The 144,179-nt window shown below is 42.0% G+C and overlaps 1 protein-coding gene across 4 annotated transcripts; it reads right to left on the bottom strand.

The window, feature by feature from the left end:
• Positions 1 to 42,375: 42,375 nt before the first annotated feature.
• PLS3 (plastin 3) lies at positions 42,376 to 133,883 on the bottom strand. Of its 4 annotated transcripts, none has more exons than XM_027054960.2 (17): positions 133,730 to 133,883; positions 89,122 to 89,206; positions 87,033 to 87,113; positions 73,866 to 74,029; positions 67,091 to 67,220; positions 66,719 to 66,851; positions 63,651 to 63,732; positions 62,118 to 62,283; positions 59,586 to 59,728; positions 56,908 to 57,003; positions 52,420 to 52,615; positions 50,797 to 50,875; positions 49,018 to 49,132; positions 48,661 to 48,794; positions 47,068 to 47,191; positions 46,722 to 46,846; positions 42,376 to 43,924 (listed from the first exon to the last, which is right to left on the bottom strand). In XM_027054960.2, exons 3-17 carry the CDS (start codon positions 87,103 to 87,105, stop codon positions 43,792 to 43,794), a joined length of 1,893 nt encoding a protein of 630 aa, XP_026910761.2. In that variant the 5' UTR covers positions 87,106 to 87,113; positions 89,122 to 89,206; positions 133,730 to 133,883; the 3' UTR covers positions 42,376 to 43,791. The 4 variants fall into 4 exon arrangements, with proteins under 4 accessions (XP_026910761.2, XP_053057561.1, XP_053057560.1 ...); XM_053201586.1 differs by lacking the exon at positions 133,730 to 133,883 and adding an exon at positions 133,077 to 133,460; XM_053201585.1 differs by lacking the exon at positions 133,730 to 133,883 and adding an exon at positions 103,301 to 103,365.
• Positions 133,884 to 144,179: the final 10,296 nt, after the last annotated feature.

Here is a 144,179-nt window from a genome sequence, read left to right as displayed (position 1 = left end):
TCCACCTCCCGCGGATCGACGACGGACGCGTCCCGCGGGCCTGGCCCGTCACCCACGGGGCGCCCCCGCGATTCAGGCGTGGACTGCAGCCTGGAGCCGCAGCACAGTCGCCAAAGCGGCCTCGTGCCTGCCCCAGGCTCCGTCCCTGGACAGCTCCCACGGGAGCCAAGGCCAGCGCGCGGGCGACACCCAGCTCTGCCCACGTGCTCCGGGACCCGTGCCTGTTCTGGCACGGCTGGACGAGGCCAACCAATGGTCTTCTTTCCTGTCAATAGGCTCCCATCCTCTCCTATAGTGAACACCTGACCTATGTCATAGGAAGGGCACCCTGACACCCCCTCTCCCTCCCCCAATCCCACGTTATAGGGCAAAAAACCAGGTGCGCGCCTACGCGTGCTCACGCGTGCACAGACACGCGTACACACACCATCCACTGGTCATGGACCCATACTCTGGGCCACCCCTGTCCAGCCATTCAGTGCCCGACGGGGGCACACGCTCACCCGGGGGTCCTCGGTCAGGACTCCAGATAGGCCAGCCTGACGTGACCCCAAAGCCTCTAGCAGCCAGACGCTAAGGTCTGCGCCGGCCCCCGGGCAGGAGCCGTGCTGTCAACGCTGGCGTCCGCTTCCCGCGGCCAGAGGACGGACAGGTCCGAGGCCCTGGCCCTTCACCCCCGGGGCACCCCCGCGGTTCAGGCGCGGACGGTGGCACCCACGGGTCACTGGGGAGGGCGGCCTGGAGCCGCACCACCGACGCCAAAGCGGCCTCACGCTTGCCCCAGGCTCCATCCCTGGACAGCTCCCACGGGAGCCAAGGCCAGGCATGGGCAGCACCCAGGTGTGCCCACGCTCTCCAGGACCCGTGCGTTTTCTGGCACAGCGGTAACAAGGCCAATGCACAGGGCCGGTGTTCTTTCTCTGGTAAATCACTTCCAACCCAACTGGGTCTCCGTGAAGTCCCGTGAAGGTCTTCAGACCTAAGGAGACACGCCATAGGTAAGGTAATAATGAAGTCATCTCCAGAAGCCTTCTGATAGTGTGTCGTCTCAGGAGAGCATTGTAGGTCCATGGGAGTGCTTTTGAAATGTTTACAGTGGTCTCTCAGGGATCATCTGGTTCAGATTATCATAGACACAAAGGTGACCAGTATGGGCTGAGAGTGTCTGTCTTTTTAACTTATTTCTGGAATCTAATATAAATACTTCTTACTCCCTGTAAAACACCCTACTCTTTAGGCAAAAGAATCTGTTTCTTAAAAAAGAAAAAAATCGTAAACATTTTCTCTTACCAGTGACGTGTTTACAATAAAGCCAATAATACTACTTGAAAACAATGAACAAGAGAATGTTTTTTACTGATTAAGTTTTTTCAGTAGAAAATATATCTCTATAATTAATTAGGTTATGAAAAGGAACAGTGTTAGAAGTGTATTAAAGTTTGTTTTTTGGTGATCCTCTTGAATACAGTCTGGGCCATAGTTTACAGTTCTAAAATTCATCTTGTTAGGTATTAATAAAAGTATGTATTGTCTTTCACTATGAATTTATGTAATCCAATTCTGGAGTCCTTAAATCAAAGTCTGTTGAACACCTTTCTTTTCTGAAACGGCTTGTTTAGCTCCTATTTCGTTGGTTCCAGTCTATTTCAATTTTCTCCTGTTTAGAAATTTACCTGGGAACCTCAGGCATGTAGTCTACTGTCTGTATCTTCATAATACCCTGTTGTTAATTTTGGTGAAAAGTACACACTTGAGAACATCTAGCCACAGCGCTGGATATGGACCACAAGTTCAATTGGTTGATGAACTCGTCACTAGCTTAATAAATAAGGTCTCAACATCATTCCCACTTAATATTAGCATTCAAAACAATTTTTTTTTAAGTTTATTTATTTTGTGAAAGAGCACTTATGCGCAATTGGGGAAGGGGTAGACAGAAGGAAAGGATGAGAGAGGGAGAGAATCCCAAGCAGGTTCTGCAACGTCAGGGCAGATCTCTATTCAGGGCTGAAACTCAAAGTCATGACCTGGGCTGAATTGGGAATCTTAACCGACCAAGCCACTTAACTGCCCCTAACTTTCAAAATTTTACAGTCATAGATGGGTATGAAAAATGAGAGATTCAAAGTTTTCAGTACACCTCCAATGAGGTGTTTAAAAATGTGGTGATATTTTAATTCTTTTTATTTTAGAGAGAGAGCACAAGCAAGCGAGGGAGGGAGCATATGGGGACAAAGAGACAATCTTAAACAGATTCCATGCTTAGCACATAGGCTAACATGAGGCTCAATCCCAAGACCTGAGCCGAAATCAAGAGTTGCACACTCAAGGAACTGAGCCACTCAGGTGTCCCAAACTGTAGTAATATTTCAACTATGCAACAATGTGTATTAGGAGGCAAAACATTTGAAAGACATTGATTTATAACTTATTTTTCCCAGAACGTTACCCAGCCAATGCTCAAAAATCCCATACTCAGAGGGATATGTGAACACATTTTAACCTCTGGAAGGGGTGGTTAGATTATAGAGAATATACTATTCACCAATACTGAAAATGTTAACCAGTTTCTTGGTAATCAGGGGCATTACCAATTTTTAGAAGCCAATTTCATCAATCAACATCCAGTTAAAAATAAAAGGGGCCCCTGGTGGCTCAGTCCATTAAGTGTCTGACTTTAGCTCAGGTCATGGTATCAGGGTTCCTGAGTTCGAGCCCCACATTGGGCTCTGCACTGACAGTATGGAGCCTGCTTGGGATTCTCTCTCCCTCTCTGCCCCTCCCCTTCTTGTGCTTTCTGTCTCTCTCAAATTAAATCAAGAAACTTAAAAAAATAAAATACAAGATTTTAAGGTACCAATAATCAAATATTACATGCTTAGGCATAAAAGTTACATGACTATGTACTCAAGGACAACTTTAAAATTCCTAAATGCTAGTAGACTTTAACAAGAGTAAGGATATACTGTATTATTGAGTAAAGACACTTAACCTCATGAACATTTCCATTCTGCATCAGTTAATTCATCAATCTATTCTAATACTAAGGAAAATCCAAGACTTTTGAATGCTTTGTTATGTTCCAGTGTTTGCAAAGGAAAATAAATAGGCAGGAATATCTTGGAGAGTTATGACAATTAACAGCCATGTTGTGTGAGAAGTAGTCTTACCACATGTGCAAATATATAGAACACAAAATCCAAGAACAGACCTGAAGTCATACACGAATTTCATATACAATGAGGCAGCCTCCCAAATCAGTAATAGTGGTCTGCCTTGGGACAAAGGGGTAGTCATGTATAATAGGCTCTTAGTTTCACAAACCTTACAATAAAACAGTATAAACTCTACATGGAGTAAAGAACTATAAGCTGTAGAACTCCTATAAGAAATAATGGGCAGATTCCTTTATAACCCTGGAGAAGGAAAAGGCTTTTGAGTCAAAGATCCTTAAAAAAAAAAAAAAATGGGTAAGGGTGCCTGGGTGGCTCAGTCATAATCTCCCAGTTGGTAAGGTCAGGCCCTGGGGCGGGCTCTGTGCTGACAGCTCACAGCCTGGAGCCTGCTTCGGATTCTGTCTCCCTTTCTCTCTCTGTCCCTCCCCCGTTTGCACTCTCTCTCTCTCTCTCAAAAATAAACATTAAAAAAAATCTTTAAAATGGACAATTGTGACCATGTAAAATTTGCCATGTTAAGGAAGAAAAACCGTAATCAAAGTTAGAAAAGCATTGATAAAAAGGAAAAAAAATTCAATTCACATTAGTAGTCTTTCTAATACGTAGGGCAAGCTTCCAACTATCATTTAAGAGAAAGATTAGCAACTAGCAAATAGAAAAAGATATTAACAGTTCACAGAAACAGAAACATAAAATGCTCTTAAATACACAGAAAGACTCCTCAGACACTCATATAAGAGAAACACAAACAAAACCTAACTTCCGTATAACTTCTTACATATAATAAGTTCCCAACCAAGTCCTGCCCGATCTGCCATTTCCCGGACCTCTCTTGGATCTGAATTGTTACAAGTGGCCCCAAAGTCCCCTTTACCCATGAAATGATAACAATCCCACTGTAAACAAAGTACTGTCCTTTATACGAAAATCTCTGACCTTTCTATCTCGATAGGCTTCTCTTGCCATCACAATTTGAATTTTTAAATTTTGGAAATATGGCCAAAATTCCTTCCCCCTCACTCTCCGCAACCGGAAACAAATGTGCGTGCAGCTCGCGTGCGCGCACGCACAACCTGCCCCGCCCCCACCCGCCTTAACAATGGGGCCTGAAAGTAACTAGGTTGTTTTACTTTTGGACTTTTTAAATGCACACATAATTTGTTCGCCTTACTCGTGGTTTGTATAAGCATTAAATTTTATTATCTTTACTAACCTGAAACTATTTTTTAAAAAGCTTCACTGTTTCTTTCATTAATAGAAAGCATCCTCCTTACAGATAACTCCTCTAACTTTACAAAACTAACTAGATGAAAACAGTGAACTACCAGCACTTCCATCAGTTGAGGAGAACCCCCTGAAAATCTAGGGGCTTTTCCCCCAACGTGGTTAAATGCACACGTGGAAATGGAGCTGTAATTTTTTTTAGGTCAAAAATTCATTACAGGAAATGTCACTTCTCTAGGGATACTTTCCGAGGAGCCCTCCATCCAAACCGACCGAGCAGAACCTCCTGGGGCCACGTAAATGGGGAAGAAGGCGAGGGGCCAGAGTAGGGACTGGGGACAAGGAATCCGTGCCCCCCCTACCCCCACCCCGCAGCCACCGCTGGGAAAACACTCCCAGGCCCACCGACCAGGGAGCCCCGAGAAGGCGCTCCTGGGAGGCTCCCCCTACACGCGCCTGGGCACAGAACTTAGACGGCGGTACAATCCCGGAGCCCGCGCTCGCCCCGCCTCGGCCAGTCCCCTCCTGTCCCTCCAAGCCGGCCGGGCAGCAGCCACCGCTGGCCTACGTCGCACGCCGGGGACAGGCTGTCCACATTCTGGAGGACACGGAAGGTCCTCGGGCCCGGAAGGGCCGCTCAAGCCCGGCCCCCCCGGTCCCCTCGCGCCCGAGAAGGGAAAGGAACGGCAAAGGGACGAAAGCCGAGGGACCCACCTGGCGGAGGCCGCGCGCCGTGGTGCAGTCTTGGGCCACCTCGGGGCCGCCGCACCTCTGATCCGGAATAGGCAGCCACCACTTGCCCTCAAACCTGCGCTTCACTTCATCGCTCCTGAGACTGGGTGAGAGTTGAAAATCTGGCAGCCAAAGGCGTAGGAGAAATCTAGTAAATCTACTGCCGGCCCCGCCCAAGGGAGGGGTGGGACGTCCTCAGAAGATCCCAGGTGCAAGAAGGGGCGGGGCGAGGCGGGCGGGAGCAAGTCTGAGGGGGAAACCCACCTACTGCCATTTGCAAAGGAGAACCAACTTCTCCTTCGTAGGGTCCCTGCCGGCGAGAAAGTAAATGATGAATGGGCTGGTCCAATAAAGCCGAAAATGTACCGTTCCGCAGTAGCAAAACTATTTAGGGGGAAAGAAGTTTCAATACGTACACTTTCAGACGAGGTTACACGTTTGCATCATTCATACGCCTGAGGTAATGGAAACTTTAACTGCTCCCTCCCCGGGTGAGAGTCGGGATCGGAAGAGCAGGCGCTCTTTGCGCCCCATCATCTCCCGCTCTTTGCCCAGGACCTGCTAGGAAGCCAGCGTCCCTGTGTGGCCTTTCCGGGGCTGCTGCAGGCGGTGTCCACACCGCCCAGGTGGATGGGGATGTGCTGGGTCAGAAGGAATCTCACAGCGACTGGCAGGTTTCTTCTACCTGAGTGGTGTCTTGATTTATTTTTTCCTAACTATTGAGAAGGGACCACGTTCCTCTTGCAAAATAATGTTACCATCAACGGAAGACACGTGTAGATTACGAGAGAAGAAGGAACCTAACAGGTGATGCGACTAGTCAAGAGATGAGGGGTGTTAATTTGGTGCGTGTATCCTCCCAGCAGGTTGTAATCTATATCTGTGAAGATACGTTTGTGTACTTTTTCTCTCTCCATTGACAAACGCAATCCTTTCTTATTTTTAAAGAAGAAAATCTTCACACATACGGGAATACAGACCTGTTTCAAGAGAGAATTGAAGTCACCCCTGCCCACACCTGCCCACCACCCTCAAGACCACCTGCTGTCCCGCTGCTCTCAGCCTGGTTCAAGCTGGGACTCACAGCCCCTTTTTCTCACCCATTCCCTAGGTTGTTTGGGCAGAAGTGGGTGGGAATTTCTAGGGCGGAAGGAAGGAGGACAAAGAAGACCCCGAGGGGCTTTGTCCTGGCCGGGCGGCGGCCTTTTTGCATTTCAGGTCAACACCGGAAATCTCACAAAACCCAGCTGCCTTCCACTCCCAGGGGTGAAGGGAGGGGTTCATTCCCTGCCTCACTCTCCCCACCTGGCAGGGTGGTAAATGAAAGCGTTTCCACCTCCTCCCCTGGTGGGATTACCTGACCAGCCCCTGGGCTCTGGGTCTCGGCTGCGCCTCTGGATTCCTCCCTTCACTTTAGGGAGTAGGGGTCATTTCCTCAGGCTGATGTGCAAGTCAAAGCCTTTTTTTTCTGTCCCCATTCCTTGGACAGACACAGATTCAGTAACTACTAACTACTCATTGTACCAGGAAACCGAGGTCTAAATGACTCTCTTACTGTCAACCATGCACACGGGGCTCGCAAGGTGCAAAATCCGTTGCTCTCTCCTTACAAATGGCCAATAAGCACACGAAAAAGATTCTCCACATCATTCGGGAAAATCAAAATCACAGGAGACACCACTTCTCACCTACCAGGAGAGCTAGAATGAAAAAAATGGAAAATAACAAGTGTGATAAGGATGTGAAGAAATTGGGACCCTCATACACTGCTGGTGAGAATATAAAATTGTACAGGGACTGTGGAAAGCATTTCCACCGAAAGTTAAACATAGAGTGACCACATGATCACCAATTCCACTCCTAGTTATTTGTAACAGAGAAGTGAAAATAGATATTCAAACAAAAACTGTACATAAATATTTATGGCAACATTATTCATGAATCCCAAAGGGGGAAACCACCCAAATGCCATCAAATGACGAATGTTTAAACACAAGGTGCTATATCCATACCATGGATTATTATTTAGGCACAATGTGGAACAAAGTACTGACACATGCTAAAACATGGACGAAACTTGAAAACGTGATACACGAAGAAAATAGACACCAAAGAACACACACTGTCAGATCTCATTCACTAGAAATGACTAGAACAGGCAAATCTACAGAGCTGGAAAGTCATTAGTGGTTGCCAAGGGCTCATGGGCAGGAGATGTTGGGGGAAAAATTTTACCATCTTAGTTCAGGGCCTGGGGGCCTGTGAATTAAGTAACAGAAAACTAACAAGAGAAAATTTCCTTTACTGTGTGAGAGCTTTTAGATGAAGAGGCTCCCTAAACAGCTTGAGATAGGAGTTATATACCAACTTCACAAGGTGGGGCAGGTGGGGGCGGACTTCAAAGGATGGAAAGTTCTTATGAGATTTGCTTTCACAGTCTTTTGAAATGTTCTGATGCTCAAGATCAGGCCTGCTGATTAGAGACCCCGGTTGTGGCAGCTGTCGCTTATAAAACTCTGCTTTAGTTCGATAAGAGAAATTCAGACAAGACGTCTGGCTTGCTTGTATCTCAGATGTTTTCACTTTGAAGCTATCTTTATACCATTCAGATGGGTTACCAGTCCCATCAAGAGAATGGGGAATGACTGATAGTAAGTATGGACTTTCTTTTCGGGGCGATGACAATGTCCAAAAATGTATTACGATGATTGCTGGACAATTTTCTGTGTATACTAAAAAACAGTGACTGGTACATTTTAATGTGGTGAGTTACATGCTATGTAAATGGTCTATCAATCCAAAAAAAAAAAAAAAAAATGTAAGCCAGCACATCAGTGTAATAAAATTTAGGTAAAAGATTGATGGAAAATTTTGCGGTATGGGTGAATCAAAGTAAGAATTCTGCAATCCACTGATCAATGTTTACATCACCAAAAATGTGAGCAACAGATATCATGTACATTCTGATATAGTGTGATAGGAGTGCAAAGTGTCCACTATAAAAAGTCATAGTTCAGTCAGTGCTGTGTATGATCCTTGTTGGCATACCAGTAAGAACAAATCAAATTTAAAACACACATTCAGGCCCAACAGGTTCATTGCACATGGATGTTTTCATGTGGCATCAGGGAGTAATTGTAATTTTTGTTAGATGTAATGGTGGTATTTTGGCTACGTTTTTTAAAAGCCCTATTTGGGGCATCTGGGTTAAGCGTCCCAGATGGGGCGTCCCTGATGTGGCATCAGGGAGTAATTGTAATTTTTGTTAGATGTAATGGTGGTATTTTGGCTACGTTTTTTAAAAGCCCTATTTGGGGCATCTTGGTTAAGCGTCCAACTTCGGCTCAGGTGATGATCTCGCAGTTCGTGTGTTGGAGCCCTGTGCTGACGGCACAGGGCCTGAAGCCTGCTTCGGATTCTGTGTCTCCCTCTCTCTCTGCCCCTCCCCTGCTCGTGTTCTAACTCTCTCTCTTTCTCAAAAATAAACATTAAGAAAAAATTTAAAATAAAAAAAAAATATTTGTTAGAGTTTATGGTACAGTTGAGTAGTGGAGGAAATACCTTCCTTGAATTTATGCATGAAGATGGATGAAATCTGGAATATGCTTTGACATGTGCCAGCAAAAAATTAAATAAATAAAAATAATTGGGAAAATATTAGTCCTTGTTGAAGCTGGTTGGTAACCAGAATTTTTATTATGTTACATCTGCTTTGTTTGAATTGATCCATGTTACAGAGCTAACAAGACCTACAAAACAACTATGCCAACCAAAACTGATAAAATAATCATATTTTGCATATGTTATTGAGATATATGGATAAAATACCAAACTGAAAGAGTTGATTATGGTTATATTTACAGATCTGTGATTCGTTGTATTTCCGGTTAAGACTGAAGACAGATGATTTTAAAAAAAGGTTTTTTTTAAAATTTTAAGTAAACTCCACACCACATGTGGAGATCACAACCCGGAGATCAAGAGTTGCACGCCCCACTGACTGAATCAACCAGGTGCCCCCAGGTGATTTTAAGTACAGTGATCCCCCCCCTTTATCAATGATTTCATTTTCTACAGTTTGTTACAGACGACTGTAGTTCAGAAACAGATGCTCCTTCCGACATGGTGTAAGAAGGTCAGTAATAGCGATTATAATGCGATAATGATGATGATTATGAGGGTTCTGCCTGGGTATCATGCTAAGTGAAGTAAGTCAGAGAAAGACAAATACCATAGGATTTCACTTATATGTGCAATCATTTTTTAAAAATGTTTATTCATTTATTTTGAGAGAGAGAGAGAGAGAGCACGCACATACATGAGTGAGCTAGGGACAGAGAAGGAGAGAGAGAATCCCAAGCAGGCTCCACGCTGTCAGCACAGAGCCCTACATCAGGCTCGATCTCATGAACCATGAGATCATGACCTGAGCTGAAATCAAGAGTTGGAGGCTTAACCAACTGAGGCACCTAGGCACCCCAAGGAATCTAAAAAACAAATGAATAAACAATAAAATAGACTCTTAAATACAGAGAACAAACTATCAATTGCTAGAGTGGAGGTGGGTGAAGGGATAGGCAAAAAGATAAAGAGGATGAAAAGGTAAAATCTTCCAGTTACTAAGGGTTCCTGGGTGACTCAGTCAGTTAAGCTTCGACTCTTGGTTTCAGCTTAGGTCATAATCTGACGGTTTGTGCGTTCAAGCCCCTCATCAGGCTCCCGGCTGAAAGTGCAGAACCTAATTGCGATTCTCTCTCTCTCCCTCTCTGCCCCTCCTGTGCACGTACTCTTTCTCAAAATAAATAAATAAACTTAAAAAAAAAAACTTCCAGTCACTAAGTAAATAAGTCATGGAGATATAAAGTACAGCATAGAAAATGTAGTCGATAATATTGTATAGTGACAGTGGCTATAGTTATAATGGTGAGCTGTGAGTAATGTATAGAACTGTCCAACCAATATGCTGGGTGCCAGAAACTAATATAATATCATATGTCAATTACACTTCAGTAAAAAAATTTAAACACACAATGTGCACATACATACACAAATTAGCAGATCTTTCAGGAAATTTCAGGAAAACTTTGAAATCATTCTTAAGAGCACCTGTCTCTTCCAATTTTGCTCATCTGTGATTCTAGTATCTTCCCTCATTCAAATCATATAGGCATAATTTGAATTAGCATAATGATAATTTCTAAGGCTGGCCAGCAAAACACAAGATCGGGATACTTTTTGCCCTGATTACTTAACCACATTTTTCCTGATTGCTTTGCCTCAAACACACAACTTTTGGGTTTTTTTAAAAAGCTTTATTAATAGAAATATAACTGACAGAACATAAACTGCCCCATTTAAGGCGTACAGTTTATGGGTGGCTCAGTTGGTTGAGCATCCAACTCTTGATTTCAGCTCAGGTCATGATCTCATGGTTCGTGAGATTGAGCCCAACGTCAGGATTCTCTCTCTCCCTCTCTCTGCCCCTCCCCCACTTATGTGGGACAGCTCTCTCCCTCTCAAAATAAAATAAACTTAAAAAAATAGAGTGTACAATGTATAAAATCAGCATAGGTTACACCTGAGAAATGATCGCCATAATCAAAGTAACAAACACATGCATTACATCATGCTTCATAATCCTTTGGACCATATAGTAAGGAGGACTACACTGTTGTTCCAAAGAGGTGATTTATTTATTTACTTCTTGCTTAACCAGGGATAAGTTATTATTAAGGCAATTACATATATACTTTAAAAACATGCACCTGGTGTATTTGAATGCACCTGGGAAATTTCTTATGTACTTGGCACTTTCTGCCATAGATCAAATTTTATTTAAGTAATCCTTTCATAAAAATCCTGAATTAATGAGCGTTATTGTATGTCCTATCACTGATTTTGGTTTAAGGGTACTTTGAGAATTAATTGTTGTAAATATAGACTCTTTGGCATAGTTCCAACCATAAGAAATTATGAAAGAGGGGCGCCTGGGTGGCTCAGTCGGCTGAGTGTCCGACTTCGGCTCAGTTCATGATCTCACAGTTTGTGAGTTCGAGCCCCGCGTTGGGCTCTGCTGACAGCTCAGAGCCTGGAGCCCGCTTTGAGTTCTGTCTCCTTCTCTCTCTGCCCCTGCCCTGCTCACGCGCTCTCTCTCTCTCAAAATTAAACATTTAAAAAACAAAAATAAATAAATTATGAAAGAAATTTTATAGAATTCTGTAATCAGAAAAGATGAAATTATTTGGAGTTTCTTAAAAATAGCAAGAACCTGGTCAATATATGTTCATGGATGCTTGGTTATGGTCCTGGAGAAGCCTCATGTTAAACTCAGTAAGTCAGCTAAGGAAACAGTAGGTATTATATTATGTATTATGTATTATGTATGTAGTATGTGTTATGTGTGGTATGGCTCAATTTCTCTTTAATGGCAATTGGGAAAGTGACTGAATAGAAGTATAGACTGGCAGCCACCTTTTGCCTGAGGTGTCTGATACAATAATTTCTTTTTTTTAATGCTTATTCTTATTTTTGAGAGAGAGAGACACACAGAGAGAGACAGAGCATGAGCAGGGGAGGGACAGAGAGAGAGAGACACAGAATCAGAAGCAGGCTCCAGGATATCAGCACAGAGCCCGACATAGGGCTCGAACTCACAAACTGAGATCATGACCTAAGCCGACGTCGGACACCTAACCAACTGAGCCACCCGGGCACCCCATCTTTTGTGACACTTTTTAAATGTTATTTCAGTTATACAGTGCTTAACCTTTGTGGATTCAAAACATAACCACAGATACTGCTTATTTTTTTGGTAGCATGATAGGTAAGCACTGTAAACAAGTGAAATATCTATCAACTGGCAATAATGATAAGAAATAAATGAGAAATCTTACCAACCATGAAATATGAAGCTATTTATCTGTAGCTTTATAATTCGGAATTATAAGTATTAATACATCATGAAAATAACATATATAATTTAATAAATGCTGATGTATATGTACATCTGTGATAACATCACTAAATCAACATAAGGAACATATTCACTGTCCCCTGAAATTCCCTTTTCCACTCTGTGATCCTCCCCTCACACATTCCTGTCCCCTAACCACTCCTGGAAAGTCATTGATCTGCTGTATATCACTATTCAAAATTCTACATTTTCTGGAGTTTTATATAAATGAAATCGTAGACTGTGTGCTCTTTTTTCTCTGCCCTTTTATTTTCTTAAACATTTTTTTAAAGCTTACTTATTTATTTTGAGGAAGGGGGGAGAGAGAGGGAGAGAGAGAGACTGCAAGTAGGGGAGGGGGAGAGACGGAGAGAGAGAGAATCCTACGCACGAACCCCTGAGATCACGACCTAAACCAAAATAAAGCTAGATACCTATGTGTGTGGGTCACTGTGTAAACATTCATTTCATATGCCTTAATTTCTACTGAGATATACCTATGGTAAAATTCATTTGCAAAGTGTACAAAATTGTACAAGTTTGGCAAAGGTATATAGTCATGCATCCACCATCACAATCAAGATATGGAATATTTCTGTATGACTCCAGAAAGTGTTCTCAGGTTCCTTTGTTGTCTGTGATCTCATCTACTTCCAGCCCTTGGCAACTACTGATCTAATTTCTGTCCATATAGTTTTTAAAAGTCATATACATGGAATCACAGAGCAATAATCCTTTTGTTTCTGGCTCCTTTCACCTAGCACAACGCTTCTGAGATTCATGCATGGTGCTTCCTATATCAGTGGTTCATTCACTCATTTTATTGTTGAGTGTCTCATTGTATGGATATATTTTATCTAATCACCAGTTGCTGGACATTTAAATCATTTCCAGGATTCGGGGTTTCTGAAAAGCCCAGATATAAGGGAGAACCTCAGATCTTCATGTGGGTTTGAGTTCCAGTCTAGAATCCTTTTTATTTCAACCTAAAGGGTTTCCTTTCACATTTCTTGCGGGGCAGATGTAGTGGTCATGAACTCCCATCAGCTTTTGTTTATCTGAATTTCTCATTCCGTTTCTTTTCGCTCTTTTGTTGTGGTTTTGTCCCGTTCTTTCATTTGGGACACAATGAGAAGATGGAAGAATGTGGTCTTCTTTGTCTGATCCTGAAAGCAACGGCCTTGTGAAGGAGAGGTCCTGGAGTGCCCTCTCCTGTGGTGCAATGTCCCCTGTTCACCAGATAGGCACTTCAGGGGTGTCCCCTGTGTGTGCCCTGCTGTTGTGGCTAAACCACGTGGCATTCCTTCAGGTTTCACTTCCTTTCAACAGGAAGTTCTTTGTAGAACTGCAAGATAGTAACCCACTTCTGTCTGCTGTGGTCTCTAATGTCACTCCTCTCCATAGCCACAAAATGATGTAATCTCTCTTTCTTTCTCTCTCTGCTTAGAGTGACGGTTCTTGGCTTTCTTGAAGAATCTAATTTAAACATTTCAAATGAGGGGCGCCTGATGGGCTCCATGGGTAGAGCATGCGACTCTTGATCTCAGAGTTGTGATTTCAAGCCCCACGTTGGGCATGGAGCTACTTTAAAAAAAATTTAAATAAATAAATAAATAAATAGGGCACCTGGGTGGCTCAGTCGGTTGAGCATCCTACTCTTGATTGTGGCTTCTCTCTCTCTCTCTGTCTCTCTCTCTCTCTCAAAAATAAATAAAAATAAACTTTCAAAAACTATTCAAAGTTATAATGAGGATCAAAGGGGATAACATGTGAAAACTTTGATAAGCATATATTACTATACAAATGGGTATTACTTATGTTATTAGAAGACAGCTGGGTCGCTGGTGCTGTGAGGCACACTGTTTGAAGCTAATTGGCTCCCAGGGGAATCAAACCATGACCCTATATTAATTATCCATAATTGAACCAACTAGTCTAACAGGCCCAAGCCATATAGATTAATTCTTCTTTATAGTTGTTCATCATGAAATCTAATTTTGCATTATTTTGGAATACTATTTCACAAAGCTTTTGATCAGGGTGCCAACTCTTCTAGCATTACTGTTAGCAGAAGTAGGCATCCTGCAGAGCTTAAAATGCTTATCAACTATCTATAGAAGTCGTTTGCATATACTGTTGCTAAATACCTTGAATGGTGACAAATAACAAAAAGCACAATAAAATGCTTGTATCACCTTGAATGTGTAAGAAAACACAAATGTCTACCATTATGAATTATTTGATACATATGAAAAAAACTTTTTTTGTACATTTATTTATTTTTGAGAGAGAGAGAGAGAGAGAACACTAGTGGGGGAGGGGCAGAGAGTAAAGGACACAGAATCCGAAACAGGCTCCAGGCTGTCAGCACAGAGCCCGATGCGGGGCTCGAACTCACAAACCGTGCGATCATGACCTGAGCTGCAGTCAAGACGCTTACCCGACTGAGCCACCCAGGCGCCCCTATTTGCTACATATTTTACTGCAAGCATTTAAACACTGGATTATTTATATTACAGGAACATGGACCCTCAGGTTGCCCATAAATTTCAGGACCTCTTTGACCACATTCACAGGCAGATGGAGAGCCACGTCCACAGCCACCTCTGCACCTGCCCCCTCTATCCTGAGGAGTTGCTCCTTCTCTTCCAACTTCTTTACCTAGAACAAGTGGTAAACCATCACCACCACCATCACCTTTGTTGGGGAACCTCCTCCTCAGATATCACCACTTGCTGTCTCTTATGGAAAAAAACAGAAATAAATGTGTAAATCTCAATTCCGTGTATTAATTCTTGAATTGCATGAGTTGGTTCTCCTTTGTAGGAATCAACTCGAGAATATAAAATTGATATAGAAAGGAAAGGAGAATTAATAAGGTGGTATAGAGAGGGGCGCCTGAGTGGCTCAGTTGCTTAAGGGTCCGACTTCGGCTCAGGTCATGACCTTGCAGCTTGTGGGTTCGAGCCCCGTGTCGGGCTCTGTGCTGACAGCTCAGAGCCTGGAGCCTGCTTCGGATTCTGTGTCTCCCTCTCTCTCTGGCCTTCCCCCCATGTCTCTCTTTCTCTCTCTCTTTCTCAAAAATAAATAAACATTTAAAAATTTAAAATAAATAAATAAATAAAGTGGTATAGGGATAAATATATTCTTTTCCTAAGTCTGCCATGATAAATTCCTACAAACCGGATGGCTTCTAAACACAAAATCTTTTCGTCAATTCCGAAAGCCAGAAATCCCCCATCAAGGTGTTGGCAGGGCCCCGCTCCCTCTGGAGGCTCTAGGAAACAACCTCTTCCTTGCGTCTTCCAGCTTCTGGTGGCTGCTGGCATCCCTTGACTCATGGCTTCATCTCCCTTTGCTCGGTGTTCACAGGGCCATCCCCTCAGCGTCTGTTTGTAAACTCCTCCTTCCTCTCTCTTATGAAGATACATGTGGTTTAAAAAAAAAAGATACATGTGGTTTGGGGGCGCCTGGGTGGCTCAGTCACTTAAGGGTCCAACTCTTGGTTTCTGCTCAGGTCATGATCTCCCAGGTTCATGGGTTCAAGCCCTGCGTCGGGCTCTGGGCTGGCAGTGAAGCCTGCCTGGGATTCTCTCTGTTTCCCTCTCTCTCTGCCCCTCCCCATCACCCACTTTCCCCTCTCCCCCACCCCCCATCAACCCTCAGTTTGTTCTCAGTATCCAAGAGTCTCTTATACGTTTAAATAAACATTTAAAAAAGATACATGTGATTGAATTTAGAGCCCATTCAGATAATCCACGATAAGACCCAATGCTGTAAAAAAATTTTTTACTTTTAATTCCAGTATAGTTAACATACAGTGTTATATTAGCTTCAGATGCATAGTATAATGATTCACCAATTCTGTACATTACAAGATGAGAATGCTCTTAAACCCCTTCACCTCTTTCACCCATTGCCCCATGCACCTCACCCGGTATGATGTCATGCCATAGGAAAGCAAGCTTGAGTAAGTCAGAAACGAAAACAATCATGATGATGTCTGTGGTCGATGGGATCACTGGTCCCAATCTTCACTCCCTTGCGCATCCACACCCTTTGTCATGTGACCTTGCCGTTTCTCTCAGGAGAGTGAGAGTATATTTTCACATTTTCCAGTTTTGTCTCAGAAATAGGGTTGGCATTTGCCAAAGCCATGTGAGAAGTGACGATAGCCAGTTCTGAGCCTAGCCGCCCGGCTGAGCCTAACTCAAATCATCCAACCACCAGGCAATCTGCAAATGCATGAGCAAAAACTAGGTTTACTGTCAACATCACTGAGATTGTATAATTTTCTCTAGGCCATGATAGTTACATAATACAGTACACAGCAGTGCTCAGAAATACAGAACAAAAATTGAGAGGCAATGTAAAAAATGGCTATGAGCCCACATTTGGGGAGTTGAAATCCAGATCTGCCATTTACTATCTGTGGGAACATCAAGAAATCACTTAAGCTCCCCGTTCCTCAGTTTCATTTGTAAAAGAAAGAAAGAAAGAAAGAAAGAAAGAAAGAAAGAAAGAAAAGAAAGAGAAAGAAAGAAAGAAGAAAGAAAGAAAGAAAGAAAGAAAGAAAGAAAGAAAGAAAGAAAGAGAAAGAAAGAAAAGGATGATGACAGTTTTTTGTACCTTGTCATACCTTGTTGGGATATCATGTGATTATACTGATATATAAAGTACTAAGAATATTAGCTTGCACACAGGAATCACTACATGTGTTTGCTATAATTATGATTATAATCATCATCAGGGGCTGAGGATCCAGTGTGATCTACAAACTAGTCTTGAACCAGTCACAGGTGTCATAGAGAATTGCCAAAATGTAGTATAAATATTTGTTCACAATGTACATTCTCCCCAACACTGGATGAAAGTTGCCTCGGTTTCACCAATACACCTAGATATAATAATCCTCAATACCCTAGAAATGAAGACTGAGAACAAAGTCCACAACTAAAGGGAGAGAAGAGGCCAAACCAAAGAAGATAAGAAGTGTGGAGATGCAGTTTGGGAGAGAAATGGATTATGGTTGCTGTGGTGAATGAAATCTGGCCCTTTGCAGCAACATGGATGGAATTGGAAGGTATTATGCTGAGCGAAATAAGTCAGTCAGAGAAGGGCAGATATCCTATGTTTTCACTCATATGTGGATCTTGAGAAACTGAACAGAAGACCATGGGGGGAAGGGAAGGGGGAAAAAAAAGTTACAGAGAAGGAGGGAGGCAAACCATAAGAGACTCTTGGATACTGAGAACAAACTGAGGGTTGATGGGGGGTGGGGGAGAGGGGAAAGTGGGTGATGGGCATTGAGGACGGCACCTGTTGGGATGAGCACTGGATGTTGTATGGAAACCAAGTTGACAATAAATTCTATTTAAAAAATAATGAAAAATAAAAGATAAATAAATAAAAAAGGTCAGCGAGCTTGACTGAGATAGAGCCCAGAGGGAACTGCACTATTCTTAGAGAGAAGCCAAACAACCTGCAGACGTGCAGCATGGAAACCACAATCTGAAGAATGCCTGGGGCATACACTGGGGAGGTAATTTGCTCATTTCAGAGCCACACTGGGGAGGTGATTTGCTCACTTCAGAGCGCATCCTGGAGAGGCAGCATTCATGGAGAGACTCCTCCGGGGACAAAGGAACATGTGTGAGTTACACATAGACCCCAAATAGCCTAAGCAATCTTGAAAAAAGTAAAGCAAAGCTGGAGACATCACAACTTTGGACTTCGAGTTATATTACAATGCTGTAGTAATCAAGACAGTATGATACTAGCACAAAATAGACACATAGATCAATAGAACAGAATAGAACAGCCAGAAATAAACCCACAACTATGTGGTCATTTATTTAGTCTTTGAGAAACAGTAAATATCCAATAGGAAAGACTTTCTCTTCAACAAATAGCGTTGGGAGGGGCGCCTGGGTGTCTCAGTTGGTTAAGCATCTGACTTCAGCTCAGGTCATGATCTTCTGGTTCGTGGGTTCAAGGCCCCGTATAGGGCTCTCTGCTATCCGCACAGAGCCTGCTTCAGATCCTCTGTCCTTCTCTTTCTGCCCCTCCCCCACTCATTCTCTCTCTCTCTCTCTCTCTCTCTCAAAAGTAAAATAAACATTAAAGAAAATAGTGTTGAGACACCTGAGCCTAGTTAAAATCATTTGCAACATGCAAAAGAATGAAACTAGGCCACTTTCTTATACCATACACAGACATAAATTCAAAGTGGATTAAAGACCTATGTGTGACATGTGAAACCATAAAAATCCTAGAGAACACAGGCAGGAACTTCTTTGACGTTGGCTGTAGCAATGTTTTTCTACATATGTCTTCTGAGGCAAGGGACACAAAAACAAAAATAAACTATTGGGAGTACATCCAAATAAGCTGTTGCACAGTGAAAGAAACAATCAACAAAACTAAAAGGCAACCTACGGAATGGGAGAAGATATTTGCAAATGACATAGCCAATAAAATGTTAGTATCCAAAATATATAAAGAACTTACACGACTCAACACCCTGAAAACAAATAATTCAATTAAAAACGGACAGAAGACGCGAACAGACATTTCTCAAAAGAAGACATCGAGGTGGCCAATAAACACCTAAAAAGATGTTCATCGTGACTTACCATCAGGGAAACACAAATCAAAACTAAAATGAGATACCACCTCACACCGGTCAGAGTGACTAAAATCAACAATACAAGAAACAAGTGCTGGTGAGGATATGGAGAAAAAGGAACCCTCCTGCACTGCTGGTTAAAAATAGAACTACCCCAAGACCGAGCGATTGCACCACCTAGCATTTACCCAGAGAATACAGAAACACTAATTCAAAGGGATACACGCACCCCTATGTATATAAGCAGCATTATTCAGAATAGTCAAACTATTGAAGCTGCCCAAGTGTCCACCGATAGATGAATGGATAAAGAAGATGTGGTATACATGGACAATTGAGCATCATTCAGCCCTGAAAATAAATGAAATCTTGCCACTTGCAGCTATATGGATGGAGTTAGAGAGTACAATGCTGAGCAAAATAAGGCGGTTAGAGAAAGATAAATGTCCTATGATTTGACTCACACAGAGAATGTAAGAAATAAGCAAATGAGCAAATGGGAGGAAGAGGGGAGAGAGAGAGAAACCAACTCAAGAAATAGACTCTTAACGATAGAGAACAAACTGATGGTTACCAGAAGGGAGGTGGGTGGGGGGTGGGTGAAATAGATGATGAGGATTAAAGAGGGCACTTGTCTTGATGAGCACCAGGTGTTGTACGTTGTATGTTTAAAAAAAAAAAAACGAAGTAACTTCTTTCATTTATAAAAAAGCTCCCATTTGTTTACAGCCTCACAAACAATAAGAATTATCTGGTTGTAGCTTTGGCTAGTCTGATAAGGGAACCACCGGATTTCAGTATTGTTTTCTTTTCTATTTTTGAGATGGGGGAGGGGCAGAGAGAGAGAGAGAGAGAGAGAGAGAGAGAGAGAGGGAATCCCAAGCAGGCTCCATGCTGTCTGTGCAGAGCCCTACATGGGGCTCAAACTCACAAATCCGTGAGATCATGACCTGAGCCGAAATCAAGAGTTGGACACTTAACCAACAGAGCCACCCAGATGCCCCTCAGTGTTGTTTCCTAAAGGCATACATATAAACACTAGCCAGATGAAACATCGATTTATGTATTTATAGTTTATTCTATTTCCTTTTCTTTTTAAAGTTTTTAAATGTTCATTGTTTATTTTTGACAGAGAGAGAAAGAGAGAGTGCAACCTAGTGGGGGAGGGGCAGAGAGAGAGGGAGACAGAATCCAAAGCAGACTCCAGTCTCTGAGCTGTCAGCACAGGGCGCAACAGTGGGGCTCGAACTCACGAACCGCAAGCTCATGATGTGAGCCCAAGCTGAAGTCAGACACTTAACTGACTGAGCCACCCAGGAGCCCCTATTTCCTTTTCTATGAGGTGCCTGATCGTATCTATGTCCTATTTTTCATCAGGATGTTTGTCTTTAAATACTTATTTTTCAGAATCTATCATTAAATACATTCAGCTTTTGTCTCTTCTTTTTAAATTTCTCAAAATTTAGTATTTAGTTTATGGCATGTGTCACAGTTTTTTTCATCTAATCAAATTTGCCAAACTCTTTTTTTTAATCTTTGTTTATTTTTGAGAGAGAGGGTGAGCGGGGAGGTGCAGAGACAGAGGGGGACAGAGGATCCAAAGCAGGCTCCGCCCTCACAGAAGAGAGCCCGATGCGGGGCTTGAACCCATGAACCATGGGATCATGACCTGAGCCGAAGTGGCCACTCAACCAACTGAGCCATCCAGGCGCCCACCAAACTCTTATTAATGCAGGGCTTTGGGTGAGGCTTAGGAGCCTGTTGAGGACAGAAAGCCAGTCAACACAGGAGATACACATACAAGCGTACAATCAGGCAGATACGATGTGAAATCTGGCTCTGCCCCTTGATATGGGCATGATCTTAGGCAAGTTTCTTAATCACTCCTTACACTAGTTGTCTTCTTCGTAAAATGGGCATAATAATACTTAGCTGACAGAGGACTGGTCTCACTAACAAATCTGACTTTCAGATTAAGCACTAAACATGCTTCTACTCAGTACTATTTTTTTTGAAATTGTATCGTATTTTTTAGTTATGTTTTCAAACAGGCTCTGGGTCCAATGCGGGGCTTGAACTTCCAACCTCAAGATCAAGAGTCGTGTGCTCTATGGACTGAGCCAGCCAGGCATCCCGGGTCCATAGACGTTTTAAATAACAACATTATGCATTACAATACATATACCATACAACTCATGCATTTAAATCATATAGTTGCACGGTTTTTAGTGTAGTCACAGACATGTGAAATTATCACCAGACTCAGTTGTAGAACATTGTTGTCAAATCAAAAAGCAACCCTGTACCCTTTAGTTACTACTCCCCAAACCTCACGCTTCTGTTGACCCTAAGCAACCACTAATTAACTCTCTGTCTCTATAGGTTTGCCTATTCTAAACATGTTATTAAAATGGAATCCTAGAGGGGCGCCTGGGTGGCTCAGTCAGTTGAGCGTCCGACTTCAGCTCAGGTCACGATCTCACGTTCTGTGAGTTCGAGCCCCATGTCGGGCTCTGTGCTGACCGATCAGAGCCTGGAGCCTGCTTCCGATTCTGTGTCTCCCTCTCTCTCTGCCCCTCCCCCGTTCATGCTCTGTCTCTCTCTGTCTCAAAATAAATAAACGTTAAAAAAAATTTTTTTTAAAAATAAATAAAATGGAATCATAGGGGCATCTGGGTGTCTCGGTTGGTTAAGCCTCCGACTTTGGCCCAGGTGATTATCTCATGGTTCGTGGGTTCAGGCTCCGTGTCCGTCACTGTGCTGACAGCTCCCTCAGTGTATTGTGACATAACTTGCACATCATAAAATTCACTCTTCTTAAGTGTATATTTCAATGGTTTACTAAATTTACAGAGTTGTACAGCCATCATCATAATCAAGTTGATAACATTTCTATGATCGGGGCACCTGGGTGGTTCTGTCGGTTAAGCATCCAACTCTTGATTTCGGCTCAGGTCATGATCTCACAGTTTGTGAGTTCAAGTCCCATGTTAGACTTTGCACTCGACAGTGTGGAGCCTGCTTGGGATTCTCCCTCTCTCTCTCTCTGCCCCTCCCTCACTTGTGCACTCTCTGGAGGGCTCTCTCTCTTAAAATAAATAAATAAAATTAAAAACACAGTTTAGAACATTTCTATGATCCCTAAAAGATCCCTCCTGCCTGTTTGCTGTCACTACCCTGTCCCAGCCCCAGACCTAGGGAATCACTAATCTACTCTCTGCCTCTATGGATTTGCCGTTTTTGGACATTTCATATAAATGGCATCATACAATATGTGCTCATGTATCTGGCTCCTTTCATTTCCCATGATGCTTTTTGAGGTTAATCTATGCTGTAGTTTGTACCAGTAGATTGTTCCTTTTTATTAATGAGTGCACTCCATTGTATGGAGACATGACATTTTGTTCATTCATTCATCACTTGATGGACATTTAGATTGTTTCTACCTTTTGATTATTATAAAAACTTTAAAATTGTTAACAATTTATTATGAAAAATTCCAAACATGTGTTGAACTCCCACAGACCCATCAACCAGCTTCAACATTACCAGTAACATCTGCCATTGTTATTTATATAGACCCTTCTCAGACATCTTGTCATTTTACTCTTTAACTTTGTCCTATAAGTATATGAATTTTTATTTAATTTTCAAGAGGTAATATATTCGTAGGATTCTCAGATCAAAGAGCAAAAAGATATACAGTAAAAAGTTTCTGGAAACATCTATCCCCCATCTGCTCCATTTTCACTCAGTGCCTTCCAACTACTTTTATTTTCATGTACTCTTCTAGAATGCATATATAAGAGGGGCACCTGGGTGGCGCAGTCGGTTAAGCGTCCGACTTCAGCCAGGTCACGATCTCGCGGTCCGTGAGTTCGAGCCCCGCGTCAGGCTCTGGGCTGATGGCTCAGAGCCTGGAGCCTGTTTCCAATTCTGTGTCTGCCTCTCCCCCGTTCATGCTCTGTCTCTCTCTGTCCCAAAAATAAATAAACATTGAAAAAAATTAAAAAAAAAAAGAATGCATATATAAGAAAATATGAATATATAGTCTGCCTACTTTTTAAAATATTTATTATTTTTTTAATTTAAATTCAGGTTAGTTAACATGTAGTGTAATAATAATTTCAGAAATAGTATTTAGTGATTCATCACTTACATATGACACCCAGTGCACATCCCAACAAGTGTCCTCCTTAATGCCCTTTTAGACCCATGCCCCCACCCAATACCTCACTAGCAATATTCAGTTTGTTCTCTATATTTAAGAGTCTCTTATAGTTGGGGCACCTGGGTGGCTTAGTCAGTTGGGCATCCGACTTCGGCTCAGGTCATGGTCGCGTGGTCCGTGGGTTCAAGCCCCGCATCGGACTCTGTGCTGACAGCTGGGAGCCTGGAGCCTGTTTCGGATTCTGTGTCTCCCTCTCTCTTTGCCCCTCCCCTGCTCATCCACGCTCTCTCTCAAAAATAAATAAACATTTAAAAAAAAAAAGAGTCTCTTATGGTTTGTCTCCCTCTCTGTTTTTATATTATATTTACTTCCCTTCCTTTATGTTCATCTGTTTTGTATATTAAATTCCACATAAGAGTGAAATTATATATTTGTCTTTCTCTGACTGACTTATTTCACTTAGCATAATACCTTCCAGTTCCATCCACATTGTTGCAAATGGCAAGATTTCATTCTTTTTGATCACTAATGGACATCTTTGTCCATTCATCAATCAATGGACATTTGGGCTCTTTCCATACTTTGGCTATTGTTGCTAGTGCTGCTATAAACATTGGGGTGCATGTGCCCCTTTGAATCAGCACTCCTGTATCCCTTGGATAAATACCTAGTAGTGCACTTGCTGGGTCATAGAGTAGTTCTATTTTTAATTGTTTGAGGAACCTCCATACTGTTTTCCAGAGCGGCTGCACCAGTTTGCATTCCCACCAACAATGCAAAAGAGATCCTCTTTCTCTGCATCCTCACCAACATCTGTTGTTGCCTGAGTTGTTAATTTTAGCTATTCTGACAGGCGTAAGGTGATATCTCATTCTGGTTTTGATTTGCATTTCCCTGATGATGAGTGATGTTGGACATTTTTTCATGTGTCTGTTAGCCATCTGGATGCCATCTTTGGAAAAGAGCCTATTTGTGTGTTTTGCCCATTTCTTCACTGGATTATTTGTTTTGGGGGTGTTGAGTTTGAGAAATCCTTTATCGATTTGGATACTAGCCCTTTATCTGATATGTCATTTGCAAATATCTCCCATTCCATCGGTTGCATTTTAGTTTTGCTGGTTGTTTCCTTTGTTGTGCAGAAGCTTTTAATCTTGATGAGGTCCCAATTGTATAGTTTTGCTTTTGTTTCCCTTGTCTCAGTCACAGGTCAAGTAAGAAGTTGCTGCAGCTGAGGTCAAAGAGGTTGTTGCCTGTTTTATACTGTAGGATTTTGATGGCTTTCTGTCTTACGTTTAGGTGTTTCATCCATTTTGAGTTTATTTTTGTGTATGGTGTAAGAAAGTGGTCCAGGTTCATTCTTCTCCATGTCGCTGTCCAGTTTTCCCAACACCATTTGCTGAGGAGACTGTTTTTTCCCCACTGGATATTCTTTCCTGCTTTGTCAAAGATTAGTTGGCCATACATTTGTGGGTCCGTTTCTGGTTCTCTATTCTGTTCCATTGATCTGAGTGTCTGTTCTTGTGCCAGTACCATACTGATTTGATGATTACAGCTTTGTAATACAGCTTGAAGTCTGGGATTGTGATGCCTTCTGCTTTGTTTTCTTATTCAAGATTGCTTTGGCTATTTGGGGTCTTTTCTGGTTCCATACAAATTTTAGGATTGTTTGTTCTAGCTCTGTGATGAATGCTGGTGTTATTTTGATAAGGATTGCATTGAATATGTAGATTACTTTGGGTAGTATTGACATTTCAACGATATTTGTTCTTCCTATCCAGGAGCATGGAATCTTTTTCCATTTCTTTGTGTCTTCTTCAATTCCTTTCGTTAGGTTTCTATAGTTTTCAGTATATAGATTTTTTTCACCTCTTTGGTTAGGTTTTTTCCTAGGTACTTTATAGGTTTTGGTGCAATTGTAAATGGGATTGATTCCTTGATTTCTCTTTCTGCTGCTTCATTATTGGTGTATACATATGCAACTGATTTCTGTGCGTTGATTTTATATCTTGCGACTTTGCTGAATTCACGCATCAATTCTAACAGTTTTTTGGTGGAGTTTTTGGGTTTCCCACATGGAGTATCATGCCATCTGTGAAGAGTGAAAATTTGACTTCCTCCTTGCTGATTTGGATGCCTTTTATTTCTTTGTGTTGTCTGATTGCTGAGGCTAGGACTTCCAACACTATGTTGAATAACAGTGGTAAGAGTGGACATCCTTCTTGTGTTCCTGACCTTACGAGGAAAGCTCTCATTTTTTCCCCATTGAGGATGATATTAGCAGTGGGTCTTTCATATATGGCATTCATTTATCATCTTGAGGTTTGATCCTTCTATCCCAACTTTCCTGAGGTTTTTTTTTTTTTAATCAAGAAAGGATCCTGTAATTTGTCAAATTCTTTTTCAGCATCTATTGAGAGGATCATGTGGTTCTTATCTTTTCTTTTATTAATGTGATGTATCACATTGATTGGTTTATGGATATTAAACCAGCCCTGCATCCCAGGGATAAATCCCACTTGATTGTGGTGAATAATTCTTCTAATGTATTGTTGGATCCGGTTTGCTAGTATCTTGTTGAGAATTTTTGCATCCAAGTTCATCAGGGAAATTGGTCTGTAGTTCTTTTTACTGGGGTCTTTGTCTGGTTTTGGAATCAAGGTAATGCTGGCCTCATAGAATGAGTTTGGGAGTTTTCCTTCCATTTTTATTTTTTGGAACAGCTTCAAAAGAATAGGTGTTAACTCTTCTCTAAAGTTTGGTAGAATTTCCCTGGAAAGCCATCCAGCCCTGGACGCTTGTGTGTTGGGAGATTCTGATTACTGATTCAATTTCTTTACTGGTTATGGGTATATTCAAATTTTCTATCTCTTCCTGTTTCAGTTTTGGTAGTTCTTATGTTTCTAGGAATTTGTCCATTTCTTCCAGATTGCCATTTTATTGGCATATAATTGCTTATAATATCCCCTTGTTTTTATTTCTGCTGTGTTGCTTGTGATCTCTCCTCTTTCATTTGTGATTTTATTTATTTGGGTCCTTTCCTTTTTCTTTTTGATCAGTCTGTCCAGGGGATTATCAATTTTGTTAATTCTTTCGAAGAATCAGCTCCTGGTTTCGTTGATCTTTAATACTGTTTTCTTGATTTTGATATCATTGATTTCTGCTCTAATCTTTATTATTACCCTCCTGCCTGTTTTGGGCTTTATTTGTTGTTCTTTTTCCAGCCCTTTAAGGCATAAGATTAGGTTGTGTATTTGAGAACTTTCCTCCTTCTTTAGGAAGGCCTGGATTGCTATATACTTTCCTCTTATGACCGCCTTTGCTGCATCCCAGAGGTTTTGCGCTGTCGTGTTTTCATTTTCATTGGCTTTCATGTACTTTTTAATTTCCTCTTTAATTTCTTGGTTAACCCATTCATTCTGTAGTAGGATGTTCTTTAATGTCCAAGTATATATCGTCTTTCCAAATTTTTTCTTGTGGTTGATTTTGAGTTTCATAGCATTGTGGTCTGAAAGTATGCAAGATATGATCTCGATCTTGTACTTGTTGAGGGCTGATATGTGTCCCACTATGTGTTCTATTCTAAAGAATGTTCCATGGGCACTCGAGAAGAATGTGTTTTCTGCTGATTTAGGATGAAATGTTCTGTATGTATCTGTTAAGTCCATCCAGTCCAGTGTCTCATTCAAAGCCATTGTTTCCTTGTTGATTTTATGCTTAGGTGATATGTTCATTGCTATAAGTGGAGGGTTGAAGTCCCCTACTATTATGGTATTATTGCCAATGAATTTCTTTATGTTTGTGATTAATTGGTTTATATATTTGGGTGATTTCATGTTGGGGGCATAAATATTTATAATTATTAGAACTTCTTGGTGGATAGACCCCTGAATTATGATATAATGCCCTTCTTCATCTTGTTACAGTATTTATCTTAAAATCTAGTTTGTCTGATATAAGTATGGCTACTCCAGCTTTCTTTGGACGTCCATTAGCATGATAGACGGTTCTCTATCACCTCACTTTCAATCTTCGGGTGTCTTTAGGTGTAAAATGAATCTCTTGGAAGCAGCATATAGATGGGTCCTATTTTCTTATCCATTCTGATACCCTATATCTTTTGATAGGAATGTTTAGTCCATTGACATTTATTTTTTTTAATGTTTATTTATTTTTGAGAGAGGGAGAGAGAGAAAGAGAGAGCAAGCAAGGGAGGGGCAGAAAGAGAGGGAGACACAGAATCCGAAGCAGCTCCAGGCTCTGAGCTGACGGCACAGAGCCCGATGCAGGGCTTGGGCCCACAAACCATGACATCATGACCTGATTTCTTGTCTTAATGTTTGTTTTTGAGAGAGAGATGCATATACAGATCTTTTTTATTTTAATTTTTGAATTTATTTTTGTAAGGTTTATTTTTGAGAGAGAGAAAGACAGAGTGTGAGTGGGGGAGGGGCAGAGAGAGAGGGAAACAACCCGGAAGCAGGCTCCAAGCTCTGAGCCATCAGCACAGAGCCCGACTTGGGGCTTGAATTCATGAACAGCGATATCATGACCAGAGCCACGAAGTTGGATGCTTAACCGGCTGAGCCACCCAGGGGCCCCTAAAGATCTTTTTTTAAATTTATTTTTGAGAGAGAGAGCATGCGTGCATGAGTGGGGGAGAGGCAGAGAGTGAGAGAGAGAGAAGATCTGAAATGGGCTTTGCGCTGACAGGCTGATGTCCTGACAAGGGGCTCGAACTCACAAACTACGAGATCAAGCCTTGAGCCGAAGTGGGATGCTCAACTGACTAAGCCACCCAAGTGCCCCAATATCTTTTAAAACATTCTTCTAAAGAGCTCCATAGGCCTTTGGGTAACCTCGGCTATTTGGTTACTAAACAATGGACTGTGCTGATATCTTTGTTGACTCTTTTTATTTTATTAAAAAAAATTTTTTTAGATGTTTATTTATTTTTGAGACAGAGAGAGACAGAGCATGAACGGGGGAGGGCCAGAGTGAGGGAGACACAGAATCTGAAGCAGGCTGCAGGCTCCGAGCTGTCAGCACAGAGCCCAACGCGGGGCTTGAACTCACGGACTGCGAGATCATGTCCTGAGCCGAAGTTGGCCACTCAACTGACTGAGCCACCCAGCCGCCCTGACTCTTTTTATATTCATTGACAAATGCAATCTTTGCCTGATTGCTTTTCAAAAGAAAATATTTTCATGAATACGGATGTGTTTCAAGGGAGACCTTGAAGTCATCACACCTTTAAGACCAGTGCTGTCCAGGCTGCTCCCAGCCTGACTCAAGCTCTGACTCACAGACCCTTTTTCTCACCCTTTCCCTTGCTGTTTGGGTCGAGGTGGGTGGGAATTTCTAGGGCCAGAAGGAAGGAGGACAATAACTACGCTGAAGGGCTGTGTCCTGGCCAGGCAGCTGTTTTTTGTTTTTTGGTTTTTTTTTGTTTTTGTTTTTGAGAGAGGGAGAGAGCGCAAGTGGGGGAGGGGCAGAGAGAGAGGGAGACAGAGAATCTGAAGCGGGCTCTGTGAATGTGGAGCTCGAATTCATGAGCCGTGAGATCATGACCTGAGCCGAAGTGGGATGTTTAACCCGACTGAGCCACCCAGGTGCTCCAGGCAGCAGCCTTTTTGCATTTCAGGTCAACACCGGAAATCTCACAAAACCCAGCTGCCTTCCACTCCCAGGGGTGAAGGGAGTGGTTCATTCCCTGCCTCACTCTCCCCACCTGGCAGAGTGGTAAATGAAAGCGTTTCCACCTCCTCCCCGGGTGGGATTACCTGACCAGCCCCTGGGCTCTGGGTCTCGGCTGCGCCTCTGGATTCCTCCCTGTGTTTCTTGTCCTTCGCATTAGGGAGTGGGGGTCATTTCCTCATGCAGAGACCCAAGCCAAAGCCTTTTTCTATTCCCATTCTCCAGGCAGAGACCAGTTCACTAACTACTAAGTACTCACTGTACCAGGAAACCGAGGTCTAAATGGCTCTGCCGTTGTGAGCCACACACACGGGGCTCTCAAGCTGCAAAATCCATTGCTCTCTCCTTGCAATAAGTGGACATTTGATTTCACCTTAGGGTGGAGACCACTTTGACCTGCAAGCCTCCGAACACTGTCCTATTTCAATACTAATAAAGGCAAGGTCAGTATCCTCCAATTTCTTTCTCAGCCACAGGTCAGGCTGAGTTTTGCTCCAGTTTTGCCTGTGCTCAGGTCCTGAGCGATCAATTCACCCAGCTCCAAATATCCCTAAGTCCTAGCTGGCCAATGGACTCCTTACACCTGGACACAGGCACCAAAAAAGGAAGATTCTGGGGGCGCCTGGGTGGCTCAGTAGGTTAAGCGTCTGACTTCGGCTCAGGTCATGATCTCACGGTCCGTGGGTTCGAGCCCCGTGTCGGGTTCTGTGCTGACAGCTCAGAGCCTGGACCCTGCTTCGGATTCTGTGTCTCCCTCTCTCTGACCCTCCCCCATTCATGCTCTCTGTCTCAAAAATAAATAAACGTTAAAAAAATTTTTTTTTTAAAAAGAAATGAATGGATTTTTAAACTATAAAGATACAGGGCCTCCTGGCTGGCTCAGTCAGTAAAGGGAGCAACTCTTGATCTCAAGGTCATGAGCTCAAACCCCACTTTGGGTGTGGAGCCTAGTTAAAGAATTTTTTAAAAATAAAGTACACTGATACAAAATTCAAATTCTGCATCTCTCTGATAAAAAGACAAAATTTTCTCGGATTGTTGGTCTGCTCTTGATAAGAAAATGTAAGTTTTTTTTCTCTTTCCTTTATTTGCCCAGAAAACCAAAGCTTCTATGTTTTGTCTTTATCAGGTCTTTGATTACATGAGAAAGTTAAAACTTCTCATTGTTAAAGGGGCCAAGTTTTGCTAACAACTATATAGCTTCCTGTAGACTCCCTTATTGCCACTTTGGTTTAATGTAAATATTAAAGTTATAATGATCCATAATGCTATTTAGGCATGTGCTTTAAAACTGTCTGAAGGTTTTAACAAATATTCCTGATATTTGAATTGTAAAGTCTTTTTGACTCATTAGGCTGGTTTATTTGGTATGTTAAGTTACTTTGGAAGCACTGTCAAACAAATAATAAACCTCAGGTTGTATTTTTTGGATAAATGCTGTAACTGTTCGAGACATGATACGATATTCCTAAAGTTTTGTTTTTTTTTTTAAGTTTATTTATTTTGAGGGAGAGAGAGAGCATGAAAGGGCGGAGAGAGAAGGTAAGAGAGGGAATCCCAAGCAGGCTTCACACTGTCAGCACAGGGCTCGAACCCACGAATCAGTGAGATCATGACCTGAGCCGAAATCAAGAGTCACATGCTGCACTGAGTGAGCCAGTCAGGTGCCCCGAAATTCCTAAAGTTTTAATAAATTTTGGTGTGAGGTCGTCACTTGACATTTTAATTATGGAAGTGTTATGTGTCACAGAAATAACCGGATCTCCTCGTCAGCTATATTATAATGAACTCTCATACCAGGTTTCTAACTGTGGCCATTTTTAAAAGTCTTTTGTCATTTATAGTTATTGCTCTGCAACAGGTGTTTTGTCCTCAAGGAGAGTCATGAAAAGGACTTCTGACAAATACAAGTTTATGGTCTTTAAGATCATTAAACTGGGTAAGAATTTCCTGAACTGATGCAAAAGCTGCATTCAAACAGAATACGAATTTAAGAACGTGGAACTGAAAGAACTGAGAAGATGATTATAGTTTTCATGACTCGTGTTTGAAACATTATTGGTTCCCTAATGTTTGCTCTTCTAGATTACAGAATCTTTCTGTTAAGATAGCTATGATATGCAGAAATATGATAAAATATCCCTTTGTGAACGAATTGAAGCATTTAACTTTTCTCCCTTCCTGAAGTCTCTGAAATTCAGACACTCTCAGTGCATTCTTTCTCTCATGGCAATTGTGTCTGCGTAAGTTCAGTGAGAATCTGTTCTCCCTGTAACAGGACACCATTGGAAACATCGGTTACATTTATCAAGACTTTGACTGGAATATCATATTTGAGACACACGCATAGACTCAGATATGACCCTACGGCTCTAAGGAACTAAGGTTGACTTTATGAAACCCGGAGCCATAAAGCCCCTTGGAAATGTTGGCCTGATCCCTTGCTCACAGGGTTCCCAGCAGGCTTACCAGGTGCATAAAGAATGTCACTTCCTGGCAGGTGCAGGAACCTCAGGATATTTTGGGGACCTCGCGAAGAGGAATTTGCCCAATTCTACAGGTATTTCAGGCCTGTCTGATGGCAAGTATTTGGCTTGATTTCTGGCCTTGAGAGGGTTTTAAAATTTCAATCTAGAGATTCCTTATAGGGGCACCTGGGTGGCTCAGTCAATCTTCTGACTCCTGATTTTGGCTCAGGTCATGATCTCAGGATCCAGCCCCGTGTCTCAGGCTCCTGGCTGGCATGGAGCCTGATTGAGACTCTCTCTCTCCCTCTCCCTCTGCCCTCCCCCCCACCCCCACCACCTGCCAAAATTTTTCCCACTGGCAGCACTTGAGGCTCAGACACTGGGTTTGTATGTTGCTCCAAACGTTAACCTATATTTTTCTTTTGTTTCCATAAAAGTGCCTATTATTACCTGATTACATGCTAAACAAAATAGAGTCTGTATGATGGCTAACATCACCTGCTACACAATTAAGGCCTTACACGACTCTCAAAATAGCATTACGTTGTTGTATGTGGAAAATAACTCAAATGTGTAAAGCAGCTCTGCAAAACGGAATGGCATTCGAGGTCTGGACAGCTGCACGAGGAGGAACATGTGTCACCATATGACAAAAATGTAACAGGATTGCATAACATAAAATAGAGTAAATAAAGCACCAATCTGAGTAGCCATATCTTTTAGCAATCCTGTTACATTTTTGTCATGGAGCCCAGTGTGGAGCTTAAACTTGCAACTCTGAGATCAAGACCCAATCTGAGTGATGCTTGACCGATCGAGCCACCCAGGCCCCCCTCAAATTGGTGCTTTAAACCATCCCTCCCTCTCCTTTAATGATTGGTTGGACTGGAGGAGGATTTTGGTCAACTCTCCAGGATCTTTCCATTGGGCCTCTTTGTCTCATAATAATATTTATCTTGTTATGTTGTCTTCTCCAATGTCTCTCTGCCTGTTGCCGAGACTCCCTCACTGCCGTAACCTCAAGCTGACAGATGAGCCTTTCTACATAAGGAGATTCCTGTTTGTTGCCTACCTTGGATTCAGCTGCCACTGCCTTTCAAAACTCCTGCATCCCCAGCTGACCAATGTTGATCCACCGGTAGGGACATCTCTAAGTCCCTCTTCGGCAGGAAGAAGTTACAGGAGAGAAGACCTTCCACACTCAGCAACCTCAAAGACTGAAGGGTCAAAATTGTTTACGGGGGAAAATGACGAGAACTAAAGCAAGGGAAATGGTAGCTGAAATGAAATCCCCTTAACAACTTGCAGCTCACTGACAGACACCTGAGCGTGACCTTCCTCAAGGAACTCATGGCTGCCTTAATGTTGCGGTTTCTTTCAGTAGAGTCTAAAAACAACCTTATCTTGACAATAGCCAGACCTCCAAGGTCCTGTAAACCTCACTTTCAGCACAGAGAAATTCCTTAGAAACTTACGTTATCTCTAACCCCTCATCCTCCACAAACTGAAAAGGGTATATAATCAGTATAGCCTTCACTGGGATCTCCAATCCCAGTGAAGCTCTTTCTGCCCACAGGTCCTATGCCTCTGCCATAATAAAAGCACCTTTTTCTACCATAAAACGTCTCAAGAATTTTTCTTGACCATTACGCTTGGTGACCCTGCATCATGTGGACACATTCTGATTTTCAAGTTCAATACTCAGTGCACCAAGTTCACTCCCCTGGACTCTGCATCCCCCTTAACTCCACAGTTCTGTCTGGCCTTCTGGGACACAAATCCTGACCCCCACAGGCTTGGCTGCACCCTTGTGGGGTTGGGGGGAGAGTAGGAGAGGCTAGTCTGGCAGAATGTTCCTGAAGTCTGCATGCTCACCTGTTGTAGGCAGGCAGATGGGTATTTCAGGACAAATACACACCCATGGTTGTGGTCAAAGGGACCTCAACTTCAAGGCCAAATCAAAAATTTTCCCAGACGAAGCCTTTTGTTTTCCCGCTAAGGGAAGACTATATCCAAAGGTTTAAAATGTTCCTTGCATCTTGAAATAGACGAGGCTTTGTTATTGTTTCATCCAAGCACCAGGAGCGTGGTGAACTTGCAGGGCTCTGTTAAATCTTTGGCTCCATTTTAGGTATAAAAGTAGCACCCTGTAATTTGGCCACTAGATGGCAGGAGTCATCAAACATAACGTGAAAATGGCTCACAACACCCTCAAGTGGTCACCAGCGCGAGTCCCAGACAAAGCAAGAGGAATTAACCAAGTTTTGATGAAAGGCATTCTTCATATGTGGGTCTTCCCAAGTTTATCCTTATGTTGATAATGATGTTAGCAAGTATAATTCTGATCTAGATTGTTTCCACACGTCTCCATATTTAAGAACCCTTCTAAGAAAAACCACTTTTATCAGAAAAAAAAATCTGAGACTTTTTATGGAAACAGGGCAAACCCAGAGGCTCCCCTTTTGTGCAAAAATGTGTTTCCAAGGAAGTCTCCACGAATTGTTAAGCAAATTCCCTGAGCACATGTGAATTCAGTCATGAGGAACTGATTCAAATTTCATTCAGAGCAATTACTCACAGGTTGGTTGGTTTGTTTGTTTTACAGAGAACCCATTCTCATTCATTCATTCATTTAAGTAATCTCTACATCCCACATGGGCCTCGAACTCACAACCCTGAGATCAAGAGTCACACATGTGATCAAGAGTCACAAGAGTCACACATGGGAGCCAGCCAGGTGCCCCCCAGTTAGATCTTTAAAATCATTAGTTTCAGAGCACCTGGGTGGCTCAGTCAGTTAAGCGTCCAGTTAAGACCTCAGTCAGCTCAGGTCTTGATCTTAGGGTTGTGAGTTCAAGCCCCACACTGGGGCCCGAACTGGGCCTGGAGCCTACTTAAAAAAAAATTCACGGTAAGTTCTTCAAACTCTTTCCAAGGTGAAGTGGATGGGTTGCAAAATTATTTACCTCTTTTTAGAAAATAAAGCCAGAGGAGACAGGAGTGGGCTGAAGGAAAACTGGAGACAAGGAGACCAGTTCTGGGCTCTTGGGAAGGGGGTAAAATGTGAGTGCATTTTCTCATTGCTTTCCTTACAAACCACCTGGAGATGCAGGCAGTGGTTTCCAGGGTCTGTAGTGAAACATATGGGAATTATTGCTTATTGAAGGAACCATGAACTGCCTCCATAAAAGGGTGTTTGAAAGGACTTAATTTAGGGGGCACCTGGGTGGCTCAGTCGGTTAAGCGTCTGATTTTGGCTCAGGTCAGGATCTCGCAGTTCGTGGGTTCAAGCCCCACATCAGGTTCTGTGCTGACAGCTCGAAGCTTGGAACCTGCTTAAGACTCTGTGTCTCTCTCTCTGCCCCTCCCCGCTCACACTCGGTCTCTCTCTCTCGCTCTAAAAAATAAATAAGCATTAAAAATTTTTTTAGATAAAGAAGGGACTTAATTTAGGATTAGAATTTGTATGAAATGGCTTCATAGAGAGCTTAAAGAATTAGTGCTTTGCCCTTGCTTGGATGCTGTGATCTATTAAGAAATAAATATTTGGTCTTTGGTTGCTGGCACACTGTTCCTATAACCGTTGGAATCTCCTGGGTGATGAGTGTCTTTTATATGCTAATGAGATGACAGGATGTGGGAGCCTCCAATGAACTTCCTGACAGGGGCTGGTCCCAGAAAGACCAAAGCCTGAAGTAGAGAGTTGAACCTTGCAGCCCCATCCTCTGACTTCCAGGGAGGGGAAACCTACTGGAAGGTGCATTCAGTCACTCTGAGGAGTGACCTGGCATCATCCCATCCGTGGAGAACCTGAATAGAACCAAAAGGCAGAGGAATGCGAATTCTCGCTCTTTCTCCTTGAGGTAGGATATCCATCTAATCATGCCTTCAGATATCAAAGCTTCTGGTTTTTAGGCCTTCCAACTCTAGGAGGTAACGATATTGTAGTCTCCGCAGAGTGGAAAGGCAATTCAGTTAGAGGATCAGTAGACCGTGAGTACTCAGGTAAGGGAGGACGGAAGGGAGCGGTAAAAGTCTCACAGTCTTGTTTTAGGGGCCTCTTGTATCTCTGATTTTTCATTAGCCTTTTGCAACGAATCTTCCAAAGACGCTCTTTTGGCATTTTGAAGCCTTTTAGAGGCTTTTTAATGCCAATTAAAATAAGTAACCCATTCTGTTTGTTTGATTTACTTTCAAATGCACTTCTTAAATGTACAATCTTGTCTAATTGGAACGTTTCCCCATGATGGCTGTTGTGGTTCTTGGTTGTATTAGTAGAATTTTGCCATTTTTGTAAATATCTATGGCTTCCAGGCACTGTTGTTCTTCTTTTTTTAATGCTTATTTTATTTATTTTTGAGAGAGAGTGAGAGAGCAGGGGAAGGGCAGAGAGAGAGGGGGACAGAGGATACGAAGCAAGCTCTGTGCTGACAGCAGAGAGCCCTATGCGGAGCTTGAACTCACAAACCGTGAGATGGTGACTTGAGCAGAAGTCAGACGCTTAACCGACTGAGCCACCCAGGCGCCCCCGGAAAGATTTCTTTATAGTGGCAGATGTCCTATGGTTTTTACTAGTTAAGTTGTGCCTACTTAGATTTTGATGTGCCTTTGGTCAAAACAGTCTGAATTTCTTGTCTTAATTTGTTTCCCCAAGTCCCCCAACAGTTTATGCTGTGGATTTAGCTTAAGGTGTTGTGAATCCCCTGATGGCTGCCATCTTGCTTTCTTAGATTGAGGGATACCCATTATTTTCCCTTATTGAAATAATCCTTCCTTATTCAACCAGACTTACTGTTTCTGGCTGCCTGTGCAGAATTCCTGACAGTTGTAAGGACCTTCCAAAGCTTTTTACCATGTAGGTGAGGCCAGCCACAAACCCAAATGTTGTGGCTCACTAAGTCCCACCTGGAAAAATCTGGAGCTTCTGACACCCAATCTCCCACCCAGAATGATTAGGACAAACAAACTGGAAGAGCTCAGGATGCAGAATGAGCAGAACTTGATCTGAGAGAAGCTTACCAGAGATCCCGCAGAGCAGCTGAAGAGTCAGCAAACCAAAAGGGCTCTGTGGGTATCTTCACCGCCATCTTGGAGCCATCCCTGGAATCTTCAGCGGCTCTCCTCAGGTTCCATCTCATCGCCAAAACTGTCAAATGACAAAACTAAAGCAATTTAGCAATGAGTCTGCTATCCCTTATTCAAAGGAAAACAATCCGTGGCTTGGGGGCATACGCTCCTCACAAACAGTTGGGAGCTCTCCCTGAGGATTTGGGGCAAGAGCAAATTTTACAGAGAGCGTTACAAGAGGCAGCTCGGAAACAGGCCAGGATTGGGTAGGAGGTGGGGGATTTCCCTATAAAAGCTAGCAGGTGTTATTTTCTGGGGTGAAGGGCAAGTAGTTAAAGCTTAGTTGGAGGATGGTGGCTGGGGTATGGTTGGCTTCCTGGACAGGTGTTTCCCATAAGTGCGGGCTGACTTAGGTTTAGATTTGTGATGTGGCCAGACCACTGGGACAACTTCCTTCTTGTGGGTCCTGATGTACAAATGAACTTTATCGGTACGTAGTACACCAAGCAGTGTTTGTTACAGCATCAATTTCCCCTTGACCAGGTAAGAGGTCATTGAGGACCACGTGATTGCCCATAACAATCCTAGCTAATGAGATTAGGCTAATTTGTCTTTCAGAGTTGAAGTTGTGTTACTTAGGATTTTTGTCAGGGCCGAGGCAAGTTTGGGGCCACGTTTGCCCTAACAGGGTGATTGCAACTTGTATGGTATGCCTAAAACCAGAGTCAGGTATGCCTTCTGGGAGTTTGTTGTTGTTGTTATTTTATTTTATTTATTGATTTTTAATGCTTATCTATTTTTGAGACAGACAGAGCGCGAGCAGGGGAGGGGCAGAGAGAGAGAGTGGGAGACACAGAATCCAAAACAGGCTCCAGGCTCCGAGCTGTCAGCACAGAGCCCGCCGCGGGGCTTGAACTCACCAACCGTGAGATGATGACCTGAGCCAAAGTCGGACTCGTAATTGACGAAGCCACCCAGGCGCCCCGATGTTTATTTTATTTTTAAGAGACAGAGAGCGTGATCAGGGGGGTGGGGAGCAGACAGAGAAGGAAACAGAGGACCCAAAGCGTGCTCTGTGCTGACAGCAGAGAGCCCCATGGGGGGCTCAAGCTCATGAGCCTTGAGATCTTGACCTGAGCTGAAGTCAGATGCTCAACCGACCGACCCAGGCACCCCCTGGTGGTAGATTTCTTGAGTGAAGCTAGAAAAAATTCAGCAAAGCAGGGAAGGATGTGTTTTCCTGGAAGTAATTTACTGACTTTTGTGGTCAGGAGAGTGTCAATAGTACGGTCTACTCCCGAGTGGCTTGGTTTTGCTGACAGTATTATCATATAGCCTTAGCAGAAGCATTCTGATAATGTGAGGTCAAGGTCTATTTTCATAAGGCTGAAGGTCAGGACTAATGATAGGAGGGAAGTTTATTACATACCAGAAGGGGCCTATAAAAGGGAATCTACCTTCTGCGATGTTGAAAGGAATTGGTATTAAATCACGGTCAGCGGGGTCCGCTGGAGGATGTTAGATCCAGCCATTAGTTAAATTCAGAGCAGTTGCTACGACCTGGGAAGAAAACGTAGAGGAGAATTTCGTTTTCCCTCAAGTGCCAGAGGAAGACCACTGGGGGGTTCAAAACAATACAATGAAGATAAAGGAGGTCACATTAACGTGCTAGAGGGCATAAAGAAAAGTCAGAAAATTAATCTCATTCTGTCACCTTGGCTGGAACCTCTCCATTTCTGATGTCAACGGCTTGTTTTGTTGTCGGGCGTAGTAAGTCATCCATTTCTGCTGTCAGCAGCTTCTGGAGGATTCCTAAGAACCTTCTGTTGAAGGTGTTCTGATCGAATGGATTCCAGAGGAGTGGGAGGAAGTGAGGCATATGTATTAAAAGTTTTATATACTTACAAAAACTCAAGTATCAATGTCTTGGGGTTTTACTGATAATGCCAGTTGTTGACCAATATCGAGTAACAAGATACTTAAAAAAAAAAGTTTATTTTCAGGAGAGAGAGACAGACAGAGAGAGAGAGAGAGAGAGAGAGAGGATCCCAAGGAGGCTCCGTGCTGACAGTGCAGAGCCTGATGTGGGGCTCAAACTCATGAATCATGAGATCATGACCTGAGCCGAAGTTGGCTGCCCAACCGACTGAGGCAGGCACCCCAACATCTCAAGGCCTTTTAACTCAGCATTTATTTTATAGGGGTTCCTGGAGAGGTCAGGAAATCTCTTTGTTTCTAAGCCATGTTGACATCGTGGACTTACCTAAAATCACATACTATTCATGTAAAGTATCCTCTTTTTATATTTTGTCAGATGGTAAGTCTGAGCAAGGGCAATTCATTGAGCCATCTGAACCAATTTAATTTCCATGAGAAGCTTATATTTTAAGGAGAAATTTAAGACTGCGATAGCATATCCTGTTCAGCAATTTTTAGCTTTCCTTTTTTTGTGTTCAAACTGTTAACAACTACGACTAAAGCATCGTCATCGGAGAGTCTTTAGAAGGTCTGTCTAGGGCATAGATAATCTCCTAAGGGGCACCTGGGTGGCTCAGTCCATTAAGCATCCTACTCTTGATTTCAGCTCAGGTCATGATCTCACGGTTCATGAGTTTGAGCCCCGCGTCGGGCTCTGTGCTGACAGCTCGGAGCCTGAAGCCTGCTTCGGATTCTGTGTCTCCCTCTCCCTCTGCCCCTCCCTTGCTTGCACTCTCTCTCTCTTTCTCTCAAGAATAAATAAACATTAAAAATTTTTTTCTTTCTTAATTTGAGAGAAAGCAAGCACGCAAGCAAGGGAGGGGGCAGAGGGAGAGACAATCTTAAGCAGGCAGCACGGTCAGTGTGGAGCCTGCTGCAGGGCTCGATCCCATGACCCTAGGATCTGGACCTCAGCCAAAATCAAGAGTCAGCTGCTCAACTGACCGGCCACCCAGGTGCTCCAGAATTGCCCTTTCTTTTATAGGAGCAATCTTTGTATTCTCTAATGGCCATTTCAGGAAACCCAAAGATATTTGAAGCATAAAAGACCTGTTAATAATTTTATTATGTAGTCTGAATTTGAAGCCTGCATTTGGGAAAGGTGAAATCAAGAATAGTTGTTAGAGGGGTGCCTGGGTGGCTCAGTCGGTTAAGTGTCTGACTTCGGCTCAGGTCATGATCTTACAGTCTGTGGGTTCGAGCCCCGCGTCGGGCTCTGTGCTGAGAGTTCAGAGCCTGGAGCCTGCTTTGGATTCTCTCTGCCTCTTCCCAATTTGTGCTCTCTCTCTCTCTCTCAATAATAAATAAACTTTTTAAAAATTATTAAAAAAAGTTGCTAGAGACACAGTTTAAGTCGTGACTTAAAGACAAGAAATATTTACAATCAACATTGCAAAACCATACTAGATTATACCCAGGCTCAAGCTGTACTGGGAATGAAGAAAAAGCAGCAGCAATATCTCATATCAGCCAGGAGAGGGAGATGTTTGTTCATTTCTGAGAGTTGGATAGCGTTCCTGTTTTGTCTGCCTTCATCACCAACACAGAGGATGCTGGTGTTCTACGAAGGCATTTATGCTCACAGGAGAACAAGGCATAGCTGTGAGTGCCAGGCCAGTTCCCATACGTCAGGGGCTATTTCCATTTTGCATTGGTGATTTTGGACTGTGAGAAGGCTGTCTTACGTATGTGTCTAAGCTGTCCAGCCTTAGGAGGAGCCCCTTCTGTGAAATCTGAATGCAGCAGTTTTGAAATAGGATTTTGAAACCAGGAAACAAGGATGGGTCAAATCTGGACCTCAAAAAGGAACCTGCAGGATTAAAAAACAAAACAAAACACCCAAAAAACCTACCTGGCCCTTTTTATCACCCGTCAAACTTGTAAGAAATGAAGAACCAGCCAAAGCATCACGTCACATTGGGGATTTTACTGATCGCCACCACATCTAACCCCCTACGCATTCTGTCTGCCACTGTAAACATTATATTTTGAGAGAGAGCGTACAAGCAGGGGAGGGACAGAGAGAGAGGGAGGGAGAGAAACCCAAGCTGGTTCCATGCTGGAAATCCTTAACCGACCGAGGCACCCAGGCGTCCCTACCACTGTAAAAATCTATACTTTCTGACTTTGTGCCCCTGCCTGATACAAACTTCCCTTGTTCCAGTTGACGTTATGATGAGTGTGTCCCAGATAAGCAACTATAGCACTCAAGAAAAAGAATGGGCTTCATGCAGCTCTCTATGTTGTTTAATTTCCTGTTGGGTGCGGAGGTTACCTAAATAAAACCTTAAAGAATTTTTTTAAATGGGTGATGGGGATGAAGGAGGGCACTTGTGATGAGCACGGGGTGTTGCATGGAAGTCTTGAATCACTCTATCGTGATTCAACTAATTTTACTAATTTTACACTGTATGTTAACTAACTGGAATTGAAATAAAAACTTCAAAACGATGCAGTGAACGGTTTCCAAAACAAGTAAAAAATCCTTGATGTTCCACTCCACCTCCCCAAGTAGAAGTATATTTGTACATACTACCATTTATTTTTAAAAGTGGGGTAGAATGAGACATCTTTCCTTACATAGTCATAGCAGTTTTTAAATTTACTTTTTATTTTTATTTTTTAAAGTTTATTTGAGAGAGTGTGTGTGTGTGCACGGGCAGGGGAGGGGCAGAGAGAGGGAGACAGAGAATCCCAAGCAGGCTCTACACTGTCAGCTAGAGCCTGACGCAGGGTTTGATCTCACAAACTGTGAGATCATGACCTGAACCGAAATCGAGTCAGATGCTCAACCGACTGAGCCACCCAGGCACCCCCCCCCCCCCCCCCCGACAGCAGTGTTTTTAATGACTACAAAAGTATTGCATAACGTAGCTGGACTACAACTTATTTCATTACAAGATGTATCATAGCACATTGCTGTATTTGCTGGCTGCAGAGTGGAAAAATACAACCGTTTGCAGTTTGGCTGTAGTTACCAAATTGCCTTCAACCAGCCGTAAACTGATCATTCTTCCATCTGGGCGTTAGAGAAAGCCTGTATTTGCATACCTCCACCAACAGATCATTTATCATTGTTTTTTTAATGTTTATTTGTTTTTGAGAGAGACAGAGACGGAATGCGAGTGGGTTAGGGGCAGAGAGAGGGAGACACAGAATCTGAAACAGGCTCCAGGCTCCAAGCTGTCAGCACAGAGCCTGACGCGGGGCTCCAACCCACAAGCTGTGAGATCATGACCTGAGCCGAAGTCGGACGCTCAACCGGCTGAGCCACCCAGGCGCCCCAATCACTTTTATTTTTTTTAATCAATGAAAGGCAGTTTGTTAAGGCAGTTCTCTCAAATGTTTCACTAAGTGAAAAAGCCAATCTGAAAAGGCTGAGTACCGTATGATTCTAACTATAGGATATCTGCAAATGGCAAAACTAGGGCCACACTAAGATCAGTGGTTTCCAGGGCTTAGCAGATGGGGAGGGATGAATGGGCAGAGCGCAGAGGACTTTTAGGACATTGAAACTATTCTGTAGGATGCTGTAATGGTGGGCACGTCTTTATACATTCGTCAAAACCCACAGAATGTACAACAGCAAGGGTGAACCCTAACGTCAACTATGATCTTTGGGTGATTGTGATGTGTCAATGTAGGTCCATCAATTGTAACAAATATACCGCTCCAGGGAGGGGTGCTGATAGTTGGAGAGGCTATGCATGTGTGGGGGGAGGTGGTACAGAACTCTCTGTACCTTTCCATTTTGCTTCCAACCTAAAACTGCTCTTAAAAGACGTCTAAAAAAAAAAGAAAGTAATTCTTGGTTTGTTTAGATTGCATAATCCTCATTACTTGTGAGAACCAGCATTCCCTTTTTATGTTCATTGGTTAACTATAATTTTTTGAATGATATCGGACTCCTTTGCCCATTTTTTTCTTTTTTAAAAAGATTTTTATTTTTAATATTTATTTTTGAGAGAGAGAGAGACTGTGAGTTGGGTGGGGGGGGGGAGCAGAGAGAGGGAGACACAGAACTTGAAGCAGGCTCTGGGCTCTGAGCGGTCAGCACAGAGCCCGACTTGGAGCTCGAACTCATGAACTGTGCGATCATGACCTGAGCTGAAGTCAGATGCTTAACTGAGCCACCCAGGAGCCCCTAAAGATTTTATTTTTAAATAATCTCGACACCCAACATGGGGCTCAAACTCACAGCCCCCTGAGATCAAGACTTGCATGTTCCACCAACTGAGCCAGCCAGGTGCCCCTGCCCATTTTTCTAATGGAGCTTTTTCTTTAGCAGAAGACAGGTCGTAAGATGTGATTGTCCTTATCAGTTACTCCGGTATGTTTGCAGGAAGCTTGTAGTTATTCCTTAAAGCCGTTTTTTAAAAAAAAATTTTTTTTAATGTTTATTTTTGAGAGAGCAAGAGAGACACAGTGTGAGTGGGGGAGGGGCGGAAAGAGGGAGACACGGAATCCGAAGCAGGCTCCAGGCTCTGAGCTGTCAGCACAGAGCCCAACGCGGGGCTCGAACCCACGAACCGCAAGATCATGACCTGAGCCGAAGTCGGACGCTTAACCAAGTGAGCCACGCAGGCGCCCCCACAAACATCATTTTATATAGTGTGCAAGAAACATGAAGAGACTAATTATTATGTAAATGCCTTTATTTGAACTAATACATTGCTACCAGATTACATCACTTTTCAGAGTTAGAGTAACATTATGATCTTGAAAACTATAGCAAATAGCTGGACAAAGCAAGAGTACATTAAGTCCTACATACATATTTTTATTCTTTAGTGACCACATCTCCTTGTCTTAGGTGTAAAATTGGAAATTCGATGGTACACTTAGCATATCCTGTCTACGGTCCGAGCACACTCTCTCCTCAAAAGTGTCATTCAACAACATTTTTAAATCCAAAGAGAGAGTCTGAGGATACAGGTTGTAACACAAAGAAGCGTATACTGAACCAAGTGTTTTAAGATAAGATGCGTCAATTGTTTACAGCTTGGGTGTGAGAGGCCAGGGTATGCAAATTGGAAGGTCCGTTTTGTTCCTCTACCTATAATGTATGGTTTTTACTTACTTGAAGACCCCTTAAAAAAAGTAGCAAAATCAGCAGTCTTATTTAATGTAATCAAAATATTCTTAAATGTACAAAAAAGATCATGTAGAAAGAATACTGTAAAAAGATACTGATTTTCAGAATAAAAGAATACGAAAAGCTTCTATTACATTCTGCACAGCCAGTTACTTCTGCCAATTTTCAGTACTACGAAGAGAAAGCAAAAGGTACTCCTATCCAAATACCCTCCGACCACAGTTCTCGAATGAGAATGAGCATACTGGATGGAAAGCAAAATTATGGTCTAAGAATATTCATATCCAATCATCTAAGCACGTCTCAAGATGTGGATGTTCTAGGAGGGAAAAAGATACACAGACATAACATACAGCAATGGGAAGTATCCAGGGCAGCAATCTAGGAGGAGAGAGTAAAAATGAGTTGGCCGTGAGCACATTTCAGGGGTGCCTGACAAATCCAACTTCGGCGATGGGAAAGGGGAGTCGTTTTCATTCAACCTCTTTCCCCTGTGGGCTCTCAGGATGACCAACAGTTCCTTAAGCCATGAGCACATCACCTGGAAATAGCTGACCTGGTAACCATGCACCTGGGAGCAAGGCTGTTTGTATTCAAATTGGTTATTTTACACTCTCTTCATTCCCCTGCCCATCAAGCATGCAAACACGGTCATGACCATCTTGGGCTTTACTTCCACAAGGTCTTCGGGGAGAGCATACACCCGGGCTCCAATTCTTCTAGCCATGGACACCGCGTACCTGTTTTTGGAGGAAACAGAAATTCAGATGAACTTCTTGTTAGCGAAGGACAGGAGAGGAGACATTGGTTTCCTCTTATCATTTGGCTGGGATGCAAAACTTCCATAGTGTGGGAATTCGGATGGGAACATTTTGCTTTTTTTGTTCTCTGTTTTGTTTTAAAGTTTATTTCTATTTATTTTGAGAGAGAGAGAGAGAGAGAAAGAGTGCATGCACGTGTGGGAGAGGGGCAGAGAGACAGGGAGACAGAATTCTAAGCAGGCTCCGCACCGTCAGCCAGAGCCTGATGTGGGGCTCGATCTCACGAACTGCAAGATCATGACCTGAGCCCAAATCGAGAGATGGACGCTTAACCGACTGAGCCACCCAGGTGCCCCTCGGTGCCACTTTTTAAAGGCATACCTATAAACACCAGCCAGGTGACACATCGATTTATGTATTTATAGCTTATTTCCTTTTCTATAAGTAGTCTGATCTATCCACACGTCCTATTTTTCATTAGGATGTTTGTCTTTAAATACTTATTTTTCAGAATCTATTATTATAAGTTCAGCCCTTGTCTCTTCTTTTTCATGCAAAAAATTTTCAAAACTTAGTATTTAGTTTATGGTGTGTGTCAGTTTTTTTTTCAGACGCTTAATCAACTGAAGCACCCAGGCGCCCCTGGGTTTTGTTTTGTTTTTTTGATGTCACTCTTAAGTGACACCAGATTTTTAAGCTCTACTATTTGGGACAGATTTTATCCACTCCATTTCTCCAATATGCAATGAGAATTAATTTTGGAGCACTGACATGACCTGACAATGAAAAAAAATATGTATATATAAAATATATATTATATATATAAAAATATATAATTATCCAGACTGGCTATATAATCAATGTTGACAGTTTCATTGAACACGTAATAGGATAACAGACACTCTAAGATCTCATGTGATCTTAGAGAAAGGGGGTGGAAATCTGTGTCACATGTCAAATCCAAGCTGCTTTGGTGGATACAATGAATACTTCCAAAAAGTCAAGGGCGGGGAGTCTACATGGTACATGAACGGAGTGGTCAGAATAAGGAACGGAAAAGGTACACAAAGTACGGGAAGAAAGAACTGATGTGTCCAGTGGAGGAAATTTGCAAGAGCACACTTCAATTAATCCATGAGACATTTCTAGGTGTTTTGTGACACAAATCTTTGAAGAGGACCACGTCACTGAAAAAGGAAAGTTTTTTGGTGGGCTCGTCTTCAGTGTATGTTAGTCAAGCTTTCATGGGTCACCTGTAAAAGCAAGTCACAGTCTAGGTCTTTGGTGGGGAAGGGAAGTGACAGGTGGAAAAGCCCTTGTCAATATCGTTGGCTTGCAGAAAATTTTCAAGGCATAGGTAGCTTCAGTGGAGGGTTAAGCATCCTGCTCATTTAGGGACCAAGATAATAAACTCAACATATGTAGTAAAGGTGCTCTATGTCCAGTAAAAAAGACATCAGTAAACAATGTGTTTCAAAAAAGAATATTTCTATCTACTCTTATCTATGGCATGAATGTTCTTTTTTTTTTTTTTTTTAATGTTTATTTTTTTTTGAGACAGAGAGAGACAGAGCACGAACGGGGGAGGGGGAGAGAGAGGGAGACACAGAATCCGAAACAGGCCCCAGGCTCCGAGCTGTCAGCACAGAGCCCAACGCGGGGCTTGAACTCACGGACTGCAAGATCATGACCTGAGCCGAAGTCGGACGCTTAACCGACTGAGCCACCCAGGCGCCCCGGCATGAATGTTCTTAGCTCATTCTCCTCTTGTAAGTCTGTAGCTGAGTCACATTAAAACCCAAAGTATATTATTTCGGTAATTTCCCAAAGCCACAACAGATTGAGCACCTACTATGTCAGGCATAATGCTAGGCTCATATTTTATTCATTTCAAAATCTCTAAGTATTATTTGTTCCCAATCTACTGATGAGTCTGAGGCTCAAAGAGGTATCCTCAGGTGACACCATTCTTCTTGTTTTTAAGCTTATTATTAAAAAAAATTCTTTTTTAATGTTTATTTGTTTTTGAGAGAGAGACAGAGAGAGTGAGCGAGCATGAACAGGGGAGGGGCAGAGAGAGAGGGAGACACAGAACTCGAAGCAGGCTCCAGACTCTGTGCTGTCAGCACAGAGGCCGACACAGGGCTCGAAGTCAGAGCTGTGAGATCATGACCTGAGCCAAATTTGGGCACTCAACCAACTGAGCCACTCAGGCACCTCTATTTTTTTTAAGTTTATTTATTTTGAGAGACAGAGAGAGAAAGAGAGAGAGAGAGAGAGATCACAAGCAGGGGAGGGGCAGAGAGAAGGAGAGACAGAATCCCAAGTAGGCTCCACGCCATCAGTGCAGAGCCCGATGCGGGGCTTGAACTCACAAACTGTGACATCATGACCTGAGCCGATATCAAGAGTCGGAGGGACCCTGAACTGAATGCGCCACCCAGGCGCCCCTTTAAAGTTTATTTTCATTTACTTTGAGAGAGACAGAGAGAGAACAAGCAGGGGAAGGGCAGGAGAGAGGAAAGAGAGAATCCCAAGCAGGCTCCACGCAGCCAACGCAGAGCCCAATGCAGGGCTCGAACTCACGAAACATGAGATCATGACCTGAGCTGAAACCAAGGGTTGGACGCTTCACTGACTGAGCCACCCAACTGGGCGCCCCTCAGATAACGCCACTGTTCAGCGGCAGAATCTGAGCAAGAATGCGGACGTGCCCGGCTCCAAAGCCTGTGCTCTTGCCAGGATATTAATCACTACTATCATTGGTATCTCTTACTTGGCGTTATTATGCTTGTCATCTTCTGTCAGATTGCCACTCTTAACAAGGTCATAGTTTATGCAGCCCGGCTGGATGGCATCAATTAAATCCACAACCGCCAAGCTGGAGCTGATCGTCTTGTCCTAGTGCAAAAAGGACAATGAACCTGAGAGTTTCAGTATGCACAAATTAACACGTGATTACTTACAGAAAGCTGCCATAAACAAAGCCCAGTGAATTAAGAGAGTCTTGCCATTAGCCCAGCACTAATTCACACTGACGAAGAAACCCAACGGCTGCCCTTCCAAATTACTGGCACTTTCCAGCAAACATAACGTCTAAGAGTCAAATGTGGAATTCTTGCCTTAAAACTCTGAATGGAAGTTGATTTTCCAGCTTCACTCAATGTTCTGTTCACCCAGCTTACGATGATGTCATCATTAGCTTTCTGCCCGTCTCCAAGGTCTTCCAGAACATTGAGGGTATATCTAAAAGAAGAAGCAGTGTTGTTGTAAGTGATGAATCACCGAATTCTGCTGACGCCAATGTTGCCCTGTATATGTTAACGCACTAGAATTTAAATAAAAATCTGAAAAGAAAAACATGAGATTTGGGGGGGGGAGCCTATGTAACTTAGAACTGTAACATAAACTAATAATAAGGAAAACAAAAATAAAAGAGGTAGAAGAAAAGGTCCTAATCTACTTTAAAAAAAATTATTTATTTTGAGAGAGAGAGAGAGAGAGAGAGAGAGAGAGAGAATCCCAGGCAGGCGCCACACCGTCAGCACAGAGCCGGACGTGGGGCTTGAACTCACAAACCTTGAGATCATGACCCGAGCCGAAATCAAGAGTCAGATGCTTGGGGTGCCTGGGTGGCTCAGTTGTTTGACTTGGGTCATGATCTCGTGGTTCGTAGGTTTGAGCCCTGTATCAGGCTCTGTGCCGATGGTGTGGAGCCTACTTGGGATTCCCTCTCTCCTTCTTTCTCTGTGCTTTCCCCACTTGCACTCTCTCTCTCTCTCTCTCTCTCAAAATAAATAACACTTCAAAAAGAAAAGAGTCCGATGCTTAACTGACCGAGCCACCCAGGCGCCCTAGGTCCCAATCTATTTTAGGGAAAAATATGCAAACAATAGAAAGGTGCTTTGTCTTCTATTTCTTTTATCCCTTAGGTTTGAAAGACTAAAGATTTCATGGAAGGAAATTCATATTATATGAAAAAAAAAATTCGAGTAGTAGTGGCTCACCACTGATCTACCCTTTGTAAGTGGTGCTGGCGGGGGGATTTCAGTGCTTTCCAGAGCAAGCCCAACAGTCTATTGCAGGCACCTTTTATACCAGTCCAACAGTGGCCATGACCTAAAAGAAGCTGTGCTTTGGCTGGTGCTCAGTCATAAAGAATGCTTTTAAGCATTATAATTATGAGATCTTCTTTTTTAAATGGATCCAGGGACTGTTCATAATTTTTGCTTTCTGTTTTGTTTTTTTTTAATTCACTGACACTAAATGAAGCTCAAGGCTGCATGCCAGGCTTCCTAGTAAAACAGGTGAAGAGGGGTGCCTGGGTGGCTCAGCTGGTTAAGCATCTTGATTTCAGCTCAGGTCATGATCTCATGGTTCGTGAGATCGAGCCCCACGTCAGATCTATGTGCTGACAGCCTGTGTGGGATTCTCTCTCTCTGCCCCTCCCCGACTCATGCTCCTCTCTCTCGAAATAAATGCAGAAAACTTACAAAAAATAAAACCAGGAAATATTCACAGTTCTGCTGCCTGGCTTTCAAGGAGGCACCCCCCACTGAACACCCAGCATGTATTCGTTACTTCAGCCCACTTAAGAGTCTAAACGCAAACATTTCAAAGACATAGTCACCGACACGTCTGCCTGAAAGTAACAAGAAGTAGATCACAGACCAGGACTGCAGCGAAGCGTGAACAGCTCGAACTGCGTACCGTACCTTCTCATCAGCTGCCAGACCAAAGCTAAAGTCAGAGTTTGGTTTCCATCATTCAGGTCCTGCCCTCCAATACCGACCAGGGAGAATTTGGCAGGATGCTTCCCCAGTTCAACAGCATAGTTGCAGTTTTCCAGCTGTAAACGCACAGAAGGTAAACGGTCAAAGATTTCTCGTCTGCTTACTCCGCGCACATACGTGAGTACGTGTTTGCGACGCGGGGTGCTCCACGCATCAAAAGAAGTCAAGACACAGTTCCTGTTCTCAAGAAGCTCAGACTCAAGAGTGTTCTAAACGAAAGAAACACACGGAGAATAAAAACAGCCCGTAACAAATCTGTGTGGCGACTGAATGATCTACCTTTTTCATGTTGGCTCCGAGTTTTGGGTATGGAGGTTTATTGACCTTACTCCAGTCAACAGGAACTTTAATTCGTTCGTACAACTGTAAGATTACCAAGGCGTCTTGTAGGTCACTGAAGATTTAAAAAGAATTCAATCAGTGTTTTCAGACAGCCAGACTTGGTTTCACGAAAAGCATAACAGTACAGGGGTGACTAAAACATAGAAAACCTGACCAACGATGGAAGAATAGCTGAAGAAGCTGTGGTATATATACACCATGGAATATTACTCGGCCATCAAAAAGAATGAAATCTTGCCATTTGCATCAACAGGGATGGAACTGGAGCGTGTGATGCTAAGCGAAATAAGTCAGGCAGAGAAAGACAAATATCATATGATTTCACTCATATGTGGAATTAAAGAAACAAAACAGATGAACATAGGGGAAGGGAAGGAAAAATAAGATAAAAACAGAGAGGGACGCAAACCATAAGAGACTCTGAAATACAGAGAACTGAGGGTTGATGGGGGAGTGGGAGAGAGGGGAAAATGGGTGATAGGCATTAAGGAGGGCACTTGTTGGGATGAGTGCTCGGTGTTGTATGTAAGTGATGAACCACAAAATTCTACTCCTGAAAGTGTTATTACAACTATATTAACTAAATGGGATTTAAACTAAAAAAGTAAATAAAACCTAGAAAACCACAGATAATACCCCAGCCTCCTATTTTCTTAAAAAAAAAAAAAAAATTTTTTTTTAACATTTATTTATTTTTGAGACAGAGAGAAACAGAGCATGAACGGGGGAGGGGCAGAGAGAGAGGGAGACACAGAATCCGAAGCAGGCTCCAGGCTCCGAGCTGTCAGCACAGAGCCTGACTCGGGGCTCGAACTCACGGACCGCGAGATCGTGACCTGAGTTGAAGTCGGACGCTTAACTGACTGAGCCACCCAGGTGCCCCTAGGCTCCTATTTTCTATCAGTCTGTCCCCAAAACAAAGGTAACATCATCTTGCTCACTTGAAATATTTATTGAGAGCTTACTTTTTGCAAGGGACTATTCTAGAAGCTGGGCAATAGGACAAAAATCCCTGGCCTTACTTTAGAGTTAGAGAGAGAGACAAAAAACAAGTATATGGATAAACAGATCATTTGATTTGGGGGTGTATATAACTGCTATGGAGATAAAAAAGAACTAGGGTTAGGGTTAAGGAGCGTTAGGTGCTGGGCCGGGTCTGAATTCGTGGTTTGAATATAGTAAGGGAGTAAGGCATTAGAGGCGGAAAAGAACATTCCATGCTGAGAGAACAGTGAACACGAAGGCCTCAAGACATCATGGATGGTCTACCTAAGGCATTTCTTGGTCTCTGTTTCAAAATATTAACTATCTGTTCCCTAGGGTGTTAGAAAGACATCCTTACATTCTTTCACTTAATGATCATATAGAGAAATAATCTGGGCTTCTGCATATTTGGAAAATAATGATGGATGTCACCACTAAGCATTTTCCACTATAAATGACCACTGTAAACTAACTTCTTTTGAGAGAGAGGGAGAGAGTGCGTGCAAATGGGGAAAGGGGCAGAGGGAGGCAGGGGAGAGACAGAATCTTAAGCAGCCTCTATGCTCAGTGCGGAGCCCAACACGGGGTTCGATCTTGAGCTGAATTAGGAGTCAGACACTCCACCAGGCACCCTGTAAACTAACATTTAGAAAATGTTTAGAGCTGTCATTATTTCTGTGGCATCCACTCATGACGTTCCTAATTGTTTATAAGAAAAGTAGAAAAGCTTACGCATAGAGATGGTTTACATGGGGATTAACACCAAGAGAGTTCATCCAGTTACGGAAGGTTCTTTCTTCACGAGTTTCTCCTATTAAGAATATTCACAAAGTTTATATATTAATGCAACACCTTGTATATGTGCATATAATATGAAAGCATATGTAAGATTATTTCATTTCCTCTGTACAGATCTAGAGGTTTTCTCCAATATGAATCTCCAAACATTCTCTCTACTTTCTCTCTACATACATGCTTTTTATTGTTTTTATTTTTTTAAAGTTCATTTCTTTATATTGAGAGAGAGAGAGAGAGAGAGAGAGAGAGAGAGAATCCTAAGCAGGCTCCATGCTGTCAGTGCAAAGCTTCAATGTGGGGCTCAGTCTCACAAACCATGAAATCATGACCTGAGCCAAGATCGAGAGTCAGACACTTAACCAACTGAGCTACCCAGGTGCCCCCAGATACATGCCTGTTTTTAAAAATCTATTCATTTTATTTTAAAATTAAAGAATGCAAATTTATAATCAGTTAAGCAATTTAGAGGTTTATGAATTTTTAATAATCTTCTGTCCCTTGTAATCCTTCCCCAATATCTCCCAGAAGTAACTGATGTGATCAGTTTTACATTAAAAAAACTTTTGTGGTTATATGAACCCTCTATACTCATGAATTTACTTCTTCTTTCTACACATTTATACATCCTAAGCTACACACGAGTACTCATTTTACATGCCTATAATACTACAGCAATAAGTTACTTGAAACTGGAAAAGCATAAAGAGAGGGAGACACGGAATCCAAAGCAGGGTCCGGGCTCTGAGCTGTCAGCACAGAGCCCAACGCAGGGCTTGAACTCACAGACCGCGAGATCATGACCTGACCCCAAGTCAGATGCTCAACCGACTGAGCCACCCAGGCACCCAATTATTTTTTCTTTTTAGAGAGACAGCATGTGAGCAGGGAAGAAGGGCAGAGGAGAGAGAAAGAGAATCTCAAGTAGGTTCCACGCTCAGCACGGAGCGTGACGCAGGGCTTGACCCCACGACCCTGGGATCACGACCTGAGCTGAAATCAAGAGTCGGGCTCAACTGCCTGAACCACCCAGGCGCCCCTTAAAGATTTTATTTTTAAGTAATCTCTATACCCTACGTGGGGATCAAATTCAAAATCCCGAGATTGAGACTAGCACGCTCAACTGACTGAGCCTGCCGGGTGCCCCTAGTATTTTTTGAGTAGGGGAGTAGAAAAGGAATCGGGGCTAGTTCTGGTCAGTCCAACCATGGATGAATGAAATAATACTGTAAATTTATAGGTCAAATTTAATGCATATGTATATTTGCGGAAGGAGAGGTTTAAAAAGTGATCTAATTCTAAAATATTAAAATAAAGCACGGGTTTACTAAGTGGCCTTAAGCTAAGTGATCCGTGACTCCTTTACAAGTTTCCTTGTATCATCCTTTTCTATCAGCTGCCACTTTTTACTCAGCCTTTGGGTCTACTTCCAGCAGATATTTGCTAAGGGAAAGTGGATAAGGAAACGTATTAAGTCAAGATCCTGAAACCATCGTGGCCTACGTAACATATTTCCACTCTGTAGTCCTGCACATTAGAATGTGAGAAACCTTCAGTTACCTTCCAATAGAGTCCAGTCAATATCCTGGTTCTCTGGCTTCGTTAGTGCTGGGTATTTATTGAACAGGTTAGCCACAAAGGCCAAGTTCAGTTTGGGGTTTCCACTGACAACATCAGCAGGGGTAACAAACTGTCTGCAACCTAACTTGTCTGCTTGTTGAAGCATACTCTCTGCTCTCTTCAAATCATCTGTTTCCTGTTGAAGTAAGAAGACATATTGTAAAAGGCTAAAAATACTAAAAATATAGAAACGTTTCCCTACAATGATAGGCTGGATATACAATTCTACTTTCTCTTAGCCAACACATGGTATTTATTATAAAATTGTTTGTGGAATGCAACAGAAAGTTGGCTGTATTTGATTGCAGTACCTTAAAAATACCCTAGGTGGCACCAGATGATTTATCTAAGGATAATACATTTAATTCCATTGGGATTACATCTCCTGCTAAAACTCATCAAGAAAAAAGCAAAAACTGCTCAGATTTTTCAGTTGGGCCCTAAGGGAGGTGTAAGACTGAAAAAGAGAAAATAATTATGAGAAAATAATTTAAAAATAATAATCAAGAATCGCAGTTTCCAATGATTTGATTTCAGGTGTAAATTGTGCATTTCAAATTGTAGTTTTTCTCTTCAGGGATTTTTATTTTAGTCTATTTTATTTGTTTACGGTTTGCTTTACTTAACTTTTCCACCCAGGAAGAAGCAATGTTGTGCATTTCTGCAAATACTTACTTTCGACTAATTCCTATGACTCCCAACTTGTTACCTTCTTCCCCATTCTATTTTTTTTAATGTTCATTTGTTTATTTTGAGAGAGAGAGAGAGACAGAGCGAGAGCACTAGGGTGAGTCGGGGAGGGGTAGAGAGAGAGGGAGACAGAGAATCTCAAGCAGGCTCTGCACTGTCAGCACAGAGCCCAACGCGGGGCTCGAACCCAGAAAATCTGAGATGACCTGAGCCGAAACCAAGAGTCAGAAGCTCAACCAACTGAGCCACCCAGGTGCCCACCCCATTCTATTTTTTTCCCCTTTTCTTTTCCCCCTGGAAAGATGCATGCTGAGCTCTTGATCAACATAGGGTTTGGTGAAGAATGTGAGTTCCCCAATCATTTCAGACCAGTGTCAAAATTAGTTTCTCAGACACCCAGTATTCCCGCCTCCCAATGCTACAAGTAAAAAAACCGGGAGCTACAGGAGGCACAGTTGCTTTGGGATTTTCTGTGTCTAGTGACCTATGTTTGGAAAAGAACACAGCAACACTCTGAGAAGTTCCTATATCTGTACACTACAGTTTGTCCCAGGGCAAATGTAGCACTTCTGGACAACAGTGTCCCCTATAAAAAGGTTTTACAATTGGTGGGAAAAGAAGAGATAAAGCTAAAGGAAGCTTGAGGAATGTTACTTTTAAACTAACGCTGCCCAGAATGTATAATTTGAGGGTTTTAACTTTGTCTTTAAATTTTTTTTTTTAACGTTGATTTATTTTTGAGACAGAGAGAGACAGAGCATGAATGGGGGAGGGTCAGAGAGAGGGAGACACAGAATCCGAAACAGGCTCCAGGCTCTGAGTGGTCAGCACAGAGCCCGACACGGGGCTCGAACTCACGGACCGCGAGATCGTGACCTGAGCCGAAGTCGGCCACTCAACCGACTGAGCCACCCAGGCGCCCCTTAACTTTGTCTTTAATGGGTGATGCTCCTTAGTTTTTTAACCTCCAGTGCGATACCTTGACTGTGTAGGACTCCAGAACAATGTGTGTTTATTGTGTTACCCTTGTAACCTTCTGCAGCCAGTAACCACCAGAAGATTGGCAATTGAGTGGGATTCAACGTTTCTTCAGGATTCTCTGTGAGCATATAGTGAGTTCCTCTCAGAGCCTTTTCTATTTCTTGTAACCTGTCAGTTATTACTTTAATATTGTTTGATTTATGCTATTTACCAGCTTTATCTTAAAATCCCTTCTTCATTGATCACCCTGGCATTCTTAATGAAGCATTGACATAATATTGGAACAGAAGGAAGCTTTAAAATAGATGACAACCAAAAACTTAAATAGTCCAATATATAATAGTGAAATAAAAATAATCAAATCCAAAAAAACATATATGCAAAAATAACTTCAGCTCCTATCTCACACTATATTCAAAATTAACTCCAAACATATATTTCTAAATGCAAAAAGCCAAACTCTAAAAACCTCTAGGAGAAAACATAGGAGGAAATACTTGTGACCTTGTATTATGCTAAAATTTCTCAGATACAACATCAAAAGCATGATCTGTAAAAGAAAAATGACTAAATTTGACTTGGCTATAATTAAGAATGTCTGTTCTTTGAAAAACGTTGGGAGAAAACATTTGCAAATCACATATCCGATAAAGGATTTGTATCCAAAATACATAAAAAACACTCAAAACTTGCTAATAAGAAAACAAACAATGCAATTAAAAATGGACAAAATGTTTGAACAGTGACGATACACGGATGGTAAATAGTCACATAAAAATGTTCAACATCACAGGTCACTAGGGAAATACAAATTAAAACCACAATGACAGATCTTTCAACACCTGTTAGAATGAGCCAAGTTAAAAGGGCTAACCACACTGAAGTGTTAGCGAGGACGTGGATGAAGTGGAACTTTCATACATTGCTGGTGGCAATGTAAAATGGTACAACCACTTGAGCAGATGAATTAGCAGCTTCTTCAAAAAGTTAACCATCACCAATAACCATACCCCATCACTCAGCCATTTCACTCCTAGGTACTTCCCAAAGAGAAATGAATGCACATATTTACACAGAGACTTCTATATGAATGTTCATAGCAGCTGTAGTTGTAATAGCCCCAAACTGGAAACAATCCAAATGTTCAACAAGTGCGTGGGTTAACAAATTGCGGTATATCCATTCATCGGAATACAATTCAGCCTTTAAGAAGGAATGAATTTATGATACATGTGACAACATGAATGAGTCTCAAAATAATCATGCCAAGCGAAAGGAGCTACACAAAAAAAGAATACATACTACAGGGGTCCATTTATATAAAATTTGCAAATATTCAAACTAATATAAAGTGAAAGAAAGCAAATGAGTGGTTGCCTGGGAAGGGGGAGTAGGGGAAAGTGGCAGGAAGGAACTATAAAGGATCACGAGCAACCCTGATGTGATAATGGATTTAAAAAAAAATCAGTCATCAATGAGGCCCTAAAGGTATAAGGCTGAAAAAGATGAAGAAGGACGCTGAACAACCAGGGAAAAGCGTGAGCACGGGCTCAGAGATAAAACTAGTGGGAAACATCGCTGGATAGGAGACCTGGAACAAGACCGTGTAGGGCCTTAAATGCTAAGCAGAACATTTCGGACTAAAGACTACAGTCAATGGGAATCCTTGACGGACTCTGAGGAGGGAAGAGACAAAGGAGTGCTTTCAGATCAATCAGGAAAGACTGAATGGAGAAGAGTTGTATCAGAATCAGAATCAGTTAGTATCCTGGTGCCATTTACACAGGCATAAGGTCATCTGGTTAGCCTTCCCAGACAGCTCCCTAGTGCACAGGACAGCCCCTCATCCATACCAAGTGACTGAACCAAAGAGTCTCACATCTAACATACAGACAGAAATACACGTACACAAGTCAGTTACAAGTTCAGTTCTGATAAGGGCAGTGTAAATGGTTTAGACAGTATAATCCACTCAATCCCACTGCATAATAGGGTAGAAATGTGGATTTTCTTTCCTTCTTCTTCTCCTTTTTTTTTTTTAAGTAGGCTTCATGCCCAGCATGGAGCCCAACGCGGGGCTTGAACTCACAAACCGTGAGATCATGACCTGAGCTGAAACCAAGAGTCGGGCGCTTAACTGACCGAGCCACCCAGGTGCCCCCAAATTAGTACAGTGCATCCTATATCTAATAGGTACAAAGAATAAACTAGGCGAACATAGAAACTTGAGACTAGTCTAGTCCAACTCCTTACTTTATGGATGGGCTAAGTGAGATCCAGTATGGGGAAGAAATGTGTCCAAGGTCCCTGGACAAATCAATGACGTAAGCAGGGAACATGTTCCGTGAATGATTCCCCATATTGGATTTCAGGGATCAGCAGTTTGTAAACATAGTCACGTTACCCTCAACACAGGAATATTACAGATGCATATATGAACATAGAGTCACTAAATGTCTTACTGTGATTACAATCCAAACACCTGGAAAAGGTTAGTTTCTAACACTTATTTCCTCACCCTCGCTTTGCATATTTTATGCAATCCATATAAACCAACAGCGCCATCACTGTGGAGCTCACTAATAAACTGTCAAAATAAACCAAAGCTAATCTTTCTGCCTTTGAATTACACCCACAGCAATACATTTTAAAGTAACGCTTAAAACTGTCAACACCACCACATGCAATTATAACAATTCTTGCTATTTAGAAGAAATGGACAATGATTTTGTAAGATTGTAGAATTTCAATACTTACATTGAAACCCGACATGTTAATATCTATCCGTGGTTCCCCTTCTTTTTGTCCTTTTGGTGCAATTTGATTGAGAAGATGGAAATAGGCTTTGGAATCCTACAAGTGAATTGAAAGTTGCAGTGAGATCACATTTACAAAGAATGAATGTATCCTCTTGTCCCATGTTTGTAAGGATATTTGCATTGGATTTTGGGAGAACGGATGGCAGAAATCTCTGCCTTCAAAGCTAACGGATCTTTCCCCCAGAAAAGTCCATCTATCTGGCCTAACGTCTGCCTTGAATATGGATAACTAGATTTTATCATGACTTCACAATTGATTAACATTACCCATAATACTAGTAAACACATAACTAGTTCTGTACCTTCACTGAATTACTGAAGTCAATAAGCTTGGTAGACAAAACAAGCAAGAAAAGAAAGTAGGAGCAGAAATCCAGGAAGCATAGGGAAAGAGAAAATAAACAGGTTACATCATTACAAAACAGGATATATACCATAACCTGCGGAGAAGAGATTAGCTGTGTTAAAGATGTATTTAGTTGTAGACTTAAATGACCATTCTTAAATGAGTAACACTTGAGTGGGTGAAATAACACATTTAACACTTTGTGACCTGAATATACTCAGCCAAACACGATTTTTCTTTTTAAGCTCCTGAACTCATTTATTGTTTGAATGTTTTTGCTTGGAATTCCAATAATTAAAGCGGTGTTGCTCATATGGGGGTGGGCTGCGTGACTTCGGGCTGTGTGGACACGCCACAGAATACAACTTGAAAACCACAGTACCACCGCAAACAATCAATAAGGGTCCCCAACACACCTGTCAAGTAAACTGCCTTCAGGGGACAGAATTCCTATATAATATTTTTGTAATCAGAAGTGTTAAACATCATCACAGTAAACTAGAGGATTACTGACCCTTAACGTCCAGACAGGCTCTAAAGGAATGTTCCTCCTAGTAAGTTCTGTAGATTATGTGCACCTTAATCCCCTGGGGGAAGCTGTCCAATATGCAGATTACTGGATCAAAACCCAGACCTACCAAATATGAACCCCTGGGAGTTACCCAGAGCTACGTCTTAGATGAGCTAAGGCAAGTGAGTTTGACGCATAATGCCATAAATGATGCCAAGAACGGGGAGAATCAGGTGAGTGAAATCCATTTCAGACCAATTCATGAAATGCAAACCCAGATGCTACCATTGTGGGCATAGGATTTGCCTCCCTGTAATAGGATATTTACTATTGCAAAAATGTGTTTGCTCACAATTTCTTTCTAAAGGTGCATAAACAATTCATGATCAAATCCTATGCACTTGAGAACAGGTAAAGAGCAGGCCCAGCATTGTAGGTACTATCCTGAAAAGGGCTTTGCACGTGAAAATTGAACGTGAATACGGATAAGTCGGAAGCCCTTTTTCACATTACCCAACAATGCTTTGTTTTTTAAAAAGATTCAAGGCAGGCTTTTATTTATTTACTTTTAAACAGGATTTCCTTTTGTACATTTAAAATACATCCCAGAACAGAAAACCCATTTCCAAGTGGTTTTTGGGAACACATCTAATGCATATGGCAAAAATACACCTGGCCAAACATGTTGTGTAAGTTAAAAGAAGGGATGGGGAACCAGCTGGTCTTACAATTTTGGAGCTATCCTGAAGTTTCACTGATGAAATCAGTATTGCCAATATCCCATCACTTCCTCTCACCGCTGAACGCATTGATGTGACCACAGACTATTGTTTTCATAGCCCTGTGGGTCAGTGACATCTGGTGAAGATCCTTGAGTTTGTTCCCTGTGTCCCAACGTCTGGATTTTGCAGAGAGTCGAGGCAATTAATGAGGACTCTGTGATATTCGCTATGGTAATTGTGGCCCCCTCTCTCTGGGAAGCCAAAGCAACATGTGGTCAAGGACTTGATTTTCTTTTTCTTTTTCTTTAAGTTTATTTATTTATTTTTGGGAGAGAGAGAGAGAGAGAGAGAGAGACAGAGAGCACACAAGCCGGGGAGGGACAGAAAGAGAGGGGGACAGAGGACCAGAAGGAGGCTCCGTCCTGTCAGCACAGAGCCCGACGCGGGGCTCGATCTCACAAACCGCGAGATCACGACCTGAGCCGCAGTCGGACCCTTAACCGACTGAGCCACCCAGGCGCCACTTTGCAGGTCTGTTATGTGCCAGGTATCGTGTTAGAGGTGGGATTTAGCAGGATGGCCCTAGAGCAGGGGCTGAGGTAGGAGACACAGACATATGTTAAGAACTCATCACTACCCTCCGGAACTCAGTGTCTAATGGTGGGAGCACATGACAGAAGAGAAGCCAAACATGAAAGACGAAGGGGAATCTCGGGGGCCCTTTCTCTCTCTTCTAGAGCTATACTAACAGATACACTGAGGTCTGGGAAAGGCAGTTAGGAAGAGGCTAGTCATGGCCCCCCCTTCTATACTCCATGTTTAACAGTAGGAAGAACGTAGAAGTTAGGACTAGAATACTTGTACCCTTTTTCACAGAAGCAGAGCTAGACTTGGGGCTAGTGCTCGTTCCTAGGTTTTGTCTCTTACTGAAAACTACCATCGGGGCCAAGGGCCAACAAGGCCTGGTGATATACTGGCAGAATTCCCTCACTGCTCATCACGTCGCCCAAGAGTGTGATCGTTCTCTGCACCGTTACCTTGATGTCAGCACTAAAGTTGTTGATTTTTTGCCAGCCCGAGTTTTCCAAATGAAAGTTGGCCCATCTAAGCAGAAGCTCTTCTGGAGACAGTTTCATGAGCTCCTCCAAAGTCTCCCTGTCTCGAAGTAAGGCGGCCAAGGCTATAAGGAAAAAAACCCCCACAACCAATATGTTATCTGACAATGGTCATTGTAAGTTCATTTGGTCTTCTGACGCTCTGTGAAGTAATGGACGTGCAAAAACTAGCATGACCTAGGTCCTCAGTTTTAGGTACGGAGAGTCTAATAAAAGATAAATACAGAAGTAGATAATTATGCAATGATATAAAGATACTGTGTTATGAAGACACATAGCAAATACACAATACTATAATGTATTGTTTTTATTATTCTTCACATTCCAAATGGCAAATAAGTTACAGGTTTTTGTAAATGCTTCTTTATTTAATTTAGAGAGAAAGAGAAAGAGAGAGAGAGAGAGAGAGAGAGAGAGAGAGAGAGAATGTGTGTGCAAGCAGGCAAAGAGCAGAGAGAGAGGGAGAGAGAGAATCCCAAGCAGGCTGTGCACTCAGCCACCCAGGCACCCCAAGTTACAGTTTTTGAAACATTTTTACATTATGTCATATACTTACCTAAATTGTCCTTGTTTAATAATATTAAAATCAGAGATTGGGGGAAGGATGTTAAAAATATTGGAGCCTTTATACTTAACCTTTTGACTATAGGAGTACAGGAACACTACAGTATTCATATTTATTTTTTATTTTTTTAGTGTTTATTTTTGAGAGAGAGAGATAGAGTACGAGTGGGGGAGGGGTGGAGAGAGGGGGAGACACAGAACCCAAAGCAGGCTCCAGGCTCTGAGCTGTCAGCACAGAGCCCGACGTGGGGCTCGAACTCATGAACTGTGAGATCATGACCTGAGCTGAAGTCGGACACTTAACTGACTTGAGCCACCCAGGCGTCCTGGTATTCATATTTAAGTATAGTTAACTTACTCCTGAAGGGTTAAATATGGTTTTTAAAAAATATTTTTACTTTTTAAAAAAAGTAATCTCTACACCCAACATGGGGCTCAAACTCACAACCCCCAAATCAAGACTTGTATGATCTACAGACTAAGCCAGCCAGGTGCCTGGGTTAAATCTATTTTTAATGGGATATAATTCAACTTTACATTTTCTATAGCACCTAACATGTAAAAGCCCCTCAATTATTATTTTTTTAGAGATGAATGGGTGTTTTTTTATGCTTATTTATTTTTGAGAGAGAGAGAGAGAGAGACAGAGAACGGAGGGGCAGAGAGAGGGAGACACAGAATCCAAAGCAGGCTCCAGGCCCTGAGCTGTCAGCACAGAGCCCCATGTGGGGCTTGAACCCACGAACTGCGAGATCATGACCTGAGCCAAAGTCGGATGCCCAACCGACTGAGCCACCCAGGCACCCCACCGCTCAATTATTTTTTGTTGTTGAATGGAATGTGTAGAAGAAGCCAAAGGTTTTTAGTAAATATTCCCTCAGGTAATAGAGAGAAGCACGGGTGTCTGCATAGAGAACCATCTAAATTTTAGCATTGTTTTAGGAGTAAGTCATGCAGTCCTAATGCAATTATTACCTCCCATAAGATAAAAGGAGGTTTATATTGAACAAGAAGACTGAAATTGCCTGATTTCTGAAGAGGTCTAAGTAATGCTTTTATCAGGCCAGTTTCATCTTTCACGGACTCTGCTTCATGCCATGTCACTTTGACCCTGAGGGATTGAAGCAAGGGCAGAGGCAGCATGGTCACTTGTCCAGGACCCTCCGTTGGCTCCCCATCTCCACCAAGTCAAAGGCTAGAAAGGATTAAACACCATGACATCTATGCACCTGAGACCTTGGCAAAGAAGAGTCATTTGATCTATTACACAAGCCAATGTAATTTTATTTTGTTGTCCTCTTTTCCTTTTTGAACAGACTTCAACTCCTTTAATAAGACAAACACCACGGTGAAGGTGGCTAGCAGCGAGAGGAATTATATTTGTTCAAATATAGGTACCTTGGAGTGGACCAAAAGAGAAAGTGTAATGGTGTCCAAAGTGGCCAAAAAGTCTTACGATGGATGAATGTGCAAAATGAGACGGCTGACAGACAGTCTGGGACTTTGAAACTGCTGAGAACCCCAAATATATATTCCCCAGAAGTCACTAGGATTGAGAGACTGATTTCTGGAATAAGATAGGAATATTTGGAGTGGTGCTTCATATTTTAATTTAGCCTTACAGGAAGAGGGTAATGTGTAAGAGGGATGATGCTTCTGCTGGTTCAGGACATATGCGACCATCAAGGGCAGGTTGGCATAGTTCTGAAGAGATCTAAATCAGCGAGAGAATAGAAAAAGCACTAAAAATAATACTAAAGAAGAAAAGTTGTAATCAGGCTGTTTTCCTGAATAACACTATAGCATTACCTTCTGTTAATTCTAGTTATCGTCTAATCACCTCAATTAAATGAAAGCACAACTTTCAAAATAGTGACGATGTTCCATTACCTTCATTCCTGCTTAATTCAATGTCGGCGAACAAACCGATCTTAATGATCTGCCAGAGCAGTCCCAAAACCAGATGGGGTTTCCCAGCCCGCAAATCCTCTGCACCGATGTTCACAACGTGACACCCAATGGCAGAAGCAGAGTTCAGTGCCAAGTTCAAGTTTTCCTGCAAGACAGCCAGTTTACACATTTGCTTCTTGACCTTTCCATTTTTTAGGAGTCTACACCCTTCACTGAAAATAATGCTCAACGAGGAAATGAGTTTCAGCCATACAGGATCCATAGAAAACAAACTCCAGACAACAAATTCCAGACTTTGGCGTTAAAAGCCTAGCTACAACAAATCTCCTCCTTATAGTTATTGTCCTTTCCAGAATTCTATGGGAAGTTAACGTGGTATTTTTATTTGGTCTCTTATTTGGTCCTTTCTCACAAAAGGAAATGGACGAGAGACGTAGAGTCAGTATATCCATGTGGGTTAAGTGTTGCATTTTTTTTAAGACTGTATTTTTTAAAATTTTTATTTAATTTATTTTTTAAATTTACATCCAAGTTAGTTAGCATATAGTGCAACAATGATTTGAGGGGTAGACTCCTTAATGCCCCTTACCCATTTAGCCCATCCCCCCTCCCATCACCCTTCCAGTAACCCTCTGTTTGTTCTCCATATTTAAGAGTCTCTTCTGTTTCGTTCCCCTCCCCGTTTTTATATTAGTTTTGCTTTACTTCCCTTATGTTCGTCTGTTTTGTATCTTAAAGTCCTCATATGAGTGGAGTCATATGATATTTGTCTTTCTCTGACTAATTCCACTTAGCATAATCCCCTCTAGATCCATCCACGTAGTTGCAAATGGCAAGATTTCATTCTTTTTGATTGCTGAGTAATACTCCACTGTATATATATACCACATCTTCTTTATCCATTCATGCACCGATGGACATTTGGGCTTTTAAGATTGTATTTTTAAGGAATCTCAACACTCAACACGGGGCTGAAACTTACAACCCCGAGATCAATAGTCGCATGCTCTACTGACTGAGCCAGCCAGGTGTCCCAACTGTTGGGTTTCTCAACTTACCTAAACGAGGTCTATCCCACGCACCTGAAAAAGTTCTAGAGGTTTCAAGCTCCACATCCCAAGAGGTGCTCTTGCCTGAGGGAATTTTGTTATCTAACAGGGTAATACTCACTTGATGGAAAGGGAAAATGCTCCATTCCTTAAGCATGCTAATTGACTAAGAGCTTAAATATTTTTTCTTTATTTCTGCATGCTTGCACACAGTATGTAATGAAAAGAACATAGGGCTTTGGAGTTGGACCTGGATTTGAACTTCAGTTCCAACATTAAGCTTGGACAAGCTCAGAAGCCTTTCAGAGTCCCAGCTCTCCTCTGTCAAATCTGGATAATGGTCCTCAACTCAAGAGTTGTTATAAGAATTACATGGGAAGATACACAGGGCAGAACCTATGGTCTACAGAATAGGTCCTCACATGGCAGTTTCCCTGAAGAGGACAGGAAGACCAATGCGCACCTGAATGATGAAGGGCGTAAGTTTCTTCTTGTTGATGGCCCTTTCATCAATTGTATCAGGAACTGAAAGGTTGATCATTTTACTGAAACAAAAATTAAACAAGGAGTTGGTTCACTTTTAAAGAGCCTGTAAACATCACAATATTTTAAGGCTTATCCCAAAACGCCACTCATGTAATCTGAAAACGATACATGCAATATGTGACTTTCACCATGTTGATCACACAAGAAAAACTATACATGTGAAAAACTCAAGTTGAAACAAAAGACCAATGTGTTTGGTCCAGTAGCTGGGTATTTCTGAGCTGGGCATGGGGGCATACTCTCTCATTTAAATTTTTTGTATTTTACACATTATTTTATAAGAATAAATAATTTGGATAGTGAAAAAAACCTTACTAAATAACTTAAAAAAATTTTTTAATGTTCATTTATTTTTGAGAGAAAAAGAGACAGAGCACAAGTGGGAGGGGGTGAGAGAGAGAAGGAGACACAGAATCTGAAACAGGCTCCAGGCTCTGAGCGGTCAGCACAGAGCCCGATGCAAGGCTCAACCCATGCACCACGAGCTCATGACCTGAGCCAAAGTTGGATGCCCCACCAGCTGAGCCACCCAGGCACCCCCATAAGCATTTTTAATTGCATTTTACATACAAGTAGCTTTTACTAATATTTTAAAAATTAATTAGACATAGCACAGAATACTAGATCATTTAAAATAGAAGAACTCTTGGATCATCTAGACTAGCGTTTCTCAACTCTTGACTATGTATTAGAATTTATCTGTTGTTTTTGAGGGGGGCGGAGAGGCAGAGAGAGAGGGAGACACAGGATCCAAAGCAGGATCCAGGCTTTGATCTGTCAGCACAGAGCCCGATGCGGGGCTTGAAGCCATGAGCTGTGACATCATGACCTGAGCTGAAGTCGTACTCTTAACTGACTGAGCCACCCAGGCACCCCCTGAATAAATTTTAAAAACAGATAAAACCCCACACTGAAATTCTGTCTCTTCTAGATTGTGTAATTCACAATTAAAAATGACCATTTATTGGGGCACCTGGGTGGCTCAGTCAGTTAAGCGACTGACTACGGCTCAGGTCACGATCTCACAGTTTGTGAGTTCGAGCCCCGCGTCCGGCTCTGTGCTGACAGCTCAGAGCCTGAAGCCTGCTTCAGATTCTGTGTCTCCCCCTCTCTCTACCCCTTCCCTGTTCAGGCTCTGTGTCTCTCTGTCTCTCAATGGTAAATAAACGTTTATTTTTTTTTTTAATTTTTTTTTTAACGTTTATTTATTTTTGAGACAAAGAGAGACAGAGCATGAACAGGGGAGGAGCAGAGAGAGAGGGAGACACAGAATCTGAAACAGGCTCCAGGCTCTGAGCTGTCAGCACAGAGCCCGACGCGGGGCTTGAACTCACGGACCGTGAGATTGTGACCTGAGCCGAAGTCGGACGCTTAACCAACCGAGCCACCCAGGCGCCCCTAAATAAACGTTTAAAAAGATTAAAAAAATAATTAAAAAAATGACCATTTATTCACAAGGAGGTAAATTTGTTGAGCATGAGATTCTTTCATTCACCATATTTACTGAGCGCCTTAATGATGAGTTAGGCACTACATTTGGTGCTAATTCAGTGGTGAGAGAAAGGAAGGTTCTGCTAATTAGACAAGAATCTAGGACTTCTTTGGAAGAATCTCATCTGGTAAAATTTGGACTGAGATGCTAACATTTTAGATGTTTATAAACACTGCCTTAAAACATGTTATTCTGCACAGGGAAAACCATGCTTCTTTCCATGTAAAATTTCAATATGAAATAAATAGCATCATGTGATTATTTCTCTGTATTAAAACACAGGGGGCATTATTTCTTTAGTGCCTATATATAGACAGAAGAGGGGATCTCTTACGGTTTTTAAAAACATTTCTTTATTTACTTATTTATATTTGAGAGAGAGAGAGTATGAGCGGGGAAGGGGCCGAGAGAGAGAGAATCTTAAGCAGGTTCCATGCCCAGCACAGAGCCCGAGGTGGGGCTTGATCTCCCAACCCTGAGATCATGACCTGAGCCGAAAGCAAGAGTCCCATGCTCCACCGACTGAGCCACCCAGGCGCCCCTTCTTACTTTTTTTTCTTTTAGAAGAAATGTTAAAAAATTTTTATTTTTGAGAGAGAGACAGAGTGTCAGCCAGGGAGGGGCAGAGAGAGAGAGAAGCAGAATCTGAAGCAGGGCTCACACCCATGAACTATGAGATCATGACCTGAGCCAAAGTCAGAGGGTTGACTGACTGAGCCACCCGGGCGCCCCCTGGAGCACGCTCTTAGCCATCAAGCCTCACTGCTTCAACAGAGTCCATCAACCGACAAAGTGTTGGTAATCTTACATCCTTTCTGCCAAGATACTGCTGCCTCTGGGGCAGCAGGAAGAACACCCACATTTTTCAGAAATAAGTAATTGGAGAGTGAGAACTGAAGAGGAGTGTCACTTCTTTTTTTCAAAGCCACAGTACTTTAGAAATAAGTGGACACCGACATACTGAAGTCCAGCAAAGCTGGTCATGGTCTGCTTGCTCAAGTGATGAGAAGAAGCTGGAAGCTGATGGCTTCTTTATAAAGTGGTCCCCACTCTAAATGACTGAGTTTTAGATTCATATTTTGGTGGTCCTTTCTCAGACACGCTCAGAGATGAAGTGGGGAGAGCCCTGACAATGTTTTTAATAACTTTTTTAAGTTTCTTTCTTTCTTTCTTTAGAGAGAGAGAGAGAGAAAGAAAGAGAGAGGGAGCATGCGTGGGGAAAAGGCAGAAAGACAGGGAGAGAGAGAATCCCAAGCAGGCTCTGCGCTAATGGCCAGAGCCCGAAATGAGGCTCGAACCCAAAAACCAGGAGACTGTGACCTGAGTCGAAATCAAGAGTCGGACCCTTAACCGACTGAGCCACCCAGGCGCCCCTGAGCCGAGACAACTGTCAATTCTAGTTATTTCCCAATGTCAAGCATCCAGAAACAGATATATCAATCATGTGGAAGACTGTTTGGGAAACCTGGATATCAAATCAACCAACATCTTACCAAAGCACAATTCCGTCACCAACAGCTTTGAACAGGTCGTCGGTGTTTGGGTTCATTGGTATAACGTGTCTGCAATCGGGATCATTTTCCAAAGCTTTGTTTATCCAGTTAACAAAAGCGTATTTTTCTTCCTCTAGAATTATGTTGAATAACAAGAAATTATTACTTATAGCATCTCTCGCAAGCTACAGTAAATAGTCATAATGCCTTTATGGCAAGAATTGATCCCAAGTTGAATACAGGCCACAAAGTGCTTCTACTGTATTCTTAATTAGGAGGCAATGTTTTTCTCAGTCCCCTCCTTGACATTATAGCATGCATTCTACTTAGTTCATTGTGTTAGCCTAACACGGGCGAAACTATTACTATTACCTGAGTAAGAATGCTGTGTTCCTTCACTGGAAAGCTCTGAAGTGCCTCCCAGAGCACAAATCCCTTCTTTCCTGTTGATCGCTTTGCGGAAGGTTTTGGCAATATCACTGCTTTTTACCTCTTGGAAAATCTATTAATGAAAATAACATCGTTAATTCGCGATTCATTTTAAATTAGGCACGAGCAGAAGCCCATCCCTCTTCCTTCACACTGCGATCAGCTGCACGGTCCCACACAGGTGCCGAGTGTTAAAGGCCATGGAACACTGCGCTCGAGTTTTGAAGCTGGTAAATGAGTACTACGATACTGAAAATGAAGCCAGAGGCAATTGCACACACTTGTGGAAAACGTTAAGTGCCACATGCATTGAATCTGCATTAAGCCGAAAACTGGCGTGGTTCAGAAGCATACATAAATCTGTTAATTTTCTACCAACAAGTGAGCCTTTGTTCGTTCCCTGGAGAGAAAAGGCTGAGGGATCTATCTCCCTTCTTTAACTACAATTCTTAGTGCAAAGAAAGGTGAAGTTTTTAGGACTCAACCCCCCCCCCCAAAAAAAAAACCACACACACACACACCTTTTTGGATACAATGGTAAGGGCTTGTTCAATCAAAGTTTACAGAGTAAGAAGGTGAAAGAATGCATTCAGTTGGCAGCAAAGAGACGACTATGGAGAATGAACACAAAAAAGGAGCTTTTCAGTGATTGTCTTGTTTGAGCATTTATAAAATCCAGCTTCTCTTCAAAATAAGGAGCATGGCTAACAAAATTAACGTGTACATTCTAATTATACAAGAGCAGGTAGTAACAGAGCTTAATTTCACACCCTACCCTAATCGCCTGATTGAATGGACATTCGAAAGGACTACCTGTATATGTCTATTTATTTATTTATTTTTAAGTGTTTATTTATTTTGAGAAAGAGATAGTGAACTAGTGGGGGAGAGGCGAAGAGGGAGAGAGAGAGAATCCCAAGCAGGCTCCACGCTGCCAGCACAGAGCCCGACATGGGGCGTGATCCCACGAACCGTGAGATCAGGACCTGAGCGGAAATCAAGAGTCGGACACTCAATGGATTGAGCCATCCAGGTGCCCAGGACTATCTGTATATTTTTCAAGACTGGAACTCCCCTAGGCCCAAATTTGTTCCTGATCTACCAATGCACATGGCTCAAGTAGCCACCTCCAATAAAATGAGAGCACGACGTAGTATCTTCATAAAAATTTCTTTAAAAGGTGTTTACAACACGTTAAGTGGACTTACAGACAGAAACGTATGACCCTAATGGAAAAGTTGCTCAACAAACAGAAAAGAAGTCAAAGGCCTTTGGCATTATTGACAAGTACACACACACACACACACACACACACACATACACACAGCACATCTCAGGAGGTACAGCCTGTGTTTGAAGTTCATAGACCAGGATCACGATATCTAGCAGTTCAGGTTGTATCTGTGAAAGCAGGCAAGAGGAGAAGCTTTAAATCCAGCTCCCTGTGCCATTAACCAAGTCCTGGTTTTGCACAAGACAGTGTCCGGCCAAAAGCAGGGAGGGCCTTTTGATATTTAGATTTTCCAGAAGGGCACCTTTTTGTCATTAATTCACTAATCTATTAATCCAAATCGGAGAGAGTGACTTTTTTGTAACTGGTGTAAAAGTTGTAGGTATTGTTGGTGGGCCTGTCACAACGTCATGCTTTCCTCTTAACCTTTCTAAGATCCTGACTCTCCTTGGACTTACAAACCCAATTTTATTTAGGAAAATAGTTAGGAAGCAGTTAAGTTCCACAAAATCGAGCTTACTCGGTTTCCACAGCTGTGAGGTTTTTTTTTTTTTTTTTTTTTTTGCTATAACTAATTTCTTGAGGTAGAGTTTTGTTATTTCTTTAAAAATTTGTAATCAATTAATTTTTTTTTTTGAGAGAGACAGAGAGAGAGCGCACATGTGAGCAGGGGAGGGACAGAGAGGGAGGGAGAGGGGGAAGAGAATTTTAGCAGGCTCCATGCCTGGAGTCCCACAAGGGGCTCAGTCTCGTGAACCCTGAGATCACGACCTGAGCCGAAATCAAGAGTCGGATGCTTAACCGATTGAGCCACCCAGGCGTCCCTATTTTTACGTTTTTAAAGATTTTAATTTTTAAGAAATCTCTACACCCAACATGGGGCTCCAACTCACAATCCTAAGATCAAGAGTCGCATGTTCTGCCGAGTGAGCCAAACAGGCACCCCTCTCGACATAGAATTTTAGAATGAGTATGCACACAACCAACAAAATCATTTTTCCTCCTTTCTGGCCATTATACTGACTCCTATTAAGTACCAGTAGCATAGAGCTGATTACTCATGCACTCTGGATAATTTCTGAATTATTGAAGTTATTTTTATGTACAATCTAATTTTTTAAGTCCAACTTTAATTTCATTTACCTCAATTTCGCAGCCAAGATCATACAACAAAATGGCGGCCAGCCATTATCAAAGGGTGACCCCCTTTGATAACAATATATCTACTCAGCAAAAACATAATATCTGGGGCACCTGAGTGGCTCAGTCGGTTAAGCGTCTGACTTTGGCTCCGGTCATGATCTCACCGTTGGTGAGTTTGAGCCCCGCATCGAGCTCTGTGCTGAGAGCTCAGAGCCTGGAGCCTGTTTCAGATTCTGTGTCTTCCTCTCCCTCTTTCCCTCCCCTACTCACTCTCTTTCTCTCTCTCTCAAAAATAAACAAATATTAAGAAAATAAAAAAAAAAAACCAATGTTCACTATTCTACCTCATTCTGAACTCTACTTCATTTAGTAAAACACTATCTAGTAAATTAAAATCTGAAATGTGTGCTTTTCCTCATGGCATAAATCACTGGCATGACAAGAAAACATCCAAATCCAAAATGTTACTGCCTCAGAAATGACCTTCGAAGAGTTATTTATTTTTTTTATTGTAACTATTTTTGCCTCAAGGATCATCTGCTTCTAAAACTTCGGTTGAGGGGCGCCTGGGTGGCTCAGTCGTTTGAGTGTCTGACTCTTGATTTCAGCTCAGGTTGTGGGATCTTAGAGTTGTGGGATCGAGCCCAGTGCACGAGCCTGCTTAAGATTCTCTCTCTGCCCCACTCTCCCACTTGCACTCTCTCTAAAATAAAAAAAATATAAAATAAAAATAAAAATTAGGCTGATTTCCATGATCACACTTGCAGCTGAAAAATAAATAAATCCGAATTTATATACATCGCGGAAAAGAGGAATAATATAAATAGGGAGTTAACAAAAAGAATGCCTGCTTTATCATATCCTCATGCAATTACTTACGTAGCTCTAGTTAAGCTCACGCTTGGGAATGAAAGCAAAGTTGCGATTAAAAATTAAACTTTCTAATTGCCTTCCAAAGGTTATATGACCTTCATCTTCTAAATATTTTTAAATAAATTATCCTAGCCAAGCTCAAATTTTCAGGTTCATGGTATTTTCTTCTGTGCCTTCGAGAAAAAAAAAAAAAAAACTTTAAAGGGATAATTGAAGATTTACGTATCTTACACTGCTTCACTGCAGGAGGTGATAACGCTATTTGAGTAGAAGCCCTGGCTTAACAAGAATCTCAGAAATCAGAGATAACACAAGGCCAGCTACTGTCTTCTCAATGAATCTTTTCAAAGCTGCCTGTTGTGATACTAATGAGCTCACTGTTTGGAGCTGTTTTCCCTTGCTGAGGAGGGATGGGCTTTGTCATGCGCGCAGAAGCTCTGGGTATAAGCTGCTGGCTCTGCTCCTATCCGTCTTTGCGGGTCTCTTATGGACTGTATAACTGTGTCTGATTCCTTTTTAAAGTTTCGTCACCTTTCTAGCTCAGTGCGGGACTAGTGAGTGGCCAGACGAAAGCAATCCAGAGGCATAATGACTGAAGCGGAAGGAAAGATTTCAGAAAGAATTGCAAAATATTGACTGGCTTCCAGGGTTTGAGGCTTGCTTCCAAAGTGTTTCCAAAGTAATACGTTTGAATTTTTCCCTTTGTGTGTGTGTGTGTGGGGGGGGATCTGTTGTAAGCCTAAACTTAGTAATAATAGGAAAAGAACACTGGTTGTTTTTTGTTTTTTTTAAAATAGAAATAGCAACCCTCAACAAGTAATACCTACATAACATTTGCTATATGCCTGGCACTGTTCTAAGCACTTAGGTAAAGTTATTTAATCTGGCGAGGTCAGCGCTATTAGCAAAAGTCCTAAAACAGGTCAACAACTTATTACCATTATGCAAGACCAAGTTTCTCACTGTGAAAATAAGAGTCTAATGCAGACATCTCTGCTGAAAGAAACTGCCATGCCAGTCTTTTTAAAGATGCAGGGAAAAACCCCACTATAACCTTGTAGGTATAAAAATCCAGTAATTTAGTTTTGAAATACTTAGAAGAAACAAAATCAGAGTATTAAATTTAACTTAAATGTGTGAAGTTTACATATAATCTAGGGACTCTTTTCTGCCTATATATATATATATATATATATATATATATACACATTCTTCTCTGAAATTAACATAAACTGATTTTATCTGTAGGCTGGTTTGCAATTAATACCTCTTATGCAGTAATTTAAAAACACCCTAAGATGCACGAACATGTTTATTTCTACTGCTTTATGTTAATACCTGCCAGGAATAACTCGCCTCCTTTTTCATGGATAACTAAGATCTACCCATATTTTGACAATTTTTAAGATGTCTCACTGGTGACAAAGCAGATGGAAATGGATAGATATTGGATTGGACATTGAACTTTCAGTACGGTCATGCTGGTATCATTCTGAAACTTCGGGCAAGTTATTTTACTGTCCTTCATATTTCAAATTTCTTCAATAGAAGGGAGCTAACTGGAAAAAGCATTGGTCCCCTGTGTAAAGTCCGGGAAGCTACTTCCTTTTATCAGGAATCCAGGCTTTTGTTTTTAATTTGAAAAATGAAGGCGTATAAGCATATTGATTCCTTCCAATTTTAAAATGTACATACGAACATAAAATGCGCTCATTAATATTTTTTAAAAATTCCTAGTGATGCCAGAATTATGATGCATATCATTTACTTTTTAAGGATGTAGTAAGGTAATCAAACCTCCTCACTTTAAAAGCCTCAAACAGCTGTGCAGAATCTGCCACATTTCAAAATATACAAAATTAAATATTTCCCCGAGGTCATTTTTCTCAAAGACGCTTTCATAATTCTATCCTTAATAATACTGGCACGCTGCAAATCTTAATGATTTAGGTCTGCTCTTTCTAGTAGATCAAAATTCTAAGCAGTAAATTCTATCAGAAAATAACCGATCATAGTTAACTACTACTGCTCTATGCTGCTTTAAATTCACAATTCAACATGCAGTTGTAAGGGGAGCACGTTACACATCAGAGGACATGCAACTTACTATTGAACACAGAATCCAAAACAAAAGGCTTTGGCAATAACTGAGGACAAAAACAGTGGGGAGGAAATCAGCATTTCAAAAGAAGTCGGCATGAACGATACCATTATAATTATGACGCATGTCTACATTTTTAAAACAGTAGCACCCCCACAAAATGCTATCAGCTCAGTAGACATCATTACTTAGTCAATTTCCTTCTGGAACACTGACAGTGTTCTAAAGGGGTTCGTTCTAATGGGAGAAAATATACCAGAATTTCACTGGCTACACTGAGCCTCAGTTACCATGGTAGGAGGATAAGAGTGCTAGGAAGTTTGTGATAAACAGGAGGCACGAATTCCCTGTTTGTGATACAGTGAAAAGAATGCCTAATTAGGTCTAGTCAAACTCAGCCTTCAAGTAATAATAAATAAAACCAATAAAATCTTAAAAAAGATTTTTTTTATGCTTATTTATTTTTGAGAGAGAGGCCCAGAGTGTGAGTGGGGGAGGAGCAGAGAGAGAGAGAGACCAAGAGAGAGAGTCTGAAGCAGACTCCAGGCTCTGAGCTGTCAGCACAGAGCCTGATGCGGGGCTCGAACCCATGAATCATGAGATCATGACCTGAGCCAGTCGGACGTTCAACCGACTGAGCCACCCAGGCGCCCCTAAAACCAATAAAATCTTAATGGCGTTCTTAATTGAGGGAAGAGGCAACCGCTATTCTTTAATATACATCTCAAATACTCTGCCAATGAATATGGATGGAAAATGGCCTAGGTAACCTCGCCCACTGGCAGCTAAAGCATCAAGCTTCAATCAGAAGAGCTACGCATACACTCTCCAAGCACTGAGTACAGAACTAGAAACTACGTGCTTGGGACTCAAAAGATACGCTTCTAACTTTTAATTAGCCAAATTATCATCCTCGAGAAAATGGCACACTTAAATACTACCACCGCAAGAGAACGAAACATCTTTTTAATCAGAAAGTTCAACTCAGGAAGCTTCCAAGACTGTGAGTCAGGGTGTAGCGTTAAGATTTGGGAGCACACCGTTCCCCACGGGAGACGGAGCATCTCAAGGGTGGCACGTAGCACCTTGGAAAATGCCCTTTAATGATGCCCCCAAAGGAAACGGTTCGCATTTCACAGCGAGTCGTGAGTTCTGCCTTTGATTCTGTCCGTGTTCTTCTTCTCGATCGGTTTAAGATACTCCGACGGCTAAAAGAACTAACTCGATTTGGTGGGGTGAGAGAAATTGCATTAGTTGTAACAAGACGAATACGGTATATTTAGGGACTGGGGAGGACTTATTACCAGAAAATCCCTCTAGACAAAGGAATAATCATTACTCTGAATAATGGGGAATTTTCACATACTTACATAAACAAATTCATCGAAACTTATCTTCCCATCTTTATTCCTGTCACCATCCAGCATGAGTTTTTGAATTATTTCTCTCACTTTGTATCCCGGTAATGGCATATTGGCTTCCTTGAAAAGTTCATGAAGTTCATAGTCACAGATGAATCCATTGCTGTTGAGATCTTTGGACGAAGGGAGGGCAGGCGAGGAAGGAGAAAATTTAGGAGAAATAAATTAATCTGTGAGTATTTTTACCATCAGAGTGTTTTTCTTCATTTGAGACTTGGTTCATAAGCTTGCCTAAATATAGTGTTTGTTCTTGTTACTGTTTGTTATCTACGGTTGTTTCAAAGGGAAATGCAACTTTTAACTCAAAGGCCATGGGTTTACATCATGTTTCCTGTATTTTAAACAGTGTATAAGTAGCTTCACTTACAAATAGTAGCCCTAATATTAACAAAGCATAGTTGTCTCATAAACTTATTTTTAAATCATGAAGCTGACAGGACTTTAAAAAAAAATTAATAGACTCTACACCAAGAAAACGCTGCCATGGCATAAAACAATTTCTACGGTACCTACTTAAAACTTTTATGCCCCTCATTCTTCCATCGGTCCAATAGAATATTTTATAATATTACTTACACAGCACACCTGAAATTCAGCCACTCTCTCCAGTGCCAATTTTTTTCAAGAGTTAATGTAAATAAACATTAATCCAAGACAAATATAGAGTTCATAAAAATAAATGCAGTCCTAAAGTAATGCAAATATTTACCACGATTCTAGAAATAATCTTTTTATCTTTGTGCTAGGACAATTCTAACAGTATATATCTTAAGTGCCGAAAATACGTATCTTTAGTCTGAAACTGTTAAAAATGTGAAAAAAAAAAAACCTGAGGTGCCTGGGTGGCTCAGTCGGTTGAGTGTCCAACACTTGATTTCCGCTCGCATCATGATCCCAGGGTTGTGGGATTGAGTCCCACATGGGGCTCTGGGCTGAGCAAGGAGCTTGCTTGAGATTCTCCCTCTCTCCCTCTCTCTCTCTCTCTCTCTCTCTCTCTCTCTGCCCCTCTCCCCAGCTCATGCTCTCTCAAAAAAAAAAAAAAAAAAAAAAAAAAAAAAAAAAAAAAGGAGTTGGGGGGAGGACTCATGAATGGCCAAAAGTTAATTTGCTGGGAAAGAGGGCTAATGTCCTGGGTGTTGTAATCACTTGGGCATATTTTTTTTTAACTAAAAAAAAATTGGACTTTCACCAGCAATTTCAAACACCTCCTGTTCAACAATCCTTCTTATTCCTTAGGTCCCCATTGAATTTCATATGTAAATTTAATTATTCTAATAAAAGGATACGATCTCAATAGAGAAATGACTCAAGATGACCACAGCACTGTTCAAGAAAATATACTGGGCAGTTAATTTACTTGATATGTGACTTTATTAAAAAATTTTGTTAATGCTTATTGACTTTTGAGAGAGCATGAGAGGGAGAGCAGGGGAGGGGCAGAGAGAGGGAGACAGAGGATCAGAAGCAGGCTCTGTGCCGTTAGCGGGGCTCGAACTCTCAAACCATGAGATCATGACCTGAGCCAAAGTCGGACGCTTAACCATCTGAGCCACCCAGGCGCCCCTCTATCTGACACGTCACTTTAAAACTGTACCAGGTACAGTTCTGGGAATTGGGGCCATCACCACCAACGAAAGAAAGTCCTGCTGTCCAAGGGCTCACATTCTAATGGCAACTAAACAGCAAATAACATATATCGTGAGGTAGAACTGTAAAATCACGCAATGTAAATAAAGCAGGGTAAGGGGTCGCAGACTGGGGGCTATTTTGCCCCTCGGGGAAACTTCAGAAATGTCTGGAGACGTTTTTGGTTGCTACAACGGGGCGTCTGGGGGAGGGGTAGTCTGAGGGTGCTCCCGGCTTCCAATGTAGACAGCCGCCAAATATCCTACAAGGCCCATGACCCCCACTCACGATCCAGAATTATGCAGCTCAAAAGGTCAGTGGTCAAGGACAGCCACTTTGCTGAGGTTATATCTGGATAAAGACCTCTGTGAGGTAAGGGAGGGCATCATGTGGGTATCTGGGGGAAGAGATTTCAGGCAGAGGAAAGAGCACATGCGACATCGGTGATGCGGAAGAATGTCTGGTATGTTGAGAGAACAGTGAGGATCCAGTGTGACTTGAGCATTTTAATGAAGTGTACTTCTAGAGTAAGCGAATGACTCTTAAACATAACTAGTACGTTTAAATCCATCACTGAGAGTATGTATACTTCGAAACGTCATCCTCAAACTACCCAAAACTTCTGAAAATCATGATTATTTCCTTCCACAAAGGGCACTCAATGTCCCTAGGGCACATCTTTACGTTCTTTGCTTTGAATTAATGAAAGGCCATACATCCAACACTTTATTAGTAAAGTGTTTATATGTACAAGTCAGTCCAGCAGCAACATCTGCAGTTGCTAGAAAGAACAAAGTAATCCACATGGTACTGTGGCAGGGTTTTAGCAATTTTTGATGAATGAAATTCTTGAGTTTAAATAGACCTCCTCCCATGCATATATCAATCTCTTTCTCCCATTTGCTTTAAAAAGTTAAAATAGAGGGAGACCTGGGTAGCGCAGTCAGTTAAATGTCTGACTCTTGGCTTCGGCTCAGGTCATGATCTCACGGTTCGTGGGTTCGAGCCCCGCATCGGGCTCCGCGCTGACAGTGCAGAGCCTGCTTGGGATTCTCTCTCCTTCTCCCTCTTTCTCTGCCCCTCCCCTGCTCTCTCTCTCTCTCTCTCTCTCTCTCTCTCTCTCTCTCTCTCATAATAAACAAATAAACTTTAAAAAATGTTAAAATAGAAAAATTAAAAACAAATAGAGCTCAGTTCTAGGGTGTAAGTGTGGCATAGTGAAAGATATACAGCATAGTTGAAGGACAAGTGGGAGTATTGTGACATAGGATTTGCATAAGTCACCTCTGTAGGTCTTTGTTTACCCATGTGTAAAGGAGTCCTTTGGATCAAATGACCTCCAAGGTCCCTTGCTGACTCTAACACTCTGATTCTAAATTTTTTTTTAACGTTTATTTATTTTTGAGACAGAGAGAGACAGAGCATGAATGGGGGAGGGGCAGAGAGAGAGGGAGACACAGAATCCGAAGCAGGCTCCAGGCTCTGAGCCGTCAGCCCAGAGCCCGACGCGGGGCTCGAACTCACGGACCGCGAGATCGTGACCTGAAGTTGAAGTCGGACGCTTAACCGACTGAGCCACCCAAGCGCCCCACTAACACTCTGATTCTAAATTTGAGTAGCTAACACTTCACAAACCACACACACACACACACACACACACTTTAAAAAGATATCGGAGGCAAAATCATAATGCATCTTAAAAACAAATATACAGTAATAACATTCTTATTTAAAATGTTTATTATTTTGAGAGAGGTAGGGGAGGGGCGGGGGGGGGGGTGGGATCCCAAGCAGGCTCTGTGCTGTCAGCTGCAAGATCATGACTTGAGCAGAAATCCAGAGCCAGACGCTTAACCCACTGAGCCACCCAAGTGCCCCTACAATAATAAACATTCTGATCACTACTATATCACATTATCTAAATACAACACTCCTTCGTTTTTCGATCTTTTAGAAAGAGATAGCTTATTCCTTGCAACTATCAAAAAGTCCACTTGGCAATTTCTGAGAGAGAAGTATTTTTTAAATGTATTCTCCTTTACCTTGACTTCTGAAAGGACATATCTGAGCATAATTTAACCTGTGATTGATTCCAGTTTCGACCTAGCATACAACAGGCGCTTCATTGTTCCCTTTGTGTTCTCAGTGGTACAATAGAAGCAGAAGGTAGAGAGGTTTTAAAATAAATATCAGAGAACTGTAAATGCAAAACTACAGGAAACTGACCAAAGCCCGGAGAGTCTGATCTACTTGGCGGTTTATTGGCCTTAGGTAGACTAGAGGTGTAGGCAATGCAGAGAATGAGCATTTGCGCGAGAGCCCTCTGTGAAATAACCTCTGTTGGGCATTAATTAGAAGACAGCTCACTGATGTGATTAAAAGATGCGAGGAAGCGCACTCACCCTAAAATATAACTAACATACAATAACCACATGCAGAAACTCCATTTTGAAGTAACAGTAGTAATAACAGATGCTGTTAGTAACTGACAGGAGCATTTGAAAAGGGGGTTGGAGGAATACGACTTGGTCATTCCAGAGCCATCTTCCTTATTAGGTTGCAAACCTCTTGGGTAAAGATTCTTTTGAATCTTTTTATCTCCACCCCAATATGTAGCACAGTACCTTGCACATAACAAGCAATGTGAAAACTAGTTTTTGTAGAACTGCTGATTCTCAAGTGTTAACTAGGAAAATAATGCTCTAATCTAATGAGCATTTTAACAACAGAATTAAACAATAACAAAAAATACAGAAATAGCACTAGAAGACTGAATGGCAATTCACCAGGAAACCATAGCGACAGAAATATCTCTTAAATAACATTCAATCTCATTCCCTTTGTTCTAATCCTGTCCCCACCCGGCAGCCTTCAGATCTGTAATTTGGTTTTCTAAGTGAACACACCCACCAACGAGTACCCAAGTAGACAACCAGTGATGGTTGTCAGGTTGGGACTTCTCCTGTTCTAAATGTAGAAACCTGCTTTGGCTGTATTAAGAAATACCATGTGAACTTGTTTGGGCAGAAGTCGACCTCCAGAGAAAGCTGAGTACCTACTCTGTGGCAGGCACTGAGCTAGATACCAAAGATACAGAAATTAATCCGACAGAATCTCTTTGTCTCTTACTTGAAACTGTGCCTTTAAAATCCTTGTGAAGGGGCGCCTGGGTGGCTCAGTCGGTTAAGCGTCCGACTCTTGATTTCCGCTTAGGTCATGATCTCACAGTTTGTGAGTTTGAGCCCCCCATCGGGCTCTGCACTGACAGTGTGGTGCCTGCTTGGGATTCTCTCTCTCTCTCTCTCTCTCTCTCTCTCTCTCTCTCTCTCTCTCTCAAAGTAAATAAATAAACATTAAAAAAGTTAAAAAAAAAATAAAATCCTTGTGAAAATACGAAGTACTTGGAATATCTAGCTATCCTTTATCTTTCCGGAGAGGGGAAAAGAATCATTGAACATATGCATCCAGTTTGACATATTTTAAAAGTTTAACCCACTCTGCTATCTTTCCATATTTTATCAGCAGATCTAGCTTTTACTACCTCCCGTAATCAAAGACATTTTAGTGTTAGTACTAGTAAATTATCGCAAGCCTTTCTTAGAAGTCCTAAATCATATCTTTTGAAGACAACAATTTCAATTTCAATAAAAAGGCAGAGGGAGCCTAAAAAGGCAGCTTGCAATTAATTTTACAAAATCTCCCAGCTGGAAAAGTACTTGAAAGACAAAATAGGGTGCAATTATTTTTAAAGAGTTTTATGCTAATTTTATTTCCAATCCCTTGCCAACACACACACACACATGCACACGCACACACACACCCTTAAACTATTATCAGAGATCTAATATGCTGTGCTTTAGAAAGCCAGAAAATGAGATCACACAATGGCATTTTAGAAAGCTTCTATCTCATTAGTGACATTATTAATCAGGATCTCAAAACTATGTTTGACAGCGAACTTTTTCTATTCTGCATTTTGATACAAACATGAGAATTTAATAATAAACTGACCCCCCAAAACAGAGACCTAGATCAAAAACAGTTTTAACAACTGGAAACTAACATCACAACCTGCTGGCATAATGGTGGCCCTTTATTTTCTCATTAAAGCTGCCGATATTCTGGAACCCCTTTCTGGCTCATTTGTCACTTCCTCATTACCTACACATTGGCATGGAGTTGGCCAGGTTCTGCATTTAGAAGACTCTTCTGTTCTAGCACCCTGTTTTCTTTTTTTTTTTTTTTAATTTTTGTTAATGTTTTTATTTATTTTTGAGACAGAGAGAGAGAGACAGAGCATGAGCAGGGGAGGGGCAGAGAGAGAGGGACACACAGAATCCGAAGCAGGCTCCAGGCTCTGAGCTGTCAGCACAGAGCCTGACACGGGGCTTGAACTCACGGACTGTGAGATCGTGACCTGAGCCAAAGTCGGATGCTTAACTGACTGAGCCACCCAGGAGCCCCTAGCACCCTATTTTCAACCATCTGATAAGGTAGATACTATCATGCAGCCTATATTATCCAGAACATTCTTTTTATTTTTTTAATTTAAGTTTATTTATTTATTTTGAGAGAGAGAAAGAGGCAAAGAGGGGCAGACAGAGAGAGAGGGACAGAAGAGAATCCCAAGCAGGCTCCACACTGTCAGTGCAGAGCCTGATGCAGGGCTCAAACTCACAAACTGTGAAATCATGACCTGAGCCAAAATCAAGAGTTGGATGCTCAACTGACTGAGCCACCCAGGTGCCCCTGGAGCATTCTTTTTTTTTTTTTAATTCTTTAAATTAAAATTTAATTTTTGAGAGAGATTTATTTTGATTTATTTTTGAGAAAGAGAGAGAGAGCCAGAGAGAGAGAGGGAGTTGGGGCGGGGCAGAGGGAAAAGGAGACACAGAATCTGAAGCAGGCTCCAGGCTCTGAGCTTGTCAGCATAGAGTCCGACACGGGGCTTGAACCCATGGACCGTGAGATCGTGACCTGAGCCGGAGTTGGACGCTTAACCGACTGAGCCACCCAGGTGCCCCTATCCAGAACATTCTTAATGTTTCTGCAAGCAAGTCTCAACTTTTGGGTTCAGAAAATATGATCGGTGCGAGTTGACATTAATGAATGGCAGGGAAAAAAAACCTACGCATCTACCCACTGAACAAAGTTCTTGCAGAAAGTGAGCAGCTAAATCTCAATAAATTGACAAAGTGTTCCTATTTTTAAAGAAAAATCACTATACTTAAAGGAAATCACTAACAGGTTCCCAATGCTGCTGAGTTCATCAGACAGGAACCAACTGTTTGTAACAACAGATTCTGTCTGTCGCTCTCTCTCTGTCTCTCTCTCTGATGACACATGTAGGTTCACATCTGCAGTCTGCTTTAAAAGAAACCCCCTTACGCTCTCGTACCATGTATTATTTTAAAGGCCCGTTAACTCAATGCCCTCCCCCAGGCAACCTTAAAGTAAATAAACTTATTATACGGCCATGTTCCTGCAGAAGTTTGAATCACACCAAGAATGCATATCCTTAAAAGGAAATGTTTTCCCTCCCCTTGCATCCTGTTATTTAAGCTATTTTAAGTACTTGTCTGGAGAAAGCTGAGCCAGAATTCAAGTGGTTTTGATTTTAGCTGCTGTTTTACACTGCCCATGTCCAGGTGCTATGTGGTGCAATTTATCACTTCAAACGCATCTTTTGCGGTGCTATGTCGTCTTATAAATCTGACAGTAAGAAAGAGTGGGATTTCCTTTGACCCCCAGGTTGTGTGTGTGTGTGTGTGTGTGTGTGTGTGTGTTGCTTTAACCATCCTTGAATCCGTCGAAATCTAGTGTCTTTCTCTATAAAGAGGTTGCATATGTGTGTCCTCATCTGCAACACATATTCAACGTCTTTACTAACTAACCCTTCCCGGACGGTGCTCATTAGGACTTAAAGAAGAAAAACCAATCAAGTATAGATGCACATCCTTTCAGAAAAGCTGGGTTTAAAAGTTCCATTTAGTTGAGCCAATATATGCCACAAAACTTTTCGCGCTAACAAAATGATAAAAGGAACCTATGTGTCTAACGATAACGCATTTGCACACGTGTGCGCGCACACATGCGCCATCCTGAATGCCCATGGAAGCACATGGAATGTTGATTTAAAAGACTTGGCCAAAAGGCTTGTGCCGAAGAATTTAGATTATATTCCAGCCTCAGATCTAAGCAGTAAAGTCGAGCTTTCATTAGGCATTAAAACTTTAGAAAAGGCAGCTGCTAAACATCTCCAGATGCTTAACTAAACGTGAGTTTTGACTCTCACAGCTTATACCTATTGAGGTAGCTCAGTCCAGCAAATAGAAGAGACAGTTTAATGAGTCCCAGCTAAGGGCAGAAGAGAGGTCGCTACCTAAGAGTTCATCCTAATAGTGGATCCTCAAAGGTGGAGGTCAAGTATAGCTGAAAGCTGGGCAAGGTTAGAAGGCTGAGACCAAGCGATCAAAAATGTTGTCTATTGATCCTTTTCCACCTCAAAATTTCCAGCAGTTTGGCCATCATTTGCCACCTGCCGCCACTCTCCCCTTTAAAAACACATATGCGCCTCCACCCATGCTCCCAGAGCACGTTCTCACGCACGTGTGCTCTTGCTCCTCAACTTGCACGTCCACATATTTGTGCGTCTATCTTCCACACCATCGAAACATGGTTTGCAGCCTCTCCCAAGACCTTCATTTCTAATATTCCCCCGATAATTAACCAGATGGCTCAGGGAAACAGCCCAGGTTAAGTTTATTTTTGGGGGGGGGGGGGTGGGGGGGGTTGGGCTATAGTTTTTATTTTTTAAGTCATAATTAAACAAATATGCACTGGTGTAGTTTTATTGAATACTGGAAGTAAATTAAACTAAATCACTCTCCTCTTTGTGGCATCATCCTGATGTGGTTTTTGTGTACTACAGAATATCGAGTAACTTGAAACAACTCAGCTTCCTGGGAGGAGAAAATCACCATAACCAAAATTTTTTGACTTAGTGTGGTGGGCAGCCACAAAGGAATATACCCACAGTATTCCTAGTCATTTACAAAACCCCGTTATTCTTTTATTTCAAAAATGCTGAATTTGTGGTTTTTTTGTTTTTTTTTTTTTAAAGCTCAGTAGCATGCTTAGGAGAGAAAGAAGTCAGATGTCAGTGTTTGCAAGGTAAAGCCAATCTGAAAAGATTCACATTATGCACATTTATCTTTATGACAACTAATCACCCAAAGGACTTCTAGCTCTGAAAGTTTTATTTATTCTTGTTTTTTTTTTTTTTTTTTTTTTTTTTTTTTTTAGAAAGAACTTCTAGGCGTTTAAATTAAAACGGAAACATTATGAAGTAGGAAAAAAACAAAACAAAAACAACCAGCACCACGGCTTCTGCTATCCCAGTGGGAAATCCTGGAAACAAACGTTGAGAAAATTGAAATAATTAAATGAAAATGTATTGCTTGGAGTGTAACACTAAGCAGGTGCAGAAAATGAAAGAAGGACTTTAAATCTTAATACGCAATGTATTGCTAGTAAAGAGAATTTCAAAGCACTATTAATTGATTGGACAAAACCTACGATTAGCAGTAATTACAGAGCGTTTCTTCACACACTATGATTTTGCTGAATTTCTAAAGAGATAATCAAGGCTATTATTGTTAATAGATGGGGGAAAAAAATCACATAATGATTTCCATATTTTGTCACAACCGAACAGAGTAGTCCTCCCTGCCGTCCCCCCACCAATAAGAAAAATTGTGCTTGACAGGAAAATCAGTTCTAGAGCTTGTTTTTAAAATCACGTTTCCCTGGGGCACCTGGTTGGCTCAGTCGGTCCAGCCCAGGTCATTATCTTGAGGTTTGTGAGTTCAAGCCCCGCATCGGGCTCTGTGCCGACAGGCAAGAGCCTGGAGCCTGCTTTGGATTCTGTGTCTCCCTCTCTCTCTCTGCCCCTGCTCTGCTCACGCTCTCTCTCTCTCTTTCTTTCTCTCTCTCCCTCAAAAATAAAAATAAATATTAAAAAAAATTTCAAATCACATTTCCCTGAATGAAAAACAAAAAAAAAAAGATTTCCATAACACCTTTGACAGTTGCCTGAGGGCTCCGTAACTAATAACTAAAAACTACAGAGGTTTTAAAGGAAAATCAAAAGATTCAGCTGGGTCTTTAAACACTATTCTAAAAGACACACTACTTACAAGCCTTTATTATGCTGAAAAATATATATAAATTTTACGTGCTACAATGTGATGGCCAAAACCTTTAGTAATAAATTCCACCATGATGAAAATCTTCGTAACAAAGGCCCTTTTAGTTTACAGTTGATAGTGACAAAATCTCAGGGCAAGAAAGAAAAGATTATGTATAATTCCTTGGGATTCAGTCAATTAAATATTTATTGAGAACCTGACGTGTATGCAACACTGAGCTAGATACAGAGCGGGGAATGCAAAAGAATAATATGCAGAAGAGGCAGGAATTGTGGACTCCGGAATTTCCATTTACAGCATATAGAGTAATAAGGGTCTGCGTATCTTAGGAATTAAAAAAAATTTTTTTTTGATGTTTATTTTTGAGAGAGAGAAAGAGAGAGAGACAGAGTGTGAGTGGGGGAGGGGCAGGGAGAGAGGGAGACACAGGATCCAAAGCAGGCTCCAGGCTCCGAGCTGTCAGCAGGGAGCCCGATGAGGGGCTCGAACCTACAATCTGTGAGATCATGACCTGAGTGGAAGTCAGATGCTTAACCAACTGAGCCACCCAGGCGCCCCCACAACCATCATTTTATACAGTGTCCCAGAAAAAGAGTTAGAATATTGGGGTCAGGGGGACATCTGTCAAGTGTTACTAGCAAACTACTAAGGGGCAGAAACAAGTTTTTGAGAGACAGAGCATGAGTGGGGGAGGGGCAGAGAGAGCGGGAGATACAGAATCTGAAGCAGGCTCCAGGCTCCGAGCTGTCAGCGCAGAGCCCGACAAGGGGCTCGAACCTATGAACCGTGAGATCATGACCCGAACCAAAGTCAGATGCTTAACCGACTGAGCCACCCAGGCACCCCTATTCGAAATAAATATATGTCTATTAGGGACATCAGTAGGACGTATGATCCAATCTGCTGTCTTTGGGAAACTCCTTATCCACCCTAACCCCTGCAGGATTGATTGATTGATTGATTGATTGATTGATTTTAAATATTTATTTATTTTTGAGAGAGACAGAGACAATGCGAGTGGGTTAGGGACAGAGAGAGAGTGAGACACAGAATCCAAAGCAGGCTCCAGGTTCTGAGCTGTCAGCACAGAGCCCGACGCGGGGCTCGAACTCACAAGCTGTGAGATCATGACCTGAGCCGAAGTCAGACGCTCAACCGACTGAGCCACCCAGGCGCCCCAAGGTGCAGGATTTAAAATAGACAGTAGTTCTACAGTGACTCTTTCCTTCAGTCCAAGCTCTAACTGATCCCTCATGTTTTGTACTTAACCCTGGTTCCTATGTGGAGATAACTGGTCAACCCTCTTTGTGTCTTTAAAGCTTTCGAGGAGCAGTTAAGCTCTTTTACGGATGAGAGTATTTCAGTGCCCTCAAGTAAACCATATTTGAAGAGCTTTAATTTTAAAACGAAATTGCACACAATTGTTTTCAAGGTGCTGCACACGAGAACAAGGCCTGTATTAAACAATAAACGTGTATTTGAGGAAACGAGGCCTTTAAGATTCAATAATGGCAATAATAAGTCATGGTCCTTACCCCAAGATTCTATTCATAAAGACAGAAATTAGGCCGTCCCTCAAACTGAAAGACGAACATAAGAAAAAAAAGAAGGTTCAAAGGATATGCAATGCTAAAACAATTATGACAAGGATATTTCTATAGAATAATGAGATTTAAAAAATCTTGCAGCCAGGAATTCACCTGTTATTTTCTTGCAATCAATCGAACATCAGGAGAGTACCAGATAATACTCTCCTTACGGTAAGTAGTAACTATGGCCAGTTAACAGACTCCTTTTTTTCTTTTCCTCATAGACACCCAGAAAATTATGTTCGATTCAGGCCTACCCAATTTTTTCCACTTAGAGTTATTTTTTTTAATGTTTATTTTGAGACAGAGAAAGCGTGTGCACACACGTGAGTTGGGGAGGGACAGAGAGAGAGGGACAGAGAGAATCCCAAGCAGGCTCCACACTGTCAGAGCAGAGCCCGAAGCGGGGCTCGATCCCACGAACCATGAGCTGGAGAGCCGAAATCACCTGAGCAGAAAACAAGAGTCAGAAGCTTAACAGACTGAGCAGAGGGGCACCTCTGCTTAGAATTCTGAGGAGATTATGAATAGTCACCCCGGTGAGGCATCATTATTCTTCCCAAGGCCTGCTGTTAGCCTTAAACGCCTTCACAGAAAATGCTGTTCCGAAATGTACGGAAATAGAGATGTACATGTCCTGGCTTTTCATTAATGAGGTTTGTAACATAGGTCAGAGAGTCAGTTCTGATTTAAATAACAAATCATTATGATCTAACTTGACACCCTTTGATCAAGGAGATACCACATACTAGCAGCTTACCTCTTTAGGCCCATGTTGACTCACGTGAGTACATACATCGATCATCAGTTCTTACCCTGTTTTCTCACTATCTTCTATTGATAGGACATGAGCACTGAAATTTGGAATGTAAATACTATCAACTGCTTCCATAGCTGCGAAATTCTAAGACATGTTCTGTGATGTTTAAGGAAAAACCGAATGGCATGCTACGTCTTCCCATCTTATGCTGATACTACAGCTTAACGTGAGAAGGTTGAACAGACTGTGTTATCCAAAGGCACAGAAGCTCCATGAAAAAGGCCACAAAGCCAAGCTAATCAGGGAAAGGCAAAACATCAGCTAATTGAAGGAATCACCTAAGGTTTTCAGGGGTCACACGTCCCTCTGAGAATATGGTGAAGGCTCCAATACTCTCCTAAGAAATATATGCTATATAATACAGTTAACAACCAAAGATTTGTCTAAGAATTTCAGGAGCCACAGTGGCCCCCAGCGAAGGACTGGTACCCAGGACTAAAAACCTTTGACCATATTAGATAATCTACCTTTTTTATTTTTCTTATTGGTATGCTGTGGAATTTATTTCATAGGACCACTTTTTTTTTTTTTTTTTTTACAAAGAAGTACATCACCCTGTTTATTTGTTATTTATTTATTTATTGTTAAGTAATCTCTGGGCACAACATGGTGCTTGAACTCATGACCCCAAGATCAAGAGTCACACGCTCTACTGACGGAGCCATTCAGCCGGCCCTTGACCATATTAGATAATAGACGTAATCAGAAATAATAGTTTAACGTGTTGCTCCTAAAACTTTATCCCGTTGATTTTAACTACCTTGCCCTACGGTTCACGATTAACCATTCATATAATTTTTTAGAGAAATAACTTTTATCAGGGCCACATAATTATTGCTTTACTATAGGTAACGCTGTAAAAAATACTCACCAACTTTTGCAAAGGCCTCTTTCAGTTCATCAAGCTCATCTTTGGAAATCTGAGTGGTAGCCATCTCGTCCATTTAAAGGTCTAAAGAGAAACCAAAAAGGTTTACGACTGAGCGATGTTTGTGATGAATATATGATAAGCATTCCTGTGAAATTCTCATCTTAGAATTTAAACAGAATTGCCAACTGCTAAAAGCATCTGAATACGTTCCCATATTTATAGCTAAAGCCATCATGAAGAAAACAAACACATGAGAAGTCATGATTTACCAAAAGTTATTCAGACCAAAAAAGTCTCTGAATCTTCCTTTCAAGAACAAAATCTTACGCTCCTAAGTGTAAGGAAGGGCCAAGGTACCCAGCAATGACAGGAAAGAGACACATCCTAGAAATTCTTGGTTATTCATGCCCAAACTAAAAGTCAAAATCGCCTGACCAAAGACTCACGTACAATGTAACTGTTCGATTAAGCCTTTATCTCTCTTTCTTTCTTAGTGGCTCTTTACATTTTTTTCCGGCTTTATTGAGAGATAATTGACATGTAATATCGTGTACGTTTAAGGTGTATACCACGATGATTGGATATACTAACATACTGTGAAATGATTACTACAACAAGGTTAGTTAGCACATCCAGCACCTCACACAGTTACCATTTTTTCCATTAAGTCACTTTAAAATCATTCATTGCGGGGGCATCTGGGTGGCTTAGCTGGTTAAGCGTCCGGCTCTTGGTTTCAGCTAAGATCGTAATCCCACAGTTTGAGGGAGGAAGCCCTGCGTCGGGCTCTGAGCTGACAGCACGGAGCCTGCTTGGGATTCTCCCTCTCTCCCTCGCTCTCTGCCCCTCCCCCACCCGTGCTCTTTCTCTCAAAATAGATAAACATTAAAAATAAATAAATAAATAAATAAATAAATAAATAAATAAATAAGGGCGCCTGGGTGGCTCAGTTCGTTGAGAATCCAGCTTCTGCTCGGGTCATGATCTCGCCGTTTGTGAGTGCGAGCCCCACGTCGGGCTCTGTGCTGACAGCTGGGAACCTGGGGCCTGCTTCGGATTCTGTGTCTCCCTCTCTCTCTGCCCCCCCCCCCCCACCTGCACTCTCTCTTGCTCTCAAAAATAAATAAGCATTTAAAATAAATAAATAAATAAATAAACAAACAAACAAAACCATTCCTTGTGAAAACACTGATTTTCAAATAGGATACTAACACCTATCAATCACTCCCATTAAAGGAGCGTTCATATAACTTACATTATTTGGGTTTAATACATAATTGGGTTCCAAATACATAATTTGCGTTCTGACTGGGCCCTATTTTACCTACTTAACCAACAGAGCTGGGGTTGACAAACTGTGCCCTCTGGGCCACATCTGGACTACTGCCTATTTCTGCACTTCCCCCAAGCTAAATATGGTTTGTAAAGAAAGAAAAACATTTGCAGTCAGTTTTGATAAGGCACGTTAACTTTCAGCCCTAATTAAGGGAAAGGTTATCCCCCTCCAAGAGCGAATTCTATTTTTCTCAGCAGTAGATGTGTATTCCAAAATAGTACTCTATTATTAGTAGTAGTAGTAGTATAGTATAGTTTGAATTTTGTCAGCAAAAATTCATGGAAATAATATTATTACATCCTTGATATTAATAATATAATATTTTTGATTTTGCCTCTTGGCCCATAACACTTATGATCTGGACCTTTATAGAAAAATCTTCTTGAGCTCCACAACAAGAGGAAGGAGGTCTGTATCACAATGGGTAATCCCCAAATACAAACCTGTCCACAATTTTTGGACAGAGAGGAATAAAAATAATTATGTCTTGCTCTGGGTTTGTTTATTTGGGGGGGAGGGGGATTTATTTTTTCTCAGTCTTTTTTAAGGACTTTATTTTTATAGCAGACTTTTAGGTTCGTAGCAAAATTGAACAGGGAGCACAGAGATTTCAGGCCTCGTGAAATCCTTCAGCAGTCACATGCACAGCCAACACCATTATCAACATCCCCCACCAGAGGTGGCTCCTTTGTTAGAAAAACAGACTTTTAAAAAACAGAAAACAGAACTTGCTTCTTTATAAACTTTTCTTACCTAGGATGTTAAAATGTCACGAAAGAGGGACAAATGTCTCAGTAGATAAGTTGGGTAAAAACACCTTTCAGAGTAGTCTGAGGCTCTATAAGGTAAAGAAAGATCTTCAGTTAGATATGAGGTAGGCATTTTAAAAAGTTAAGAGTAAAAAGCAATCTTTCATGTTAAGCTATAACGTAATGATGACGGTACTTTTAAAAAGTATCCTTTATTTTACTATTATGATGTTTAACACTTCTGATTACAAAAATACTATATAGGATTTACTCCAATTTTCTTTTCTGTTTAAAAATAAGGTTATTTATTTATTTTGAGAGAGAGAGAGCACAAGTAGGGTGAGAGAGAGAGAGAGAGAGAGAGAGAGAGAGAGAGAGAGGGAGAGAGAGAGGGAATCCCAAGCAGGTTCCGCGCTGTTGGCACAGAGCCCGATGTGGGGCTCGAACCCACAAACCGTGAGATCGTGACCTGAGCTGAAACCAAGAGTATGGCGCTCACCCAACTGAACGACCCAGGCGCCCTCCAAGTTTCTTTACACAAGTTTTACATAGTCAAGTTTTCTTTTTTTTTTTAATTTTTTTTTAACATTTATTTATTTTTGAGACAGAGAGAGACAGAGCATGAACGGGGGAGGGTCAGAGAGAGGGAGACACAGAATCTGAAACAGGCTCTGGGCTCTGAGCTGTCAGCACAGGGGCCCGATGCGGGGCTCGAACTCACGGACCGCGAGATCGTGACCTGAGCCGAAGTCGGCGCTCAACCGACTGAGCCACCCAGGCGCCCCCATAGTCAAGTTTTCAATACGAAATCATTAACCATCTCCATGAACTTCACCATGTAGAACAAGGGCACAGAAAGTTTGAAAGTGAGACGGTCTCAGAAAATCCAAAACACTTGGCTTCTCCTTATCTCTGAAGGTCCTTTCCAGTTTGGGCAGTTTGGGCATCAGTAATGATCTAAAGTATTTGAGTGAAAGAAACAAAGACAAGTGATTTATTCTCATACTACCCTATCACTCCCTTACGAAAGGGAATATTAGATAAAGAGGGTTCTAGACATAGCCCCCCCTCCTGCCCCACGCTTCATCCCTGCTGACTAAACCCTTCTCCCCCACCCCCATGGTTTCTCCCCTTTGCGGGTCCACAAGGCTGAACAGGGCAGAAATCTCTTTCCCTCTTCTTCACGCTCCCCCCCCGACGCAAACACATCTATCCTCACACACTTTTACCAATATTTCAGGCATCAGTTGTATGTCTAGTTCCTGCCCTCAAGGAATTTACAGTCTGGGAAGGGCAACATATAAATAATTATAATTGGACACAAAGGAAATTAGTGGCTGCAATAAAGAGATAGAAGGGAAAAGGCTCTGGAGACTTGGAAGAATATTCATTTCTTTTCAGATAGGCCAGGAAAGAGGTAGTTTTGTTCTTCCTGCAAAATTAGGAAACACTTAGATCTCACAGAAATGACTTCAAGGCAACCATTTACTTACAAAAGAATATTAACAGAGGGGTGCCTGGGTGGCTCAGTTCAGTTCAGCGCCTGACTCTTGATTTTGGTTCAGGTCATGATCTCTCAGTTCTTGGGTTCGAGCCCCGCAGCAGGCTCTGCATTGATAGCATGAAGCCTGCTTGGGATTCCTCTCTCTTTCTCTGCTTCTCCCTTGCATGTGCTCGCTCTCTCTCAGAAATAAAATGGGTAAATTTTATTAAAATATTAATACAGTTGGAAACTACACTTACGGTGGTGAGCATTGAGCAATGTATAGAATTGTTGAATCACGAAGCAATCTACCTGAAACAAATCATTATGTCAACTACACTTCAATAATAAAAGTTTTAAAAAATCAATATGACTCAGCATTAAAAAAAGACACCAGAATATACTTTCAGGTTTTACTTTTTTTTTAATATTATCTTTGAGAGAGAGTGACAGAGCGTGAGCAGGGGAGGGACAGAGAGAGAGGGAGACACAGAATCCGAAGCAGGTTCCAGGCTCTGAGCTTTCAGCACAGATCCCGACTCGGGGCTTGAACTCACGAACTGTGAGATCACGACCCGAGCTGAAGTCAGGTGCTTAACCAACTAAGCTACCCAGGCACCCCTACTTTCAGGTTTTCTAATTTCTTATTCTTGTCTAATTATCTCAATGAAAGCCTAAAGTGATTTCTTTTACACTGTAGGGGAGCAAATATACCACCCCAAAATATGCCTCTTTGGCACATTATTTTCAGCTGGTTATTTTTAATAGCGAACACTGGTGGGGCTCTGGAAACTGAGAAGTTAACCTTTTGTACAAAATATTTACATTCGTAAGGGAACTCTCCGTGTGTCCTGGCATCTCCCGGCTGTAACAGGAAGAGAATATTGAAATCTCTAGAAACTCTTATTAATGGAGGAAGGCACAGTCTTAAATCTGCATGACAAGCTTACGGTTGTTTACTGCGCTTTTCCTGGTTACCTCCCATGACTGACTCCCCACCCCCAGCAGCTTCTTTTGTTTTTAGCCTAGAAGTGGTATTTCAGGTGGTAGCTTCAGCCATTTCAGAGAGGTGCTCAGTTTTCCAGGGTCTCTCCTATGGATGCAGGAGGTATATATGTTATTAAACTTCTTTTTTTTATTTAAAAAATTTTTTTTAATGTTTATTTATTTTTGAGAGAGAGAGAGAGAGAGAGACAGAGAGAGAGAGAGAGAGAGAGAGAGAGAGAGAGAGCACAAGTGTTGGAGGGGCAGAGAGAGGGAGACACAGAATCCAAAGCAGCCTCCAGGCTCTGAGCTGTCAGCGCAGAGCCCGACAAGGGGCTCGAACCCACCAACCGTGACATCATGACCTGAGCCGAAGCTGGATGCTCAAGTGACCGAGCCACGCAGCGCCCCTATGTTATTAAACTTCTGTATGTCTCCTGTTAATCTTTATCATGTCAATTTAATTAGACCAGCCAACGAACCTAGAAGGGTGGAAGAAGACATTTTTTTTTCTCCCCAACAACACCTACAACTCACAGGAGACTTCGGAGGCACATCTGAATAAGAATGAAAAGAACTGGAACATGCAAATGTCCCCAAAACAACATTTCCAGGCAAGATGGTCCAGGAAAACAGAATAGTTTAGGAGTTTCTCGCTTAAATAAACTCAGTTTCGTTTATTTATAATTACATGAAATAACTGCTACCCTGAGGCAGCTGAGCTACTACTAAATACAAAGTCAAATTTAAAAGCCTTGCCATATATGCTTTAGTTGATAAAAGTCACAATTTTTAAAATCATTTTTATTTACTTTTGTGAGAGACAGAGACAGTGTGAGCAGGGGAGGGGCAGAGGAGTGGGAGAGAAAGGTAATCTCAAGCAGGCTCTGAACTGCCAGCACAGAGCCCGACGTGGGGCTCGAACCCACGAAACCGTGAGATCATGACCTGAGCTGAAACCGAGAGTCTGATGCTTAACCAACTGAGCCACCCAGGCACCCGATAAAAGTCACAATTTTTATTTTATTTTTTTAAATGTTTATTTATTTTTGAGAGAGAGCGAGAGAGAGAGCCCGTGTGAGCGAGCAGGGGAGGGACAGAGAGAAAGGGAGACACTCAATCTGAAGCAGGTTCCAGGCTCCGAGCGGTCAGCCCAGAGCCTGACGTGAGGCTCGAACTCATGAACCGTGAGATCATGACCTGAGCTGATGTCGGCCACCTAACCGACTAAGCCACCCAGCTGCCCCTGATAGTATCTTTCTTTCCAGTTTATTTATTTATTCTGAGAGAGAGAGAGGGGGGGGCTGCCAGGTAGGTATTTAACATTAAGGTTTTAAAAATTAAAATCTTACAAATCAAAATGACAGCAGCTCTATTTCTCTTCACGGGGCATTCCTTGAAATATGGGAAGACTTGGATGTGGAATCTGAAAAGGTCAGTGTCCCAGTTCTGCTGTTTCCTAGCAGTGTGTCCATGAGCAAGATTATTTAATAGGACCTTCAGTCTCCTCATTTGAAGACAGCAATAATAATACCTACTTCCCTCAGGTCCTCATGAAGATTAAGAATGGCATATGTAGGGGCGCCTGGGTGGGTCAGGCGGTTAATCTCATGGTTCGTGAGTTCAAGCCCTACATCAGTTAGTGCAGAGCCTGCTTGGGGTTCTCTCTCTCTCTCTCTCTCTCTCAAAATAAACTTAAAAAATACAAAAAAAAAAAATGAAAACGGAGGGCATATGTGAAGGCACACTGTAATATATAAATTATTCTACAGTAACTTCAGATCCTTGATGAAAGAAAACAGGGAATAAATATCTAGATCATTGTGAGAGGCCATATAAAAATAGGCCTAAGTTCCAGTAAGAACCTTTTAAATGGGATCTATGAAAAGTTATTCCATTTTCCCTATAAGTATTGACTACAGCGTCTAAAGATGTCCTTCATACCTAAAAATTCTAAGCCTTTAGTCAATATCATTTCAGAAGGAGGGGCCTAAAGAAAACCTGTCAGCCACTTTTCACCCATGACTCAATTTAACTCCTTCATTAAGGCCAGTTTCCAAATACAACTTGAAGAGTGGCCAGGAGACATTTTTAAAAAATGCAAATTTTACTTTAAGTATTTCAGGACCACCTTAAAAGACACCTAACAGCTTGTCAATATTGTCATTTTCCTCCCAATCTGCCCATTTCCGCGCCCCCCCCCCCCATCAGCACTGAAAAATAAAAGGTCAAGAGGTAAAAAGTAAATTTACTTGCTGAAGTTTAACCTTAGGTTCTCGGTATGCGGTTGCCAGGCCAAAAGAAAAGGGTGACTTTTGAAACAGGTCTTCCTCCCGAGTCTATCTTACCAACGAACTGAACTTTATTTTACAAGGGAGGGAGAGAGTGAGAGAGAGACAGAGAGAGAGAGAGAGAGAGAGAGAGTGTGCTGTTTAAAAAAAAAGATATATATTTTCCTTCCATTTAAATGTAGCCAAATGAAATCCAATCAAAAGTAAAAGCTCCCAGGGTCTCTGCATTTTTCTGAGTTCTCTCACTGTCCCAAATTCTGTCTCCTCCCTTGCTCCTATGCCTGCCTCTCCTAGGACCAAAAAAACACACAAAACAAAACAAAAACAAAAAAAAAACAAACCCAAAACAACAACAACAGCAAAAACAAAAACAAATCCTCTCTCTCCCTAAACATCTGGGACGAAGGAAAGCAGATTTTCAAAAAGGGGAATAAAAGAAAAAGCAAACAAAACCTTGTTTGTTTGTGTTTTTCATAAAAGGATATGGTGTACAACCGGGCCTGAATTCAGGGCGTCACCCATAGAGGAATCTTAGGCCTATGAAGTCATCCCTAATTACAGAGTTTGACTAACAATGCGGCAATTATGAAACCACTCCACCGGCTCGTTTAACTACACTTCAACCCTGAACACAAATCTTTGCTGAGAAAGGCGTACCGACCAGGAGCTACCTGAAACTATTACTCAAATTCTGAAAGGTATGTGGCAGAGATGAGGAGGGGTGCCTGTTTTCATTCCCTAAAGCGATTCACTTGAGGAATGCAGCTGACGTTATAATCTATTTACTAATCTTGGTCATCCGGGACCACGTGGGGCAGGAGGCCAGGCGCCCGCACTGGGAAACTCACCCGTGGATAATCAGGAGTTGCTGATGAACTCTGGATTTCTTTTTCTCGAAGCCGAAAGGGAACTACGGGATAAAAGTGGGGGCTGGGGGGGGGGGGGTGATTCAACCCTAGACTCGGCCACACTAGCGTGCCAGGGAAACACAACTGGGAAGGCGAGGCAACAAAGGGTGGCCAGAAAACATGGAAGAAGACACTATTTCACAATAAGTGAAGGGAAGAAACCTCCAGGGCCTCTGCGATGTATGAATAATTCGAGAGCGGTCACCTTCCTTTGTCCACACCAGGCAGCGCTTTGGGACACCCACACTTCACATACCTGTGCCCACAGAAACCGCCGCCCTGCCTCCTCCCGAGTTGGGCAAGTCAACAGCACCGGTCTCCAGGTCACGCGGGTGCTCGACCCTGAGCTAAAAGCCCCGCTGCTCTTACTAGGATTACTCAAGCTCCAAACCTGTATTTCCCAATGGCTTTCTAGATTTCAACTTGACTGTCCGTCCGCCACAGTCACTCACTCCTCCGTTCACATCCCAGCCTTCATTGAAGGCTTGGCAGGCACCAGGCTTGGGTTGGGTGCTGCATATGGAGAGAATTAGGACCCCAAGTCCCCTTCTCTTGAAGGGCTTACTATGTAGTGGCAGAAACAGAAAAAGAGACACATGATATTGGTGCTACCATGCTATTAGTATTTCCTGAGTGGGGAGGGTCAGGAATGGTTTTCCAAAGAAGACCTTTGATTTTCTAAGTTTCTTTATTTATTTTTGAGAGAGAGCGAGCGAGCGAGCATGAACAGGGGAGGGGCAGAGAGAGAGAGAATCCGAAGCAGGCTCCGCACTGTCAGCGAGGAGCCCGAGGTGGGGCTCGAACCCACGAACCACGAGATCATGACCTGAGCGGAAACCGAGAGTCGGCCGCTCGACCGGCTGAGCCACCCAGGCACCCCCAAAGACGACTTGGGAACTTTGGCGTAGAATTCCCCAGAGACACATCAACTGGTGAAGGCATTCTAGACACACAGACATAAAGAGAAGATTATACGCTGGAGCTGGAGACAGTGTGGTCGGAGCACAGTGCCTGGGGATTATGACAGACACAACTGGGAGCAGAAAAGGTCAGGGTCCACTTTAGAAGGGCTACGCTCAAAACATGGACTTGACCCTCTAGCCAGGGGAGAAGGAAGCTGAGTGAGGAGGATCCCAGTCAGGAAAGCCAAAGCGTCTACGTTGAATTCGCTGCCCCCTTAGTTCCTCTTCAACCACCTCTCCTGCTGCCTCAGCTTTCCCTTTCAAGTTGCCCACTTTCCTCCGTCTCTAGGGTTCCAAATCTGAGGCCGAAGCTGGGCCACAAGAAACAGAGGGAGGGTGAAGTAAATAATTAAGCGGTCCGGGTTCTCCCAGCATACCCCCTTCATTACCTCAGGTCCGGCCCGTTCCAAAAGCCTTTTAGCTGGTCTATTGCCCCTCGTGTCCCTCCATTGCCATCTTTACACCGCCGGCTCCCTGGAGAGATGATCTACGACCTGTTCTACACGAAACAAAGTCCCACCGTTTATGCACGACACTCAAGGCCCCACATGTTTCTGTACTGATCCCTGCGTGTCTTTGCGATGTCACTTCCCATCACGTGCCCGGCACCCTCGACTCACTCGAGAAAGATACCATTTCCCAAGCAGGCCACGGAGCTTCCCGTTCCCATTCCTTCTCCTCTGTGCTTCTCTCCGGTGGAATGTTCTCCACCCATCTCCCATCTGCCCTTCAAAAAGCACCTTTAAGGGAGTCTCTTCAGATTGAACCCACCTGAGAGTAACAAGCCCCTCTGCCCGGTACTGACTGTGTTTTCTTCTTTCAGACAGCTCCAGTTTTATTTTATTATTATTTTTTTAAATGTTTATTTATTTTTGAGAGACAGAGCACGAGTGGGGGAGGGGCAGAGAGAGAGGGAGACCCAGAAGCCGAAGCCGGCTCCAGGCTCCGAGCTGTCAGCACAGAGCCTGACGCGGGGCTCGAACTCATGAACCGCGAGATCGTGACCTGGGCCAAAGTCGGATGCTTAAACCCACTGAGCCTGCCCAGGCACCCCCAGACAGCTCCAATTTTAAATATTTTGTTTTACTGTCACAGCCTATGTACCAATGTCTGGATGGGAAAATACTGTATATATATGTATATGTATATGTATATGTATATGTATATGTATATATATATATATATATACACACTATATATAATGTAAGTTACATCTCTCTAGAGACATTTTTAGAAAAAAGTCTCTAAACTGGGTGATACTGTTATTCCCACTTTACAGAAGAGCAAGTAAGCTCAGAGAAGTTGTGTAACTTTCCCAAAGTCACACAGCTATTGAGAGGTAGAGCCAGGTCTCAAACCCAGGTCTGCCTGCCACTACAGTCAGGATTCTCAACCATTTTGCTATTGTAGACTCCTCCACGACAGCTTATGGAGTGAATTTCTTGCCCCCCAGCAAGACCATAACCTTTATCAGACTGGAAGTACAGCTCACCTACCTCTGTACTCACCACAGCACGTAGAATAATGCACACAGTGCATTTTCAATACATATTTTCTGAGTCAAAGTGGCCCACAGCTAGTGCCCACAACCATTTCGATCACGTTGGTTGCCCTTTAAGGAAGCTATCATTGCTTATGCCTAAAATGGCTTGTCTAAATCTCTGCCTGATATTTATGTCCTCTAGAGCGGTCCTACTAGGCACACCAACCAGTTTTCCACTTCCAAACACTCAAATTTGGCTTTTTTTAAAGTTTATTTTTAGTTATTTTGAGAGGGAGAGTGAGAGAGCAAGGGAGGGGGAAGAGACAGAATCCCAGGCAGGCTCTAGGCTGTCAGCGCAGAGCCCGATGCGGGGCTCGACCTTACAAACCGGAGATCATGACCTGAGCTGAAATCAAGAGTGGGACGCTTAACCGACTGAGCCATTGAGGCACCCCCAAAATTAGCTTTTGGATCACAACCATCCTTCTGAACATGTCCTGTTAACTTTACATCACTACTGTTTGTTCTATCCGGCCCCATTCCTCTTTCCCTCTCTCCCACTAAGGACTCCTCTCTGTATCCACCTCTCACGCATATAACGCTCTCCTCTATTTTTTCTTCTCTCCCTATCCAAATCCTACTAGCCCTTCAAGGTTCAGCAGAAGCCTCACTCTCTCCTAATGCAGGATTTAGACTCTCATAACCAAAGCATTTCATTCTGGCCTCCTCCACACAGCCCCTCACACTTGGTTCGAGAATAATCTTCCCTAATAAAAGAGATTTGTCCTTTTCTTAACAGCACGCTTGTTAACTTGCCCGGCTACTTGCTCTGCTAGACTCATTTCAAGATTGTTCGTATCTCAAGAACAGAGTTCCAACTCTGCCTTCCCCTTCTATGCTCCCGCCGTTATAATCTGTTGTCGGGTCCCGGCTAGAGGCACGACTCAATGTTTTGAGGGTAGTGCTAATTCCCAGCAAGCCCAATATCCAATGACTATGGAAGCTGTATTAGGGAAGAAACAAGAGCCTAGGGTAGTTACAGGATTTCGCCCAAGACACAAAGCTGTGCAGCAAATGTAAAATTAAAAGCGTGTGGGGGGCACCTGGGTGGCTCAGTCGGTGAAGCCTCTGACTTTGGCTCGGGTCATGATCTCAGTTTGTGGGCTCGAGCCCTGCACTGGGTTCTGCACTGACAGTGTGGAGCCTGCTTGGGATTCTCTCTCTCCCTCTCTCTGTCTGCCTCTCCCCGGCTCATGCTCTCTCTCTCTCTCAAAAAGAAATAAACTGAAAAAAAAAAAAGCGTGTGTGTGAGTGGAGGTAATTAAGTACTCTTACTGTAAAAGCAAAAACACTGCTTTGTGGAAAGAAGGCCCATGCCTATTAGAACATATGGAAGATCATTGAAAAGCTCCTAACAAAAGTGACCGTGGCATTGAGAAGTAAGCACAGTTATCAGAAAATGTAGATAGTGTCCCCTGTAGCCAATACTAACTTGTTCTCATTACTTAAAGGATAAGGGATTCACTAATTCTTGTATTGAAACCACTAAAAAGGATTGTGTAAAATATACAGAACACAGGTAACAGGTTCAGAAGACTGTATATTATAGAATTCTAAAAGTTCTTTCTTCAAAACATTAATGTTAAAACAGGCTGTAAATTCTTTTAAGTAGGCTCCACGCTCCAACACAAGGCTCGAACTCACGACCCTGAGATCAGGGCCTGAGCTGAGATCAACAGTCAGACGCTCGACCGACTGAGCCACCCAGGCACCCCAAACAGGCTGTACTTTTGAAAAATCAGGACACAACTGCTTACCACGCCTTGTGGCACATTCGTTTCCCCTATGTGACAGGCTTGTGCCTCACCGTATTTAATATTACTTAATTTCAGCCTCTTAAATGCTAAGTACAGTGAAGAACCACTCCCACTGGATGGGTGCTAATAACTTAGTACAAACATAACCAAACACTCAAGTATCTGTGTGATTTACTTTTTAAGGATTCTTTTCATACGTAAGCCATCACTATGGCACCCATAGTTTTTTGTGGGTTTTTTTTTTTTTTAGTGTTTATCTATTTTTGAGAGAGCAAGGGAGGGGCAGAGAGAGAAGGAGAGAGAGAATCCCAAGCTAGGCTCCCCGATTCAGGGCTCGAACCTGCGAACCGGGAGATCATGACCTGAGCCAAAACCAAGAGTCAAAAGCTCAACCGACTGAGCCACCCAGGAGCCCCTGTTTTCTTGTTTTGTTTTGGTTTGGTTTGGTTTGGTTTTAGCGATTAGTTCTTAAACGTAACAGCTGATTTTTCTCAAGGAGCAAGCAAGTTGTCTGCAGTTACTTTTAGAAAACTTTAAGGATTTGTTGCTCTGAAAGTCAAAACAACTGAGCCAAACTCTAAATGCCCCCCAGACGTCTCAGGTTCCTAGATCTGAAAGTTCAGGAAAGGTTCAAGCACGAAGAAGTGGTGACGATTTTGCTGTCGACTACTCCAGCACTTCAGCATTATTACAAACGGCTTCTGATGCCGATGCATTTGTACCGCATACTTTATTTAGTGAAGCTGTTTTTCAAGTCTAGATCTTCTGCTAATTCTACTTGACATTGCAGCCACAAATTGGGAAAAGTTAACAGAGGACATGGCTAGGTGACCCCAAATGAAACTGACAGCATTTTCCCACGAGGCACTGTTGTGTATTCTGTTAGGTTATCCAGTACTGAGGACTACAGAGAATAAAGAATCTGGCTGACGGAACTATAATGCACTTGGATTAAAACAGTATGAACACAAAAATATATTGCTTCTGTGGTGCCTGGGTCGTTCAGTTGGTTGAGCATCCGGTTTCAGCTCAGGTCACGATCTCCCGGTTTGTGGGTTCAAGCCCCGCGCTGGGCTCTGTGCAGCCAGCGCGGAGCCTGCTTGGGATTCTCTCTCTCTCCCTCTCTCTCTTGACTCCTCCCCTGCTTGTGCACTCGCTCTCTCTCTCTCTCTCTCTCCCTCCCTCTCAAAATAAATAAGTAAACCTAAAAAATAATTATATTACTTCAGGTAACACAGTATATTATTTCAGGGACATTTGTGAAGTGACCTGAAAAACCTTAACTACTGCCTCCATGACAAAATAGGTTTCAAATTCCAAGTCAATTGAGAAATGGCCTGTAGAAAGCTCATCAGTGACTCAAGGCTAACTCTGATCTTTATAAAAATGTTTTTAAATGAGTATTTATTTTTGAGAGAGAGAGACAGAGCGTGAGTGGGGCAAGGGACAAGAGAGAGGGAGACACAGAATCCCAAGCAGCCTCTAGGCTTCAGGCTCTGAGCGGTCAGCACAGAGCCCGACGCAGGGCTCGAACCCACGAACCGCGAGGTCATGACCTGAGCCAAAGTCGGACGCTCAAAGGACTCAGCCACCCAGGTGCCCCTGTTTGCATTGTTTTAAAGGAGGCACACCACTGGGGCGCCTGGGTGGCTCAGTTGGTTAGGCGACTGACTTCGGCTCAGGTCGTGATCTCACGGTTCGTGAGTTCGAGCCCCACGTTGGGCTCTGTGCTGCCCGCTCAGAGCCTGGACCCTACTTCAGATTCTGTGTCTTCCCCCTCTCTCTACCCCTCCCCTACTCACACTCTGTGTCTCTCTGTCTCTCAATAATAAATAAACGTTAAAAAAAATTTTAAAGGAGGCACACCATGGAGTCCTAGCTGCTAGCCACTAACTCCCCTTCCCCAATTCCTGTAGCCTCGCCCCTTTCAGTATGAACATCTCCTTCTCTATTTCTCCCACTAGACTGTGGCCCACAATAAGCACCTACTAAATGTGTGTTGAATAAACTTTGATGGAGGCAAGTAGGGAAAGTGAACATACTTAAATAGCCTACATAGTTGTCTCCTGTGGTTTTAAAAAATGCAGTCTGTTAGAGAAAGCTGTGAACAAAGTAGTCAAGACATAATAATGTTCCCACATTCTTCACATGCAATTGCCTTATTAGCATGCTTTAACTATCTCCTCTTGTTTAATGCTTCAAGATACTACAAAACTACTCAAGATGTTTGCAGCCTGTCCTTTGAATTGAGCTGAAAGTCAAACAGAAAGTTTTGTTCCCCCCCCCAACACACACGTTTGTACTTGCTACAATTTTGACGATCAGGCAGCACAGTTCACCTTTACAATGACACACATCATGTGGCAAATCATGTTTCGACAGATCTGCAATTTCTAGGTAAAACTAATGTTTGGAAGTAAATGTCAATTGCCCCCAAACTAAAGCTATGCTCAAATGTTTTATTATGAAAACTTTTCAATATACACAAAAGAGGAAACAGTACAATAAACACCCGTGAACCCATCACTCCAGACATCTCATGATTTTGCCCTACATAGCTCTCTTAAGAAACGAGTTCATTTTCTGCAAACACCTCTATTCTATTCTAGAATCTATCATCGGCTAGATTCGAATGGATCTTTTTTTTCAAGTACCAATATCTAGGAGTCACTTAAACCCCAAAGGGTGGCTAATCCTGTGTCATTTCCTGGAGGAATATCAAATACTTCCATTTAAAGTAAACGTTGCCTGTCTTCTTTTTGTACTTAATAAAAAAAAAAAAGGATAAGATCTTGAAGTAATGGCTATTTAAAAATAGGTTAGTAACCTTTCCAATAATGGAAACATTCACTTCCATTTAGTCAGATTGAAGACATTCTTTAAATTCTTACCAGGCAAGGGTTCCACAGATATTTAATATATGTCCTTATCATAGTCGAAAAGCCCCTTTCCCTGTGAAGGAGAATACTATCAAAGCCAAAGATAAAACATCACAGTGACACCTCTCCTTCTCCCATCTTTACAAAGCTAAGGTTGTATTAACTCCTTGGATTGAAACTGCCTTCTCTCCTTTTCAAAGGTCTAAGCCCGTCCATATTTCCTAAGTAAACATCAACACTCCCAAAATATCTGAATAATTCATGACAAAATGTCTCTGCTGCTGATGAAATTAATTGACCTCTGAGGGGTATTCCCATTGTCCTTTCCTGTGAAAATTAACACTGAAGCCAAGGGCAACCTTCAGGGGTGTGTGTGTGTGTGTGTGTGTGCATACACACACACACACACACACATACGGAGGCAATATATATATATGTATACACACACATATACACACGTACACACACATCACAAGATCAGACTAGTTAACTAACATGCTTCAATTCAAGGCAAAATATTACGATGTTACAACTCAAAAATCACTAGCAATACAATTTCAGCTTTGACTTTGAGCTAAACTGAAAGCCTATCTATCCGTCACTGGACGTGTCTCCTGCATTGTTACATACCCTGCTTACACGTTCTCAGATATAGTACTTGTTAACCGAGAAAACACTTTTTACTTCAGACGGGTATCGGAGTCAGAGGTTTAGCTTTGTTGAAATAAGGAGAAATAAAACTTACACGATCCCCACCTGATGGAAATCCGTGACGAATACGTGGGCACTGAAATCACTATTACTACCACGATACAGTAACAGCACCAAAATTCCACCACCACTGATTTTCAGGTACCTTGTAAAGTATAAGCAAATACTCTCACAACGTTTGTCGTAAGTCATTTTATAAGAGTAGAATACTGGTCTAATCATGACAGCTACCTCATCTCCTTCACAGAATTCTGAAACACCATGTATGGATCAAAGGCATCAAAGACATTTGAAATTCCATCCCCCTCACACACACACAAGATACAAAGTAACAGTTTCTGTCATTTAAGCCTTTGGGCCTCTAACTTGACAGATACGGGTATATAATGAAGATTTCAAGACCAATTTTTAAAAAAGCACAACGTCCCTAGACTATGCCCCAAATGAAGAAAAGGCAGAATATAAAGAGACATTTGGAGACTCTCAAACTTCAAACATGTTTCTCTTCGAGTTGATTCTACTTGAATAAGGTTTCAAATGCATCTCCCAATGTTGAACTACCCAAACACAGAGGAAGAATTTCGAACTTTTTAAAAGGAAATTTCTGCTTAAATATCCAGTCATCTAAAAGTTAGAGCCTAACAAAATAATATGAAAATAGTTACCCTTCCACGACGACGAGAGCAAACCTGTTTCTTTCTCTCTGGCAGCACTAATAGAAGGAACCTCCCACGCCCAGAAACGCCAATCTGGAAACCCAACATTCTTCTTACAATTGCAACTTTAGAGAGCAAGTCATAACACTTCCTGCTAGAAAAGGAGAACACCCTGACAAAAGAGTGATACAATACTTACGAATCCCCTTCCTGACAGCCTCCTGGTATTTTGCCAAGTATTAGTAAACTCTAACTTTACGACATTAGGCAAAAAGGTAATTTTTTAAAAAATGTTTTATTGAGTTTTGAGACAGTGTAAGTAGGGGAGGGGCAGAGGATCCAAAGTGGGCTCTGAGCTGGCAGCACAGAGCCCGATGTGGGGCTCGAACTCACGGACCGTGAGATCACGACCTGAGCCAAAGTCGGATGCTCAACCGATTGAGCCACCCAGGCGCCCCAGTGAAAGGTTAATTTTTAAAATTCCAGCTTCACTCAAATCTTGCAAGAGCATAGGGGAATTTAAAAGTTGGTTCAGGTCAAATAGCTACAACCCACATACCTATTTAGAGCTTGAACATTAGCCAAGTAACCTGCTTATTTTAGAACCACATGGAACCAGCTTCTCCTCAGTGCCCCAGTCAGTCGTCCATAGGAAAGTACAATACTCAGAAAGGCAAATGAACGGTCTCAGACCACTTATGTTCTCCATTGTTCGTTTCAATCTATACCTAATCATGCCTTCATACAACATTTATGCTCCTTACGATAGGCGTTGTAGGCATTGACTGCAAGTATCTGTGTCTTGTTTTCTTTCGAAAATGTAAGCTATTAAGTATAGGGATTATATCTTCTACCAGCATAGCACAAAGCAACTAAAGCCAATACTCGGCTGAACGGAATAATTTTGCATTCAGAGGCAGTGTCACCCAGCAGTTAAGGGCTATGTGAGTCCTGGGGCAAGTTGCTTAAGCTACTGTGCCTCTATTTTCTCCTCCAGGGATGGTCATAGTAACAACTTCCCCTAAGAATCACTTAAGACACGTTCAAAATTTAGATCACGTCCTGGCGCGTGGTAGGCGTTAGGTTATGTGACACCTGCTATTCTTGTTACTGAAATTTGCTTTAGAGCCAATCAAGCAGTATCTAATCAGTAAACTGCTGAATTAAGCCACCAGGTATCTGAGGATGCCCATTAGGGGAGAGAACAGAAAATCAATAGGGGTACTGTGCTCAAGAGACCACTTCTAATACTGACACGGGGCAAGTGGATCGTTTGGAAGGAAATGGAGCACGGTGCAAGCATCAGGGTCTCAGGAGCGAGCCAGCCTTGAATTCCGTGTGACCTTGAACAATTCCTTAGCTTCTCTGAGCCCTAGGGTCATACCTGTATCAATGGAGCTAATTCCACATACTTCACAGGGTTACTCTAAAGATGCGATGAGATGCAACAGCCAGAGAATACCATCTGCCCTATCTACCTAATAGGAATCAAAGGGACGTAACAGATACTCCAGTCCTTTTGAAATAATGTAAAGCAACCCGAAGCACTTTCTGACATTCTGAATTCTCGAAAACAAGGAGGCAGCTCGAACCTGCGCTCACTTGTGACAAGGTTCAGGATGGTCCACGCTATGAGGCAGAGTGCTCTCCTGTCCTCATCGGGAACCGCCACGAGCCACCAGTCGATCACAATTTGCCTCCTTCACGGAAGCGCTTTCTTCCATCAGTCACAAAAACTGCGTGAAGTATCAAAAGGCAACAAATGCACAACAGAAGGAACCAGAGGCTGTGTGTTTCCATCCGTCTCCATTGCTGACTCACTAGGTGAAGCCTGTTCCACTTTCTGGAGTCTCAATTTCTCCATTTGTAAAAGCAAGTCGCCAACACTTCGAGCTGACTGGAAGGAAGGAGGCACACGCATGCCTTATCACGCGTTTTACCGACAGAAAACGGGGGCGCAGACAACTGCCTAAGGTAAGAGGACTGTATCAGTGCTGGATCAGAAATGTTGGGTTTTCCCAGTGTTACATTTGCTGTGCCATACTTGTCCCTTCAGACCACTCAGATGGGTCTGTCTCAAGCACTGTTAACCTCTTCAATAATAACGCTACCTGGAATCAGCTTCCAGGACTTTCCCTTCCGTGGCCATCTGGATTGAATGCAAATGCTTTCTAGCTTTCTGAACGCTATGGCTTTTTTTTTTTTAAGCTTATTTATTTATTTTGAGAGAGAGAGAGAGAGAACACAAGTAGAGAAGGGGCAGAGAGAGAGAGAGAGAGAGAGAGAATCCCACGCAGGCTTGATGCGGGGCTTTGAGGTCACAAACCACAAGACCATGACCTGAGCCAAAGTCAGACGCTTAACTGCCTGAACCACCCAGGCGCCTCAGTACAAGGACATTTTCTTAAAGACTGTCCTATCACATCAGTAGTTCAGCCAGTTTTAGTCTGTGGCCCATTTGGTAACCTAAATGTCTCATCATCGGGTATGTGTGGGTGTGCAGGGTCGGGGTGGGGAGGCGGAGTGCGTTTGTGCGTGTGCACGTCTGAGACTGTTTGCGAACAGAATCTCTGATTTTACGGTGGGCAACAAAAGCTGGTTTGGGAACAGAAGACGGTGGCAAGGGTTGTGTAAGATGTTTCACGTGTTTCTAAGCAGGCCACGGAATGAAAACCACTTTTACACTGCATTCCAAATTCACCACGATGAGTGCTGAGGAAAGCCAATGGAAACCAACCTGTTTCATCTGCACGCGTAAAGCTCTCTCTCTCTCTCTCTCTCTGTTTCTCTCAGATGGTACAAACAAATCCATAAAGTTAAAAGTTCACACACACATGCACCTCTGAGCACACACACACCCCGAAGTGCGGAAAGGAAGGAAGGAGGCACACCCAAAGTTGCCTGAGCCTTTCACAGACGTATCAGGGTAACTTTCATTCAAACGTCATGCTTTCCACCCCGCCCAGTACCAGGTATATTCTTCCCATGTGTGACATACACGCTGGAGGCCTCTCCCACTCTGCTCGGTGACGCACCTCAGGAACACTGACCTATTGTCCTCTAATGAAATTGGATTTTACCCATCTTCATGACTTACAAAGCAAACAAACAAATAAGAACACCCACAGTGAGTGAAGCATTGAAGCCAAGGGACCTTACGTCAATTAACATGCTGGGAACCGCTACTGTATTTTGGACTATATTGCAAAGTATAGGCAATTTATACCAGCAGGAGTATTAGGCATGCAACCTTCCCGCGGCACGGATGTGTCCGTTTTAACAACCAAGTGTGTCTGGTTTGTGTTATCATTCTTTTCATACCTGAGGGGGAAATAAGCCACAAATATATCTTAATTATTCCAGTCGTCCAAGGGATGTCTCCTCAGTAGTATTTATTAGCTCTGCATTTGTGTAAGAAAGTAATCAAGGTTTTAAAGTGCGGTGTCTTGTTACACGTTAAATTATACACTTTGCCCTAATGCATTGAAACAAAAAAAATGGAAATAAATAGAAGGTAGATATAAGTAGGAGTCCTCCAAAACTAGTCAGCAGAACTACAGACAGAGCGAGGAGCCGACTGAAAAGACATCTGTTGGGACTACAGTTAACAATACCGAATTGTATATTTGAAGTTTGCTAAGAGAGTAAACCCGGAACGTCTCATCCTAAGAAAATGCCTACCTGTGTGAGGAGCTGGAGGTTAACCAGCCTTTTTGTGGTTGTCATTTCACAATGTATATAAATATGCAATCATTATGCGGTACGCCTGAAACTAATGCTATGTTAATGTCAATTACATCTCAGTAACACTGGAAAAGAAGCCATCTGTGTTCTGTTCATAGCTAATAAAACCATATAAAGGAACAACTCAGACGTCTCACGCTTTTCTATCCTGAGGGTCTCTCGCTCAAAAAAAAAAAAAAAAAAAAAGGAAGGAAATGGGAGAGGAGAAAGGAAAAGACTGGAAACAACAAAAACTCAACTCAGAGTTTCCTGAATTTTTGGCCTCAGGACCTGAGGACCCCAAAGAGGTCTTTCATAATGTAGGTTTAATCTATCAATGCATTTATCATATTAGAAACTACAACTGGGGGGTGCTTGAGTGGCTCAGTCGGTTAAGCATCTGACTTCGGCTCAGATCATGATCTCGCGGTCTGTGAGTTCGAGCCCCTGCATCGGCCTCTGTGCTGACAGCTCAGTCTGGAGCCTGCTACGGATTCTGTGTCTCCCCCTCTCTGTCCTTCCCCCACTCGCACTCTCTCTCTCTCTCTCTCTGTGTCTCTGTCTCTCTCAAAAATAAATAAACATTACAAAAAAAAAGAAACTACAACTGGGAAATCTTAAGATATTTATTTAAAAATAACAATAAACTATTATGTGTTAACACGAATAACATTTTTAATGCAAATCACTATATTCCCCCCAATATGAGTGAAAAGTGTATTGTTTACATTTTTGCAAACTGCTTTATCATTTAACTAAATACAAAAACAGCTGGATTTCCATGTATGCTTCTGCCTTCAATGTTGTTTTAGGTTCAAGTGTAAGGAAGAAAATACGGCCTCATATAGATACAGTGTTGAAAGAAGTGTTTTAAGAGCCCTTTCAGATAATTATGGATATTCTTCCTTATAATGCTACAGCAAAACTTGAGAAGTGGGAGTTTTGTAAATGTTACTTGCAGTGTGGAATCTGATACCAAACCTATGAATTTTTCATACTCCGTTACATTAAAATCCATTGGTCTACCTTGCACATTAAATGGACCTTTTACCCATGCTTGATTTTGTAACATCATGCACCGGTCATTTGGAACAATATTGTGTGACTAATGCACCTCTTCCAAATGTTGTCTCACTTCATTTTACAATACCCAATCAACCACTTTCATTAAAAATACCACCACTATGACTTCACTCACATGAGGACTTTAAGAGACAAAACAGATGAACATAAGGGAAGGGAAACAAAAATCATATAAAAACACGGAGGGGGACAAAACAGAAGAGACTCATAAATATGGAGAACAGACTGAGGGTTGCTGGAGGGGTTGTGGGAGGGGGGATGGGCTAAATGGGTCAGGGGCATTAAGGAATCTACTGAAATCATCGCTTCGCTATATACGAACTAATTTGGATGTAAATTTTAAAAAATACAAAAGAAAGTTAAATTAAAAAAAAACAAAAAAATAAATAAATAAAAAATAAAAATACCACCGAGCTCAGAAAAATCTAAGTATTGACACTTGATGCAAGTTTTCAAAAATTTGAATTTTTGCTTGAAAGCTCTCATTTTACCATTGGCAACAAATACGCTCAGTTGTTTTCCTTGCAGTAACAGACACACCTGGTTCATTTTTGAAAGTTTTTAAGTAATTGCTGTACCCAACGTGGGGCTCAAAATCACGACCCCGAGATCAAGAGTGACCAGTCTCTTCCGATTGGGCCGGCTGGGCGCCCTTCACTTGGTTCCTTTTTGATAAAGTATCTGCCAGATACTCAGGTCTGCATAATCAGTTAATGTGCCATTCAATCTTTCAAGTAAAAAGTTTTCTATTTTTTAAAAAAAATGCGGCTAATTTAGCTCGCAACTCTAACAACCGCACAGGTACTTTTCCTCAAGGCAGCCGGTGTACGTCCACTCCCGGTGAGAAAGCTTTCACTATAGTGAAAGATGTATGCCCAGCGGTGCCTGGGTGGCTCAGTCGGTTAAGCGACCGACTCTAGATCTCAGCTCAGGCCTTGATCTCAGGGTCGTGAGTTCAAGCCCCATGTCGGGGTCCATGCTGGGCATGCAGCTTACTTAAAAAAAAAAAAAAAGAAAAGAAAGATGTATGCCCAAGAGTTCAGATTTAATAAAACTGATTTTTTCTTGCTTCCTTGAGGACATTCATAAATGAAACGCTAAAGCGTCCGTAGTTTTACCGTCCTTGCTTTCCCACCATCCTTGCAAATGTTAACACGGATGAAGAAGCAGGTAACATCTTAGTGTCGGTATGCAAGTAATTTTGATCCCCAAGGGGCTGTATGCCAACACTTTTTTTGAGAACTGGTGCTTTATTTAGCAACATGTATCACGGAGTCATCAATTTAGAGAGACAAAACACGTACGGTGTGTAGGGCTTGACAAGAAATTTCAAAACTGAAAATATAATGGCCAAAAGTGCACTTCTAGGTTTTAATGGGAGTTCTGTGGCTGTTGAATTAGGAAAAGAAAAATTAATGCATTAGTATCAATTCTGAGGGGACCATGACATAGCACATTTTGCAGAATCAGGTTAATGCCCGTAAGACGTGAATTTATCATGACGGTATAGTTTAGAAACTTCCAATAAATTTTTTTAAAAGATGAAGAATGGCGATATATTTCTTACAAAGTTGTTTCAAAATACCCAGCTCCTAGGTGGCAAATCATTTTCCTTCTGATAAACAGGAAGCGTTGCTCTGACATCAACTAAAACAGAAAGGGTTTGAAAGCTAAAGTCTGTGTGAAATGCAAAAATTATTACTATTTTAAAATATTAAAAACTAGGGGTGCCTGGCTGGCTAGGTCGGTGGACCATGTGACTCTTGACCTTGGGGTCATGAGTTCAAGCCCCACATTAGGCCTGGAGGTTACTTAAAAAAAGAAAAAGAAACATTAAAAATCAGGTGCGCTGTAGTATTCATGGGTAACATATGGGGTATTTTAGAGCAAGCCCCAACAACAAATACAAAGGAAGGGGAGAGAAAAGATGAAATAAGAACGGTAAATATTGATAATTGTTGAAGCGGAGCGGGGGGGCGGTTCATGATGTTATTTTTATTTTGTATGTTTGAAAATTTCCATGAAAATAAGTTTTAAAAAATTCCATGTGCTTATAAGAAAGTATTCAGTATACTGGCAAGCAAAAACAAAATTCCTGGCTCGTATTCACTCACTTAGACAAACAGTGTAAAAGGCAGTGTATTAGATGGCATCAGGAAATATAAAAGTTATGAAACATGCCTTCCACACCCTTCAGTCAGAGCGTCTGTGCCCATATATGTAAAGGACTGCCTAAAATGGGTATCATGCCTCTGCCATGGCCACCATAAGTGGTACCCACACTACTGCAAAGCACAATGGGAGCCGATGGAATTCCAAATCATCAATGCAATTTTCAGAAAAGGGAGAGGAAAACCGGCATGAAAAGAAAATGCGAAGAGGAAACGTAAAAACTAGGAAACGAAAGTCTCGTTGGTGTTCCTCTATAAAAGGAAACGAACAAGGGATGTGAGCAAATATGGGCATGACCTCGTCAGTTTTCCACCCCAAGCCATCATCTTATTTCACTGCAGGACAGGAACCATCATGTCATCTCCTTTGAGTCAGCTCTTGCAAAAATAACTGAGCAATACATTCATTTTCCATGGGGAACACGAAGTATGCTAGAATTCTTCAGAGGACCGAAGGCAACATTTACAAATGCCATATGTTAGCATTAATTTCTAGGGCTAGTGAGTCTTTTCAGCACCTCCCTGCACACAAACGAAGCCCATCCTAAAGAATAAATCCCCATGCTAAACTAGTACCCTTCCTCGGTCACCCAAGGGGTCTAATGAGAACACTCGTTAATGAAAAATGAAAGTGACAGCCCAAAAGTCAAATATTTACTTATCAGTTTCCAGTTTATTGCCATATATTCCAAACAAATTGTCAATTTTTCCCTATTCAAACTTCAGATAAAATGTAGAACACTGTTCTCGAAACTCATGCCCTGGAAGTCTTTAAAAGTTGAGGGCATTAAATAATTTAAGATCGCTCTACTGCTTTAATATTTAATATTTATTAAGCTCCATGAAGGCAGTGATTTGTCTGCTTTGTTTGCCAACGTATCTCAAGCATCTAGAACACTGCCTGGCACACAGTAGGGACTCAGTAAGTATCTGTTAAATGAATATATGCTAATGACATTGTATCAAAGGAATGAAAGTCACCTGCTATCGTGGTTTATTACATAACGAAGAGCAAACATAGCTCTTTTAATGCAAACCAAACAAATACAAACGTAAAAGGCATCTACTCTTGTCACATTGGGTAACTCTACAAAACAAGATGATTCCTGAGAGCTAATTTGGTAAAACAAATGATAGGTTACGTCTTTCCAGTGGCCCCGAATCCATGATCGTATCTGAATGAAATATGTAGGAAAGGATTTTTAAAATTCTCCACTTTGAGAAAATGAAGGCACTTCAGAGAAAAGAAGGAGAGTGGAAAGTATAAAGAACTCTGAATTCTATCGAGTTTTCCCTCAAACTTACCACACAAAGAAAGAGAAATCTCACTTAGCTGTCAAGACACCACTGCTTTAGTTTTCTAAACTTTAAAACGAGCACTTTTGGACCTCACAAGGAATACTGAAACCTTCAAAAGAAAGAGCGGCTTTTGCATTTCCTGCCTGCCTGCCTGCCCTAGTCCAAGATTAACCTTGTCAGTTCTTAGGAAGACATAGAAAACCCCTTTAAATGACTAATTCAGATGAAGTGGTAACATGAAACCATAGTTTATAAGACGCTGGTTTCTACTTGTTCCCAGATGTCGCCATCACCTCAAAGTGTTAAATGCATTCATGAAGAGGTTCAGATATATTTGCATATGAAATAGTTTCTGACTTCCTCTATTATTGTGGAGACATGTTCCCAGAGAAAAATTGTTGCCTCGTTGTCTAATAAAACGTCTCTAAGATTGCCAATATTCACTTTAAGAATCACCAAGTACTCCATAGGAGCCTAATTCTTCCCTGTAATTCTTGCAAGCACATATATACGTTTTCAGAACACAACACAAATTAATTCCATTTCACTGGGAGTTTGTCATGAACAGCTGGCTTAAAGGTCTAGCTGAAAAATCCAATTTTTTGTGCATGTATACGTTTGGAATTCTTTAGACAAACAGTCCCCAGCTTTACACAGCTTAGGGTTCCTTTACTAGGTATAATTCCACAATTGCACTAGGTTTTCAGCTCCTATCCATTCTTTTATGATTATGTTAATTTCTTTGGTTATGTTGCCATTAATTTTTATTAGCTTCATGAAAAGATTTTTTTGATCTCCAGAGAGAGTTTAATTCAACAACAATGGCTGCTATTTTCCACGCATAATGGTCATTTGTTAAATTTAGCCCAACACAGAATCCTGAGCACAATGTAGGGTTATCCCTACGATTGGCCACAAAAATACTGGGGCGTCATAAAGTGTTACAGGGCCTTACTCTTCAAACATATGGGAGATGCCCCATAAATGTTATTAATTATATTTTTGCTGAGATGCCCCGGTTTTTATTTCCTTGAGAATGAAGTTGGATCCATAAACATTATACTTAGCTGGCTCACATTTTTAGAGACTGAATTGTAACTGACCAGTGTTGCTCGCTCAATATTTTATTTGGCAACCTGTTACCTGGTACAGCTAAAAAGTCTCATTATAATTCCGCCACAAATCAAATGGCTTGTGTGGCCTTCACTTGCTAAAAATCATATTGTTAGCAAAAAGTCATCCACGCAAGGATAACTTCTTTCCTCCCTGTTTATCCCTCTGCCTGGTACTATGCTACCTTGAAAACTGGCTAAAGCCATCAGCAGTGTTCTTTTGATGGGGTAGACTGTCATAGGCTTACTGATTCTGAGAACTCACTGCCTTAAAGAATGAACTATTAAGTCCCTCATTAGACCAAATAAATACCAAAAAGTGCAGATAACCTATGTGTGAAAAAAGAAATTGGAATATCTGTTTATGGTGAGTACCATTTCACTGCATTCTTCCTTAAATCACACTTTTTTTTTTTCCAATTATGGGGAAGGTTATGGTGCAGCTGCGACCATCACCTAAGGCAAAGTTAGGTGTTGTTGCGGGAAGAAACTACGGTTGATATTAGCGGTAGTAATCCTCACTGTAATAATTGCACTGAAACTATGAGCCATTGGCTCTAACCCAGGGAAGTTTTCATTATTGAGAAGTAATTCTGCTAACTGTATTTAAGGTAGTAGAATTGGACTGTGTTTTTCAAATTCCTGCTTTCTAAGCCTAACCACTTAATACCACATTCATAATGTTATAGGCCACCAGCGATATATTTTGTTAAAGCAATAAAAGCCAATCTAGAATATAAACAGGACAGGAAAGGTATCCAGAGGTTTGGGGTTTTTTTTGTTGTTGGGGGGGTGCCTCCACCCTAAATCATTTAGCAGAAAGAAGCGTGGAAAAGTTTTATCTCGAGAAAGCAAGACAGAAATGAAAGCATGACCTCATTCACTTTCCCTCACCCAAAAGCAACAAGGTGACATTTTCTCTTCCATTCTTCTTAAGCCCTAATCAATTTAACAGTCCCCCCCCCCTTTTCTTTAACACCTACGGGTAAGTTTCCAAGTGTCCTACTTAAACTAAGAGGTTTACCAGATTTCTTTTTGTAATTTTTAAGTTTTTCTTTTGCAGAATCAAAGATCAAAGCATGAGAATAATAAGCACATCCCAAACTGCAATACCCTAAATCCCAATGCTTTAGTGGCATGTCCTCTTTTGCGCTGAGGAAATGTATTTGTTTAAAACAACGGGAGAGGTAAACCATAACTTCCTTAAGGCAGAACAATAGGTTTAGGAATCTTGTACATAAAAATCTGATGCGGGGGGGAGGGGGGTCTTAAAAATTCTGGAAGTAAGCCTTCAAGAAAGTTTTAAATTTAAAAATAGATCAATAATTTCGAACCTGCAAGTTATATATGTAAATCAAGAATGTGGCAATCCTTTGGGGAAAAAAAGGTAATTTTCGCAATTAAAAAAGACACCCAAGTTATATCTGAAGCGAAATGACCAATTAATAGTCATTCAGTGTTTTAAAAATCATAGCAGCATAGCAGTTGGGGGGCCTGGCTGGCTCAGTCGGTGGAGCATGTGGTTCTTGACCTCCCGGCCATGAGTTCGAGTCCCACTCTGGGTGTAGAGATTGTGTAAATAAATAAATAAATAAATAAATAAATAAATAAATAAATAAATCTTTAACAGAACAAATAAGAAATGAAAACCATAGGGGCGCCTGGGTGGCGCAGTCGGTTAAGCGTCCGACTTCAGCCAGGTCACAATCTCACGGTCCGTGAGTTCGAGCCCCACGTCGGGCTCTGGGCTGATGGCTCAGAGCCTGGAGCCTGTTTCCGATTCTGTGTCTCCCTCTCTCTCTGCCCCTCCCCCATTCATGCTCTGTCTCTCTCTGTCCCAAAAATAAATAAACGTTGAAAAAAAAAAGAAATGAAACCATAAAAACTGGGATCCCTGTAGAAAATGAGACCCAGCATGAGACCACAGAGGAAAATAAATTGTCTTCCTTATTGGAATTACCCTTTTTTAACTTCTTTAACATCACATACGCCATCACAAAATTCTAAGGCATTAGAATTTCTAGCAACACCCTAGCACGGTTTTGTGGAGTCACAGACCGGCTTGCTTGTTCTAAAAATTTATGTGGAAAGAAACAGGTCTTAGCATAGGGAAAATACCTTGAAAAGTAAAGTGGGTGGGATCATTCTGCCTGGTGTTAAGTCCTGCCTCGTGGCTGCAGGAACCAAGATAGAGCAACAGATGCAGAACAATGGAATAGTCAACAGAACCCAGAACCAGACTTACGCGAATATGCTCAACCGATCTGTGACAAGGGTGAGGATGACAAGGGTACTTCAGTGAACGAGTGGTGCTGGGGCAAGTGGACAACCACAAAAAAACAGAACTCTACCCGGAGCCTCACACCTTTATACAAAAATTAACTCAAGGGGCGCCTGGGTGGCTCGGTTGATTAAGGGTCTGACTCTTGATTTCAGCTCAGGTCACAATCCCAGGGTCGTGGGATCTAGCCCTGCATCGGGCATCCACACTGAGCATGGAGCCTGCTTAAGATTCTCTCTCCCTCCCTCCCTCTCTCTCTCTCTGCCCCTCCACTGCTCCCCCACCCCCCCACGGCTGGAGCACAAGCACACAGGCACTCTCGCTCTCCCTCAAATAAAAAAAAAAAAAAAACTCAAAATGGGACACATGCTTAAGTGTGAAACATAACATCACAGAACCTTAGAACACAAATTTGAAAAACTCTTCAGGAACCATGTTTGGTGAGGAGGTGTTAGATGGGACATCAAAAAGACAATCCCTAAAAAGAAATAGTGATGAATTTGGCCTCGTCAAAATAAATACCTTTGTTCCGTGAAAGACGGAACCGATATTATGCCAACAGGGATATACAGATAGGAAATAAACACATGAAAAGATGCTCAACATCATTAACCCCCGGGAAGAGCAAAATGAAAACACAATGAGATATCCCTACACACCTATCAGAAGAGCTAAAATAAAAAAAACAGTGACGATACCAAATGCTGGCAAGGATGTGTAAAAACTGCTGGTGGGAGAATACATGGCACCGTCATTCTGGAAAAACAGCTTGGCAGTTTCTTACAAAACTAAACATGCAACTCTCCTACAACCCAGAAACTGCATTCTTTGGGCATTAATCCTAGAGAAACAAAAGCTTACGTTCACACAAAAACCTATACACAAATGTTTACAGTGGCTTCATTTGTAATAGCTCCAAACGGAAATGGCCCAAACATCTACACCATGGAACACGACTCAGCAAGAAAAAGGAAGCGAGTGTTGATATACACAGCTTGGATGAGTCTCTGGAGAATTTATGCGGACTGAAAAAAAAAAAACCCAAGATGTTATATACTCTGTGATTTCATTTATATCATATTTTTGAAATGACAGAACCATAGAAATGCAGAACAGATTAATGGTTCTCAGGGGTAGAGACGGCAGAGGGGGAAGGAGGTATGTGTTGTTATAGAAGGGTAACAAAAGGGAGTCTGGCAGTGATGGGACTGTTCTGCATCTTGGCCTGAATCAGTATCAACACCTTGGCTTTGATAACTGCACTATGGTCATGGCAAAGTAAAATTTAAAAAATCTAATTAAGACTTAAACACAGACTATAGTACAACTAAACTGATAAGGAAAAGAGAAGAAAATCTACTCTCAATAATTCCATACTCTGTTTTTCTAATTAAAAAAAAATTTTACTTGTTTTGAAAGAGAGCGGGGGAGGGGCAGAAGAAAGAGGGAGAGCGAGAATCCCAAGCAGGCTCCGTGCTGTCAGCATGTGACCCGACTTGGGCATCGATCTCAAGACCCTGAGGTCATGACCTGAGCTGCAATCAAGAGTCCAATGGGGAGCCTGGATGGCTCAGTTGGTTAAGCGTCCAACTTCAGCTCAGGCCACGATCTCACGGCCTCTGTGCTGACAGCTCAGAGCCTGCAGCCTGCTTCGGATTCTGTGTGTCCCTCTCTCTCTTTCTCTTGCCCCTCCCCTGCTCACGCTCTCTCTCTCTCTATTAAAAATAAAGAAACACTTGGGGCGCCTGGGTGGCTCGGTCAGTTAAGCGTCCGACTTCGGCTCAGGTCACGATCTCACGGTCCGTGAGTTCGAGCCCCGCATCGGGCTCTGTGCTGACCGCTGGGAGCCTGGAGCCTGTTTCAGATTCTGTGTCTCCCTCTCTCTGACCCTCCCCCGTTCATGGTCTGTCTCTCTCTGTCTCAAAAATAAATAAATGTTAAAAAAAATTTTTTTTAATAAAAAAAATAAAAATAAAGAAACACTAAAAAAAATTGTTAAAAAGAGTCTGATGCTAAATGACTGAGCCACCCAGGCGCCCCCCCCCATATTCTGTTTTCAGCATTATTCCCACTAATCTTTCCAAAACATTATTGATATAACCATTAACATAGTAGCCTTAGCATAGATGGTCAATCCATGACTCCATTAGAGTATCTGATCTGGGTAAAAGATACTTTTTTTTCCCTCTTCAATACCAAAATAAAAAGCTGAAATAAAGGACAATTTCAGGGCTAAAACACATCGATGCATGATAAGTTAGGTATCTGTTATTGGAATTTTTTACTTAAGTGCCACTTCTCCCCAGATATTCATGTGGCTCACTCGTTGGTCTCCTTCGTGTCTTTTTTGAAAGTTCATTTATTTTATAGCGCTGTAAGTGCAGAGCCTAATGTGGGGCCCTCTTCCCCATCCCTATAACCTTAATCTTGCTGTAATTTTCTTCACAACACATTACCATCGAATACACTATATCATTGTTTATTTTTTATCTCGCCCGAGTAGGATGTAAACCTCATAAGGGTGGTAATTTTTGTCTGTTTCAGTGTAGTACCTGATCTGTAGAAGGCACTCAGTGAATCTTTGAGTAAATAAATGAAATGGATTTGTGTGTGTGTGTGTGTGTGTGTGTGTGTGTGTGTGTGTGTGAGGAGTAAAACAAAGAGGAAATACTGGCTCCCCAAGATTGATAAGATCCAGTTTCAAAGAAATCAAGAGTGATAAATCCTATAATGTATATCCAATATATATTGGCATTAGAGTTTTCAAAATCTTCTGGATGCATTACAGTGTAAGAAACTCTTTAAGACTGGTAATTAAAACTGCAGCTTTGTTAGCCTAAGAGTCACCCGGACTGAATATATGGCCTAGAAAAATAATTTACCACTCAAAAGCTATTGCTAATGAATTCCCATTAGCGACGGAAGATCTGGTCCAGTTAAACCAAGCTGCTGAAGTTACAGGTTCATAAAGGCCTGTTAAATGAATTAAGTAATTATACAGGAAGTTCCAAATGGCTCTCCTGGAAATGATATCTTTTCTTGACTGAACTACAACCCTCCTCTTCAGGGATGCCTAGTCTTACTCAGTGCCCCTAAGAGTAAGGAGACTGGGTCCAAGAACTTCTCTGTGGGTTGACTCGAGGACACAATGGCAGAGGCGGTTTCTAGGTATCATTAGCTATTTTGACCCGTTGCCATGCAGGTGAATCTGGGGTGGTCAAGGGTGCTAGAAAGAAAATCTCTGATCTGAAACTGAAGGTGATTCTTTTCATTCTCCTTTGATAATGTCTCATTCTCACAGTTAAGTCAAAAGGTAAAGAATCCCTCAACCGTAACATCACACTTCCTAAATGTAAAACACCAAGCTCTTCTGAACATGTCAAGCGTTAAATGTACTCGATATTGGGGTGCCTGGGTGGCTCGGTAGGTTAAGCGTTCCAACCCTTGGTTTCTGCTCAGCTCATGATCTCATGGTTCGTGAGTTTGAGTCCTGTGATGGGCTCTTCACTGACCATGCAAAGCCTGCTTGGGATTCTCTCTCTCCTCTCTTCTGCCTCTTTCTCTCTCTCTCTCTCAAAATAAATAAATATATAAGTAAATACATACATAATAAATAAAACGTACTCCACATTATTTCTGGATGGATACACAAGAAACTAGTTCTAACGGTCACCTCCTGGAAAAGGAAATCGGAGATTGGGGTCAGGGGCAGGAGACTCATTTTCTTTTCTTTACGTCCCTTTATAGCTTTTGAATTTGATTCTGTGAATACGTTTCATGTTTGAGAAGTAAATTAAAAAACAAATACATTAGGGGCACCTAGGCGGCTTAGTCGGTTAAGCATCGTACTCTTGATTTCGGCTCAGGTCATGATCTCACGGTTTGTGAGATGGAGCTCCAAGTTGGGCACTGACAGCGGGGAGCCTGCTTGTGATTCTCTCTTCCCTCGCTGCCCTTCCTCTGCTCGTGCTGTGCGCGCTCTCTCTCTCTCAAAATAAATAAACTTCCAAAATAAATAAAAAGTAAAAATATTAGATGTGCTCAATAATGCTCTAGGTCAACTGAAACCATTATGTTTCAAAGCATTTAACATTTAGTTGTGCACTACTTAATATTTAATACTTAATAGTAGGTGTTCAATAAATGTGAATAAATAAGAAATTTTGTACAGATATATTACTATAGTAACTTTTAGCAAAGGTGATTACACAATTTTTGTAGGCTTTCAATTATTCAAGTATAAATATTACTAAGGAGGGGGACCTGGGTGGCTCAGTCAATTAAATGTCCCACTCTTGGTTTCGGCTCAGGTCATGATCTCATGGTTCGTGGAGTTGAGCCCTGGGCTGGTCTCCACGGTTGACAACATGGAGCCTGCTTGGGATTCTCTCTCTCTCCCTCTCTCTCTGCACACCGCCCCCCCCACTCATGCACACACTCTCTCTTTCTCAAAATAAACTTAAAACATATTACTAAGGAAAAAAGAATTAGGAACAAGTTGATAATAAGCTACTAAACATTAGGAAACTAAAAATGAGCTACATTTAGACACAAATCAGTATTGCTCAGAGTCAATCAAAGCAAAGATTTACAATAACAGCAAAATTGGAATAAATGAAATGTCATCTTGTCAATACCACCTCGACCTCATTAGCTGACCTGTGGTTAGACATTTAATATTAAAAAAAATTTTGTGGGGCGCCTGGGTGGCTCAGTCGGTTAAGCGTTCGACTTCAACTCAGGTCACGATCTCGTGGTCCGTGAGTTCGAGCCCCGCGTCGGGCTCTGGGCTGATGGCTCAGAGCCTGGGGCCTGCTTCCGATTCTGTGTCTCCCTCTCTCTCTGACCCTCCCCTGTTCATGCTCTGTCTCTGTCTCAAAAATAAATAAACGTTAAAAAAAATTAAAAAAAAAATTGTGTAATGTTTATTTAATTTTGAGCGAGAGAGAGACAGAGCAGGAGCAGGTGAGGGGCTGAGAGGGAGGGAGACAGAATCTGAAGCAGGCTCCAGGCTCTGAGCTGTCAGCACAGAGTCCAACGTGGGGCTCGAACCCACAGACCGCGAGATCATGACCTGAGCCGAAGTCGGATGCTTAACCGACTGAGCCACCCAGGTGCCCTGACATTTAATATTAACATTACCCATTATTCCTAATAGCCAAAAAGCGGGAACAATCCACATGTCTCTCAACAGATAAATGGACAAATAAAATGTGGTACAATGGAATATTATTCGGCCATAAAAAGGAATGAAGTACATGCTCATGTATCTTGAACCTTGAAAATACTATCCTAAGTGAAAGAAGCCAGTCACAGAAGACCACATGGCTATATGTTCCATTTATATGAAAGTCCAGAATGAAGAAACTTATAAAGACAGTTACTTAAGGTTGGAGAGGTGGGAGGTTGAGGAGGTAGGTGGTTGGGGAGAATGAGAGCTTAAGTGTATGAGCTTTCTGGGATGCCTGGGTGGCTTAGTCGGTTGAGCTTGATTTTGGCTCAGGTCATGATCCCAGGGTTATAGGATCGAGCCCCACGCTCAGCATGGAGCCTGTTTAAGACCCTCTCTCCCTCTGTCCCTCTCCCCCGCTCTCCCTCTTTCTCTCTAAAATAAAAAAAAAAAAAAGAAGAAATAACTGATTTTAAAAAAAGAAAAAGAAAAATGGGGCACCTGGGTGGCTCAGTTGGTCACGAGTCTGATTCTCGATTTTGGCTCAGGTCGCGATCTCACGGTTTGTCGGTTTGAGCCCCAAATAGGGCTGACAGCGCAGAACCTGCTTGGGATTGTCTCTCTCTCAAAATAAATAAATAAACATTAAAAAACAAAAAATCAAAAATAAAATCTTTAGGGGCACCTGGGTGGCTCTGTTGGTTAAAGGTCTGACTCTTGATTTTGGCCCAAGTCATGATCTCATGGTTCGTGAGATTGAGACCAGAGTCAGGCTCTGCGTTGAGCATGGAGCCTGCTTAAGATTCTCTCTCTGTTCTCTCTCTCTCTCTCTCTCTCTTAAAAAAAAAAAAACAGAGTATGAGGTTTCTTTCTGAGGTAATGAAAATGTTTGAAAATTGACTGTGGTGATGGTTATATGTATCTCAATACATTAAAATCCACTGAAACTGTATACTTTACTCATTAAAACTGCTTCAAAAAGTATATATATATGTGTGTGTGTGTGTGTGTGTGTGTGTGTATATATATATATATATATATATATATAGGCACCTGGATGGCTGGCTCAGTCGGTTAAGCGTCTGACTTTGGCTCAGGTCACGATCTCACAGTTTGTGAGTTCGAGCCCCGCATCGGGCTCTGTGCGGACAGCTTAGAGCCTGGAGCCTGCCTCAAATTCTAGGTCTCCCTCTCTCTCTGCTCCTCTCCCGCTCATGCTCTCTCTCTGTCTCAAAAATAAATAAAAACATTTAATAAAAAAGTGTGTATATATACATATATATATACACATATATATACACATATATATGTATATATACATATATATATGTATATATACATATATATGTATACATATGTATATATATATGTATATATACATATATATATGTATATATATGTATATATATATACGTATATATATATCCCAATTTCCTCTTTGGTTCTAAAATTAATCAGTTATCACCATGCAGGTGCCATCCATAACATTCACTCCTGACCATTTGTTTAAAACAACTGAAAGAGAAAGAAAACCAAGGAACCCATTTGCTTAGTCTTCTTATAGATTCACATCATTATGTAGTTTATTAAGTGTGCTTCATAAGTTACTAATTTGCTGATTAGGTTTTCACAATTTTATCGTTATCAGCAAAGGCCACTCATAGCTGTTTATTTTTTTCACTCTTTCAAATGTATATATGGAGACCTGCCTTGTACCAGGTACGGTGAAAGAACCAGGAGAATGGGGCTTGCCCCTCGGGGTTTCTTTTCCTTTCTCCCTAGAAGTACGGTTCTTTTCATGGTGCGTCCACAGTACAGAGAGCATTCGATGCTCTCCCACCAAAATGAAACAACGATGAGACTTCGAATCCTGGCTTCTCCTGCTCAATTTAAAGCCTGTGGCAATCAAGAAGTTTAAGGCAGGAAATGAAGGAGTAGTTACCTGCCACCTTCCTGGAGTCAGAGAAGACTGACCAGAACGCTATACCCCAGAAAGTATGAGAACTGCACGTATGAATAATGGCTTATCGATGTTTCTTAGGGCTTCTGCACACATGGCTGTTTCCACAGCTGCAGGACCATCTACTGCAGAACTACATGCACACATCTACAATTTAGCGAAGCTGGAAAGAATTTTATTTTTGCAAAAACGAAATGGGGTGTGGCTCATTTTCTTGCCAAAGGGCTATTTTATTCCAAGACACTGCTGTCTGCTGACCTTCATTTATAGGCTGAGCAATGTTCTATTTAAGTCAAATTAACTCATAGTGGGCACTTTTTTTAGGATGCAGTAATTATTGCAAAGAAATAACAATGTTTAAATTTGATTTGTTCTTAGTTTAGATTTGATTACATTGGGTTATAAACGAATGTCTTTGTTCACACAAGGTTTAAATTTAGGAATATTTTACGTTGAGAATAAGGGCCATATTTAAGTTCATTTTCCCTTTTTTTTTAATGTTTATTTATTTATTTTGAGGCAGAGCGAGTGCGAGGGAGGGGCAGGGATAGAGGGGGAGAGAGGGAATCCCAAGCAGGCTCTGAACGGTCAGCGCAGAGCCAGCCGCGGGGCTCGATGCCGTGAACGGTGAGATCCTGACCTGAGCCGAAACCGAGAGTCGGACACTCCACTGACTGAGCCACCCCGGTGCCCCCATTTTCTACATGTCAGAATATTTTTAGGCTTCATGAAATGCAGTATTTTGTGTTTTTCTCGTCTACTAGACTGCAGGTGTATCTTATCCACCTCGGTGGCCATGGCACCTAACAGTCTTCATTAAACATTTTAGTTGAATGATGAAACCACCCCACAGACTAATTGAGGAATTGTCTGTGTCCCCTTTTCTTTTCTAAAGATTATTTATTTATCTGAGAGACAGAGAGCGAGTGGGGGAGGGGCAGAGAGAGAGAGAGAGAGAGAGAGAGAGAGAGAGAGGGAGTGGGAGATGCAGGGCTCCAGCCCATGAACTATGAGATCACGACCTGAACCAAGAGTCAGATGCTTAACCAACTGAGCCACCCAGGCGCCCCATCCTTCCCTTCCTCTTAACACAAATCTCTGGTTAGGGAAGTTTCCCATCTTTGGCTTGCACCTATAAATATACTCTAGTTTGCTTTTTTTTTTTGTCAGCGGGCCAACAAATCCCGGAACACTGTGATTCAGGGTCAGACACCCAACGTATGGGTCAGCTTATATTTTTAAACATGTAAACCTGTCAATATTACTTTTTGCTTATCTACAGTCATGACCATTTGGCTGTACTTGTTTTTTAATTATCCTAAGACGAAATAACACACTTTTCATTCTACGTAGCCACTTGTAAAAATGATTCAACTGTAGCTTTAAACCGGAGACCCACAAACTGCTCAAAATATTTGTTGAATGTGTCAGTGTCCTTCATCATTTCCTGGTTTTTGCTTTTGAAAACTTCCATTACAGGAAATAACGGGCATCATAAATCTAAGATTAATACCTTTTGGATTCAACCATTTCTAAAGGCCACACGTCTGTCGTCTTGGAAAGAAGTTGATTTCGTTTATAACCCTCTGCCTTCCCCAGCACTTGAATTTTTTTACTAGTTTATTTTCTCTTTTCTCGTATTTTTACCAAGGTAAACTTTTTAACATTCGCGTGTCTATTTATCCTACGGTAGTAACACTGAAGATTTTGAAGCTTTTTTTCCCCTCTTCCCCCGGTCAATCATCAACATTACCCATTATTACCTTTTCTCCTGATCTAATTATATTTGTTAGTAGTAATAAGTTCATAATGGTCTCTCTAATGTATGAATAGAGTCGTGTTTCCAATGGTCCTTTGAGGGCAAACTCTTTAAACCGTTGGATGGCATAGCTTCACAAAAGGATACACTAAATGGTAAACAGTTTTCCTAGCTTAAGTCAAGAAGCTTCTTCAACCTACATCATTGTTAAAAATCTTCCCTATGTACAATAAAAAGCAATGGGAAGCAATATTTTCACAATGCCATTAAGTAAAGCAGAAAAAATAAACTCCCTGCTTTATCCTGAATGGTGATACGTAAGGAAAAACAGTTTGAATTTGAGGAAAATGACCAGGTAGATATATAGACACCTGCCAAGATCACCTAAGGCAACATTCATTGACCTGTAAAAGGGAAATATTTATGGAGCACCTACTATCCGCTAGTTTCTTTATAAATGTTCTCATTCGATTTTTATGGACAACACTGAAAACAAGTCGTATTAGCCCCATTTTGTAAATGGTGAAACTAGAACTTCCCCAGTGTCACAGCGATATAAATTAGCAGAGCCCTTGGAACTCACATTTCAAGCTTAAACACTGAGCTGTCAGGTCAGACCCATCTTCCACGTTACTTCTGGGTCATCGTGCTATGTCCAGACAGGCATGGCACTTAGTGAGACTGCGGAACTGGGAGCCAGAGAGAAACATCAGGGGAGAGTCTGTGTAACAGCACGGGATACATTTAGAGAGGGACATGCAGTGTATGTACTATGAGCCATTCAAATATGCAAAATATTTGGGTTTTTTCCCATTTTTTAATGTTTATTTATTTTTGAGAGAAAGAGAACACGTGGGGTAGGGGCAGAGAGAGAAACAGAGGATCCCAAGCGCAGAGAGCCCAATGCGGGGCTCAAACTCAGGAGCCATGAGATCATGAGCTGAGCTGAAGTCAGATACTTAACCGACTGAGCCACCCAGGCGCCCCCCACTCCACCGCCTTCAAAACTTTTTTTTTTTTTAGTATTTATTTATTTTTTAATTTTATTTTACTTACAAAAATTTTTTAATGTTTTATTTCTTTTTGAGAGAGAGACAGAGAGAGACAAACAGTGAGCGGGGGAGAGGCAGAGAGAGAGGGAGACGCAGAATCCGAAGCAGGCTCCAGGCTCCGAGCCGTCAGCACAGAGCTGGACGCGGGGCTCAAACTCACGAACTGTGAGATCATGACCTGAGCTGAAGTCGGACGCTTAACCACCTGAGCCACCCAGGCGCCCCAATGTTTGTTTATTTTTGAGAGAGCAAATATACAAAATATTTGTTAAATCTGGTGTAATTTGGGGAGTCACCGCACACTGAAACTAGGCACAAATCAAGTGGCAGCATCAGAATTCCTACCACGGTTGGAGCTCTGCTTATGAATGAAATAGAAAACTTTGAATTTGTTGAGTGACATCATGGTAATTTAAGGGACCAACAGCCTGAGACAAAAAAAAAAAAAAAAAAAAAGCCTATCGACAAACACAGTCATGTTACCAACTCCAAGATTAAAAGTTCCTTTAGGCTATGGAAGGTACATGGTCACAAATAAGCTCTGTATACTTGAACTGAGTTTTAGAACAACCTGAAATCTAAAGGCAACTTAAAAATAAACCTGTCTCCCCTCCCCCATTAACAGTTCCGTTTTAAAAAATAGAACTTCCTATGATTGTATATACCCCACATGATTCTCCTTCATCCTGCTTCGCACCTGTGAAGTAGATCAGAGGAAACCAAAATATTTCCGAGACATATACTTTACCTAAACCAGCTTCAGTTTAGAGTCAAATACCATATACTATATAAAGAACAGCCTTTTTTGTTTTTGTTTTTGGAATACACTGTTTGCAATCAAAGCTCTTTTTTGCTTAAGCCAATGTTTAAATTTCAGAGATTGTCAAAGGACTTCATCTTTAAAAACAAAAATCTTTGCCATTTCTCTTCTAAACATTTATCTCAAAGAAACAATCTGAGTTGCAAAAATGGTTTTGGCCCAAGGATGTTCACTGAAGCACTATCTATAAGAAATGGAAGCAACATAAACTTGCAGCAACCTGGAATTAGTGAAAAGAAATGATGAGATGCTCATTATGTGGAAGATCACAGTGATTTAAAAATTTTTCAAAAATATTCGATTACGTGAAAACATGTTCATAACGCAGTGAGTGGAAAGAATGGAATACAAACTGTAAACACAGTATGATCCCAATTTGTAAAATATCTAACTTTCTCGGTGAGGGATGGGCTAGCTGGGTGATGGGTACTGAGGGCACTTGTGATGAGCACCGGGTGTTGCATGTACGTGATGAATCACCGAATCCTACTCCTGAAACCAACGTTGCACTGTATGTTAACTAACTAGAATTTAAATTAAAAAATTAAAAAGAAAAAAAGTACCTAACTTTCCTTCTACACTGGAAAAAGATAAAAAATATGAACAGGTGGTTCGATTATGAGTAATTTTCATTTTCTTTTTTATAAATCCTTTTATAGTTTCTTCTAACATTTTTACAGTGACTTTGTATTTTTTAACCCAAAGTGATTAAACAAATTTAAGTATGCACTACTTAAGATACTTTTTCAGTAAGTTAAATCATACATGTGGATTATTATAGCATTTCCTATCATTTGCAGTTCTAGAAAACACTTTGCAGTCTATAATAGTAATTCTCTCTCACCTGAAATACAAGCCCCAAAATGCCAAAAAGAATAAAAAGAAATGACAAAAATGGGAATACACAAGCTAGTTATGAAATACAGAAAAAAAATGCTGAAAAATTACACTAGTCTGTGAAAGATAGTGTCAATTACAGATTCAGTGCCAATTACAGAATGTTAATCTGCATGCAATACTATGTAATCAGCATATAATGAAGAATGCAATAATAAATATTCAAAGCTATTACACTGACTTTACAAATTTATTTCATAGAAGATAAAAACTTTATATATGCTATATGTAAATTATATCTATAATGTATATATAATCTATATATATAATGTGTGTATGTATATATATATATATATATACACATATATACACAGCTTAAAAGAATCAGAGTTGGATTTTCAATAAATGGGTTACAAGGTTACAAAAAATAATTTGCTATTGAATCTTAAAAAAACTTTTTAACGTTTATTTATTTTTGAGAGAGAGACAGAGTGTGAGCAGGGGAGGGGTACATGGAGAGGGAGACACAGAATCCGAAACAGGTTCCAGGCTCTGAGCTGTCAGCACAGAGGCCCCCGAGGGGCTCGAACCCACAAACAATGAGATCACGACCTGAGCTGAAGTCCGACGCTTAACCGACTGAGCCACCCAGGCACCCCACTATTCAGTCTTTTAAAGCAGAGATAGTAGAAATAAGAGATGAGATTTTATAAAAGACATTGACTTCTATTAGCAAAAAGAGCCCACTCTTCAGAAGTAGTCACATGGTGCCAGGTTATTTCAAAAGTCCTTTAACTCCTGGCCTTTTGCTTATTTCATTTTAATTAAGTACTATCACTTTACAAATGATATTTTGACAAATGCTATCGAATACCGTATGATTCCACTCGTGTGCAATGTAAGAAACAAAACAAATGAACAAAGAAAAAAAAAGAAAAAAGTCTCTTAAATGTAGAGACTGGTGGTTGCTAGAGGGGTGGTAGATGGGGGATGGGTGAAATAGGCAAAAGGGATTAAGAGTTCATTTCTGGTGCTGAGCACTGAGAAATGTACAGAACTGTTGAATCGCTATTATCGTACAGCCGAAGCTAATATAAACACTGTATTTTGCTTATACTGGCATTTAATAGATAAAAACATAATTTTAACCAACCAAATAAAAATGCATGATAATGCAAGGAATGACAATGGTTAATGCACCAGCATATAATTGGCAAGGTGACAATAAACACTGAAAATTAATTCTGTGTTAACCGTTTTAAGGGTGGGAGGTAAAAAGGACACCTCAGAAGCCAGCTATCCAACTTGCTTTTCAAACACAGATCTACCTAACTTCTCATCTTTTCAGTGTTAATGATGGCACTCCACTTAAATATACAGATTATCTCCTCCATTAGGAGCTTTTCCAAACCTGCACGCCTTTAAAGGGTACTTGCTTAGGGAGAAGCACTTGGCTTTCTCTGTGGGCAGTTTTACACAAGACCTCCCATTGTGGGCAGTCACAAAACTAAGAATGAAGTAGGATAAGCCAAAGGATTCTGTAATGATTACCAACAAACACTAAAATACTGCTCAGTAGTTACTTGAGAAGGAGGGGGGGAAAAACCCCATCACATTAATGGCTTTACCAGGCTGCCTGGCATAATATTTGAGAGGAAAAAGAAAAAAACATATAAGAAAGTATTACATATAGGTTTTTATTCTCTTGTCATTAACCATTTCTCTTATTTTTCATTTTATTAGGTCTGCCTTTATTTCTCCTTTGCTTGTAAAACTGGAGGGCTGGAGAATATTTACAGACAAGTTAAAATGGGGCGAGACCTCAGTGATGAGATTTCTACCATTTCCGTAAAACTTTGTTGATGTTTTAGCGTTTCAGTGATATACTGTTCCAGTACTTTGATTTTATATAGCACCTGTCTGCTGAAGAACCAAGGCTCACTTATCCATATCTCACTTATCCTTTCAGCATGCCTGGGAAATACATAGATTGGAAACAGATGGCTTAATAAAGATCCAAACATGAACACCGAGAACTTGTGTGATTTACCTACACTGGCCTGTGTGTCCCAACCGTAGAGAGCGAAAAGCCGCTGCCTTCCATGCTCAGTGCCTTTTCCAATAAACGACACTACCTCCTTACCATCAAACACATTTCCAGACCTTTAAGAAAAACGAAGCTTTCCTGAAGCTACCGGTCTGCCAACAAGGTATTTAGCTTGGTTCCATACAGGTGCATTAAAAATTTTTAAATCAACTAATGTAACTGAAATAAGCCAGACTATAACTATCTGAAAAAAAAAAAAAATCCAAGCAAAACAAAAACCTGGAGTCATGCTCTCAGCTGTATAAATGAGAAAATGCAAAATGTATTCAATGTTAGTTAGCAACATAAGCTTAAGTGACTTTCTCAAGGTCAAAGTAGGAGTCAATAGCAGAGCCATGTCTAGAATCGAGTTCTTCTGAAGCTAAGTCCAACATACTTTTCCTCTAGTATTTTAATTTTCACTTAAAGGCATTGTTTTTTCCTCCCTAAAACATTTCATACTGACAGTTGCCTTTTGAGTGCTAAGATGAAGGTAAATTACATATTATTAAGCATATTGAATTTTTATGACCTTCTAAGACTGACATTTCAGGATTAGACAGTTTATATTTTTAAGCCATAACTATAACCAAAGCTGTATCATAACTAAAAACAGCTAGGGCTGACCATTCGTATCTAAAATAGCTTCCAACAGTGTAATGTATCCGAAAAGCTTTTGAAACCTCCAACACAGTGAAGGTACATTATAGGGTATATCATTCTCTAGAATAATCACACAGACTCAAAACATGATCTGGCTGTTTTCTTCTAAACTGTGTTTTATTAGTTTCACAGATCAAATTTTTCCCGCTCTGGATTACTCTTAACCAAAAGAAAACTTATTATATGAGCAAACATGAAATGATTCTAAAACCAGATACCCAAGTTGTCATGTACTGATAGATGCTCATTTTCAATTTTATACCAGCATCTTTTGGAATCTGTCCTAAACAGCAAAAAAGAGTTTAGCAGTCATGTTTCACCTAGATTGGACTACATGAAATACAGTAAGAAATTCATGACTTTATCATATGTGGTAAGAATATCATGTCAGTAAATTTCTTGGAAAGGCAAGTGGAAGTAATGCCTAAAACAGAATATGGAATCATGGAAAGTGGTCTTTCTTCCTATTTCCCGATCAGTTTCACCAAAAAGAAATCACTTTCGTTCTCCAGCACCATGGCCAAGCTACCCCTTCTTTTCAGTAATACTCATGTGGTTTGCCAAGGAGCAAAATTTCATTTGGTTCAGATAGTGCTCTGGATACTGACGTTCTGCCAGTATAAACAGTTGGGTCTAATGTGCATGTAACCATTTGTAGAAGAGATGTAATCTCAACCAAAATATTACTTATCAATTATAATTAATCCTTCCACCCAAAATGCCGTAAGCCAAGACATTTTCAGCAATAGTATCTAAATGATGGTATCAGACTAGAGACCCTGGACTTCAGTGTGGAGTGTCTGTACTAAGTCAAGGCAAAGCATAATTTGGCTCCCTACCCCAAATAAAGAAAGAGGTTGATAACTTGCTAGATCTAACAGAGATTCAGAATTAGACTCACAACCCCCTGATGGTAAAACCTGAGTTCACTAAACGATACCCCCCAAATGAAGTCAGTAACAAAGTCAGTGGTTTTAAATGAGTGCACGTCTGAAGACAAATGAAATGCTGTGTAGGCTGAGAGCCTAGAGATGATCCCGTTTTGACATGAGTTAATAATATTTTTTATGAGTTTTTTTACGTTCATTTATTTATTTTGAGAGACTGTGTGCGCACCGCCCCCAACCCAGCTGTCAGCAGGTGGATCCCACCGCGAGATCATGACCGGAGCTGAAATCAAGGGTCGAACACTTAACTGACTGAGCCCCCCAGGAGCCTTGGGTTTAATAATATTTTGAAAAGGGCTCATCTCCCTTCCACTTCAACCTCATTGGATAGTTGTACTCTCTTTTTGAGGTTAAATATTTATTAGGAGTTCAATCTAAAATGTTATCACCTCACCTCCACTAGGGGGTTCTATCAACCAGCATAGTTAACTCCAATAGCCCAGGTGTAGCTTAAATCCACTTTGAGCTAATCTGTGCCACAAGGCTAGCCTTGGGGTCAGAACTACATGCTTTAGAGGAGTTCTTGTTTTTAGGCTCAGGAACCCAAGCACAGCACCAAAAAAAAGAGTGCTCAAGTCGCTCTGAGGTTGCTGCAGTGGACGAAGGGTTATTTTGGCTCATGCATACAAAGCCAAAATGTCTTAACTGTTCCCAGTTTCATTTATAGCTGCCCTAGTTTCAAGGCTGAATATGTATCAACTGGATCCATTTTTGTAAATAAGGAAAGCTTTTAAACTCCTGACCTCAGAGATTCCTCTGCCCACTGCCCGCTTTTATTTTTTTTTTTCCTCTGTCCATTTCAGTACTCTGGGGGTATATTCTCTATTAGCCCTGCCACGTTTTTCCAACAGCAACCCTAACTTGGGCCACCTGGGCAGGTAATGGTCATTATGGGATCGTTTCAGGGTCCTCTCATTACTGCATCAAGAATCTGACGGCTAAAGATACTGAGTGGCTCAGTTGGTTGAGCCTCCCACTTTTTTTTTTTAATGTTTTATTTTTGAGAGAGCACAAGCGGGGGAGGGGCAGAAAAAGGGGGACAGAGGATCAGAAGCGGGCTCTTGGCTGACCGCAGCGAGCTGACGAGGAGGTCCCTCCCACTCACCAACCCGGAGATCATGACCTGAGCCAAAGTCTGAAGCTCAACCAACTGAGCCACCCGGGTGCCCCAAGCCTCCCACTCTTGATTTTGGCTCAGGTCATGATCTCCTGGTGGTGACACTGAGCCTCAGCCTTGGGCTCCGGTCTGACCGTGCAGAGCCTGCTTGGGATTTTCTCCCTCTCTCTCTGCCCCTCCCTGCTTGTAGGAGCCTGCGCCCTGTCTCTCAAAATAAATAAATAATCATTTAAAAAAAGAGACACTTTTTTAAAAAACAGATTCTGACAGGCAAAGTCGCAACCAGCTCAACTTATCAAATTTAGAATCCACAGTTTTTGTGCCTGATTTCTGATCCAATTAATTCCAAACCACAAATAACCGGTGGTTAATTTTAGTCAAGAAATGATCCATCACCTTCAAGTAGATGCCTAATAAAGAGAACAGTTCAATTAGAATATAGGCCAGAACCAGGAATATGGGTAAATCCTAATTTTTTTTAACACCATCTTACAGAATACAGCTTCAAAAGTATCATTTAGGCATGAGGTGGGTGTAAATTAGAAGGACGATTTTCCTAGAAAATAATCAGTAAGATATGCTTTGAATTCAGGAAAGCCTTAAGTAGATTGAAAGGCCCCTGGGGAGGTATACGTCCCAGCACAAACACAGTTCAAGCCCTTATTTCAAAAACAGCTCCTGTCTTTATTTTGGGTAAAATCTGAGCACCAAATTCCCTTTCTGTTCCCCTCATCCAAAGCCAAGCAGAATTCCCTGGAGTACGGGCTAGCTCACACTCCCCCTCTGCTTTTTTGTCGCGGTTGTTTTTGGAAAATGGGCTTCAGCCATTACATTCCAGTTTTAAAGGCAAAAGAAGTCATGTGACCATTACCCTAGGGGCATCAGAGATTTGCAGCACGTGATGCCAATCAGCAAGTGTGGGACATCGGTCGCTTCGGTGGAATTCACTGTAAATTGCATCTCCAGGATCACGTTGAGGCTCCCAAACACAGTGTGACATCGGTAAAGTCGAGTTTAAGTGCTTACCTCTCAGGAGTCTGTCATTTCGCTTTACGTTTTCTACCTACAGTGCGGCCAGCCAGGCTCTGTGCCCCCACTCCACCCCCTCCCTCGAAACAGGCCAGGCACCCCCAGCATCCCGTCGGGGTGATCCTATACGGTGAGGCTCTCCAACGCAGTTAGTTCTAAGCCCAACCTGCACCACTAGGGATGGTGTGCAGAACTGGTGAGGAGCAAGAGGCAGCGCGTCGGGCAAGTGTCAGAAAGCATTAACCTCATTCCACCTCCCAGCCTGGGATCGTCTCCGGTGCTGGAGCCGGGCCGTCGGAGCCGCCAGCACGCTAGAGCGGTAGCAGCGGCGGCGGCAACTTTGGGACTGGCAAGAAGCCAGGGAGGGGGTGGTCAGCGTCCCCCCGCCTCTTATTAGAGCGCTTAAGTACCGCGGGTGGAAAAAAGTAAACAGCGGCAAGTGCAGCTGTGGGGGGGGGGGCACATCACGCCCTCCCACTGCCCCCGCCGCTCAGCCTCTCAGGGAGCCCCGGGAGGTCCCGGGCTGCCGCTGCCCCGACCGCGCGCTCGGGGCTACAGAGCCCGAGGAGCCGAGCAGGGAGCAGCCCGAGGGCGCGGAGTCGGGGGAGACGAGAGCCGAAAGTTCTGCCCTACTGGCCCGGAGATGTTGTGCTACTGAAAGGAAAAAAGTGCTTACTCATAGGGAGATGCGGTGCGATCGCGGCGCTCTCGCGAATGGCCAGGGAAACGAGCGGGAGGCCGGCAGTCGGAGCCCCGCTAATTTCCCTGGGCCAAGGCAGCCGCTCAGCGCCCCGGAACTGGCGTGAGCCCGCGAGGTCAGCCGAGGCGGGCGGGCCGGGGCTGGAGGCGTCGCAGGCGGCCGGCTCCGGGATTTCCTGAGTCCGGGGCGGGAGGGGGCGGGGGGCGGGGGATGGCAGTAGCCGGGGAAGGACGACGGAGGGAAGTTAGGCGCTCGGTTTCCACTTCGGGGCGGCCGCCACGGAAGGGGAGAAGGGCAAGGGTTGGCGTCCAGGACTGCAGCCGCAGGTAGGCAACAAGTTAAGAGCAACTAGCGAGAAAGCACCATCCCTGCGGTTAAGAGCAGAAAACGTGTTTGCGGCGGGTGGTCGTGGGGCCCGCTGTCACTCCCACCCATCGCGGTTGCCAACGATCGCTTTGGCGCCCGAGGGCTGGGACTGGAATTTTTGCAGCCCCCTCTCCGCCCCGCGTCCCCGCGCGCGGGGCACGTTCCGGCAGAGGTTCCCGGAGATGCTCTCCCCGGGACCCACGCCTGCCCACGCCCCGGGTACTCGCTCCCGTCGTGCCCTCCGGTGCCCACAAAGCACTTACATAAAGTCGCAGAGTCCCGGATCTGGCCCGACAGCCTCCGACCGACGCGCCCGGACAACTTCTGCCTCTCGGAATCTTTGCTGCAGTGGTTCTAAAGCCAGCGCTCCCTCCGCCCCTCGGCCGCCGCCATTGGCTCGGGTGGTGCTAGCCCTCGGCCTGGGAACCTGGAAGGGGATTGGGCCACGAGCCTGTCACATCAACTGGGTGGGGAACTGGGAGAAGAGTCGCCTGGGTGGACACCCGGTGGGATGGGGACTCTAACTCTGCGGCGGGGAGCGGAGACCGGTCCCTCGCGCCGGCTTCTCCCCCTCCCCGGCTAAAAAGAGATTAGAAGTCCACAGTGCCTGGCTCAGCGTAATGTGCAAAAAGGAAAAGAAAAAAAGGGGGGGGGGGGAAACAATGTAAAGATGTGAATGTTGGGAATGGGAATTTGAAAGTCACTAAGCCCCTACTTAAGTCTGAGGGTACAGTTTTTTCCCCTGAATGGTGAAGAGAGCCTGGGCGCGGAAAGGGACATTTCTAGTAGTTTCGACTGTTCGGATCAGCCCAGGTGCGAAACAACGCAGAGGGGAAACCTCAGCAATCTTCCCTTTAACCTTCGGAGGTCCAAGGGGCAGAATATGGACGGGACCGGCTCTCGGGTATTTGGTTTCGTGCCAAGTACATCGTTGACCCCAGTCACCTTATGTGGCCGCTTTGTCCAAGCGGCAAGGGGTGAGAAGTCGAGGTGGGAAGGCATAGTGCAAGTAACCTCGTTCCGCTCGGTTGGCTGGAAATGGATGTCAACTCTCATCCGTCTCTTTCCACCAGAGAAAACTTGGGAGACGCGCTTCCCGGAATACCTTCTCTGTTACCCAGAGTACCCTTTCTTCTTCTTTGCCCAGCAGATTGCCTCCAGGTTACCACAGCTGGCTTCTTGCAAGAACAGACGCGGAGGTTTCCCCTCCGGATCTGCATTCCAATCCTTTGGCTCGCTGCAGGTCCAAAATCAGCTCCGAGGGCCAGAGTTGGAGGGATTCTCCAGGGTCAGGTCAAGGGATTGGCTTGTGGGACAGCTGCGGAGGAGAAAGTCTAAGCCCTTTCCCGTTCCAGTCGAAACCATTTTGTTCCGGAAATGTGTGCTTGGAATTTTTTTTTTTTTTTTTTTTTGCGAATTTAAAATGGGTTCAATTGCATCCCATTTTACACGCATTTTAGGAAAAATGCTAAATTAAGAGTGGCCTCAAAAATTGAATGCTCCTGTAAAGAAGCCCCCGCTTGATCTGCTGTTATGAATTTGCTTAGAGAAATTAACCCGTAGTGAGTGCCCGGACTTCTTAAATGGGAAGACGTATGGGGGTCCATAGACTGCCTAAAAGCTACATAACCACAGAAGGACTTGACACAGAGAGGCGGGAGGAGGGAACCTGGAAGGGGATTAATGATTAACCAACTAGAAGGACTTATGAAAGGCACGGGAAGGTGAAAAAGAAACGAGAGGGCAATCATGCCTTCAGAAACATTGAGCTTCTGTTATGAGAGATTTCTTACTGGGTCAGGTTTGGGTCAGCACGAAAATACTGGTTTCAGCATGTTGCTGTTACATTGACCATGCCACACACATTTACAACAGGCTCCAGAACGAGAATCCTGGCTTCCAATAATTGGCCCAAGGTTTGGTATGGTTTCTATAATTCTTTGCACAAAATCTCTAGACACACTGAATATGGTACTTCAGTCGTCCACCTTGCGTCAGTCACCACAGAAAAGCTTCCACCTGCTTTTATTTATTTATTTTTAATGTTTATTTATTTTCGAGAGAGAGAGAGAGAGAGAGAGAGAGGACAGAGTGTGAGTGGGGGAGGGGCAGAGAGAGAGGGAGACACAGAATCCGAAGCAGGCTCCAGGCTCTGAGCTTGTCAGCGCAGAGCCCGTCGCGGGGCTTGAACTCACGAACTGTGAGATCATGACCTGAGCTGAAGTTGGCCGCTTAACCGACTGAGCCACCCAGGTGTCCCTCCCCCTCCCCCCACGTGCTTTTAGACTTAAACGTACAGACTTAGCCATAGCTTGAGGGGACTCTGCAAGCTAAGTTTTCCAGTATGGATATATTTGTCTCAATTACTTCACTTAATTTTCTACTTCCGTTTACTTCTCAAGTTTTAGAATTTGGAGTAAGGGAAAATATTAAGAACCCTATGCATATGCTATTTTTGCTTTCCTGTTTCTTAATCAGAAAAGCTTACATCGGAAACTTTAATAAAGGTCTTTGTTCACCACTAATTAACACTGAGGTTGTCAGAATTCAGCAAGAGTTTGTTGCCAAGAAATGTCACTTTATTTTTAAAATTTTTAATGTTTATTTATTTTTGAGAGAGAGAGAGAGAGAGCAATCAGGGGAGGGGCAGAGAGACAGGGAGCCTGCTGAAGCAGGCTAGGCTCCAGGCTCTAAGCTGTCAGCACAGAGCACCCCCCTCCCTGCCTGGGGCTTGAACCAAACTACGTGAGATCATGACCTGAGTGAAGGAAGTCGGAAGCCCAACCGACTGAGCCACCCAGGCACCCCTGAGAAATGTCACTTTAATAGAAGTGTAGTGGTCTATAGTTTCAAAGCCTCAAGGTTGCCCACGCAGTGGCACTAGTCAGGGTCTCAGAAGTCTCCCCCAGAAAAAAGATGCCTTAAACACAGAAGCACCTATTTGGATGCTAATTAAGATCCCTAACTCAATAGTATAATCCGAGTAGAAGTGCATTTTAATCAATATTATTAAAATAGGCATTTCGATGTAACTAAGCTACCTTTGTGTTGCCCCAAATTTAAAAGTCTCTTCAAAGCCAAGCGTTTTCCCTAAGAAAGGAGCTTCAGATTCAAAGCTTTACTCAAACTGCACTTCGTTTTGATTGAACTCTGATGGGATCATTCACAAACTAACCCCAAATCGGTCATTTTCCTATGTAGAAAAGGCTTGCACAGGAGGCCTCCAGTGTGCCTCGTAGATGCTTATAGTCAAGATAGAGGCAATAATTCATCTTTTTTAAAATGTCTATTTTGAGAGGGAGAAAGAGAGAGAGAGCAGGAGGCCGGGAGTGGCAGAGAGAGTGAGAGACAGACTCCTAGCTGTCAGCACAGAGCCAGCTGCACGGGCTGATCCCACAAACCGTTAGATCGTGACCTGAGCCTAAATCAAAGTCAGACACTTAACTGACTGGAGACTCTAATTCAGCCTACAGCACCTTGCATGTTGCAGTTCAGTAAATGATTGTTGAACTAATGGTTATTTTATCGTTCTATTCTTGTAAAAATGAAAACAAAACAAAAAGTCTATTACGTATATAGATTTCTCACAGACCCTGTGAATCAACAGCCTGAAAGTTTTCACTCTTTTGCTTCCATCTCCAATTTTCAATCCCACGGACCTTTGTAATAAACAGCTTAAAATCAATATCACACAATCTTGAAAACCACTTCTTCTTCCTGTGTTTGTTTGATGTCATAGAAGGCTTGGGTCTCACCCTTAGGTTTTCCCTCTGTCCAACATACCTTTCTTTCTTCCTCTCCATAAGCATATCCTCCTTTTCTTTGCTGTGTTTTCTACAGAGCTCTCCCCAGTCCAGTGCACAATTTATTATGTGCACATATTCTGACTTTTTTCCTGAAAATTTCTTAGGGTAAGTTATGTTTCCCATTTACTCATTTTTTTAAAACCTCTTTTCTATAGTCTGTTAAAAGGTGATTTTGCAGGGCACCTGGATGGCTCAGTCGGTTAATCGTCTGACTCTTGATTTCGGCTCAGGTAATGATCTTGTGAGGTTGAGCCCCAAGTCAGGCTCTGGGCTGACTGAGCAGAGCCTGCTTGGGATTCTCTCTCTCCCTCTCTCTCTGTCCCTCCCCCACTTGCACTCAAGCTCTCTCAAAATAAGTAAATAAATTTTAGGGGCACCTGGGTGGCTCAGTCGGTTAAGCATCTGACTTCAGCTCAGGTCATGATCTCTCAGTCAGTGAGTTTGAGCCCCGTGTCAGGCTCTGTCTGTCCCTCTTGTGCTCATGCTCTGTCTCTCAAAAATGAATAAATGTTAAAAAAATTTTTTAAATAAATAAAATTTTTTAAAAATGTGATTTTGCTACACAACCATTATATAATAGAAGAAATAAACAATCCTGATCAGTTCAATGCAAATAATTTCTTCTAATTCACCTAATTGTTTTCTTACTGTCTAAATGTGTAATTGTGTACCAATCTAATTTAAAATTTTTTAATGTTTATTTATTTTTGAGAAAGAGAGAGAGACAGAGCACTAGCGGGGGAGGGATGCAGAGAGAGGGAGACACAGAATCTGAAGCACGCTCCAGGCTCCCAGCTGTGAGCACAGAGCCAGACGTGGGGCTTGAACTCATGAGCACGGAGATCATGACCTGAGCCAAAGTTGGACGCTTAACCGACTGAGCCACCCAGGTGCCCCTGTACCAATCTGTTCTAATTAATTGCTTCTCAATTTATCAGTTCACTTCCAGGAACTAATATATTTTGCTTTCATCTTATGTTTTAATATGATAATTCTATTCCATATCATGATATGTTAGGTTCTTGGATTGATTCTTGATTCTACTTTTTATTCACCGTGTTATTTCTGGTTACAAATACAGCCTCTATGATAATGTCCATAGCAAATACTGACATGAAAAATTTTAAATTAAGTTTGATTTTAAAGATTTCTCTTATCCTCAAAATATTAGACATGGAGGTGATCTTAGTAGACCTGGAAATTTCTTAAAAATTTTTGACCTACAATATAATAATTGCAAGTTATTTCCATTGTTTACTAAGTGAAGGTTGTTTTCATGTTTCCAACTCAAAATGTATGCATGTATAACACATGAATGTTAATTCCATGTATAAACACTTTCGAATATTTTTCAAGTCTCAGTGATTACTATCAACCTGAATGTCTGATAAAAACCTGCCAATTTTAAGCACATTCTCATAAAGAAATTATTATGACGTGTCCAAGAGTATTTTCATATTTTCACTTGCTAAAAAGAAGAACAAAAGATCAAAAAACCTCAAGTAAAATGACTTTACTAGGTTTAGGACATATTTGATTAACATTAACCTTCTATTATGTAGATCCAATGAAGTTCGCTATCATCACTGGAAATGCTCAAAATTAAAATGTTACCCTCAGGTTTCCTGTCAAATATTAATGATAATATCCTTTTTTTTTAAAGTCTATTTATTTTGAGAGAGAGAGAGAGAGAGAGAGTCCAAGTGGGGGAGGGTCAGAGAGAGAGAGAGAGAGAGAGACAGAAACAGAAAGAATCTCAAGTAGGGCCCACACCGTCTGCTTGGATCCTGGCACGGGGCTCGAACCCACAAACCATGAGATCACGACCTGAGCTGAATCAAGAATCAGACGCTTAACCCAATGAACCACCCAGGCACCCCAATTGACAATATTCATTTAAGTGCCTATTATGTTCTTGGCATTGAATTAAATACTATAAGCAACATAGAAAAAAATACAGTCTTGATGCACATAGAATTAAAAGTCTAATGATAATTCAATGGCAAAACCAACATACAAGAAATACTGAGGAAACCAGATAGAATATATAAGGGGTGTTGTGTGTATTCTGTGAAGAATGGGAATGATTAAGCTGAAGCAGAGAAGGCATCTTTTGTGTCACTGGGAGCTTGCAAATTACAGGTCTTCCTTTTGTTTACAGCAATTTTGATAGTTGCTTTAGATATAGCCATGTTAGTGCCCCCCATGAGGTTTACATAACCAACTGACACATGTCACATTTTGATTTGGGAGGAAAAATGCCCATGCTTGTAAATTACAGGGCAAGGTAGGTGAGTGCACTAGCTCGCACACATATCTTGACTTCGCTGTTTTGTGCGTCTCGGTTATAAGAGCATCCTTTTCGATGAAATATTCAACCTAAACCTACGTCCGAATGTAATTTCAAACCCTGAGGGTTTCCTATAAGAAGGGTCTGTTAAAGATATCCTGGAGAACTTTCAGAATAAATTGTACTGCATATTCCAAAATTCATAAGGATTATGCATAATTTTCCACACCACTAATCAGGCTTCTAAAGAAACAGTCATGTCTAGCCTATTATGTATGATTGTTTGGTTCTCTTTCCGTGTGTGTGAATGTGTGTGTGCATGTGTGCATGTGTTTGTGTGTGTGAGAGGGAAAATGTAATCAGATTTTTAAATGCCCCCAAATTTGGGGGTCCATGTCCACTAAATATGCAAAATGTGATTCTAAAAAGAGATTGACCGTGTTGCAACATGGATGAACTTTGAAAACATGCTAAATGAAATAATTCCGTTACAAAAGACCACATATTATGTGATTCCATTTATATAAAATACACAAAAAGGGAACATCCATAGAGACATCTATGGAGGAAAATGGGGAATTACTGCTAATGGGGTTCCTTCTTGGGGTCCTGAAAACGTTCTGAAATAGATTGTGATAGGGGCACCTGGGTGGCTCAGGCAGTTCAGCGTCTGCCTCTTGATTTCAGTCCAAGTCACGAACTCACGGTTTGTAGGATCGAGCCCCGTGTAAGGCTCTGCACTGACAGTGTGGAGTCTGCTTGGGATTCTCTCTCACTCCTTCTCTCTGCCCTTCCCCTGCTCATATGTGTGTGCATGTGTGTGTGCGCATGTGCATGCTCTCTTTCTCTCAAAATAAATAAATAAGCTTTACTAGAAAATAAATAGATTGCAATAATGGTTGTACAACTAAAAATCACTGAGCTGTACCATTTAAGCAGGTGAATTGAATGGTACCGTGAATTAGATCTCAATAAAGGTGGTATTAAAAAAGGGAGAATGACACAATTAGTCTGCTTAAACACAGGAAACCCATACTAATGAGGGTATGACATGTGATGGCAGAAAACAAGTATTCTAAGGATCTGCACTCCAAGAGACAAACTACACTCAGAAATCCAGAGGGTTTCGGAAGATAAAGGAGTCTATGTCCTGGTCAAGTGTGAGCCCTTATTTGCCAGTGTCTTTGAAAGAAGGGCAAAATGCTTTGATATACAAAAGAGACTTAAATGTTGCAAAAACATTTTAAGCCAGAAACAGAATCCAGGTAGCAAAAGATGATATATTTCTTTTTCTGGCACTTTTAGAATTAAACATGTGGCTATATTGGTTTAAAGATTTAAATCGTGCCAAGGTTTTAATAACTCAATGCAGTTAGAAGATCTTGTCTAAATAATCTTAGAAAGTGTCACAGAAGTTTCATTTTTTGGTTTGTTAAGAAAATTTTTTAACATTTATTTTTGAGAGACAGAGAGAGACAGAACACAAGCGAGGGACAGGCCGAGAGAGAGGGAGACGCAGAATCCGAAGCAGACTCCAGGCTCTGAGCTGTCAGCACAGAGCCCGACGCGGGGCTCAAACCCACGAACTGTGAGATCGTGACCTGAGCTGAAGTAGATGCTTTAACCGACTGACCCACCCAGGCGCCCCTGTTTAAAATTTTTGTTTAATGTTTATTAATTATTGTTGAGAGAGGAAGACAGACAGAACGTGAGCGGGGGAGGGGCAGAGAGAGAGGGAGACAGAATCGGAAGCGAGCTCCAGGCACAGAACCTGATGTGGGGTTCCATTCCACAAACCGCGAGATCATGACCTGAGCCACCCAGGCACCTCACAGAGGTTTCATTTTGAATCAACAAACATCTTTGATCATTCAGAACCAGATGCTTCCACGTGTCTGTTTCTTTATCAACTTCATAGGGTCACCAGAACCAGGGTGCAAATGGAACGTAAAGCTGTCCAAGCAGGGAAGGATTTCTTTTCACCCATCGGGTAACATTACAGGAAGATACATTTCATTCAATGGATGGAATGGTCTAGGCCTATAAGTAATTCAAGTTGACTAAGCTTTTGAAAAATTTTTAAATATTTGAGAGTCCCCTGGAAAGGACATCATCTGAAGTGAGATCAGACTCAAGGAATATTGTAGCTCAGGAGTCAGCAGACATTCATTGTGTATGAAGGGCCAGAGAGCAAATTATTTTTGGCACACAGGTCATACGGTCTTTGTGGTAACTGCTCAACTCTGCTGCTCTAGTACAAAAGGACCCATAGACAGCAAGTAAACAAACGGGCATGGTGGTGTGCCAATAAAACTTTATTTATAAGAACAAGCAGCAGCAGGTTGGGTTTGCTGCTGCAGTTTGCCAATGGACCCCTGTCTAGGCTCCTGTGTTTGCTCCAATATGGATTTGGCATCTGGATATGTTTGGGTTCTCAGAGGAGTGTTTAAGCAGGAGTTGGTTCACAACTGGCGATACGAAACAGAGCAAGGTAGAAATTGGCTCCCTTCCTTCATTACCATCTTAGGTCTTTAGGCAGATGGTTACATTCCACTCTCATTTCTTTCTCACCTTCCAAAGTTGAATGTAATCACAATGACACAATGTCACCGAGGGAAAAAAATGGCAACATTTACAATTACCCCTTACTGAGTTCTTCAATGTGGCAGGACTTATACTAGGAACTTGGTGTATATTGCCTCAGTTAGTGCTAATAGGTAGTCGGTGAATGGAAATATTATTATCCCCATTTTCAGATGAGAAAGCTAAAGCTTACAGTGTAATTAAACTTTTTGCCCAAGGTCATTGGGCCTGTAATGCAGGAGCTGGGTGTATGTGGGAGTGGGGAGGCAAATACTCCATCTCGACAGCCTGTGAGAAGAACCATAGGATCCTGGGGCACCTAGGTGGCTCAGTCAGTTAAGCTCCTGACTCTTGGTTTCAGCTCAGGTCATGATCTCACGGTTCGTGAGATCGAGACTCACGTCGGGCTCCACGCTGACAGCGCAGAGCCTGCTTGGGATTCTCTCTAACTCCCTCTCTCTTTGCCCCTCCCCCTCTCAAAATAAATAAATAAAAACTTGGGAGAAAAAAGAACCATGGGACCTTACAGGAAATGTTCACTACTTTTCCCAAGAAATAAAGCACTTTTCTTTTCAAAATTGGTTACCCATTAGGAGTAAATATCATAGATGAGCCGTCATGTTTATTACATGAATGCCTAATCTAATGTTACGCACTGTTTTCATAAATCTACCCTTGGTGTTTTCCTTCCAACAAAGGGCAATGTCAGGTTTAAAGAGTAAGGAATGGATCCACGTAATAGCAATTTAGGCCAATGGCAACAGGACGACTATGATTCTATCTTTCTCTTTAGTAAGATTTGTAGGCGATGTCTAGGATTAATAACAAAGGTGTTTTAGAATTATGAAGACTGGAAGCTTCCATCACTCAGAGTACTTTATGAGCCATTTGCTTTAGAAGTAGGTATTTTTTACCCTGTGTTGGGTTCTGTGCTGACAGCTCAGAGCCTGGAGCCTGCTTCGGATTCTGTGCGTGTCTCTCTCTCTGCCCCTCCCTTGCTTGCACTCCATTTCTCTCTCTCTCTCAAAAATAAATAAACGTTAACTGGGGGGCAGTGGGTGTGTCTCACGCGGCCCCGAACTTTCTGGGCCTTCCTCAGTCTGGATGGCACGTCGGCAGCGCAGGCAAAAGAGCTAGGATGGCATTTTGAGGATTATAATTTTCTTTCTGTGTAATTCAACTCTAAGTGTGCATTTGCAAATATGCTGGGTAAAGATGCCTTCCAGTGACGTTGCCATGTAGCAGGGTGGAGTCCCTTGCAGCTGTTGGTTGACAAAAGGAAGTCAACAATAGGGCACTGGCTGAGGTCAAATAGCATGTAGGGCAGAAGTGGGTCTCCGAAGCCTTGCACCTACAGAGCAAAAGCAGGGCCAGGACTGACCAAGATCAGGAACTCTGTCAACCAAAAGAAATGCAAAACGCAAGCTTTAAGGACCTAAGATGAGCGCTTGAGAGGAAGGAAGTCCCCATAAGGTAAAGGAAACCTGTATAGTAACTAAGCAGAGAGATGATTTGGACAGCTATTGGAGTCTTCTAACGAATTACTCTGATTTTAGGAGGCATGGAAGGACCGACATTACTCCTTGGGAGGCTCAAGGAAATTATCTACATCATTAGGAGCAATTCAGTGTCTGCAAAGAGGTCACTTGTCAGGTCATTCTGCCCCACAATGGAAAGACTTCATCCAGTTTGCTTCCTTAATTTTCTTTTCTTCCCAACTGTCGACTCTACAAAATTCTTTCTCTTCTGTAAAAGGACAACGAAGCCCTTTGTCTTCATTAAATCTGAGAAATAGATTCTAGTTTTATCCTTTCCAGTTTCTTTTTTGACCTTGATTGAAGCAGGTACTGATCGTTAAAATGGCATAACCGTTTTGGATCATGGTGAGGGACGACTTTAGCAGAGCAGAAAACCCCAAGGAGAGAGGCATAGGTAACAGATTGCAAGACATTGGAAGGACTTCCTTTAAACCCAAATATGAATACCAGCCTCTCCTACCTGCCAGCAACACATGATTATGTGTTAGAGCTCCCC

This window comes from Acinonyx jubatus, chromosome X (assembly GCF_027475565.1).
Source record: "Acinonyx jubatus isolate Ajub_Pintada_27869175 chromosome X, VMU_Ajub_asm_v1.0, whole genome shotgun sequence".
Lineage (NCBI taxonomy): Eukaryota > Metazoa > Chordata > Mammalia > Carnivora > Felidae > Acinonyx > Acinonyx jubatus.
The sequence above is the reverse complement of the archived record's forward strand: the minus strand, read 5'-3'. Positions and strand labels throughout refer to the sequence as shown.

Excerpts from the sequence above, each read along its gene's own strand:
- PLS3 (XM_027054960.2), bottom strand. The coding sequence starts at position 87,105 with ATGGACGAGATGGCTACCACTCAGATTTCCAAAGATGAGCTTGATGAA. Across the intron at positions 63,733-66,718 it reads GGTGACGGAATTGTGCTTTG|TAAAATGATCAACCTTTCAG; the intron begins GTAAGATGTTGG and ends TTTTTGTTTCAG. Across the intron at positions 46,847-47,067 it reads CTTCCATTCAGAGTTTTAAG|GACAAGACGATCAGCTCCAG; the intron begins GCAAGAATTCCA and ends TTTTTGCACTAG.